Below are 121,896 nucleotides of genomic sequence, written 5' to 3'. Positions count from 1 at the left end.
CTCATGAGAAGAGAAGACTCCCAGGAAAAGACCCTGATGTTGGGAAAGATTCAGGGCACAAGGAGAAGGGGACGACAGAGGACGAGATGGTGGGACAGTGTTCTCGAAGCTACCAGCATGAGTTTGACCAAACTGCGGGAGGCAGTGGAAGACAGGAGTGCCTGGCGTGCTCTGGTCCAGGGGTCACGAAGAGTCGGACACGACTAAATAACTAAACAACAACAATAATAATTACAGTGGTACCTCTGGTTGCGAATGGAATCCGTTCCGGAGGCCTGTTCGCAACCTGAAAAGAACGCAACCCGCATCTGCAGGTTGTGATTTGTCGCTTCTGCGCATGACGTCATTTTGCGCGTCTGCACATGCGCAAGCGGCGAAATCCGGAAGTAACCCTTTCCGCTACTTCCGGGTCGCCACGGGACGCAACCTGAAAACGCGCAACCTGAAGCAAACGTAAGATGAGGTATGACTGTATTATTATTATTTATTTATTATTTATATCCCACCCATCTGGCTGGGTTTCTTTGACATCTGATGGGAGGATGTTCCACAGGGTAGGCTCCACCACTGAGAAGGCCCTCTGCTTGGCACCCTGTAACCTCACTTCTTGCAGGGAGGGAACCGCCAGAAGGCCCTCGGTGCTGGACCTCAGTGTCCGGGCAGAACAATGGGGGTGGAAATGCTCCTTCAGGTATCCTGGGCCGACTCTCTGCTCCTTCGAAAGTAACACCTCCAAGAAAGATGCTCCGTTTGCTCCATATCCATCTCGCTGTTCTGTTATTAGCAGGCATGTTATAATAATTTGTGGGATCTTCGCCACAGAGAGCTGCGAGTTGATTCCTTCTGCAAAAAGCCCTCTGCTGGATAGTTTGGGCAAAAGCCCACTGACCTGATAACCACAGCAACTCCAGGGAAGGAAGTAGGCTGTGGCACAGAAGAGACGCCTCGTTTTTTGTCTTGGATGTAGGATACGGGCTACGGAGACCCAGGTTCAAATCTCTGGAGCGAAAACAGCACAGTGAGAATTCTCTGACCTGAAATCACGCTCGCGGCAGCTAAAAAAGCCAATGCAATTCTGGGCTGCATCAATAGGAGTATAGCATCTAGATCAAGGGAAGTAATAGTGCCACTGTATTCTGCTCTGGTCAGACCTCACCTGGAGTACTGTGTCCAGTTCTGGGCACCACAGTTCAAGAAGGAGCACCACAGTTCAAACTGGAACGTGTCCAGAGGAGGGCAACCAAAATGGTCAAAGGCCTGGAAACGATGCCTTATGAGGAACGGCTAAGGGAGCTGGGCATGTTTAGCCTGGAGAAGAGGAGGTTAAGGGGTGATATGATAGCCATGTTGAAATATATAAAAGGATGTCACATAGAGGAGGGAGAAAGGTTGTTTTCTGCTGCTCCAGAGAAGCGGACACGGAGCAATGGTTCCAAACTACAAGAAAGAGGATTCCACCTAAACATTAGGAAGAACTTCCTGACAGTAAGAGCTGTTCGACAGTGGAGTTTGCTGCCAAGGAGTGTGGTGGAGTCTTCTTCTTTGGAGGTCTTTAGGCAGAGGCTTGACAACCATATGTCAGGAGTGCTCTGATGGTGTTTCCTGCTTGGCAGGGGGTTGGACTCAATGGCCCTTGTGGTCTCTTCCAACTCTATGATTCTATGATTCATGAGCAGCGAGCAGATGTTCAAAACATTTCCGCAAAGCTTTATTTAGACTAGCGTTTGTATCCTACTCTTCAGCCAAAAAGGCTCTCAGAGTGGCTTGCCTACACGTCTGCTCAGAAGTACAATTAGTTCAATGATGCAGAAATCCTAGTTGTGGACATACAGCTGCAGTCTAAGACAGCTCTGGCTTCTAAATGATGAAGTGTGAGATCTGAAAGTTATGAGTGACACCCTTTGGACTGGCTTCCAGGGTGGCTCCTATAAAAATCCAACAACAAAATATAATCCAAACAAAACTACTATTTTTTTAATGTTCTTTTGTAACATAAAAACAAGCTTTAACTCCACCTGTCCAATAATTCACTTTAGAAAATGGATCAGATTTTTAAAAATCGATTTAAATCTTCACTGGCCTGAACTGTGGAATATCCTCTTTCGAAAAATAGGGAAATCCTTTACTCCATCCCACTAGCCAGATGCTGTTAGCAGGATTTCTTGAAACACATGCAAACAAAAGAAAAATCCAACGTTGCATTTAAAAATCTAGGCAGCAGGCGGATATTCAACAGGGGAAGCTTTCGTCCTTCCTGTTGCCCTCCGTCTGGCTAAAAAGCCTTTGAACAAAACCATTTTGTTTAGAGCAATCACTGTTGCCCCCAAGCCCATTATTGTCCCCACTGATTTTTATGGTTGGCAAAATAAAAAGTTTGAACTGGCCCCGGAATCCAGCCCTCCGCCTCCCTCTACACGTTATAAGTCTATGGCGCCTTCCTCCTCAGCATCCCTTTCCTTCCTCACAAGCCTCCTCTGCCTCTCGCCTCTATACGCCAGGGCGGCTGTCAGTCAACGTCTTCGGCGCCTCCTTCCTGGTCGCTTCCCCTCCTCTCTTTAAGTCGCGCCCATTCTCACCTACGGCTCGCCCCGCCCACTCGGCTCGGCACGAGCACCGATTGGCCACCGCGGGTTTATAACCCCCCCATTCGCAGCCCCGCCCACTCCACCCTCTGCTGCGCAGGCGCGCTCAGCCTCTCGCCGTCTTCTTCGCAGCGACTGAGGCGCTTTTCGCTGAGGCGGCGGCGGCGGCGGCAACCGAGCCGGGCAGAGGCTCTCCCGAGGCGCGGCGCCATGTTCCGGCGGAAGCTGTCAGCGCTTGACTACCACAACCCGGCCGGGTTCAACTGCCGAGGTGAGGCGGCTAGGCCCAAACTCTCGTCGGCGCCTTTCCTCTCCGTCGTGGCCGGAGGCTTGCCCCCGCAGCGCGCATGCGTGCGCACGTGGTCCCCTTAGCGCCGCCCCGTGGCTGTCTTGGCCACGCCCCTTGGCGCCTTTGGTCTTGTTCCTCTCCCCCCGCCCCCATCCCAGCTCGGTTCACACGTTACTTTGACTCGCGTGTGCTGTGCTCAATTCATGCACATTTATTATTATTATTATTATTATTATTATTATTATTATTATTATTATTATTATTATACCCCGCCCATTCTGGGCGGCTTCCAACAAAACACTAAAATACAATAACCTATTAAACATTGAAAGCTTCCCTAAACAGGGCTGCCTTCAGATGTCTTCTAAATGTCAGGTTAACCTCTTTGACATCTGGTGGGAGGGCGTTCCACAGGGCGGGTGCCACTACCAAAAAGGCCCTCTGCCTGGTTCCCTGTAGCTTTGCTTCTCACAGGGAGGGAACTGCCAGAAGGCCCTCAGCGCTGGACCTCAGTGTCCAGGCAGGACGATGGGGGTGGAGATGCTCCTTCAGATATACTGGACTGAAGCCGTTTAAGGGCTTTCAGGATCAGCACCAACACTTTGAATTGTGCTTGGAAACGTGCTGGGAGCCAGTGTAGGTCTTTCAAGACTGGGGTTATATGGTCTTGGAGGCCGCTCCCAGTCACCAGTCTAGCTGCCGCATTCTGGATTACAGTATTCTGGAAACTACAGTTGTAGTTTCCGGGTCACCTTCAAAGGTAGCCCCACATAGAGCGCATTGCAGTAGTCCAAGCGGGAGATAACCAGAACGCGTACCACTCTGGCGAGACAGTCCGCAGGCAGGTAGGGTCTCAGCCTACGTACCAGATGGAGCTGGTAAACAGCTGCCCTGGACAATAATAATAATTATTATTATCTATTTAATTTATTATTAATGTTGCAATACATATATGAAATCTTTACATATTGATACATATACATTATATTCGTAAATTCACATTTTCACATTTCATTATGCACCATCTTTTATCCATTTCTTATTTCTTGCTCTATGTCTTCCCTCCACCTGTGCGTGACTTCCTTGTTATTATTTTGTAACTTCATTATTGAGATTGTAATTTTGTATCTTAATAATTACACATTCCAATCTTATATATCTGCTTAGCTTAACTTAACTTCCCTACGTGGTGCGCTCTGTGGTGGGTCGAGGGAAGTGCTCTGATACAGATTATTATTATTATTGTTATTATTATTATTGCTATTGGATGGTGCATGCTATAATTATAGTATTGGAATGTGGGTTTTTTGTATGTTGTTATATTTGCTATTATTTTGTTAGGTTATGAAATTGTTGCTGTGTTATTTTGCTATGATATGAAATTGTTTTTGTAGTGTTGTTTGAAATGCATCCCTGTTTCTTTGTTGTAAGCCAATTTGAACATGATTTTTGGGTGGAAAAGCAGCATACAAATAAAATGAATGAAGAAATGAAATGAAATACATTTTCTTTTAATGTGTTCAGTGGTCTTCTGGTACACCCTCTATTAGTCTGCTTTGTTTTCCTTGTGCAGTTCACCCTTCAGCCCAGAGCTTTCCAAACTGTGTGTCGCAACACGTTAAGTGTGTCAGCTGCTGTGTGTAGGGGTGTCACGCAAACACTCCCTGCTTTTCTGGAAAGGGGTTACTTTAACCTCCAGTTTGCTAATAAAACTAAATTACAAAATGATGCTTGTCTAAAAAGTGTGTCACCGACATGAAAAGTTTGGAAAGCTCTGTGGTGGCATAAATGCTTTGGTGTGGATTCAATGACTTGGGATAGACTTTGACATCATCAATGTGACTTTATTAATCTGTTATCACAGATGAAACTGAATTTCGAAACTTCATTGTTTGGCTTGAAGACCAGAAAATCAGACACTACAAAATTGAAGACAGAGGGAATCTGAGAAACATCCACAATGCTGCAGAATGGACAAAGTCCTTTGAAAAGGTTAGTACTTCTTGAAACTTTAGTTGATGCTAACAGTTATTATTTCCGGTCTGGAAGTGCTTATCAGTGTGATCTGTCAGTCGCAGCTCCTGCCCCAAGACCCTTTGCTGTGAACAATGTCACATGACCATGTTTGTGCTTCTGCATTCCTTTGCTTTGCAGAGGCAAAATGCCCAATTCATCATTTATTTGAGAACATAAGCAGAGCTGTGCTGGATCAGGCAAAAGGGACCATCTAGACCAGCCTTTCTCAACCCGTGGGTTCCCAGATGTTGTTGAACTACAACTCCCATCACCCCTAGCTAGCAAGGCCAGAGCTCAGGGATGATGGGAGTTGTAGTCCAACAACATCTGGGGGCCTACAGGTTGAGATCCGCTGATCTAGACCAACTAAGGCCTGGGGGCCCGATCCGGCCCAATTGCCTTCTAAATCTGGCCCGCAAATGGTCCAGGAATCAGCGTGTTTTTTACATGAGTGGAATGTGTGCTTTTATTTAAAATGCATCTCTGGGTTATTTGTGGGGCATAGGAGTTCGTTCATCCCCCCCCCCAATATATAGTCTGGCCCCCCACAAGGTCTGAGGGACAGTGGACCGGCCCCCTGCTGAAAAAGTTTGCTGACCCCTGAAGACCAGCATCACTGTGGCCAGCCAGGTGCCCCAATTGGAAACCCAAATGCAAGACCACCCTTCCCTCTAGCAGTTCCCAGCAGCTGATATTCAGAGGCATTTATTGCCTCTGACAACAAGTGTAGAACATACCCATCACGGCTTGTAGCCATTGAGGGGCTTTTCCTTTGTCTGTGTTAGATTTATATCCCACCTTTCATCCATGATGAAGTTCAAGGTGGCATAGATGAGGTTCCCAAGTGATCTCCCATTCTGCATTGGCCAGACGTGTTTAGCTGCAGACAAATTGTTGCAGGCCCAACGCAAGGGCGTGGCTTTTGTATGCAGTTTGTGTGTTGAGCCCTTACAAACGGATAAATGTTAAGTTTACCCAGGCAAGGAGGAGCAGCAGCAGCAGCAAATTTCTATTTCTGCCCCCTCCTCAATTCCTTAGTGCTACCCTCCAAGTCAAAGATGCCCATTGCCCGGGAAGCTGCTCTCCCAGACAAACCTGCAGTGTTTGCTAATTTCTTATGAAGGTTCTTAGTTCAATCTTCTTGTTTTTCACAGTACCTTAAAGATGTGAATTGTCCCTTCAACATCCAAGAGCGACAAGAAACAATTGACTGGCTTTTGGGACTGGCAGTTAGGCTTGAGTATGGGGACAATGGTATGTTTGACTTTTCACTCTCCCTTGTCTTCAAAGGCAGTATAGATCCCTTTCCTTTGCAGTTCTGTTTTTCAAGCTGGGCCAGAAAGCACGTGCCAATTAACACTGTAATTTACTCTTAATTTGTGGCTGTAGTTTTTTAAGGTGCATAAAGGGAATACTCCTTTATTTCATTCCAAGGCTAGAGTCTTTAAAAGGGCAACACCTTGCCTCAGAGTGAGTGTCGTTGATCTCAATAAAACGTGCCTTGGGGAGAAATGCCCCGGATTGTGCTGTAACTCTTCTGTTACGGCTTAAGCTTTCTTTCTTACTTTCTCAGTTGCCCGTACAGTGTTGAATCTTGTGCCATTGCTGCAAGAGGTGTAGGGTGAAGGGAGCTCACACAAGGCGACATTAAAAGATAAAGGAGTCTGAATGCGGAGAGACTATATTGCTTGGAAGTTAGCAGGATTCAGTCGCTAGGCATCAGCGAGGCCACGGAAGCTAGAGGCTCAATCACACCCAAACTTCCAGTTCAGAATAAGTCTGTCGTGTAAGGCTGTAATCTTGAACAAATCAATTTGGAAGCCACCTGAGTTCTGTCATCATCAGTGGGACATTGGCTTGAGAGAAGTGGGCTTGAGAGTCCAGAGAGTTTTGACTCACAGTTTTGCCCTTGATTATCCACAAGCCTGAGTTTTCTATCACACTCAGTTACTACATGTGACAGACATTCAGGATTGGGAGCCTGGCTCTCTGTCAAATAGCTGCAAGGGGGAAAACATTAACTCTCTCTCTGCCCCCAATAGCTTTTTCTCTGAAACCACCACCCCAGCTATTGCCTTTGGTGTTTTTTTAACCTGGCCAGCCCACAGAACCCAAGGTTTGCAAGGAACAGCAAGCAGAGTAGAGGAAAGTTTTAAGGGCACATAAATACCCTTTGCCTGCCTGCCAGTTCTCCACTTTGCCAATTTGCAACTCTTTGCTGATACCCCCATCGGGTTCTTCACCAAATGTATAGTTTTGGCCTCACGTTTCCCTGCGTTTGGGCAGTGCTTCTCAGTTTCCCGCATTGTTCAGAAAATCTGTTGTTTTCTTTCCATGTTCAGCTGCTACTTAAGTGTCATCATTTTTATTAGCAATTGACAGGCTTCTGACGCGAAGGCTGCGGGCATCTCGGACAGCTGCTGCCATTCTGTGCACAAGCTGTTCTCACGGAGAAGAATAGTTCAGTGCCTGTTTCCTTTGTTGGCCTGGGGCTGCTTCCTTTCATTTTTAGCTCATCCATAGTCCTCTCAAACCCCTTTGTCACTCACGGGCCAGAACGGCTTTTGTTTCAACAGCTGACAAGTATAAGGACTCCACGCCTGAGGGGGCTAAGAACACAGACAATGCATCTAAAAATGCAGAACCCCTCATCAACCTGGATGGTGAGTGAAGAAGCCACCGTATTTCATGCCGTGAAACAAGGGAGGGTCTCCAGGGCCAAATTCCCTTGGGGGGTGGTAATCTTTCAGGAGTTGCATGCAGGCGGTGGGTGGGACCGAAGCCAGCGGTGGGAGGGGCCAGGGCCAAAAGTGGGCGGGACTATCTTTCTCCCCACGCACCTTCCCCTGGCTGCCAGGAAAGGGATAAATCGCTTTTACCAAAAGCACCAGAAGGTAAAAGCCAAAAGGTTTACCAAAGGTTTACCAAAAGGTAAAAGCACCAGGAGATCCTCTCCCCACCAATCCCTTCAATTGCTCCATCCATCTCCACTTTCTTCCGGGCTTCCCCCACCTGCATGAAATTAGGCTATTGTAAATGGTGGCACCTGGATTAAGCAATTCCAAAGAAAATGTCATGCTGTTACTATTTTCAAGGGGAATCAACTTGTGTGCGTCTGCTTTTCCACAGTAAACAACCCTGACTTTAAGGCTGGTGTGATGGCTTTGGCGAACCTCCTTCAGATCCAGCGTCATGATGACTATTTGGTGATGCTCAAGGTTAGCTCGTTAGCAGCCTGTTCTTTCTTCATAAATACAAACTGCAGTAGATTAAAAGAGGTTTTTTAAATGGTTTGTACAAGCCTGCTGACTACTCTCCTTCCCCCCAAAAAAGATGCTAAGCGTGTTATTTTTTTTATTTTAATTGGTAGCCTAGAATGAGTTTGGGGTGAGAGGTTTTGAAGAGGAAGGAGACTTGTGGGGCACATTGTCCAGCCTCTGTCCTTCACCCTTCGTGAATCACTGATGCTTTCAAAAGTCCTCTCTTTACCTACTCCTGCACACCTTTCAGTGGCAGGATAATTACTTATTCCAATTACCAGCTGCATTTAAAGCTAGGAAACCATTCCTAATGTTGATCTTCACGCTACCATCCTGTCATTGAAAGGGGTGCTTTAACATATATTTTAAAAAATCTTCCTGCCATAAGAGCAGTTCATCTAAGAGAGAGCTTTAGAAGTTTCCCAAGTAACTGACTCCCGAGTTGTGCATCTCAGGCCAGAGTGTGTTTACTCACAAGTAAGCCCTGCCAGCTTCATTCTGTGGGACTTACTCAGGAGTAAATGTGCTGTGGCTTGGCTCCTGCTTCAGCTAAATCTAGGTGTGCTGTGAGGTGGGTGGCCCTTGCATTGAGGCTCCTGGCCTCTCTAAAGATAAAGGTAAAGGGACCCCTGACCATTAGGTCCAGTCGTGACCGACTCTGGGGTCGCGGCGCTCATCTCGCTTTATTGGCCGAGGGAGCAGGTGTACAGCTTCCGGGTCATGTGGCCAGCATGACTAGTCACTTCTGGCGAACCAGAGCAGCGCACGGAAATGCCGTTTACCTTCCCACTGGAGCGGTACCTATTGATCTACTTGCACTTTGACGTGCTTTCGAACTGCTAGGTTGGCAGGAGCAGGGACCGAGCATTGGGAGCTCACCCCATCGCGGGGATTCGAACCACTGACCTTTTGATTGGCAAGTCCTAGGCTCTGTGGTTTAACCCACAGTGCCACACGCGTCCCTGGAGGAACTTTGGTAGCCTTGGAAACAAGTACGGCGGTTAGTTGTGCTATGGCCACAATTTCTCTGTTGATATTTGGTGCTGCCTTTTCCCCATGGAAAGAGATAGAAGCAAAACTGAGCTTGTTGACCATGTCAGAAAACTGGGCACAGGCAGAAGTAATTGATGACCAGAAGTTCTCTTTTCTGGCATCGGTTCTTTAAAACCCATCTTTGTTGCAACGGCAGACTTTGAAATGCAGCTAAGGTCCTGAGGTTTGTGTAGGGTGTCCGAGTCAGCACAAAACCAAAGGAGTTTGTCAGAATCCAAGCGCATCTTTAGCCATCTGATAGTTGTGATTTATGCCTGTGGGACCTGCATGGGTGATGTACCCAGCGCCTCCACGGTCATTCAATTATCCATTCACACTTGTGTGGAGGCCTAGCCTGTATGGCCAACCTAAATATTTATATGCAGATAATGTGTGTTTAAATCCTAGAGGTTGCTTTGTTTAGGGGAAAGCAGTTCTGGGAGAGTAGTTTAGAGCAGAGAAGAGGCCAAATTGTGCCATTACTGACATTTTTTCCACACTCTAAATCATCCCTCTGCAAGCTGGTTTTCCCTCTGTAGGTTTTGGGTACATGTGGAAATACAGCAGGTGGGGAAAGGGTGAATGTACATCGCCGCTTGGACCTCACAGTCACCTCAACCAGGATTTTTTAAAATGCACGTTTACTGTTTGTGACATCTTGTTTGGCCTGAGAGGCAGCAGCTTAAGGGGCAAGAGCTTTTGTGCCTGAAAAATCTCACCCGTTATTTCCTCACTCCCATCTCTGCCCTCAAGAGCTACTGCAGAATCAGTATCAGCCAAGTGGAGGGAAAGGAAAGGGAATGTATTCAAATACTAGTTGAAACAAAAGTTGGCCACCTCTTAGGAAGGCACAATCTTGGAAAGCACCACTGAATTTTTTTTGGTGTAAGTTCTTCACAGTAAGGATCTCCCTCGCCCCTGCCAGTTTAGGCACCATATGCCCTGAACTCATCACATCATTTGCCACCGTATGTCATGCTGGCTTCTGTAAGGTCTTCCAGATCAACCTGGGCCAGAGGGATCCTCCAGCACTTACATGGGCTTTCGCCTTCTTTTTCCTTCCCAGGCAATTCGCATCTTGGTTCAGGAGCGCTTGAGTCAGGAGGCTGTCGCCAAGGCAAATCAGTCCAAAGAGGTATGTCTAACTCTCTGTACAGCCGGTGAACCCTTTGCCTCAATTACGGCCAGTTTTCAATGGCTTGAAATCCCTCTGCGTTAATAAAGCTGGCAGGGTCTGAAACCAGCAACAGCCCAGGCCATCCTGCGCGGAAAGGATGCAGAGAGAAGACCGCCTTTCGGAAGTAGCCACATTACATGACAGTTACCTTAAATGAAAAGCACGTCTCTTCAGAGAGGTGCCTTCTACACCTATACATAGTTGGTGTGAATGAGCTAAAGGCACTCAGAAATTCCTGTGCCACAAGCTGCTTTTAGCAGCTCATGGATTTGCATAGGAGTGCCATGGGCACAGCGCCTCTCCAGAGCAGTGGAGCTAAATAAATGCCGTATTTTTTTGTGTATAAGATTAGGTCGTCCCCCCCTAAAAATAATGTCAAAAATTAGGGGGCTTCTTATACTCTGGGCCATCTCCCATTTTCTTAAATCTGGGTCTTATACACGGGGGTGTCTTGCAGATGGGAAAATACAGTAGTTCTGTAATTGAACACAAGGATTGCTCGAATTAATGCATCCATGAAAATAGTCAGACCAGGGACGCAGCAGGCAGCCCACAGCAGAGTGCATTCAGAGAGGGAAGAGTCACGCTGTGTTCTGCTGTTTTAACATCTCTTACTGAGATCAGCTGCTGGCAGAGTATGTGGAGGTCAGCTGATAAAATTCTTCCTAGGCAACTCAGTGGCTGCTGAACAGCTGGCTGCGCTCAGAGACCACATTGCCGATTAATCTCACTTGACAGGTTCCCTCGTGGCAACTTGCCCTGTGCAAGAATAATGCCAGAGCTCTTCTCTTGTCTCCTGCCTGAGACCACCAGACCCGTGATCCTTGGGTGGTAGCAGCGAAGGCTATGAGCCCGATGCAGTAGATGAGCTGGAAATTAGCTGATAAATGGGAACTGGTTTTAATTGGGGAAGATGTTGGGTTTTTTGCTTCTTGCTATGAAATTGCACATGGCACTTGTAAAAAATAGGGGTACGTACGTGTGGTGTTTTGACTTGCAAGTCCTCTCTATCTAGCTTCCGTATCTTAAAAGCTGTGGGAAAAATCACAAATCCCCTCTTGTTCTCAGGTCCAGCTTGCAGACTTCCAAAAGGCATCTGTGAGAATAGGCCATTGGACTTGACAGACCTTTGGATTTGATTCTGTAGGCTTGTCTTGTGTTCTTAAAAGACCTGGAATCATCAAACAGCCCCTTTGTGGAATAAATTAATTTAAACTTCTAAGCGGCTTCCTTTCCAAATGCCTTGGCTTCTGAGGTCACAATCCTGCCCACCACATGTTGGGAGACTTGAAATCTTAGAATCATAGAATCATAGAGTTGGAAGAGACCACAAGGGCCATCGAGTCCAACCCCCTGCCAAGCAGGAAACACCATCAGAGCACTCCTGACATATGGTTGTCAAGCCTCTGCTTAAAGACCTCCAAAGAAGGAGACTCCACCACACTCCTTGGCAGCAAATTCCACTGTCGAACAGCTCTTATTGTCAGGAAGTTCTTCCTAATGTTTAGGTGGAATCTTCTTTCTTGTAGTTTGGATCCATTGCTCCGTGTCCGCTTCTCTGGAGCAGCAGAAAACACCTTTCTCCCTCCTCTATGTGACATCCTTTTATATATTTGAACATGGCTATCATATCACCCCTTAACCTCCTCTTCTCCAGGCTAAACATGCCCAGCTCCGTTTCCAGGCTTCTGGCCATTTTGGTTGCCCTCCTCTGGACATATTCCAGTTTGTCAGTGTCCTTCTTGAACTGGGGTGCCCAGAACTGGACACAGTACTCCAGGTGAGGTCTGACCAGAGCAGAATACAGTGGCACTACTACTTCCCTTGATCTAGATCTTTGGAAGCAGAAGTGAGGAAATGCTGGTCATCAAAGTAGCAAGCAACTGGAGCGTCTTATTTTAGGATTTGCAGGACTTGAGTTGAGTAAATGGAATCAACACCACCAAATCTGATGACTTGGATAAATTCACTTGTTGAAGAGAAGGCATAACACTTTTCTCCCTTTTCTTTCCCCAAGGGCTTGCCTGTCACCTTGGACAAGCACATTCTTGGCTTTGACACAGGAGGTAAGAGAGTGCGCTTCAATACAGCAAATGTTCTTTGGGGGGGGTGTTCTGTGCACATCCTTTGAAGACCCCATGGTTTGCATGCTGGGCAAGTTTGGATGCATGAGCATCATGTTGTGTGTAAGCTCATCACAAAGCATGTCCCACTTTCTCTTGCCCTGCTGCGAACAGGATTTGTATTTTAATCAGTGTCCTGCTGTTATCAGAACTGTTAGGGCGCATCGAGTCGCCAGCCTCCTCTCCTCCTTACATACTTGGGAGAAAATACTCTCTCCTTGAGAGTAACTTACTAAAACTATTTCAGTTAAATTAGTGGAGAAAACACTTCAAGGAGGGCGTAATCCGTAGTCCTGTGGGTCAGGGTTAGCCCTCCTTTGGAGGCACAGAACACCTGGGAAAAGGGTAGTTTATGGGGAAAATAGGAACCCAAGGGAATGGGAGCATATTTCCCGTTTCTTTTTCCCCCATTCTGCCCAAGGCAGGGCAAGCTGAAGACCTCTCTAATCAGTGTTGGATTTGTGATGGCATAGCTAGTTCCAGAAAGGAGTGTGATGCCCTTCTCTTTTCTGCCAGTGTTGGATCAGTGCCCCTCCCAGCACCTCAAATGCATGGGAGTAAGGAGATGCCACTATGTTCACCTGCAACTGGTGGAGAGACACTGGCCTAGAGAGGCGTGTTCACAAGCCAGAGTTCAGCCCCTGAGATTTTACTCGCCTTCTTGGCATGGGATGCTGCACTGGCACTCTGCCCGTCTTTTGGGAGCTGGGCACCAGGGGATAGGGGGCCTTTGCTAGCCAAAGAAGACCTGCAGTCCGTCCAGGTGTGCCTTTCCATTTTCGCCCAGCCTCAAGCTGGCAACCCAGCCAGATGGGCAGGGAATAAATATTAAAACTATTATTATTATTATTGTTGTTGTTGTTGTTGTTGCTTTAGTTCACTCTGGTGCTCTGTGGCAGTGCTAGAATTTGTGGAAATCCAGCTTAGCATGGAAGGGTACTTCTTAACACAGCACTAATTAAATTATGGAAGAGGTAGAGATGGCCAGAGTTGGAGGACTTTAAAAGAATAAGGCTGTCAATGGTTGGGTTCCCTCTACTGTCGGAGGCACCATTCCTCTGAATAGGGAGGTTTTTAATGTCTTATGTTTTATGACTTTATTATTATTATTATTATCATTCTGTTGGGAGGTGCCCAGAGTGGCTGGGGAAACCCAGCCAGATGGGCGGGGTCTAAATAATAAATTATGATGATGAATATCAGTGGCTGGGAATAACAGAGGGGAGAGCATTATTGCACTCAGGTCCTGCTTGCGAGCTTCCCATTGGGGCACCTGCTTGGCCACTGTGAGAACAGGATTCGGCCCTAGACTGGCCTTTGGCTAGATCCATAAGCAAAGCTCCTCTTAATGTCCTTGTCTGTAAGGCTCTCCCATATCGGTCTTTACAGCCACAGCAAGTTCTGTAACCTTCCTGCAGTTTGCCTTCACCCCCAAAGGTGCCGTCCTCCATCGTCTCCCGAGAGAGACTGATGCAAGGGCTGACTTCAGGGTTGCTTCAGCTGCTCTTGGCCCAAGGCACCATCAAGCCCCCTTGTCTTGTGGAAGAAAGAAATAAAGTTTCAGGGCAGCTGACTGAGCTTAAGCACTTAGGGCTCGGCTCCAAAGGTAATGGCGAACTAAAGCTTGATCAGCCCTTTCCTTTTCCTCTTCCCTTCCGCCCCAGATGCCGTTCTGAACGAAGCCGCCCAGATCCTCCGCCTCCTGCATATAGAAGAGCTCCGCGAGCTGCAGACAAAGATCAACGAAGCCATCGTAGCGGTCCAGGCGATTATCGCCGATCCAAAAACTGACCACAGACTGGGCAAGGTGGGGAGATGAGCAAGCAGGCAGGTTCCTGGCTCTCCAGCTGCTGCTGCTGCTGCTGCTGCTGGCCTCACCCTTAGGGGAACTCCTCCAAGCTGAACCTCGCATGCAGTTGAGAAAAAAAGGATACGGCTGCCATGTTTGGAAAGAAAACAAGGGCAGCTGCCAGCACATCCGCTCCATATCATTTTTTTCTTTACGTGAATAAAAGCTTGGATTAAACCGATCCCAACCGTCATCCTTTAGTGCGAGGCTGCCAAGAACAACAGGAGCTGCCACAGTCCCTCCACTTCGAGGGAGTGTGCTCAGAGAGCGTATTGCATGGGATAAGTGATGCTCCGAATTTCCAAGGCCCCCACCTCAAATGCGGAGTGTTCCTTTTACACACACACACACACACACACACACACACCGCATTTCATTGTGCTATGAGCAGAAGTTCCCGGTAGTCGTGTCAAAAACAAAAAGCCTTGAAACAGCCTTAGAAAATTTATTATTTTTATTAATATTAAATTCATGGAGTAGCCTAGAAAAGACCAGAAGTTTCAGTCAGGTGTTGGCACATACACCTCACTTGCGCAGAGCCCTGGGGGTGGGGGGGGGGTGGGAAGGGTAGATTTGAGCCAGTTCATTCTAGCATATTCTCATATAAATACTAAAAACAGTCAGAAGAGGCGAGAGGTGGGCGTGGGCATTGGATTTTGCAAAATACCCTTTGCATGGCTCCTAAACTACTTCCACCTTTCTCGTACAACCAGAGCTCTTTAAAAAACCAACATGGACTTCTTAAGGCACTTTTGCAGAAGCCATTCCCATACATACAGATAGAGTCCCTATACAGATTGCTGCCACGCCACCCGTTTAAAAGCAGAGAGTCTCTTGTGTTTTCTAATAAAATAACAATAGAGTAAGGATAAATGTATATGTTCATAATTATTATTTTTTTCCAAAGTTGCTCCCATCAGCAAAAGGGTATAGCACCATTTCATCTTGGCAATACATAAAAAAAATGTTTTCATAAAAAAAAAATACAGTAGTAAAAAGATTTGAGGTATAACTTAAAAAATACTGGATAATTTTGCTCTAAGTTAAACCGCTTAATTCCCTTCAGTACATATTGCTGGTTGTCTTCATGTAGTTGGGAGAGGGGTCTTTTGCACTCTGTACAATAATATCTTCTCAGCGGGAGTCTCCTTCCAGCTGCCACAGTGGAACTCTCCCCCCCCCGCCCTTTCTTCTGCCCCAAGTACCAGTAGCTTATTTTCTTCCTGCAAAAAGAGAAGCAGCAAGGGTTATCTTGAAGGAAGACAATTCTTAAGGTAAAGAAGATGCAAACTCCTTCCTGTCCCTCCCAGCACTCGCACTCTCTCTCGCGCTCTCTCTCTCTCTCTGTGTGTGTGTGTGTGTGTGTAGAGTTCATAGGCGGTGATATGCCTCTCTGATGGCCAAAAAACCATATTTTCGCTCCTGAACAAAAGACATAAGTTGATGCACTTCTGAAGAGGCCAAAACATTCTGCAAAAAACATCCTGCCCTTGCAGGGTTTTTATAACTTGTTGCAAGGTCCCAGTTTTGGCACCGTTTAGTTTTTAGCTGGATCTTCCTTTTCACTCACTGCCCAGTCAGGGATCCTATCGATGTGCTGAGTTCACAGCACTTTTCTGCTAGGAATCCCACAGAGCCTAGGACTTGCCGATCAGAAGGTCGGCGGTTCGAATCCCCGCAATGGGGTGAGCTCCCATTGCTCTGTCCCTGCTCCTGCCCACCTAGCAGTTTGAAAGCACGTCAAAGTGCAAGCAGATAAATAGGTACTGCTCCAGCGAGAAGGTAAACAGCGTTTCTGTGTGCTCTGGCTTCTGTCATGATGTCCCATCACGCCAGAAGTGGTGTTTCCATGCGCTGCTCTGGTTCGCCAGAAGCAGCTTGGTCATTCTGGCCAAATGACCTGGAAGCTGTACGCTGGCTCTCTCGGCCAATAAAGCAAGATGAGCGCCACAACCCCAGAGTCGGTCACGACTGGACCTAATGGTCAGGGGTCCCTTTACCTTTTTAGAGGTAAATTGCCCTCAGTCCCGATAGGTAGACAGAGACAAGGATTCTGCAGGAATGTTTCATTTGCTATGGCTGTTTCCTGTTCTACTGCACTGTGATGTCAGCAGCAAGAACAGTTTTGCAACAGCCCTGAGAAAAATCACTAAAAAGAAGAATAATTTTCCCAGGGAGCAAAAAATGCTTATGGTTCAGCAACATACATTTCTGGCAAAACCCCAGATCTTACCTCCTGGGCAGTATGGGTGAACGGCTGTTATTCCATAGAGATGTGTTCGCTGTTCTGGAAGATATTCACCTGTAAAAGCACCACTGTCTTTGTTCACAGCTATGACGCCATCCCTGAGCAGAAAATTGGGGAGGGAAAATGGTTTTCATCCGATGCAACATCATTCCTTTAAAAGCAGTGGCTAGCTAGCCTATGCCGAAGTGTGAAAGATCAACAAATTAAGAGACACAATAATGAAAAATGACCCCAACTAATGCAAGACTCTTTTAAAGTGTTGTGAGTGGTCAGAGTTACGTCTGACCCCCTCAACTGGCCCAGGTTCCCCAAACACCAGCAGGTGAGCCATTTTTGAGGCCTCATTCTACAGTTCTTCCCAAGACACATTTCCTGTGCAATGCAGGAGACGACAAACTCTCCCTGCCGTGACTTTTCCACATCCGGAATGGTTGGGCCAAGTGTGTGGGTACCTTCATAGTGCGAGAAGAACATCAACCCAAACTTGTAGGTCACTTAAACTGGAATCAGCTTTATGTTGAAACAGGCTTTTCTCCCAGCCTTTGGGACCTACCTTCTCCAGTCCGTGTGGTAGAAGTGATTGGCATAGCTCACAATGCTGAAGGGATAGTTGAGGTGGTTCTGAATGACGCGGCGCCCTGTCCCGTTAGGCAGTGCACATTCCAGCTTCTTGGTTCCTTTTTCCAAACAAAAAGAGGGAGAGTTAAATTGGGGGCATTCTCTTCCTTGCTCTGGTCCATAATTGCAAATACCGTATTAGCCTGAATATAAGCCACATTTTTTTCGCAATGTAAAAAGTGAAAATGCGGCTTATATTCGCAACCTTACGGAATGCAGCCAGGAGCGCTGGGCAAACAGCGCCAGGAGCGTGGCAAATCGGCGCCTGCCCTGTGTGGAGTCCCCTGTCCTCTGCCCCAAGCCCGGGAAGGGAAAAGGCAATCGGCAACACAGCGCCTGCCCCCCCAGGAGCAGCAAGGAATGGAGTGGCTTATATTTGGGTATTTTGTCTCCTTTTCTTCTCCCGCCTCCAATTTTAAAGCTGCAGCTTATATTTGGGTGCAGCTTATATTCAGGCCAATATGGTAGATGATTCGGGTTGCAGAATTGGGCCGACCTTAAGTGAAAGACTGACTTGCACATCCCACTTTGGGGGGGGGGCACATTGTGAGTGGAGCATTAGCCTAAAAAGACGGGCTGTGGGCAGGAAGCGCCAGAATGCTTATGGGAAGGGGAGGGAGGTGTCTTTAGTTAGGTGATCTGTAACAGGAGACAAGCGTTCCTGAAATACCATTTTCCTAATGCCTGGGACGCAGGTGGCGCTGTGGGTAAAACCTCAGCGCCTAGGACTTGCCGATCGTCAGGTCGGCGGTTCAAATCCCCGCGGTGGGGTGCACTCCCGTTGCTTGGTCCCAGCGCCTGCCAACCTAGCAGTTCAAAAGCACCCCTGGGTGCAAGTAGATAAATAGGGACCGCTTACTAGCAGGAAGGTAAACGGCGTTCTGTGTGCTGTGCTGGCTCACCAGATGCAGCTTGTCATGCTGGCCATGTGACCCGGAAGTGTCTGTGGACAGCGCTGGCCCCCGGCCTCTTAAATGAGATGGGCGCACAACCCTAGAGTCGGACACGACTGGCCCGTACGGGCAGGGGCACCTTTACCTTTAATGGCTGCACATCACCTTTGTGTGTCCCGGGTTATGGTCTGAAGCAGGCTTCCTCAGCCTCGGCCCTCCAGATGTTTTTGGCCTACAACTCCCATGATCCCTAGCTAGCAGGACCAGTGGTCAGGGATTATGGGAATTGCAGTCTCAAAACATCTGGAGGGCCAAGGTTGAGGAAGTCTGGTCTGAAGGTTCACAAAGCCACCACCTTGCTAAGCTAAGCAGCTCCAGGTTTGGTCAATGCTTTGGGTGGATTAGCGCCTGAACGCAATCTGGCTTCCATAATGGAGGGAAATGGGGTATAAATGCAAGGGAACAAAATAAATAAAATATGCCGTACAGTCAGATCCTTTCTGGTTTTTAAGAGCACACTCTCAACCTTTATAGTCAAGGTTTATACACACAGGTTTCAAGGAAATAAATAAGGTTCTGTATGCAGGCAGCCCAATTATATTAACATGAAGTGCAGCCCTGAATGTGGTTGATCTTGACTGTTGGGTCCTTAAAAGCCCCACTGTGATTCCTGACCCCCTCCATTTCTCTCCGCGAAATGCCCCTTACCTGCATCTGCCCAGCAAATCAGTTTGGAGAAGGGGTCGAAGGTCAAGCCGTTGGGCAGCCCAATGTCTTGGTTGACCAAAATCCGCCTGTGTTCCCCAGTCACAGTGGATGTCTCGATTTTGGGCGCTTCGCGGTTCCAATCCGTCCAGTACAGATTCCTGGAGGGAGATCCCAAGAGCAACACGGTTGACTGTGCATCAAAGTGGTTACACAAACAAAGTGAGGCCCGAGATTCGTGTGCCAGCTACTCCCATTATTTCGGGAAGTTCCTTCATCAGCTCTTCCCAGGTAGGGGTCAACAGGTGTCATGGACATCAAACAGGCACACACATACCAGAACCAAACCTACACCGTAATTATTTTATTGGCTTCAACAGAAAAGCTTCTTCCACAAATTACAATGAAGTTTCCTGCATTGCAGGGGGGTTGGGCTGAATGACCTTTGGCGGTCCCTTCCAACTCTATGATTCTGTGACCCTATGGGTGCCTGGGAAAGCTTCTGTGAGCACCTCTTGCACTTGAGGAATTCCTGAGATCTGCACCACTGGCTGACTCACTTTGAGCTTTTGGAAAGAAGGCAAAAATGCTTTTTGCTGTTGTGTTGCCAAACTTCTGGGGATTAATACCTGCTGGTTAGAGTGCTGGTTCTGGCATCAGACTTTTGTTTTGCTTTTTTCCAGTTGTAACAGAAAAAGGGGGGAAACAAATAACGACGGGAACATTTTTTAAAAGGTAAAAAAAGGTAAAGTTAAAGGACCCTGGGACGGTTAAGTCCAGTCAAAGGTGACTATGGGGTTGCGGTGCTCATCTCACTTTTCAGGCTGAGGGAGCTGGTGTTTGACCACACACAGCTTACCAGGTCATGTGGCCAGCAGGACTAAACCGCTTCTGGCGCAACGGGACACTGTGATGGAAAGCAGAGCGCACAGAAATGCTGTTTACTCTCCCGCCGGAGTGGTACCTATTTATCTACTTGCACTGGTGTGCTTTAAAACTGCTAGGTTGGCAGGAGCTGGGAAAGAGCAACGGACGTTCAGTGGGTGGTGCTGTAGTCTAAACCACTGAGCCTCTTGGGCTTGCTGATGAGAAGGTGGGTGGTTCGAAACTTGCTAATATAAGCAGTCTGAATAGGCATCTGAGTGAATTGACAGTGCTGGTGAACTGCTGTAGCTAAGGGAGCAAACACTGAATTGAAAAGCCCCCTGGCTGGATCTCTCCTCTGCCTGTAGCCTCGACTCTCCGATTGCAAGTAAGATGGGGATAATGACAATACTGGCCTACCCTACAGGGTTGTTGTACGGGTAATAAAATAATGAGATTGCCCTTCAAAATAATTACCTGTACAACCCCGTGCATGTCTGCTCAGTGATGATGTGCCGCAATGGGTCAATGGGTCTGGCTGTTACCCAGAAGTCATTCAAACCCACCCAGGGACAGCTGTGGCCAGGATTCCTGCATTGCAGCGGGTTGGACTAGACTGTTGAGATCCCTTCCAACTCTATGATTCTATGATAGAGGGGTTGTTCCATCCCCTTGTTTATTTTGCCCTTTTCTTTTTTTATTGAAGATGTACTGTATTTTTCGGTGTATAAACCCTAACCCTTGTATAAGACGACCCGTATTTTTTTAAACCCCAAATTAAGAAATTTAGCTTTTTGGGGTGGGTGGGGGAGGTCACTTCCACCAGTCGCTCACCCGCCTGCCCACCACTGCCGATTGCTTGCCATAGCCACTGCCAATCGCACACCTCGCCGCAGCTGCCAATCGCCTGCCCGCCTCACCACCACCAATAGCCCACCTGCCCACTTGCTGCAGCTGCCAATCGCCTGTCTCCCTCGCCACAGCCAATCGCCAGCAGGCCTTGCCGCAGCCACCAATCACCCACCCAATCGCCGCTGCCAATCTCCTGCTTGCTACTGCCATTCATCGCACGTCCCCCCTCTGCATTCACTATCTGTATATAAGACGACACCCAATTTTTTTTAGCAAAAACCACTGTCTTATACACGGGAAAATACGGTAAGTTCAGCGTGGCTACTCTCAAGTAGGTGTAAGACTGCAGCCTAAAACCCGCACGAACCCTGGTTCATTTGCGTTTTGCAATCAGTGCAAAGACGGCTGAAGGAGGTGCTCTTCAGATTCTGTCATTTTAACAAAACTACCATATTTTTCACTCCATAAGACGCACCTGACCATAAGATGCACCTAGTTTTTAGAGGAGGAAAACAAGAAAAAAAAATATTCTGAATGAAACAAGGGATGTATGAATTTTGTGGTTTGTGCTGTGGCCACAGACATGTGAGTTTGACAGTGAGTTTGGGGTGGCCCAATGCAAAAATCCTGAGAATTCATGTGGATCCGTGCTTTATAACCACATTTTTGCACCATTGCGGCCCCACAAAACAGTGGGTACGTGGGTTTTTTTGGTGCAGGCTGTAGCCATGGACATGCTATGTGATCTGATGGTGAATTTGGGGTGACCCAATGCAAAAATCCTGAGGATCCATGGGCTTTTACCTCGCCCCTCCCAGGCAGCCTCCGCTAGCATCCCTTATCTACCTCCCTGATCGCTTACCGATCAGCTGCTTCCTTTCAGCACCCCCTTCCCTTTTGTTTGCCTTAGTGTCTTTTCCTTAGCTGGAACAGTTTTTTGCTCCTCCTTTTCTTCTAATTTCTCTCCTCATTGCTTTAGTCTTCCTATCTCCTCTCCTTGCAAGTTTGCTGTCTTTACCTCCCCGCTCCCAGGTAGCCTCCTTTATTGCTAGCGTCCCTTATCTCCCTCCCGATCGCTTGCCGATCATCGGTTTTGTTTTAACACCCCCTTCCCTCTTTCCAAAAAAAAAAGCATGATCTGCTTTTTGCCCCTGGGCAATTCGGCTCCAGGGACCACACATTCGCTCGTGTGTCTTATGGAGCAAAAAATATGGTACTTCAGAAATTTTCCTTCTGCTTCTCTGTGGGGCCTGCCACTCACCCGTGAATGGGATCCACCGCGATGGCACGAGGGTTTACGAGGTCTGTGGCAAAGAGAACGCGGCGCTCTGTGCCGTCCAGCCGGGCACTCTCGATTTTGTCCAAGCCGCTGTCTGTCCAAAACATGGTCCTTCGGAGGTGGTCGATGGCGAGGCCTTCTGGACTCATCAGCCCTGAGGGAGGAGAAGTCCAGAAAAGACTTTGATGGAGGCTCAAGGATTCCTGGACCTCAAAATTTTAAGAAAGGGATACAGCCTGCATGTTCCGTGCTGTTCTGTTTATCATGCTACTTCCAGGTTTCTGGAAGTGAGAAAACCTATAAAAAGCATTATGCACAAGAGCGGTTTGCACAATCCAATAAGGAATTGCGCAATGCAATTCAAAACAGTCACAATTAGAAGGGTTTGGATTTGATATCCCGCTTTATCACTACCCGAATGAGTCTCATAGCAGCTAACAATCTCCTTTCCCTTCCTCCCCCACAACAAACACTCTGTGAGGTGAGTGGGGCTGAGAGACTTCAGAGAAGTGTGACTGGCCCAAGGTTACCCAGCAGCTGCAGGTGGAGGAGCGGGGAAGTGAACCCGGTTCACCAGATTACGATTAATTGCACATTTATTCAACATCCAGTTAAGAATGTTTAGATTAACTAATTCAACAAAACTGATGATCCAGCCTTACCAGATGTTCGAAGCCCGATAGTCTTGCACACCTCGAAGTCCTCCGTGACTCTTGGTGCCCCTCAATGAACATTTCAGAACTGCAGCCTGGCATTTACAAAGCATGCCTCCAACTGCTGCAAAATACCTGATCTGCGCCCCCCACCCCCCGGGCACTGCATGTGATAGGTGCGTCCTGCATCTATCCTGCTTCCTCCAGAACATTCCCTGGACAACGGCAGACTCCCTTGGAGCAAAAATCTGCCAAGTTTCCCTTTTAGGGGAAGTTTCCTGACTTTGCAAATATGAGCAGGGGTGGGGGCGGTATTGCACAACCTCCAACGTGGACTGGGAACCCAGAGGAAGCGAGCCACATACCCGATTCAAGTTTGCCTTTAATGGTAAGGTAAGACTACATTTCCATTCTAGTTACCAATAGCAACAGAAATACATAAAATATAGGGATACTCAAGAATGCAGTATAATTTTTTAAATCCACTTGAATCACTTTATATTAAATTTTGCATGACGTACTGCTTAAAAAAGGGAGGCAGGGGGCACTGTGGTGTAAACCACAGAGCCTAGGACTTGCTGATCAGAAGGTCGGCGGTTCGAATCCCCACAACGGAGTGAGCTCCCGTTGCTCAGTCCCTGCTCCTGCCAACCTAGCAGTTCAAAAGCATGTCAAAGTGCAAGTAGATAAATAGGTACCGCTCCAGCGGGAAGGGAAACGGCGTTTCCGTGCGCTGCTCTGGTTCGCCAGAAGCGGCTTAGTCATGCTGGCCACATGACCTGGAAGCTGTACGCCTGCTCCCTCGGCCAATAAAGCAAGATGAGCGCTGCAACCCCAGAGTCGGTCACGACTGGACCTAATGGTCAGGTGTCCCCAGTGGCGTAGCGTGGGGGGTGCCAGGGGTGCCGGCCGCACCGGGCGCAACATCTGGGGGGTGCGAGTCCAGAGGGAAGGGACAAGTTCCTTCCTCCGCCGGGCTCCCCGCTGCCGCCGCCGCTGCGCTCCACTCACTGCTCGCAGGAGGAGCAGCTGCTGCAGCAGCGCCTACGCCGCCACTGACGCCTGGCCGGGCATGGGCAGCCTCCGCACCCCGATGCCGCCGCCATCCCCTCGGCCCAGCCACAGGCGGCGGCTGCTTCTGCCGACGGGGAGGGAGGAGAGCTCCGAGGGGCCTCGCCGCGCCCTGCGCTCCCCAAAACCCTCCGAGAGGAAGCCGGCGGGCGGGCGAGGGTCTCCCGGCGGAAGGGGGCGCCGCTGGCTCCGGCTCTCAGCGCAAGTCTCAGCTGCGGGGGGGGGGGTCGGGCGAGGACGGAGCGCGGCTGGAAGCCCCCGGACCTGGCCGGGGGGAGGAGAGGCGCTCGCCAAGCCCGGATCTGGAGCGCCTCGGAGCGCGGGCTCCACCTACAGCCCAAGGAGAGGAGGGGGCGGGGAGGCGCCCAAGGGGAGGGGGCTTCGGCTGCCTCGGCCCGCAGGGGCTCCGCAAATAATAAATTTAATAAATTCCTGCTGAGCCTTAAGGGGGGGGTCCTTGGCTCCTTCGCTCGCCCCCAGCCCCAGTGGCGTAGCGTGGGGGGGTGCAGGAGGGCCGGCCGCAACATCTGGGGTGGCGCGCTCGCACTCGAGTGCTAAAATCCACGGGTTGGGGGCGCAAATTACTTGCCTTGCCCCGGGTGCTGACAACCCACGCTACGCCACTGGGTGTCCCTTTACCTTTACGTTACTGCTTAAAAAACAAGAAATTTTCACATACCCGATTGGATAATCGTCTCTGGTTCTGCCCCTTGTTCCAGACTTGCCCGGCTTATGGTCCTCCCGGCAACATCCGTCCAGTACATCATCTTCTCCCTGCAGTCGTAATCAATCCCCACCACGATGGAACCCTAGAGGGGGCATATACACAGACATTGAGGCAGGACCATTTCGCAGCTTCCAAGAAACCCGGTCGCTATTTCCTGCTTCCGGCACTTACAAGGAACCACCTGCTTGCTAGATGAGTTGTCAAGAACTGATTGCACTGGTTTAATTTAGCAGCCATTGCGAAAAACCCTGAATATGAACACTCTTCAGAAACTGGGTTTTGCCCCTCTAACCCCTCTAAGTCTGGGCTTGGGCCAAACAAAAGCAATGGTTAAGCAAAGAATTATAGACACCGAGAAACAACAGGACTGCTTAAGGTGCCGTGACTACAAAATTGTAGAAATCGAGAGAGATATAGCTGCACCAGCAGCATGTCTCTTTTTTCTTGTATCCAAAAATGCAAAAAGGGCTTTTACACTTGCCCTCGCCGGTCTTGGAAGGATCCTTTAAAAAAGTCCCATATGACCAGAGAATTTGCACCTGTCCATTGGGGGATATAGGAAGCCCTGAACACATATTTTTTAGATGTCCCTTTTACGATAAGGCACTTAGAGAAACCATTGACCCCCTGCTGGTGAGGCTTGCGGACCTCCCGGTAAAGCAAAAATTCGATTAAACATTAAAAGCTTCCCTAAAGAGGGCTGCCTTCAGATGTCTTCTAAATGTCAGGTAGTTGTTTATCTCTTTGACATCTGATGAGAGGACGTTCCACAGGGAGGGCGCCACTACCAAGAAGGCCCTCTGCCTGGTTCCCTGTAACTTGGCTTCTTGCAGAGAGGGACCCGCCAGAGGGCCCTCGGAGCTGGACCTCAGTGTCCGGGCAGAACGATGGGGGTGGAGATACTCCTTCAGGTCTACTGGGCCGAGGCCGTTTAGGGCTTTAAAGGTCAGCACCAACACTTTGAATTGTGCTCAGAAATGTACTGGGAGCCAATGTAGGTCTTTCAGGACCGTATTATGTGGTCTTGGCAGCCGCTCCTAGTCACCAGTCTGGCTGCCGCATTCTGGATTAGTTGTAGTTTCCGGGTCACCTTCAAAGGTAGCCTCACATAGAGCGCATTGCAGTAGTGCAAGGGGGAGATAACTAGATCATGCACCTACATTCTCTATCTTCCTACGTTCGGCTTCATTACATGTCTGCAAGTTCTGGCATTATGAGAGATGGGGGGGGGGACTTTTCTCTATCCACCTTCGTGCATGAGTTTATGAACTTTGGCCCAAAGGTTCTGAATGCCACTAATGCACAATAAATCCACTTGCTTAATTATTTTTGGATAGCCTGTGTCTGTCCACTCCCTGCTGCGTTTTGTTTGTTTGGGGGCAGGGGGGAGCACCCTGGAAAGAGCCCTGCCACAGGATCAGGCCAGTGACTCTTCTAATCCAGCGTCCCGATCCCACAATGCCCAACCAGATGCCCCAATCATAGCTGTCAACTTTTCCCTTTTCTCACGAGGAATCCTATTCAGAATATGGGAATTTTGCTTAAAAAGGGGAAAACGTTGACAGCTATGGCCCCAACTGGTAATCAGATGCGTCCCAGCTCCGACAGTGGAGCACTTTAGGTATCCTTTCTCAGGCACCAAAATGTCCCGGCTCAGCCCTGCAAATAACTTCAAAAACATCAGCACCTTTAACCAACCAATTCCGTCTATTCTGTCCGCCCCCCTCAACACACATATACACAGTTTCTTTGGAAACTTTCTGTTTGAGAGCAAGAAAAGTGTTTAAATGAGTCCACAATCTCCAGAGAGCTGCATCTTCGGGAAAAACTTTTGCTCAACTGGTGATATTCTTCCCCACGGAAACTCTGGAGGTCCTCCTCTCTCTCTCTGCCTGTTTTGATTTTCTGCGAATTTGCTAGATTCCCCACTGGGCTGGGGTTTTGTTTTATTTCACGTTTAAGTGCTCTCTCTCTGACCATGAAGAGGTGGTCTGGAGGACAGCGGCCTTTCGCCGAAAACAAACCACCACCCCCAGTAGTTTCCTGGAAGCTTTGTTTGCCAACACTTCTTGGCTGGGAGCTCCTTAAAAATCTGGGCAAATAATATTAACCGTTTGAGATGGGAGGAATAGTCTCTGAGAGGGGAGCTTCAGAGCAGTACTTTAAGGCACAGGAGAGTTTGAGGAAGGAAGGGGAAATGGATCCCAGACCTTTTCCCATGGTGGGACCAGAACCCAATTTTGAACGCTGTGCGTCAGTGAGACAACTTTCACTGTGAAATCTGTCTGTCTCTGTTTTCTTCATTTTAACAGCTTTCAAGGGCATGTACTCAAAAAGGATTTAAGTTGTGAAACATATTGGGGGGTGTTGCAGGAATTTATGTATAGGTTGGGGGGGTTGCCCCTCCATAATAATAATAATAATAATAATAATAATAATAATAATAATAATAATAATTTATTATTTATACCCCGCCCATCTGGCTGGGCCTCCCCAACCACTTTGGGCGGCTTCCATAAAAACCAAAAATACAGTAAAATAACACACGTTAAAAACTTCCCTGAACAGGGCTGCCTTAAGATGTCTTCTGAATGTCAGGTAGTTGTTTATCGCTTTGACATCTGATGGGAGGGCTTTCCACAGGGCGGGCGCCACCACCAATAAGGCCCTCTGCCTGGTTCCCTGTAGCTTTGCTTCTCGCAGTGAGGGAACTGCCAGAAGGCCCTCAGCGCTGGACCTCAGCGTCTGGGCAGAACGATGGGGGTGGAGACGCTCCTTCAGGTATACTGGACCGAGGCCATTTAGGGCTTTCAAGGTCAGCACCAACACTTTGAATTGTGCTCGGAAACATATTGGGAGCCAATGTAGGTCTTTCAGGACCGGTGTTATGTGGTCTCGGCAGATATCATGCACATCCAGCCTCATCAAAACACCTCATCACAGTTTCTTCCTATCTGTTCAAAGGGCCTTTGCTGCACGATACCCAATGTATCGAGGGAACCATCAGAAGGCAGATCTGCACTCAGCCAGGGAGTTCACTGACCACAGCATTCTAGATCCTTTCCACCTCCAGGGATGTGGGCGGCAGGTTGGGGAATCCTGCATTGCTGCGCACAGCTTCGGGGTTAGCCTGCCCCTGCTCCCCACATGTGGTCTTTTGACATGGGAAGAGCCACCCATTCTTCCTTTGCCCCCCACCCCACCCTCGCCCCCAGGAAAAATACTTTACATGCAGGGATAGCAGGGTCTTCGCTCCCTCCTTATGAAGCCTGGTGCCGTTCAGAGGCAGGTAGCCAATTTGCTGGCCCTGGGCGTACAGCAGGAACGTCCCAGCCGAGGGGGGACTGACGTCGGGGCGCGGAGAGGGGCGGACGGTCGGAGGGGCGACGCTGGGCAGGCCTGCGGGAGAATCGAAGAGTTGGAAGGTATCATCTAGTCAACCCCCTGCAATGCAGGAATACGTAGCTGTCCCATACGGGGATCAAACCTGCAACCTTGGAGCTATCAGCACCGCGCTCTAACCAGCTGAGCCACCCAGGTGGAGAGGCAAAAGGTGTGACATGGCTCAGAGATGGTACCCAAAGGACTGTGCGTGTTCTTACTGCCTACCCAACGAGATTGCTTGATGGGGCTTCCCTGCACAGCCCCTGCCCCTTTCTTCCGATTCAGGGTGGGGGGTGCAAGAGGGTCTTTTCTATACCAGTCTTACCTGCCACTTTCCCCACCCTCTTATCTGCTTTTAAAAATTAGCATCGGCTATACCCTCTGGAACTCCCTGCCTCTTGACACCCTTTTACTCCTTTTGGCACCTGCTAAAAACGTTTCTGCTTGGACAAGCCTGCCCAGATACTTAGCATGCTGGCGTGTTTTTTATTCTATCGCTCTTTTGAAATTAACGCCGCAACTGTTTTCACTAACAATCTCGCTGTGTGGTTCTTTTTTGCAAACGACTTGGCGGTTTTCCACAGTCAAGCGGGATATAAAATTGGTGTGTTAAGTAAGTAAGTACCGTATTTTTCCGTGTACAGTGGTACCTCGGGTTAAGTTCTTAATTTGTTCCGGAGGCCCATTCTTAACCTGAAACTGTTCTTAACCTGAAGCACCACTTTAGCTAATGGGGCCTCCTCCTGCTGCCTCGCCACCGGAGCACGAGTTCTGTTCTCATCCTGAAGCAAAGTTCTTAACCCGAGGTACTATTTCTGGGTTACTGGAGTCTGTAACCTGAAGTGTATGTAACCTGAAGCGTCTGTAACTCCAGGTACCATTGTATAAGACTAGGTTTTTCCCCTACAAAATTATCTCAAAAATTAGGGGGCATCTTATACAGTGGTACCTTGGGATACAGATGCTTCAGGTTAGACTCCGCTAACCCAGAAATATTACCTTGGATTAAGAACTTTGCTTCAGGATGAGAACAGAAATTACGCCGCGGCGGCAGTGGGAGGCCCCATTAGCTAAAGTGGTGCTTCAGGTTAAGAACAGATTCAGGTTAAGAATGGACCTCCAGAATGAATTAAGTACGTAACCAGAAGTAACACTGTGCATGGATACATCTCTCCCCCCCCAACTTTCTCAAATCTGAGTCCCCAAAAGTAGGGGGTGTCTTATAGATGGAAAAATATGGTAAGTTAAAAATAAATGTGGCCCCCATAACGTTGAATAGAAGGGAATGTGGACCTTGGCTGGGAAAAAAATTCCCCAGCCTTACAGGATTTCCTTCCTTGGCTCCACCATGCCCATCCCTGTGTCTTCTGCCACGGAGCCCCTTTCCGTCCCCAAACAGCCATGCAGCCTGTGTTCTGCCAAGCCACCTCCCCTGAAGGCTTTGCAGAGAATTGCTTCTGACGCCATAGCACTTACACGCGGGGGGGACTCCAGGCTCCGACCTCGTCCCTTGGACCTCGCGTCCATGCTCGTCCACACACCAGCAGTAGCCGCTGTTCCCGTGGCACTGCAAGGGGGTGAATTCGCCCAGGGTGTCGCACTGGGGCACGTACTGGTCGCCCCTCGGGCTGCCCCCGTAGTGCTCTAGAAGACTCTGCCTCCAACGTTCGCACATGGTCTGCGGCCTCTGGGTGGGCTCTGAAGGATGAACGAAAAACCCAAGAGGGTGTAAATCAGTGTTTCTCAAACTTGGGTCCCTGGCTGTTGTTGGACTACAACTCCCATCATCGCTAGCTAGCAGGACGAGTGGTCAGGGATGATGGGAATCGTAGTCCTACAACAGTTGGAGACCCAAGTCTGAGAGATGCTAGTTTTAAGTGACCCACACCAAGGTTTGAAAACCTGTAAAGAAAGAGAAATACCGGAACGCCAGGTTTTCCCAAAACCCAGATTCCACCCCCATCGCCACTGAAGTCTTGCATCCAAATCTAGCAGATCTTAAACCTGGTGGCACCGTAAACTTAGCAGATATTACAGAATCAGGACCCAGCAGTCATTCCTCCTCTGGTGAATACCTACTTTTGTATTTCTATATTGCAAATCGCCCTGGGATCCCGGGATGAAGGGCAGTCTAGAAATTTAACACATCAAATACCGTATTTTTCGCTCTATAACACGCATCTGACCATAGCACGCACATCATTTTTAGAGGAGGAAAACAAGGGAAAAAACATTCTGAATGAAACAGTGGATGTATCATTTTTGTGCTTCATGCTGTGGCCACAGACATGTGATCTGATGGTGAATTTGGGGTGACCCAATGCAAAGATCCTGAGGATCCATGTGGATCCATGCTTTTTAACCACGTTTTTGCACCATTGCAGCCCCAGGCAACAGTGGGTGCGTGATTTTTTTGGTGCAGGCTGTAGCCATGGACATGCTATGTGATCTGATGGTGAATTTGGGGTGACCCAATGCAAAGATCCTGAGGATCCATGTGGATCCATGCTTTTTAACCACGTTTTTGCACCATTGCAGCCCCAGGCAACAGTGGGTGCGTGATTTTTTTGGTGCAGGCTGTAGCCATGGACATGCTATGTGATCTGATGGTGAATTTGGGGTGACCCAATGCAAAGATCCTGAGGATCCATGTGGATTTATGCTTTGTAACCACATTTTAAGTGGGGAGCGAGGGAAAAACAAAGAAGGGACATGAGAGTGGTGTGCAGAGAAGCAGCTGGCTAAGAATGCAGGAGAGGGATTTAACGGGAGGGAGGAAAGAAAGGCAAAAGTTTCCCCCCACCCAAGCCAGCCATCTCTCTCTCTCTCTCTCTCTCTCTCTCTCTCTCTCTCTCTCTCTCTCCCCCTCCCTCCCTCCCTCCCTTTCTCTCTCTCCCTCCCTCCCTTTCTCTCTCTCCCTCCCCCTCTCTCTCTCCCTCTCCCCCAGCAGCACCTGAGCACAGAGACCACACGCTGCTTTCCCCTCAGCTTGCCTGGAGGGGAGGGGCTTTCCCTGCTCTTTGTTCCGTTTCAGCAAACACAGCAACGAAACAGAGAAGGGTGGGCAGTAAGACCCTGAGGCAGAACGCAGGAAAGCAGCCGCTTCCTCTCTTCAGGTTTCCCTTCTCCGTGAAGCGCGATTTGATTTTTGCCTGATTTTTCGGCTCCAGGGATCACACATTCGCTCTATAACACGCACAGACATTTCCCCTCCCTTTTTAGGAGAAAAAATCTGCGTGTTATAGAGGGAAAAATACGGTAATAATAATAATAATAATAATAATAATAATAATAATAATAATGATGTCCTCTGCCCTGCCCACATTTAACTTGGTGGTGTTTCAACCAGGTGTCTCCAAGCTCAAACTGTGCAAGTTAAATGCTGATGGACAGCTTTCAAAAGCATTGGAGATGCTCACATGCCTTCAGGCAAGTTCCTAGACCATGGATAGGCAAACTAAGGCCCAGGGGTCGGATCCAGCCCAATCGCCTTCTGTTTTTGTTTGTTTTCCATATATATATATAAAGAAGAAGAAGAGGAGGAGGAGGAGGAGGAGTTTGGATTTGATATCCCGCCTTTCACTCCCTTTAAGGAGTCTCAAAGCGGCTAACATTCCCCTTTCCCTTCCTTCCCCACAACAAACACTCTGTGAAGTGAGTGGGGCTGAGAGACTTCAGAGAAGTGTGACTGGCCCAAGGTCACCCAGCAGCTGCATGTGGAGGAGCGGAGACGCGAACCCGGTTCCCCAGATTACGAGACTACCACTCTTAACCACTACACCACACTGGCTCTCAATACACACAGACACACACACACATATATATATATATATATACACATACACACACACACACACACACACACACACATATATATACTTATCATATAACATATTTTCTTATCTTATACTACTACTTATCAAACCTTTATTAGGCATTATACAAATAAAACCATAAAAGAGAAAATAAGGTATAAAAGCCTTGAAATATATATAAAAAGGCTGCAGTTGGCTACATACATATATATATATATACGTCTAGAATCAGTGGTTTTCCTTGTTAACCTGCTCCTTGGAGGACTGCTACCAAAAACTCGGCTACCCCCGCCGTTACCCTTTGGTCAGCGTCGGATAGGTAGAGTCCCACACATTCACCTTGCTGGGGTTCCAGACCAGCCGAAAGAGGGGACAGCACGCGTTGACGGAGCGTACTGTGCAGTGGGCAATGAAAGAGAATATGCTCAACAGTGTCCGGGACATTCATAGAACATCTGCAGAATCTCTTGTTCCTAGGAACGTTTTGGTATCTTCCCCTGACAAATGCTGAGGGAAAAACATTCAAACGGGCCAGCATAAAAGCCCTACGTTGGGCTGGAATTATTAATTTAGTGACGTAATTGGCTCTGCTATCTAAGATATTTAAATCATAGAATATGGGGGAGCAAATTTTGTTTACAGCTGCCATAATATTTTGTCTCTCGACATCCTTTAGTCTAGTTAGAATATTATGAAAAATGTATTGCTCATTAGAATTGTACAGGGGCTCCAGCTCGATACCTAAAGATTCAATCTTTTTTTCGAGGTGCTGATACCAACTTGATTTATAGGAGTCTTTGAGCAAATCAGCGAGCAGACTTGATGGAGGGCAGCGAAAGTGGCAGCGTAACCAGTACTTTATTGAGGTGGACCATGCCCAATATTCCATTGTGTGTATGCCTATTTCTGCACACATTGTTTCATATTTGATCACAGCTGGGAGTCCAAGAATACGTCTCAGGAAGCTGGAATGAATCTTTTTTAAATCACTGTTATATGCTTGGACCCATAGCGGGATTCCATAGAGTATCTGGGATTGCACTTTTGTTTGAAATATCTGAATGGCCGCAGGAATGAATTGATTACCTTTCTGATAATAAAAGCGGGCAACTGCTGATAAGGTGCACTTTGCCTGTTTTATGGCATTTGTGCGATGGGTAGCCCACCCTAAATTGCTCTGGAATAAGATTCCCAGATACCTATAGATTTTCACTTGTTGGATTTCTTGCCCTCTTATTTTCCATTTCTCTAATTTCCGACCATTCGAGAAGACCAAAATTTTTGTCTTCTCATAATTTATAGAGAGTTTGTTACATTCGCAGTAAAGGATCAGTGAAGATATAAGACGTTTCAGACCCAAGCTCGTTAGTGATAGTAGGACAGCATCGTCTGCGTATAATAAGAGAGGAACTGGTTTCTGATTAAGTTTAGGGGCATGTGATTCTATTTTTTGAAGGTAATCTGGCAAGTCTGATAAGAATAAGTTAAATAGAAAGGGGGCAAGAATACACCCTTGTTTTACCCCTTTCGTGTTTGGGATGTCTGATGAAAGGTGACCTTTGGTGTTGAGTTTGACTTGACAGGTATTGGAAGAGTGTAGATTTTGCATTAGAATCAATAAGCGCTGATCAATTTTTAATTCTGCGAGTTTCCTCCACAGCTTTGGGCGGTCAATTGAGTCGAATGCACCACGAAAATCTACAAATGCAGCGTATATCTTAGATTGCCTTTGGGATCTGTATTTTTCAACCAGATGCATAAGTATAAGGCAGTGGTCTAGTGTAGAGCAACCTTTGGAGAAACCTATTTGTTCTTTCCCTGGTAAGTTTAGATTTTTCATCCAGGTAAGAAGTTTAGATAAGAGGTGCTTAGCGTAGATTTTCCCTATCACTGATAGTAGGCTTATCGGTCTATAATTCCTTGGTTCTTTTGGGTCGCCATTTTTAAAGATTGGAATAATTATTGATTTTAGCCATATCTCAGGTATGATCCCGTATTTATCTATAAGAGTAAACAGTTGAGCTAAGGGTTCTGCCCACCAATCTATATAGGTCTTAAATAATTCTATTGGTAGACCGTCTGGCCCAGGAGATTTCCCCGATTTGAAATTTTTAACTATCGCTCTAATTTCCTCTTCCTCTACCCTTGGCCACTCTTGGAGTTTATTAATTTTGTTTTTAGTGGTTTCATTTCCTTTAAGTTCACTGTGTAGATTGTTAAATACAGATGTAAAGTATTGGGACCATTTGGATTCTGCAATTGGTGGTAGAGTTAGTTGATTTTCGGCTTTCAATCCTCCGTACACTAGGTTCCAGAACGCTTTGTTGTTTTTACTTTGAATTGAGTCGAATAATTGTAGCCATTTTTGGGTTGCGTATTTCTGTTTCTTTTCGGCCAGCATGTAGTGATATTTTCTTTTTTCATCAAGATAAGAGGGCTCTAGTTTAGTGCGGTTATTTTTAAATGTTTGGCGCAGTTTTCTTTTTAGCTGGAAACATTCATCGTCAAACCAAGGGCTAGCGCTATGTTTAAGTACCCAAACTTTAGGTGGAGTACTAAGCTCTACAAACATTTGGAAGATTTCATTATAAATTTTCGGAATATCACTGTAGAAATTAGTAGACTTTAAGTTGGATAATACTTGTTTTCTCAGGTTGGCTGTAAGTTTTTGCCCCACTGCTGCACTCATTTCCTGGGACCATTTTAATTGGGTCATTTGTTTGTATTGAGAAGGTTCTATGATATTGTACTTAGTTATTTTGATTTCGTCCTTTAAGTTAATAGACAACGATAATGGCTGATGGTCGCTTTCAGTACGCCTTCCAATTTTGAAGTCCATGATCGAATTTATAATATTATAAGGGACAAGAATATAGTCGATGACACTGCATCCTCGGGGGGAGAAGTATGTAAACTCCCCGCTTCTATCGCCTTTTGTTGAACCGTTCACAATCTGCAAATTAAAGTTGTTACATAATTCAAGTAGGCGTAAGCCTTCGTTGTTTACAACCCTGTCTCTGGAGAATCGTCCTATTTTCAGGGCATATGCAATATCATTATCAGTATTCCAATTTAGTTTGTTACATAGTTGTTCGTTGTTGGTTCCCACTCTGGCATTAAAATCACCTGCTATTATCAGTGAGGCATTTGGGTATTCATCGGTCAAATTTTCTATATAGAAGGTTAGTTGTGACCAATTTTCACTGCTGCTGTTGTTTTTGGTTGGGGGGATATAGACATTTAGAAGTAGCAGAGAATCTTTTTTTGGGTTAAAAGTAGAGCTTGTGCAAGTGGTAAGCATTTTTCTAGTTGCTTGATTTCAAACCCTAAGTTGTCTTTGATCATACAACAGAACCCTGCTTTCGGCCGGCCCTTCGTGTTTGTTTTCAGTGCGGGTTTCGTATAGGAGGTGAATCCATTAATTTTAATATCTCTAGTTGACCATGTTTCTTGTAGAAGTATTAATTCAAAATCTTTAAAAAAGTTCATTAGGTCTGGGTCTCCGTCTTTGTTTCCCCACCCTGCGATATTCCAGGACAGCAAGCGTAAGATCCGTTTTTGAGTTGGAGGCTGGTTGACAGCATTTAGTCATTCTAGTTCTGTCATTAAGTCCAGCGAGGGATTTTGTCTTGTGCAGATACAGCCATTTGTCGCTGCTTTCGGTGGGGAACATAATGGTGGTTCTTTTAGATTCTTTTTTAAAGTGCGGGAAATTAAAATTTCCTCCCTTTCTTGATTTTCTTCCTTAACTGTTCCTTGTTCCTGAGAGATTTCTGTGGTTGGTGGGCTATTATGGACAGTAGGACTGTTTTCAGTCTCTACTTCCATTTCTTCGGCCTCATTTGGTGTTGAGCTCAGTGTGCCAGGTCTGTTGGAGGTCATCTTTTGTTCGGCAATGTTAGAGTCCTCTGTAGTACTTAAATAAAGGGTACCTATTTCGTTTGGAGCTAGTATTTGATATCTCAGCCAGGAATTTGTGGTCTCATTACTGGAGTTTTTCCTTGCCATTTCACATTTTAGAGGCGGCTGGATTTGAAGCTCTGCGTCTATGCATTTGAAAGTTCCATTAGTAGCTCTCTTTTTGACTATGCATTTTGGGGAAAAGGCTGGTAAGTGTAAAGTTTGATTGTGTATTGTTTCTACTGCATTTTGTTGACCTTGTTGGTGAATTTCGGTCAATCTGGCCTGTAGTTTCGTCAATTTACTGAGTATGTTTATTTGTTCTTTATCTGGTAGCTTGGTAAAGTTACTCAGCAGATCTTCTTCTTCTGGGACTGTCCAGTCTATTGTGTCAAGGGCGAGGTTGTTATTTGATGCTACAGTCGCATAGTTTGGGAGCTTGGATTTTTCTTGCGTGATTTCCCGGGTAGCTGGCTGCGGTTTCTCCCATCTACTGGGTTCTTCCACGGGGGTAGGGCAGATGTCGGCTTCTGGTGGAATGGCCTTGTTCATCTTGTTCTGTCTTTTAGATGCAATCAATGGTCTGGGTGATATGTCTTCAAAGTGTCGGCGCGGAAAAATTCCTTTCTGGGCTAAATGAGCCTTTTCTCTTAGGATTTTGGTTGGAATTCTATGACTACCAAATCTTAGTAGTACTTTTTTAGAATATCCATCGTTAGTGAGCCTCTTGACTGCTTTTAAGTCAATGCTTCCGTCCTCGAGGCCAAGGAGCAGATTTAAATGATGTCTGGCCCAGAAAGATGACTCCCAGTAAGGTAGGGGTCCTCTATATGGAAAAATATGGAGAACAATCTCACATGGCCTCAGTATCAGGTTGATTGAGTGTGGGGGGCTTCCTCTGGTTTTTGGTTGGTTTAGAGGTATAAATTTGTATTTGTTCTGTTTATCTCCCGGGCTTGTTAAGGATGGCAAAAAGGGAGTGAGTTGCCTCCTTTCATCTGGGTTATCCAGCTTCTTGGAGATGTTTTGTAATTGTTCAAAGATTTTTTGAACTGTTTGAGCAGTCAATAGGCAGCATTCCTCCAGCAGTTCCACCTTTCTATCAATTAGTGCTTGTGCCTCGGTTATGGGAGTAGTAGCCTTGTCCTCATTTATTCCTAGGGATATCTCTTCAATTGTCTTTCCATGTAAAGAGTTGAGGAAGGTTTTGGGAGGAGATAAGTGCTGTTTTTGAGGTAGCAGGTAATTATCTAGATTGCTCTGTTTGAAACCGGAGGGCTCTGTGTCAGTTTCTGTATCAAGACACCTGAGTCTTTTGGCTCTTCTCATTACTAGATTCTTCTTAAATCAATGAGGTCAGACTTCTAAATAGAGTGATAAAGTGCTAAAGTTCTCAGGTCGCGGTCTCGTTCAATTCTCATTCAGTCCTGGCTGGGCTGCTGCGAGGAGTTTAAAACTGGGTCCAATTATAGCCTTCCTTTGAAGTACCCCCCCCCCCCGTTCTTCTCAGTTTGTTAGAACAACTGAGATGTTTGGGGGCCCATGAAGTTAGAGGTGGTGGGAAAAGTTTGTGGTTTTATGAATTTGTAGTTTTTAGGGTTAAAAGCCCATTAGAAGTCCTTAAGGATCCTTGGAATAAGTTTGTCACGAGGAGTCAACGAGAAACTGGGAGGGAGTGCCTTAATGCCCGGGAGGGAATGTCTGAGAGCCTTCGTTAAAAACTTCTTTAGCTTCATTAAGTCCCGGCACCGAGGAGGATAAGATAAGATGAGATGTTCAAAAGCACAGCGAAATAGTGAAAGGAGATAAAATCCAAAAGGGGGAGGAGAGCCGGCAACATTTAGTTAAAAGATCTCTTTTGAGCTCCGATAAGAGCGTCTTACCTCGGCGCCATCTTCTTTTTCCTTATCTTATACAATGTTTTGGACTTCCATCAACCACATCTGAAGATTTTTCAATCTTTATCACTTAATCTACATTTCTTAATTTCCCTATTACTTTTAATTGTCCTTAACCAACAGCCCAATCGCCTTCTCAATCCGGCCCATGGACGGTCCGGCAATCAGCGTGTTTTTACATGAGTAGAATGTGTCCTTTTATTTAAAATGCACCTCTGGGTTATTTGTGGGGCATAGGAATTCCTTCTTCTTCTTTTCAAAATATAGTCCGGCCCCCAACAAGGTCTAAGGGACAGTGGACCGGCCCCCTACTTTAAAAGTTTGCTGGCCCCTGTCCTAGACCCCGAGAGGAACAGCACCCAGCCTTGTTTCCCCCGGATTTTTTAGCATAGCAAAGGACAGACGAGGCACTAACCTGGAGCCCTGCAAGTTGGCCGGGAAGTCGACGGCGGCACCCGGCTGCCGGGAATCTCCTTGCCATCTGTGTCCACGCACCAGCAATACCCGGTGCTGCTGTGGCATTGCAGTGGCCTGTAGTTCCCCTGGTCATCACACTCGGGTATGTGCGGGGCCCCAGGGAAGGAAGCGCCTCGCTGGCTGGCATACAGCCGCTCGTGTTCACAGCGGGTCATCCTCTGCACACCCCCTGCCGGCCGGGAGAAAGAATAATAGAATTGTAGAGTCGGAAGGGACCCACAAGGGTCATCTAGCCCAGCCCTCTGCAATGCAGGAATCTCAGCTAAAGCATCCATGACAGATGGCCGCCCAACCTCTGCTGAAAAGCCTGGTGCCTTAGGCTTCCTCTTAATGATGTCTCCAAGATATCTGAAATATCGGGGTACAATCCCACTAGAGTTGGCATATAGTGTGATAAGCTGATATATCACAAAAAGTGTTGAGGGTTTTGAGTTTTTTTGGCAGAGTTTTGCCCAAAGGTGTTGAGCTTTCTTGGCAAAATCGCAAAAAAAATATAAAAAGTTTTGGAGCTATTTTTATTTTTAAGGTAAATTGTCAGGAGACTGCAGACATGGCTTGCCATATATCCAGATTTCACTGGGCTTTTTTTAGCTATTTCTACCCTGACGCTCCTTCTGACTACTGTATTCCATACCGTATTTTTCGCTCCATAAGACGCATCTGACCATAAGACGCAGCTAGTTTTTAGAGGAGGAATACAAGGGGAAAAAATACTCTTTAAAGGGAGCGCTGAGCAGAGCCTGTATGCATCCCAGGCTCTGCTCAGCGCTCCCTTTCACGAGCTGCGTGGAGTCAGTGATGGGCTGCCATTCTCCCTCCTCGGGAAAAAGCCCCCAAGAGCCGCACACACGCTCCATGTGGCTCTTTAGGCGCTGAGCAGAGCCTCCCGCCTGCATTTGCTCCATAAGACGCACACACATTTCCCCTTACTTTTTAGGAGGGAAAAAGTGCGTCTTATGGAGCGAAAAATACGGTATGTCCAGGAAAATCCGACGTATGGCATTTCAGACAACCTCTTTCCATGTCTAAAGTCCACATGGGTTTGTGTAGACAAGCCCTGCTCCTGTGTGCAACCACGCAGCATCCTTGCACACTGCCATCAACATCCGTGGAGGCTAAAAGGAGTTAGGACCGTATCACTAGTGAATTTTGTGGCGTGATGCGGATTTGAACCCGGACCTTCGACACCATGGTCCAACATCCTACGGCTAGCTACCCTGATGGGGCTATGTCTCTGCGGACATGAAGCCATTCTGTTGGGAGGTAGCAATCCTTCTGAATACCAGTTGCTGAAAACGCAGGAGGGGAGAGGGCTCTTGAGTTTGAATCCTGCTTGTGGGTTTCCTCCACAGGCATCTGATTGGCCGCTGTAGGGAACCAGGCAGACGGCCTTCTCGGTAGTGGCACCCTCCCATCAGATGTCAAGGAAATAAACAACTACAGTGGTACCTTGGTTCTCAAACGCCTTGGTACTCATGCAACTTGGAACCCAAACACTGCACACCTGGAAGTAATTGTTCCAGTTTGCGAACATTTTTCGGAAGCCGAACGTGCTCTGCTTTGAGTGTTATGCTGAGCTCTGTCTGTTTTTGCTATGTATTTTGTGTTTTTGTTTTTGCGGCTCTATTTGTTTTGTTTTTGTGACTATATGGAACCCAGTTCAGCTACTGATTGACTGATGGATTGATTGTGTGACTGCAGTACAGTTTATTGCTTTCATTTTATGGATCAGTGGTCTCGTTAGATAGGAAAATTCATGTTAAATTGCTGTTTTAGGGGTTGTTTTTAAAAGTCCGGAACGGATAAATCCATTTTGCATTACTTTCTATCGGAAGGCGCGCCTTGGTTTTGGAATGCTTTGGTTTTGGAACAGACTTCCGGAACGGATTAAATTTGAGAACCAAGGTACCTGACTTTTAGAAAACATCTGAAGGCAACCCTGTTTAGGGAAGTTTTTAATGTTTGATGTTTTATAGTGTTTTTAATATTCTGTTGGGAAACCCAGCCAGATGAGCGGGGTATAAATAGATAAATTATTACTATAAATTATTATTATTATTACAACAACAGGCTGCTGGACTGAATGGGCCACTGCCTAATCCAGCAAGCTCTTCTTACCTTTTTATGTTATTTTTGGACCAGGCTAGAAATTGAGGCCTTACCCCTTTCTGACTTCCTAATTTATCCCATGTGCATTGTAGCTCTCAGTCTGGAAACCTGCCTCAGCCATGACCTCAGGACCTCCAGCCAAGCTCCCCACCGGAGGGGCCCTGGGTGGGTGGGCAGCTGAAACATCACAATCGAGCAGAGCCAGTTTTCCAGCCCCTGAGACCATACCTGGAGAGCACTGGAAGCCATCGCCTTCGTAGCCAGCGAAACAGCGGCAGGAGAAGGAGCCGGGAGAATTGTAGCAATCGGCTGCCTGGTGGCACCTTCTCTCCGCACATTCGTCCACATCTGTGGAGGAGGAAGAAAAGACTGGGAGTATACAGGGAATAAATAGCCTGTGTAGCAGTTTGGACACAGGGATGTCCCAAGACGTATTGGGGTCCAAGGGAGCAAAATAAGGGTTCCGTCCTCTCCCCCATGCTTTTTAACATCTATATGAAGCCACTGGGAGAGATCATCAGGGGGTTTGGGCTGGGTGTCCATCAATATGCAGATGATACCCAGCTCTACCTCTCTTTCAAATCAGAACCAGTGAAGGCGGTGAAGGTCCTGTGTGAGTGTCTGGAGGCTGTTGGAGGATGGATAGCGGCTAATGGATTGAGGTTGAATCCTGACAAGACAGAAGTACTGTTTCTGGGGGACAGGAGGCGGACAGGTGTGGAGGATTCCCTGGTCCTGAATGGGGTAACTGTGCCCCTGAAGGACCAGGTGCGCAGCCTGGGAGTCATTTTGGACTCCCAGCTGTCCATGGAGGTGCAGGTCAATTCTGTATCCAGGGCAGCTGTCTACCAACTCCACCTCGTACGCAGGCTGAGACCCTACCTGCCCGCGGACTGTCTCACCAGAGTGGTGCATGCTCTAGTTATCTCCCGCTTGGACTACTGCAATGCGGTCTACGTGGGGCTACCTTTGAAGGTGACTCGGAAACTACAACTAATCCAGAATGCGGCAGCTAGACTGGTGACTGGGGGCGGCCGCCGAGACCATATAACACTGGTCTTGAAAGACCTTCATTGGCTCCCAGTACGTTTCCGAGCACAATTCAAAGTGTTGGTGCTGACCTTGAAAGCTCTAAATGGCCTCGGCCCAGTATACCTGAAGGAGCGTCTCCACCCCCATCATTCTGCCCGGATGCTGAGGTCCAGCTCTGAGGGCCTTCTGGCGGTTCCCTCATTGCGAGAAGCAAAGCTACAGGGAACCAGGCAGAGGGCCTTCTCGGTAGTGGCACCCGCCCTGTGGAACGCCCTCCCATCAGATGTCAAAACGATAAATAACTACCTGACATTCAGAAGACATTTTAAGGCAGCCCTGTTCAGGGAAGTTTTTAATCTGTGATATTTTAGTGTACTTTTGGTTTCTATGGAAGCCGCCCAGAGTGGCTGGGGAAACCCAGCCAGATGGGCGGGGTACAAATAATAAATTATTATTATTATTATTATTATTATTACTACTACTACTACTACTGTTGTCTATGCTCTGGTAACCTCAAGGTTAGATTACTGCAATGCATTCCATGTAGGGCTGCCTCTGAAGACGGTCTGGAAACTTCAGCTGGTGCAGAATTCAGCGGCCAGGCTGCTCACCGGAGCAAGACGGTTTGAGCATTATTGCACCGATCCTGGTCCGACTGCACTGGCTATCAATTAGTTTCCAGGCCCAATTCAAAGTGCTGGTTTTGGGACCCCAATACCTCAAGGACCACCTCTTTCCATATGAACCTACCCAGACCCTAAGAGCATCTTCCCAGGCCTTTGTTAGTGTGCCTCCTCCTCTAGAGGTCCAGAGGGTGGCAACACCAGAACGGGGCCTTCTCTGCAGTGGCTCCCCGTCTGTGGAATGATCTCCCCAGGGAAGTTCGCCTGGTGCCTTCATTATATACCTTTAGGTGCCAGGCAAAAACGTTCCCTTTTTTGGTTGACCTGACCAACATCCCATATCCTTCAAAATGTGGCTCTTTTTTTGGGGGGGGGTGTTATTACTGGGTTGTCTTTGTCCATGGAGTTTTCTTGGCAGGGATACTGGAGTGGCTTGCCGGTTCCTGCTCCAGGTGGATCACATTTCGTCAAAACTCTCCACTATGACCTGTCCATCTTGGGTGGCCCTGCACGGCATGGCTCATAGCTTCTCTGAGTTATTCAAGCCCCTCACCACAGCAAGGCAGTGATCCATGAGGGGGATCATAAAGAAGGCTGATCGCCGAAGAATTGATGCTTTTGAATTATGGTGTTGAAAGAGACTCTGGAGAGTCCCATGGACTGCAAGAAGATCAAACCTCTCCATTCTTAAGGAAATCAGCCCTGAGTGCTCACTGGAAGGACAGATCCTGAAGCTGAGGCTCCAAGACTTTGGCCACTTCATGAGAAGAGAAGACTCTCTGGAAAAGACCCTGATGTTGGGAAAGATGGAGGGCGCAAGGAGAAGGGGACGACAGAGGACGAGATGGTGGGACAGTGTTCTTGAAGCTACCAGCATGAGTTTGACCAAACTGGGGGAGGCAGTGGAAGACAGGAGTGCCTGGCGTGCTCTGGCCCAGGGGGTCACGAAGAGTTGGACACAACTAAACGACTAAACAACAACAACATTATTGGGTTAGTGCTTGGGGGGGGGGGTATTATTGGGTTAGTCAGTATATAAATTTTATATACTGTGATCTTTTTATGTGAATTGCCCTGAAACCTCCAGGTATAGGGCAGTATATAAATTCAAGAAATAATAATAATAAATAATATGCTCTACCGACTGAGCTATTTGCCTCCAGATTTCAGAATTGCCCCTGAATTCACACAGTCCTTTCGCTCCCCACTTGCCAGGAATAGCCAAACTGTACTTCTCAGTTTCTCAGCCTGTGAAATGGGGCAAGAGGGCGTTTCGATTCAGCCCTACAAAAATGCCATGCAAACTAACACGACCGCTAGTCTGGTATGCTAGAGAAGAGGCAGAGCTTCAAATCAGGAAGTCTCCAGCGCAATTTTCTCCCTTCTTTGGCCTGAATTCAGAGGACCTGAGATCACATGCTTGAGAATTCTGGTGCTGGAGGAGACTCTTGAGAGTCCCATGGACTGCAAGAAGATCCAACCTATCCATTCTGAAGGAAATCAGCCCCGAGTGCTCACTGGAAGGACAGATCCTGAAGCTGAGGCTCCAAGACTCTGGCCACCTTCTGAGAAGACAAGACTCCCTGGAAAAGACCCTGATGTGGGGAAAGATGGAGGGCGCAAGGAGAAGGGGACGACAGAGGACGAGATGGTGGGACAGTGTTCTCGAAGCTACCAGCATGAGTTTGACCAAACTGCGGGAGGCAGTGGAAGACAGGAGTGCCTGGCGTGCTCTGGTCCAGGGGGTCACAAAGAGTCGGACACGACTAAACGACTAAACAACAACAACGATTTAGAAGGTAATAAGTGATGCTGAGTTAGAGTAGGGAGAGAGAGAGAGATGAACGAGGCATCAGTTTTAAAGCACATCCGGTTCAGATTGATAGGGAAAGGAACAGGTTTTTAGACCATTTTCACACAAATATCACAAGAGGGAAAAAACGCAGGACGTACTTTTCGCAAACTCCGTGGCCATGAACTGTTAGGGCTTTGCCTTCAGTTTAATCACCTGAGAGTTTCTATCTCCAAATAAATATATAAATAAGCAAAACCTCAATGTGTCATTTGTCTTTCTTGAAGGATGGGAATTGTCGTCAATTTTACAAATCTGAGATACTTTGCAAGAATATGTTTAAACGGAATTGTGTTGAAATCGATTTCCTAACCATTCGAGGTCGTAATTCTAATCTCAAATGTGATTGCTGTTCCAGTTCTGCACCACCTGTAACATTTTATTTTGTTTATTGGTTTGTTTGCATACTCCTGTGTCATAGTGAGTATATCAAAGCGGTTTTTAGCAATAAAACCATAAAACCATAAAGAAAGAAAAACGGACATCCATTAACCAATGTGGGAGGATGCAACCCTAATTAGCTGCATAGGCCTGGGGGAAAAGAAAAGTTTTCAGCAGGTTCTTAAAGCGTCCGCTGAATCTCTAGTGGGGGAGAGTTCCAGAGGACCAGACCGATTTCCTGCTGGTCTCGGAATCACCGAGGAAGGACAAGGCAAAGCCCAAGGCCAACCTCTTCTTCCACTTACCTGTGCAGTTGTGCCCATTGCCCGTGTAACCAGTGAGGCACACACAGCTGAACGAACCCCCTCCATGGTACACACATCGCGCCTGGTCGGATGGGGCACAGGTGTGAGTGCCATCTGTGCAGGGATCGGATGGTGGGGCAACGGCTGGAAAGGAATGAAAGTGGGAGTCAGCTATTATTGTGCAGTCAAGATTCTTGCCGCTGTTGTCTCATACCTAAATAATGTCCATTTTTATTTTGGTAGCTCTTGATTTGAGATACCTAACAAAAAGTTGTCATGTGTTTAACAAAATGCATTTTAAACATTTTTTTTCAATTCATTGTATATCATTTCCCAATATTTTTTAATGCATTTGCATTCCCACCACATATGATAAAATGTTCCTTCCTTTTCCTTACATCTCCAACATATGTTATTTTCTTTCCTAAACATCTTTGCCATTTTCACTGGTGTGATATACCATCTATACAGCATTTTCATGTACAGTCATACCTCGCAAGACGAAATTAATTCGTTCTGCGAGTTTTTTCGTCTTGCGATTTTTTTCGTCTTGCGAAGCACGGATTTTGGAAAAGCTTCAAAAATCACCAAAGTCTTCAAAAACCTCAAAAAAGGCTACCACACTGCGTGCTATGAGTTGCTCCTCGAAGTGAATGCACGGTTTTAAGAAAAAGGAAACAAACTTGCAAGACAAAGGAAACAAACTTGCAAGACGTTTTCGTCTTGCGAAGCAAGCCCATAGGGAAATCCGTCTTGCGAAGCAACTCAAAAACCGAAAAACTCTTTCGTCTTGCGAGTTTTTCATCTTATGAGGCATTCGTCTTGCGAGGTACCACTGTAATTCTCTCTTAATAGTATGCAATCTGTAAATTTTATATCAACTTTCCATAATTTTTCCCAACTTTCATTTTTTTATTTTTTTTATAAATATTTATTAAGGTTTTTTTTATAAAAGAAATACATAGATAATAAACAACATTACTTATATCATAACAAAATTTCATAACTTGTTTGGACTTCCTCACGTCTCCTGCTCCCACTTACATCGTTAAAAAGTTGTTTTTTTCAAGCAAATTATCATCTTGTTTACAATCTTATATCCACTCATTTAGGTATAGTCTAGCAATTCTCCGAAAGGTTTATGTTTTCCTTAATCTCACTTATCATCAAATTCCAGTCTAGTTTAGTGGCGGCCAATTATTTATGATCAAGCATCCTTCTTAACATTCAACCAAATTACAATATTTTTGTAAATAAATCTTAAATTTCTTCCAATCTTCTTCAATCCTTTCTTCTCCCAGGTCTCGGATTCTGCCAGTCATCTCCGCCAATTGCATATAGTCCATCAGCTGCATCTGCCACTCTTCCAGTGTGGGTAGATCTTGTGTTTTCCAATTCTTAGCGATGAGTATCCTTGCTGCCTTTGTTGCATACATAAAAAATGTTCGGTCCTTCTTTAACACCTTCTGGTCGACAATACCCAGGAGGAAAGCTTCTGGTTTCTTAGTGAAATTGGATGTTGTGTCCCAAATCCTGATCCCTTTCAAATTGGATGTTGTGTCCCAAATCCTGATCCCATTTAATCATAACTGATTTAACCTCTTCCTCTTTGGTATCTCTCTCTAATAAAACACTATATGCTTTTTTAAACAATTTAAAATTCTCTTCCGCTATTTCTTTTTGAAGACGGAAGAAATACCGTCAATGGAACAATGGCAAGAAAAGCTGATGAACTATGCAGAATTGGCTAAGTTAACAGACAAACTATGAGAGGATAAAAAGGAATTCAAAAGAGTCTGGGAACCATTTACAGTTTATTTGCCGAAACAACAGAATGCACTGGATTCACTGGCAGGATTTGAATAAACTTTCACCATTTCATTTGAGTAACAGATATTTCAGAACAAAATAAAAAAAAATTCCTTCCAGTAGCACCTTAGCGACCAACTAAGTTTGTTATTGGTATGAGCTTTCATGTGCATGCAAACTTCTTCAGATACCATGCACACAAAAGGAATAAGCATGGACCAATGGTACCAAATAGTATGGGAAACAGCCTTACTAGAAAAATTAACCAATAAACAGAAACTGACACGGGGACAAATAGAAGAAGACGCCTTCACCCTGGTATGGCTTTCTTTTATCACGTACACAGCCCAGCAAGACAAGGACAATAATCCACCAACAGCATACAAATCAATATGGCTAACCTGATCCAAAACACCCACCCACCCCACTCACACACGAAAACAAAGACCACCACAGCCAACCACAAATGAACGACCACACCTTAGGCCAACCCCAACCTCTCTCACCACCAAAGGAACACAAGTGAATAACAAAAAACCTGCACAAGCAACGCTATCACCAAACCCTACATATACAGTGGTACCTTGGGTTAAGTACTTAATTCGTTCTGGAGGTCCCTTCTTAACCTGAAACTGTTCTTAACCTGAAGCACCACTTTAGCTAATGAGACCTTCCGCTGCCGCCGCCGCGGTGCGATTTCTGTTCTCATCCTGAAGCAAAGTTCTTAACCCGAGGTACTATTTCTGGGTTAGCGGAGTCTGTAACCTGAAGCGTCTGTAACCCGAGGTACCACTGTAGTAAGTAAAATAGAAACATCACCCAACCCCACCCCCATACATCTTCCACCCCTCCACCTCTTTCCCCCTATTCTTCCTAATGTCTCAACACATGAAACCAATTTGATAAAAAAAAATGTTACATGGGGGAAAAAATACGAGAGAGAGACATTGCACATACCTTTGTAAATCAAGAAAATCTTTAATAAAAATACATTAAAAATAATAATAATTCCGGGACCGTCCCTGGAAAATCGGGGACTTGGAGGGTATGACTGCCTTGCTAGGAGGGCAAGATCCACTAAGTGTGCCGGCTTGGGATCCTCGCACAAGATCTCGTGGGAACCTGGGACGACCCCACAGGATCTCGAGAACACCCCAAGAACTGGTGCGTCAAGAGGGCCTTGCCACCCCCCCCCCAAGCAAGGTGGAAGGCTTAAAACGTCTCTGCCTCGCTTGCATTTCTGTGATGGCCTGGGAATCTGATTCAGAGGCTGAACCTGAGGAATCCCAGCCTGCACAGGAGTCCCCGCCTCCAGAATCAGCTGAGCTGGGGCTGGAGCTTGAGCCTGAAGGGTCCTCACCTGTGCCGGATCCTCAGGTGCAGGCACCAGCTGAGCCTGCTCTGGCTCCGGAGGTGATGGAGGACCAATCATTGCCTGCAGGTGCTCCACTCTCAGCCCCGTCAGGGGAAGAGGAATCATAGAATCATAGAGTTGGAAGAGACCCCAAGGGCCATCGAGTCCAACCCCCTGCCAAGCAGGAAACACCATCAGAGCACTCCTGACATATGGTTGTCAAGCCTCTGCTTAAAGACCTCCAAAGAAGGAGACTCCACCACACTCCTTGGCAGAAAATTACACTGCTGAACAGCTCTTACTGTCAGGAAGTTCTTCCTAAAGTTTAGGTGGAATCTTCTTTCTTGTAGTTTGGATCCATTGCTCCGTGTCCGCTTCTCTGGAGCAGCAGAAAACAACCTTTCTCCCTCCTCTATGTGACATCCTTTTATATATTTGAACATGGCTATCATATCACCCCTTAACCTCCTCTTCTCCAGGCTAAACATGCCCAGCTCCCTTAGCCGTTCCTCATAAGGCATCGTTTCCAGGCCTTTGACCATTTTGGTTGCCCTCCTCTGGACACGTTCCAGTTTGTCAGTGTCCTTCTTGAACTGTGGTGCCCAGAACTGGACACAGTACTCCAGGTGAGGTCTGACCAGAGCAGAATACAGTGGCACTATTACTTCCCTTGATCTAGATGCTATACTCCTATTGATGCAGCCCAGAATTGCATTGGCTTTTTTAGCTACCGCGTCACACTGTTGGCTCATGTCAAGTTTGTGGTCAACCAAGACTCCTAGATCCTTTTCACATGTACTGCTCTCAAGCCAGGTGTTGCCTCTGGGTACGGTAACCCGCCAGCCTCTCCTGAGCTGCAGAGGCTCAGGGCAGAGAGGCGGAGGGAACTAAGTTCCCGCAGGAGGAGTGCTCGCCTCCAGGCCAGGAGAGGCGAGTCACCTGAGGATCGGGGCCGCCCTATGCCACTGGGCAGATAAAAGCCGGCCAGCCCAGTCCCAGGTTGTGGGAGCAACATCGTTGGTAACCTGTTTCTGCCAGACCCTGTCCTGCTCTGCCAGAGTTGCTGACCTCACCCGACTCCCTGCCTTGGACCCCGCTTCGCCCTTGACGGACAGCCTCCATACCCTCGACCTAGGACCGGACTCAGACCACGCCGCACGGTAACCCTCCCCGGGACCAGCACAATTTCAATGGCAGAATTTCAACTGCATGTGGTTGAAACTGCACAAGTTAAATGCGCATACGATGCGATTGGACCACACAAGAGGAATCTGGCTCCTGCTTGCTCTGCATTTTTAAAACCCAGAGTGAAAGGATGGGGAACCGTGTGTGTGTGTGTGTGTGTGTGTGTGTGTCCCCAGGTTGCTGTGCTAACTTTTCTCAGGATTTCAGGACGTCCCATGGAGCTGCTCTCCGCAGTTGCAAAAGCATAGAAATCTGGTGCCGAATTCAGCACTTACCGTATTTTTCACTCTATAAGATGCACCAGACCACAAGACGCACCTAGTTTTTGGAGGAGGAAAACAAGAAAAAAAAAATTCTGAATCTCAGAAGTCAGAACAGCAAGAGGGATCGCTGCGCAGCGAAAGCAGCGATCCCTCTTCCTGTTCTGGCTTCTGGGATAGCTGTGCAGTCTGCATTCGCTCCATAAGATGCACACACATTTCCCCTTACTTTTTAGGAGGGGAAAAGTGAGTCTTATAGAGAAAAAAATACGGTATTTTTGCTTTTAAAAAGTTACGTTTCTAGCCCTTATTGCCAAATTCAGGAGTGCCGTATCCAATAAAATCTCAGAAGCCTTGAAGTCAACAAAGACCCCCCCAAGCTTCCTTCTTTTCAAGATTAACACCATTCCACTGCATGCTTTCTTTCACAGCTAGCCGTAGCTGCAAATGGAGAGTTAATTGATACCATGCCGGAAAAACCCCCAGAGTCAAATTTTCCAACTGATGTCAGCAGAACCCTGGGAAAAAAGAGGTCCCAGAGATTGCGGTATTTGTTCCGCCTGCAAAGGCTGACATTCCCAAGACTTCCCTCTCAAGAAACAAGTTAGGCAATGATGAGGACTGTGCACAGACCATAATTAACAAGAGCACAGAGGTCTCACAGAATATGGTTATTGCCTGTGGAATTCAGCTTCCTGAGAAATTCTGCTCTCATAGCTCCCTCAGCCTTTCCTCACAATTAACCAAAACTGCAAAAGAAAGATAAAAATAGCAAAATATTGCAACTTAAGGTAAACAGTGTGAAGATGACTAATTTGACCAGGGAGAAGAGTCGGTGGAGGAAGATTGGAAGAAATTTAAAGACTATTTACAGAAACATTGTAAAATTAATGAATGTTAGAATGATGTTGGAATGAATTTATATGATTTTAGCAGAAATGTTACAAAGATTTAGGAAAAAACACACTGTTAATTGGTGAAAGGAGGGAAAGTAAAGCTATATTAATATCAAGATAAATTACAGGACAAAAATTTGAAAAGAGGGAAAGGATTTGCTGAAATGGATAATTGATCTAGAATACAAAAAAGGGAGGTGTGAGGTCGGGGAAATAAGCTATTGAAAGATAAGTAATGGGAAGATTTGCTGTATTTTTCTTTGTTTTTTCTTTTTTGCTTAATGGATTTTAATTCTCTGCTTTTTCTTTTTTCTTTTTCTTTTTTTCCCTTTTGTATTTTATCCTTTTTTCTTTACCTATTGGGATGTGTGGTATTGTTTTTTTGTTTATAATGATGTTTTTTGCTTTTGCTTTTTGTACCTCTTAAAACTTTAATAAATATCTTATAAAAAAAAGAAGATGACTAATTTGCATAATATATGCAGGTTGCAGAATCCAGCCCCAGAATTTTAATTTTTTAAAAAGTATTTCCAAGTGGCTCTGAGATTCTCTTGTGGGCGGAAGAAGCACCTGCGTCAGAGAAGAGGACAGTGACAGAGGTGCGTCACAATGCCCTGTACCAATTCAGATGGCAGGCATTGCAGGGAGGAGGCGCTTTTGACCATTCCCTGCTTGCAGAAAAACAGCTCATCAGGGACCTGCTAATCTACCAGGTGATGCTGAAGTTCTAAATCAGCATGTGATTTCCAGGAATAAAGAACTGGGCAAACAGGTTTGAACAGGAGTAGCCAACCTGGCACCCTCCAGAGGCTGTCAGACTACAACTCCCATCAGTCCCAGCCAGCAGGACCAATGGTCAGGGCTGATGGGACCTGGAGTCCAACAAGATGGGGAATTCACCATGCCAACCACACCTGGGGTGGAGGAAAAAGAAAGTCCATAACTGCCATGCTGAAGAGCAAGGAGGCCACCTGTCATGGGTGCTTTAGTTTAGATTCCTGCATTGCAGGGGGTTGGACTACATGACCCTCAGGGGTCCCTTCCAACTCTATAAGTCTATGATTCTATGACAGAGCTCAAGGCCACTTTCAGAGACGGGTGGCTATATGGTTTTTATATATATATTGTATTTTTTTGTGTTGTGAACGCCCTGAGATCTGCAGACAGAGGACGGTATACAAATACCGTATTTTTCGCTCTATAAGACGCGCCCGACCATAAGACGCACCTACTTTTAGAGGAGGAGAACAAGAAAAATATATTCTCTCCCTCTCAGCGCAGCGCCTCTCCAGCGAAGCGAAGTCAGAACAGCAAGAGGGATCGCTGCGCAGCGAAAGCAGCGATCCCTCTTGCTGTTCTGGCTTCTGGGATAGCCATGCCAAGCCTCTTCAGGGCAGGGGGAGCATTCCTCCCGTTGCCCTGAAGAGGCTTTTCACGGCTATCCCTGAAGGAAGGAGAGAAAGAGGGATCGGTGCGCACCGATCCCTCTTGCTTTCCTGGCTTCAGCGAAAGCTGCGCAGCCTGCATTCTCTCCATAAGACGCACACACATTTCCCCTTACTTTTTAGGAAGGGGAAAGTGCGTCAGAGCGAAAAATACAGTAATCATCACAATAAAGTGAATTTGCACTTTAGGGACACAGGTGGCGCTGTGGGTTAAACCACAGAGCCTAGGGCTTGCCGATCAGATGGTCGGCGGTTCAAATCCCCGTGATGGGGTGAGCTCCTGTTGTTCGGTCCCTGCTCCTGCCAACCTAGCTGTTCGAAAGCATGCCAGTGCAAGTAGATAAATAGGTACTGCTCCAGCGGGAAGGTAAACGGCGTTTCCGTGTGCTGCTCTGGTTCACCAGAAGTGGCTTAGTCATGCTGGCCACATGACCCGGAAGCTGTACGCCGGCTCCCTTGGCCAATAAAGCGAGATGAGCGCCGCAACCCCAGAGTCGGTCACAACTGGACCTAATAGTCAGCGGTCCCTTTACCTTTAAAGTGAATTTGCAGGTCTATTCAACAGAGGTGCCAACAGAGGAAATCCCTTGCAAAAAAACGGAAAGGGGGGTGGTAGCTAAACAGCAGGAGAAATGCAGGGAACTGTTCCTTTTCCGGACATGTACTGATATATTGAGGCCCACCCAGAACAGCGCAAACCAGACTGAAGCCAAGAGAAGACTTGCGCAGAAGACACATGAGTGAACATGAAATAAGGGGTCAAAGGAGGACTCCAGCTGGCCAGGCTGGCTCGAGACATTTCGGGAACCTGCGATGCAAGTCCAAAACGACAGCCTCCCCTCACACTAATCCACATGGGGCAGGATCCGTCAGGAGGCTCTCTTGAGAAAGCCTAACCAAAACCATTTCTTGGCAGCCCAGCGATAGAAACCAAGTTTGCAAGAACCCAGAGAGCAAGCCATGGGGACAGAGGCCTAGAGTTCCCAGAGAACTGCTGCCAGTCCGAGCAGCCAATACTGAACTGGATTGTTTTCTTATTCATTCCCTAAAAAATTATATACCGCTTGTTCGTTAAACAAACAAACAAAAAAAACCCCTCAATGCAGTTTGCAATAAGATAAAACCAGAAAATCAAAGCAATTACAGTGTTACCTCTGGTTACGTACTTAATTCGTCCCGGAGGTCCGTTCTTAACCTGAAACTGTTCTTAACCTGAAGCACCACTTTAGCTAATGGGGCCTCCCGTGCGCCGCCGGAGCACGATTTCTGTTCTCCTCCTGAAGCAAAGTTCTTAACCTGAAGCACTATTTCTGGGTTAGCGGAGTCTGTAACCTGAAGCGTCTGTAACCTGAAGCGTATGTAATCCGAGGTACCACTGTACAGCCATACATACAAAAATGAAAAGACTAAAACCCACATTAACTTTCTAAGCTTCTGGGGGAGGGGAGCTTGTCTCAGCAGGAATGTTTTTAGCAGGCGCCAAAAAGAGGAAAGGGAAGACGCTTCCGTGGTCTCAACAGGCAGGGAGTTCCAAAGTTGCCACACTAAATGATCCAAATAAATGCAGAAAATGGGGATTATGTGGCACTGGCGGGAGTGCCTAAGAACAAAAGTACAGCGGTACCTCTAGTTGCAGACATGATCCGTTCTGGGGTGCCACTCGCACCCTAAAAGTCTGCCTCTTCCGCGCATGTGCACAGCGCGACCGAGTGCTTCTGTGCATGCACGAAGCGCGCAGATTGCTTTTGCACATACACGCAGTGTGCAGAATGCTTCTGCGCATGCGCATGCGCGTGCAGCAAAACCCAGAAGTATAAACTTCCGGGTTTACATCGTTCGCGAGCTGTAAAGACACAACATGAACCTAACGCAGCACAAGGCATGATTGTATAAGGCAGATTCCAAATTCTCTTTTCCCCCTTTAATGGCAGAAGGAGCATCTTAGATGGCGCAGAATGCCAACCACGGCTAAGTCGAGGGATGCCACTGTCCACAGTCGCCCAATTCCTTCTTCTCCCCATCGCTTCCTGCCCAGATTTTGGAGTTTGCGCCTCCCTCGTTGAGGATACGCCTTCCTCACCAGGGACTAGCCCCTTACCTACACAAGTGGCCCGGTCCCCTGCGATCTGGTATCCACTGGGGCACTCACACCGGTAGCTGCCGGGCGTGTTGACGCAGACGGATTCCGGGCTGCACCTACTGCGGCCCTCTTGGCATTCGTTGACATCTGAGGAGGAGGAGAGGGGGGCAGGATGAATGGGGAGAAAGACGCTCGGGCCGATTCTTCCAGGCGGTTCCGGCATCATTTCACATTATCAGCTGCATAGCCGCCAACTCCCCCCCCCCAGCCTCCCCCTCCCCATGGCTCGTTCCGGCCAGGACATTCATCCCCCATCCAGCTACAAAAACACCACCAGAGCCAAACAGATCCAGATGTTTTCCAGGGAAAACAAACTTCCACGGCTTAACCTCTTAAGCGTGCTAAACATGCACAGATCGGCTTCAAATCACTCTAAGTTCCCATCCTCCGCCCCCCCCCCCCAGCTCCTTGGCGTAATGGCAAGATGCATAGCTTGATATATTTTTATATAGGGAGAACATTCACAAATAAACTACAGTACTTCTAGCTTGGTGGTCATCCCTGCCTCCAGTGCATAGCTGTCAACGTTTCCCTTTTCTTGCGAGGAATCCTATTTGGAATAAAGGAATTTCCCTTTAAAAACGGAAAACGTTGACAGCTATGCTCCAGTGGCCAGGAGTTCCACAGTTTAACTCCGCTCTACGTAAATCTTTCTTATTATCTGTCCTGACTCTTGGAATCCCCACTTGGCCTTTTAGGCTCACTGGGTGTGCTTGTGGCAGTCACTATCCCTCAGCCCAGTCTCCCTCGCAAGGTCGTTGTGAAGGTAAGACGCAGAGGGGAGAATGACGGGCGCTGCCTTTAGCTCCTTGATGGGAAAGTGGGAGGTCAAGGTTGGAGTAAGAGTAACAGCAGCAATGCTCACCCGCACATTCCTTGCCATCACCCCAATATCCAGCCGAGCATTCGCAGGTATAATCCAGACCGGACCCTGGTTGGCAGCGGGCTGTTGTGTCGCATGAGTGCGTGCCATCGTAGCAGGGGTTCAAGGTGACTGTCCCAGAATCCTCTACAGGTGACAAGAAAAGGAGAGTGTGTATGGTTTTTTTAGCAATAATAATAATAATAATAATTTACTATTTCTACCCCACCCATCTGGCCAGGTTTCCCCAGCCACTCTGGGCGGCTTCCAACAAAAGTTAAAAATACATTAAAACATCAGTCGCTAAAAACTTCCCTAAACAGGGCTGCCTTCAGATGTCTTCTAAAAGTCAGATAGTAGTTGGTTTCCTTGACATCTAATGGGAGGGCGTTCCACAGGGCGGGTGCCACCACCAGAGAAGGCCCTCTGCCTGGTTCCCTGTAACCTCACATCTCACAGGGAGGGAACCACCTGAAGGCCCCTGACGCTGGACCTCAGTGTCCGGGCAGAATGATGGCGGTGGAGACGCTCCTTCAGGTATACTGGACTGAGGCCGTTTAGGGCTTTGGAGGTCAGCACCAACACTTTGAATTGTGTTCGGAAACGTACTGGGAGGCAACGTAGGTCTTTCAAGACCGGTGTTATGTGGTCTCAGCGGTAGTACAGCTTACATTAATTTTTATTAATTTTGTTCAACATCATAGCATGAGATGTCCAAACCAAGAAGCTGGTGTTCAGGCAATGCATGCAAAACAACAAACAAATAACCTAATTTCTTATCCCGGTTGACTGTTTGTATAAAAGGCGGTAAACTGTTTAAGTTAACCAATAAGTGTGCAGAGAGTCTCCTATTTTCGTTTTTAGGTGGGGTGGTAATATAAAGCTGAGCCATTCAATGACAAAGGAGTCTTTGTGCTGAAGGCCTCTGCACCAATGTTATTTAGTTATTTTATTTTTCCACGGGCGCCATTGGCCAGACTTCACACAGACAGGTTTTAAAGAGAAGATGGAGAAGGAAGTAAGGAAGACTCAGAGATTGAGACCCCTCCCTCTGCCATCCACTGTATTTCTTTTTTTGGGGGGAGCAGGGGGAATGCCTGCTTGGTTTCCGTGCCAAATTTATATCCTCTCCTTCCTCCAGTGTTCTCCAGAGAGTATACCTGTCGTGGTCTCACTTTATTCTGACAGCAACCATGCAAGGTAGGCTTGCATTATATGGCCATCACAGAGTCTGCCTTTAAATACTGTTGTTGTTGTTGTTTAGTCGTTTAGTCATGTCCGACTCTTTGTAACCCCCTGGACCAGATCACGCCAGGCACTCCTGTCTTCCACTGCCTCCCGCAGTTTGGTCAAACTCATGCTGGTAGCTTCGAGAACACTGTCCAACCATCTCGTCCTCTGTCGTCCCCTTCTCCTTGTGCCCTCCATCTTTCCCAACATCAGGGTCTTTTCCAGGGAGTCTTCTCTTTTCATGAGGTGGCCAAAGTCTTGGAGCCTCAGCTTCATGATCTGTCCTTCCAGTGAGCACTCAGGGCTGATTTCCTTCAGAATGGAGAGGTTGGATCTTCTTGCAGTCCATGGGACTCTCAAGAATCTCCTCCAGCACCATAATTCAAAAGCATCAATTCTTCGGCAATCAACCTTCTTTATGGTCCAGCTCTCACTTCCATACATCACTACTGGGAAAACCATAGCTTTAACTAGACAGACTTTTGTTGGCAAGGTGATGTCTCTGCTTTTTAAGAAGCTGTCTAGGTTTGTCATCACTTTTCTCCCAAGAAGCAGGCGTCTTTTAATTTCGTGGCTGCTGTCACCATCTGCAGTGATCATTGAGCCCAAGAAAGTAAAATCTCTGTCTCCATTTCTTCCCCTTCTATTTGCCAGGAGGTGATGGGCCCAGTGGCCATACTAGTTGCTAGGAATCACAAGTGCAGAAGAGTGAGGGGGCACTCAGTAAATAAAAAAGAAATTGCTATTTAGGGGAATTGAATTTAATTCTAAATTATATTCTGGAAAAGTGGGAGATTTCAACTACAAATATCACTAGCAGCCAGTTCGATGGAGAGGTGTGGGAAACAGGAAGCCTGTTCTCAGTGAGATGGCAAACCACATCAGACTGCCAATGTACGCTTAAATAATCGATTGCTCCATATATATCTATATATTGATATTGAAATACTTGAAATACATTATTGTCACTTGTAAAACTTGTAAATGGTGAGAATACACGAGCACCCCCCACTCAGCTCTCTTAGTCTTAATTCTCCTCGTTTACTGACAGTTGCCCTGTTGTTATCTTTTCATTCCACAGCCTAACAGCCCACGGATAGAAGCTGTTCTTTGCCCTGTTGGTGCGACAAATCCTGCTTTTATATCTTCTCCCCAAGGGCAGGAGATCAAGAAAGTGCCGGCCACGGTGTGAATCATTCCTGAGAATTTTCCTCACTCTCCCGAGGCAACGTTCTTCTGCTATTTCATCCAACGGATTCATGGGACAGCCCATAATATCTTGTGCTGTATTCACCACCCTCTGTAAAAGGTAAAGGGACCCCTGACCATTAGGTCCAGTCATGGCCGACTCTGGGGTTGCGGCGCTCATCTCGCTTTATTGGCCGAGGGAGCCAGCGTACAGCTTCTGGGTCATGTGGCCAGCAGGACTAAGCCGCTTCTGGCGATTCCAGAGCAGCGCACGGAAACGCCGTTTACCTTCCCGCCAGAGTGGTACCTATTTATCTACTTGTACTTTGACGTGCTTTCAAACTGCTAGGTTGGCAGGAGCAGGGACTGAGCAACAGGAGCTCACCCCGTTGCGGGGATTCAAATCGCCGACCTTCCAATCGGCAAGTCCTAGGCTCTGTCGTTTAACCCACAACGCCACCCTCTGTAGGCACTTCCTATCAGTTGATGTCAAACCAGCGTCCCACACCATGATGCAGTATGAAAGCACACTTTCTGTTGTGGACTGGTGGAAGGAGATCATCAAATGTTGATTGACATCGTTCTTCCACAATACTCTGAGGAGACGATTAGTCGCACCAACAGGGTAAAGAACAGCTGCTATCCGTGGGCTGTTAGGCTGCTGAATGAAAAGATAACATCAGACTGCGAATGTACGCTTAATTAATTGATTGCTCCATATATCTATATCTATATCCCTGCTCCTAGAAATCTAGTCTGTCAAGGAGGCTTCCTTCTCCCTTACATGCTAGCTTTCTAAAGACAGGGAGCATTCGGTTACAGGAACAGCCCTTCCCGCAGTCCAGGTTGATAAAACCCAAAGACCAGTTCACAGATGGCTAGGCCAAAGTGTCGGACTGAGATTGCCGTGAAGTCCAGCACCCTCCTCTCACAGTGGACCAACCAGATGGCCATGGAAAGCCTGCAAGAACCCTCTCCCTTCCTGTGGTTTCTCTGAAACTGGGATTCAGAAGCCTTGCTTCCGTGGAGGCAAAACCACCCTGGCTAGTAGCCATTGATGGGCTTCTCCTCTATCAGTTTGTCTAATCCTCTTTTAAAGCCATCCAAGTGGCAGGGAGTTCCATAGTTTAAGTCTGCACTGCATGAATCTTCCTGAATCTTCCCACGTTCAGCTTTATCAGATGCCTATGAGTTGCAGTGTTATAACAGAGGGAGAGCTTTTCTTTCTCTGTTCTCCCTGGCACTTGTAATTTTATAAACTTCTATCGTGTCCCCTGTCACTCGACTTTTCTCTAAACTAAAAAGTCCCAAAGGCAAAGTCCACCTTTGCACTGGGACCAGAGCTGTATGCAAAAACCGTGGCGCGGCCGCAGAATGTTCGGAGACGAGAGCGAAGGGGGCCTCTCTCTGAAAACCACGCAGGCAGGATCTCAGCCAGCCTGCAACACGAACCGCACATCTGATGTTACGAAAGCAAAACAGGACTGTTGCATCTCCTTCCAGAATCTTTGCAAGTTGCTCGTATGTCCCTCTTGCCGTGGCCCAGATGACCGGTTGTCCTCCCAACCATCTCCCCGGGTCCTGCAGTTGTGCAAACAGCTTCATCTTCCTTTGGCTATTTTTACAACCAGGTTATAAAGCGCTTGGATTACAAACTCGAGATCTGGAATTCATTTGTGCGCTTAAGGGAGGGGAGGAGGAGGAACAACAAACTGCATCTTTTGTTGCTGGAGATGAAGCTGTGAGCAGTAGACCACCCCAACTCTCTCTCTCTCTCTCTCTCTCTCTCTCTCTCTCTCTCTCTCTGGGAATTCCTACCTCTTGCCCCACAAACACTGAAATCACTCTATCGCTACCAGGAAGAAGAAGCCTCATCCATTCTCCAGGATTGCTCCGTCGGAAAACCATTTTCGCAGGCTGCGTTTTGCAAAACCCGGGAGACAAAGGAGAGAGCAAGCACGAGCCCACAAAAGCACCAGCTTTATCATTCCCTACAACTATTCCAGAATGTGGCAGCTAGACTGGTGACTGGCAGCGGCTGCCAAGACAACATAACATCAGTGCTGAAAGACCTACATCGGCTCCCAGTATGTTTCCAAGCACAATTCAAAGTGTTGGTGCTGACCTTGAAAGCCCTAAAAGACCTTGAAAGCCCTCAAAGGGCCAATATATCTGAAGGAGCATCTCTACCCCCATCGTTCTGCCCGGACACTGAAGTCCAGCACCGAGGGCCTTCTGGTGGTTCCCTCACTGTGAGAAGCCAAGTTACAGGGAACCTTCTCGGTAGTGGCACCCTCCCTGTGGAACGCCCTCCCATCAGATGTCAAGGAAACGAACAACTATCCGACTTTTAGAAGACATCTGAAGGCAGCCCTGCATCAGTCAGTTTTTAATGTTTTATCGTGTTTTTAATATTCCGTTGGGAGCTGCCCTAGAGTGCCTGGGGAAACCCAGCCAGATGGGTGGGGTATAAATATATTATTATTGCAGTGGTACCTCTGGTTGCGAACGGGATCCGTTCCGGAGGCCCATTCGCAACATGAAAAGAGTGCAACCCGCAGCGGCGCGTCTGAGCACATGCGGATTGCGATTCGCCGCTTCTACACATGCGCGTGACGTCATTTTGCACTTCTGTGCATACGCGAGCGGTGAAACCTAGAAGTAACCCTTTCCGGTACTTCCAGGTCATCGCAGGACGTAACCTGAAAGAAGGTAACATGAAGTGGACATAACATGAGGTACGACTGTATTCTTCTTCTCCACCACCCAAAAAACCATCCCTGCAGTTTCCTCTGTGGCCAACTCAGTGAAAACGTGGTTTGGGAATGGTGCAGATAAGATACGATACGATAATCTTTATTGTCATTGTCCAATGCAGAACAACGAAATTGAAAAATCTACATTGAAAAATCAAAACCCAACAAGCCTGCTATTCCAGCTATTCCAACCTGGTTAGCCCCCTAAAAACTCTGATACCCCACATTTTTAAATACAATATACTTCCATAGAGACTCCTTAAAGTAAAGGTAAAGGGACTCTGACCATTAGGTCCAGTCGCGGATGACTCCGGGGTTGCGGCACTCATGTCGCTTTACTGGCCGAGGGAGCCGGCGTACAACTTCCGGGTCATGTGGCCAGCATGACTAAGCTGCTTCTGGCAAACCAGAGCAGCGCACGGAAATGCCGTTTACCTTCCCGCTGGAGTGGTACCTATTTATCTACTTACACTCTGACGTGCTTTCGAACTGCTAGGTTGGCAGGAGCAGGGACCGAGCAACGGGAGCTCATCCCATTGCGGGGATTCTAACCTCTGACCTTCTGATCGGCAAGTCCTAGGCTCTGTGGTTTACCCCACAGCGCCACCCACGTCCCAGAGACTCCTTACACTGCGTTTAAAACCAGAATCGCATTTGGGTAGAAGCCAGCAACTGGCATCTGGGGGCATATTGCCTCTTCCGTGAATCTGCCTGACCCACTTTTAAAGACAACGTACCTCCCAGGGGTCCAATCTGGTTGGTGACAGCATAGCGAAGCACGCTCTCCTCATCGTTGTACAAGGCAAAGATGCGGTCCACAGTCAGCTGCTGGGCGGCGGGGAACAGCCTGCGGTGATGGGCATGCCGGCACTCTTGGTAGGTGATGTTTTGGTGCAGGCGGTAAGAGAAGGTTTGGCTGACGTTTCCGGAAACAAGGGAATACTCCCGATAGGACGTGGACGTCACAACTGGGGAAGAGAGGAAAGGGGGAGTGCTGGGTTCATCTTAGAAAATAATAATAATAAAAAATTATTTATATCCTGCCCTCCCCAGCCAAAGCCGGGCTCAGATCAGCTAACAACAGTAAAATAATACAACATTCTAAAATCAATTCATTATAAAATCAGTTCAAATCAGATTGATGGCAACCATTCATAGCTGTCAACCGTCCCTTATTTGGTGGGAAAGTCCCTTATCTTTTTTAGAGGGGGAATGCAAGAAAAAGGATATTCTTTAAAGGGAGCGCTGAGCAGAGCCTGTGTGCATCCCAGGCTCTGCTCAGCGCTCCCATCACTGATGGGCTGCCCTTCTCCCTCCTCGGGGAAAAGCCCCCAAGAGCCGCACACACGCTACGCGCCGCTCTTTAAAGGGAGCACGGCTCTGGGGGGCTTTTCTGGGAGGTGGGGAAAAGGACTGAGGGGCTAAGCCAGAAGCTAGAACAGCGAGAGGGAGCGCTGCGCTGCAATCTCTCTTGCTGTTCTGGCTTCTGGGATAGCTGCACAGCGAAAAATATGAAAAATTTAAATTTACATACAGCCCTTCATCTGTAGATCTCAGGATGGTTCACAGCATAAAAACACGAGATCAAAACGCAAAATGCACAATAAAAACACAAACAAGAACAATGCAAAAGAATAACACCCTTCCCACAAACACATTTAGAAGAATATGGGGTCCTAGCTCCAACTAGGAACATAGGATATGATATGATAATGTTTATTGTCATTGTCCCATACAGAACAACGAAATTAAAAATCTACATCAGAGATTCAGAAACCAACAAGGCTGCTATCCCAGCTATCCCAGCCTGGTTAGCCCCCTAAAAACTCTGATAACCCATAATTAAATACAATACACGCTTGCTCCATCTAATGCAGCCCTGCCTACGCTGACTGGCTTCAGGGCCAAGTGGGGATTTGAATTATTATTATTATTATTATTATTATTATTATTACTGATTGACCGTCTTGCTGGTTATGAGACTCTTCACAGAACACATTTTTTGGTGCAAACTAAGTCTTTTCCTGCTGAAGAACTTTGGAATGCTCGGTGTATGAAATTTATATATTTCTACTCGCGGGGGGAAAGACGATTTGCAAAGCGCAAAACACAACGCAGCTTCTTACGGACAAACTGAGCCCGGGCTCGTCCATACCTGAATCTGAGTAGTGGTAGATCTCCTTGAAAGGTGCAATGTGGACGGTGAAATCCTCAGGGATGTAGGGCACCTGACCATGAATTTCAGTCCGAACGCTGAGGTAATTCTCTGCATCCAGCCCGTCGGCTGTTTGCTTGACCGAAACCTTTTCCTCTCCTGGGTAGAAAGTGGCTTCAAAATGGTGAGTGAATTTAGCACCTATTGTGGGGAGAGGGAAAGACCCGGAATATTTTATTTGTATTTATTTTAAAATTATCTTCCTTACCCACCTTTTGCCATAAGGTTCCTGGGACAACATAACCAGCGACATACAATACGATAATCTTTATTGTCATTGTCCCATACAGAACAACGAAATTGAAAAATCTACATCAGACATTCAGAAACCAGCAAGCCTGCTATCCCAGCCTGGTTAGCCCCCTAAAAACTCTGATATCCCATAATTGAATACAATATACTCCCATAGAGACTACCTTACACTGCGTTTAAAACCAAAATCGCATTTGGATAGAAACTGTTTCTCAGGCGGCTGGTCCTAGTCTTTATAACCCTGGACCTTCTTCCAGAAGGCAGAAGCTGAAAGAGATCATTTCCGGGGTGCACACTATCCTGCGCTATCTCTGCAGCTTTCTTATGGCACCTGGAAGCGTAGATTTGAGCCAAGGTGGGAAGGGTGTACCCAATTATTCTCTCCGCAGTCTTTACAACCCTGGACAACATTGGTTTTTCCCTGACCGTGCAGCTCCCAAACCACACACACAGACCATAAGTTAACACACTCTCCACAGTGCAATGTAACCACACAAGTAAAAACAGCTTAAACAATTATCAAAAGAATGTTCAACAAAAGCAATGCAGTCCAGGTCAATTGAAACGCAGAGCAACCTTAACTGCCAGGATAAACAGGTGTGTCTTTTGCACAGGATAGAGGCAGACAATGAAGTTGCCGGGTGCAACTCTGTGGGGAAGGAGCCCCACAATTTTAGGGACCGCAGCAAAATCCCAGGGTGCTATTTCCCACCCCCCTGTCAAACTTAACCCCTGAGAAGTTCTGCAGAGAAGGAGTTTGCTTGGGCTGCCGGCACTCAAGAGACAGCTTTTTCTTTCCTTTTGATACATTTATTATCTTTCTGCAAAAGAGTTTGGGTTTTATTGCTTCATACGTTGCAAATAATAATAATAATAATAATAATAATATAATAATAATAATAATAATAATAATAATAATATTTATACCCCATCCTCCCCTGCCAGAGCCAGGCTCAGGGCAGCTAACACCAATAAAATCACAGTAAAAACATAATGGGGGGGAACCAATTTAAAATACAGGTTACAGCCTCATTTTAAAAGTAAAGGAAAAGGGACCCCTGACCATTAGGTCCACTCGTGGCCGACTCTGGGGTTGCGGCGCTCATCTCGCTTTAGTGGCCGAGGGAGCCGGCGTACAGCTTCCGGGTCATGTGGCTAGCATGACTAAGCTGCTTCTGGCAAACCAGAGCAGCGCACGGAAATGCCGTTTACCTTCCTGCCAGAGCGGTACCTATTTATCTACTTATACTGACGTGCTTTTGAACTGCAAGGTTGGGCAGGAGCAGGGACCGAGCAACAGGAGCTCACCCCATTGCGGGGATTCAAACCGCCGACCTTCTGATCGGCAAGTTTAACCCACAGTGGTACCCATATCCCTCTCATTTTAAAAGTACCGTAGCCCATAAATCAAAATCATAAGGGGAGGAAAACATAAGGGTCAGATGGAGTCCAAACCAAATGCCAGGCGGAACAGCTCAGTCTTGCAGGCCCTGCGGAAAGATGTCAAGTCCCGCAGGGCCCTAGTCTCTTGTGACAGAGCGTTCCACCAAGTCGGGGCCAGTACTGAAAAGGCCCTGGCCCTACTTGGGACCAATCTAACCACCTTGTGACTTGGGGCCTCCAAAATGTTGTCATTTGTGGACCTTAAGGTCCTCCCTGGGGCATACCAGGAGAGGCGGTCCCGTGGGTACGTGGGTTCTATGCTTTTAAAAAAGATGCAAGGCAGGGTTAGTGAGGGTTGTGACCTGGGGAGAAGCCTGAGGGATGGGTTGAGAGGTCTGGTGGCCCCCAGGCTTGAATTTCCCCTGCCCCTGGCCTTCACCCTCGCCTGTTCTCCCCGGGGACTCACCAGCGATCCTGAAGCCATTTTTGTAGCCCGGTTTCTCCAGAGCAAAAAGCCAGCCGAAAAAGCCCCCGATGGGAGCCAGAGGCATCAGAGACCTGGCGGCCGGCTGAGGGATGTGGCTGATGGCCGTGTAGGCTCGCCCGTCGTTGCCGACAATGTAGGCATGCATGTCCACTTCTCCAAAGCGCAGCGGCGTCCGGCCCACGAGCAGGTCTCCGCTCACCTTGCCGTTGAGACGGTGAGCAGCGCCTGAGAAAGCCAGAGGAGACTTTTAGCCAAAGCAGAATCATCACCACCACCATCATCATTTTATTGTTTGTACCCCACACATCTGACTGAGTTATCCAAGCCACACTGGGCGGCTCCCAACAGAATATTAAGAATATGATAAAATATTACACATTAAGAAGCTTCCCTGCGCAGGGCTGCCTTCAGATGTCTTTTAAACGTCAGATACAGTCATACCTCATGTTACGTTTGCTTCAGGTTGTGTCCCACAGCGACCCAGAAGTAACTGAATGGGTTACTTCCGGGTTTCGCCACTTGCGCATGCGCAGACATGCAAAATGACGTCATGCGCAGAAGCGGCGAATCGCAACTCACGCACACACAGACGCGGGTTGCGTTCTGTTCAGCTTGCGAACGGGCCTCCGGAACAGATCCCATTCGCAACCAGAGGTACCACTGTAGTTGTTTATTTCCTTGACATCTGACTGGAGGGCACTACCACCAAGAAGGCCCTCTGCCTGGTTCCCTGTAACTTCGCTTCATGAGGGTAGGGTCTTAGCCTGCGTACCAGATGGAGCTGGTAGACACATGCCCTGGACACAGAAGTGACCTGCACCTCCGTGGACAGCTGTGAGCCCAAAATGACTCCCAGGCTGTGCACCTGCACACATATCTGTCAAGTGATATTCAAGAGCACAAGAAGAGCTTGCAGAATCAGGCCAGGGGCCCATTTATTTCAGCATCCTGAGCTCACAGTGGCCAACCAGATGCCTCAATGGGGAACCTGCAAGCAGGATTCAAACCCAAGATAAACTCTTCCCTCCTGTGGTTTCCAGCAACTGGAAGTCACCATTATGGCCAGTAACCTCAGACGCCACATGCTGATTCTCTGAAGAATTCAACACTTTCCCCCAGAATTATATATTTCTATACAGCTCAGGGTTGAAATACGGTTTGATGATGGATCATATTTCTATGCCTCTTTTCATGCAAATGAATCCCAAAGCAGCTTACAAACAATGCATAACATGATAGAACATCACAAACACAACGTAACTCATATGGAATTATTAACAAACCACCACTGAAACATCTAGAAAGCACTACTAACAAGGCAGCGGCTGTAAAATAAGCTAAACATCACAAATAAAGCAAAAGTCATATTAACAAATCAATCACAGTGTGTATAATATGTAAAACAATATTAACATGAACAAAATAGCAGCCCAAAAATAAACTATGCATTGTTGATACACACACTTTCCACATCCCCATGACTTGCAATCTTTTGCTCTATTCAGCTCCTGAAAATATACCACCGATACATCATTTTCATCACAATTTTTAACATAATTTTTAAATAATAATAAAAAACTCGTCTTATACACAGAAAAATATGGTACCTTCTGGCAAGCAGTGTCTTCCGTTCCCGTAGAACTTAGACTGGCAGTGGCAGCAGAAGCCTGTGCTGTAATCTGTGCAGAAGGCATGACGGGAGCACTGGCGGTGGTGGTCCTCACAGGTCTCCACGTTGGCAGTGCTGTAGGTGAACCCTAAATGAAAAAAACGCAAGTTGTTTTATATCCTATATATCTCAGAGGGAGCAGGCTGCCACAGCTGTGTCAACTTTCCCTCCCGCTCAGAGCTCAGAGCTCGTCCTGTAATCCACTCCCTTTGGGCTCAGAATCTCACCTGGCTCTGGGAGAATCAGAAACCAGGAAGACCAACATTTTAATAAGGAACGGGGGGGGGGGGGGATTTATAACTTATCTTAAAGACCATTGTAAACAGTTAAAATCGTGAGTAGGATTGGAATATCCCTTATAGCTTAATGGTGAATTTTGGATACAACAGAGAGTATCCACTGAGAGAGATCATCAGGGGGTTTGGGCTGGGTGTCCATCAATATGCGGATGATACCCAGCTCTACCTCTCTTTCAAATCAGAACCAGTGAAAGTGGTGAAGGTCCTGTGTGAGTGCCAGGAGGCGGTTGGAGTATGGATGGCGGCTAACGGATTGAGGTTGAATCCTGACAAGACCGAAGTTCTCTTCTTGGGGGACAGGGGGCGAGCTGGTGTTGAGGACCTCCATTGGCTTCCAGTACATTTCCGAGCACAATTCAAAGTGTTGGTGTTGACCTTGAAAGCCCTAAATGGCCTCAGTCCAGTGTACCTGAAGGAACGTCTCCACCCCCATCGTTCTGCCCGGACACTGAAGTCCAGCTCCGGGGGCCTTCTGGCGGTTCCCTCATTGCGAGAAGCAAACCTACAGGGAACCAGGCAGAGGGCCTTCTCGGTGGTGGCACCCGCCCTGTGGAACGCCCTCCCAGCAGATGTCAAAGAGATAAACAACTACCTGACATTTAGAAGACATCTGAAGGCAGCCCTGTTCAGGGAAGTTTTTAATGTGTGATATTTTGATGTATTTTTTATCTTTGTTGGAAGCTGCCCAGAGTGGCTAGGGAACACCAGCCAGATGGGCGGGGCACAAATAATAAATTATTATTACTATTACTATTACTATTACTATTACTATTACTATTACTATAAAATAATTGCATTATTATAAAAGATGCAGGAGGGATGATTAGCAGCAGAGCCCACAAAGGGGAGGAGGGAGCTACTAGAGATTCATTGGAGTCTTGCTTTTATGCTGTATGTTGGGTATGTGACTGTATAATTTCTATCTGAAAAAACCAAATAAATAAATAAAAATGGGGTGGGGGGGGGAAGAATCTGACGATGCTGAATATTGGTCCACCTAGCCCAGCACTAGGGTACAATTTGCTCCCGGCCGAAGGTTCTTGTGTTAATTGTCAAAATCCTAAACAACTCAGAATAATATAGCTGCAGAGATGGAGGGGGCCCCAAAGGTCGTTCCAACGAAAGAGTTTAGACAGTGGAAAAGTCTCTCTCGGAAGGTGGCGGACTCTCCTTCCTTGGAGGTTTTGACGCAGAGGTTGGATGGCCATCTCTCAGTTGAGATTCGTGCATTTCAGGGGGTTGGGCTAGATGACCCTTGGTGTCCCTCCCAATTCTATGATTCTATGTCCGCATTAAGCTACATTCCCAACTGACCACTGCGTTCTCCAGAAGGTCTGCAGTGGAAGCAGGTACCTTGAACCAATTCCAAACTTTTTTTGTATTTGAGGCACTTTCTCCCACTGAATATAAGGGAGCTTTGCTAGGAGACCCACAGCTGGTTATTTGTCAATTCTTGGGGGTTGAGAGGCAATTCAAAACAAAAATGTATGGGGAAATGGGATAGATATAAGATATATGTTCAAAAATATAGTAAAGGTTCGCTATCTATGCTAGCATTCGATTGACGTTGGAGAGAAATTGAGTTGAGAAACAAGGTGTATTATCTAATACATATTGATATAGGAACGTATTAGATAAAATGTAAAGAAATATACAATAATAAGAGTACATTCATTTGTTAAAAAAAAAAAGAATATACAACAAGATTGACAGGAAGTCCGTAGTGTTGGTTCAAATATTATTTTGAAATGGCTTTGTTTTTCTTTCTTTAGGTACATAAATTTGGTATATAAACTTTGTATACATGTTGGAAATTATATTAGAATATGCCTTGTAATGTAATGTGATAATGTATACATATGTGACATAAGAACGTTAAAAACAAAAAAAGCCCACAGCTCCTGAAGCCAGCAAGAGCCAACTGCTCCGGGCTGCTGAGACTGGCGCTGCTGCGTTTCCCGGGGACATTAGATGAAATCCGGGGACATTCCAGGGATGGAATTTGTCCAGGGACTTATTCACAAATCCGGGGACTGTCCCTGGGAAACGGGGACATCTGGTAACCCTAATGTACAGTTTCCCATTCCTTGTGAGCCTGAAGGCAGAGAATTGGGAATGAGGAGGAGGTAACAGGGAAGCGAAACAATGGCCACCTTCCAATATCTGGAGGCCTATCTCGTGGAAGATGGAGCAAGCTTGTTTTCTGTTGCTCCAAAGGGTACAACCTGAAGCAATGGGTTCAAATGACAAATGTCAGGGAACTGCCATCGGAGCCAGAGGAAGAGGGAGGGCTCCAGAGGGATTCCGGAGAGCGTCCCGGGAGGGAGAGAAGCAGCCCATCTTCTGGGGAAGGAAATCAGCGTAGCACCAGTGGAGAAGGGGGGCAGATGGGGGAATCGGCGAGGTGGCTCCATGACTCCTCGCTGGGGACCAGCGGGGAGAGCACGGGTCCTCCGCTGCCCACACCCTCCCTGCGCAGAAGGCTTCCACGCAGGGAGAGTAGGCGGAGACTAGGCGTCAAAGAGCTTCTTTGCTGGAAGAAGTTCAAGAAACGCCCACTGACGGATTCTGCCAGCAATTGAGACAGCCACGGGTGAGTGGCTGTCCGGACAGAAAGGGTTCACCCAGGTAACCCAGCCAGGTGTGGCGCCGATTTACGCACGAGCAACCCCTAGAACCATTACTACAAAGAAGGAGATTCCAATTAAACATTAGGAAGAACTTTCTGATGCTAAGAGCTGTTCAACAATGGAATGAACTCCCTTGGAAGGTGGTGGACTCTCCTTCCTTGGAGGGTTTTAAGCAGAGGTTGGGCAGCCATCTGTCATGGATGCCTTAGCTAAGACTCCTGCATTGCAGGGGGTTGGTCTAGATGACCCTCAGGTCCCTTCCAAGACGACAGTTCTACGATTACGGCCAATGATAAGACGGCTTCTTAAACTCCACTTTTCACACGGACCTACGTGCCACCACCTGAGGACAATGCCATCCGTTTTTTGTTTTTTTAATGATCTTAGAAAAAGCGGTTCTCATTCACCAGCCTCTGCTACTCACGCCTCAGTTGGCAGTCAACTTCTTTGACACAACTCAGAGCTCCCAGGGTAGAAAAACCTCTTCCGAGCCCCTGGCTTCCCACACTCACCACTGCAGATCAGAGAAGGGGGATCTCCGAACACCCAGGCGTTGCTGCACTACAGTTCCCACCATCCCCGAGACCGTTTAGCCGAGGGTCCCTGTGATGGCCTGGGATTCGGACTCGGAGGCTGAACCTGAGGAATCCCAGCCTGCACAGGAGTCCCTGCCTCCAGAAACAGCTGAGCCGGGGCAGGGCCTTGAACCTGAAGGGTCCTCGCCTGTGCTGGATCCTCAGGTGCAGACACCAGCTGAGTCTGCTCTGGCTCCTGAGGTGATGGAGGACCCATTGCCTGCAGGTGCTCCACTCTCAGCCCTGTCAGAGGAAGCGGAGGTTGCCTCTGGGTCCGGTCACCCTCCAGCCTCTCCTGAGCTGCAGAGGCTCAGGGCAGAGTGGCAGAGGGAACTAAGTTCCCACAGGAGGAGTGCTCACCTCCAGGCCAGGAGAGGCAAGTCACCTGAGGATCGGGGCCGCCCTGTGCCTCGGGGCAGATAAAAGCCGGCCAGCCCCAGTCCCAAGTTGCGGGAGCAACATTGTTGGTAGCCTGTTCCTGCCTGCACCCTGTCCTGCCCTTCTGCCAGAGTTCCTGACCCCACCCGACTCCCCGCCTTGGACCCAGCTACAGCTTTGACGGACAGCCTCCATACTGCACCCTCGACCTCGGACTGGACTCGGACCTCGCCTCTCGGTTAGCCCCCGGGACCAGCACAGTCCCTGACGCAGATCTGTCTTCCTCTTCCCCACATCTCTGTGCACCACCCCAATCGCACCATCAGATCTGGCCAGATACACAGCTGCCTCAGCTGACATCCCTCAGCTGTGGGATATCCCGTTTCGTGCGGATGGAGTAGGACTGTGACCGCCGGGTTCCCGGCAGCCACTAAAGGCTTCTTAATTCTTCACACGGCAGCTCTTGAGACACAACAATCTAAATATCCGCAAGTTGGTCTGGAAGAGATCCCTGAAGGGCCAGCTGTCACGTAGGCCAACAGCCGTCTCTAATGCACACCCTGCCCCAGCAACTACGAAGGGCGGCATTTGGCAATTCTCTCTGCCTCTCTGTCTATCGCTGTCTCTCAGAAATGCACACACTCTTCTGCAAACTGGTCCCCTGTCTCAGGACTACAGGAGCTCATGCCTCGTGAGAACATCCACCAAGGCTGCTGGGACAGGACAATGGCCCATCTAAGTCCAGCATCCTGGTCTCCCAGTGGCCAACCAGGTAATAATAATAATAATAATAATAATAATAATAATAATAATAATAATAATTTATTATGTATACCCCGCCCATCTGGCTGGGTTTCCCCAGCCACTCTGGGCAGCTCCCAACAAAACACTAAAATACAATAACCTATTAAACATTAAAAGCTTCCCTAACCAGAGCTGCCTTCAGATGTCTTCTAAAAGTCAGGTAGTTATTCATTTCTTTGACATCTGATAGGAGGGCATCCACAGGGTGGGTGCCACTACCGAGAAGGCCCTCTGCCTGGTTCCCTGTAACTTGGCTTCTTGCAGCGAGGGAACTGCCAGAAGGCCCTTGGCGCTGGACCTCAATGTCTGGGTAGAACGATAGGGATGGAAACACTCCTTCAGGTATACTGGGCTGAGGCTGTTTAGGGCTTGAAAGGTCAGCACCAACACTTTGAACTGTACTCGAAAACATACTGGGAGCCAATGTAGGTCTTTCAAGACCGGTGTTATGTGGTCTCGGCAGCCGCTCCCAGTCACCAGTCTAGCTACCGCATTCTGGAATAGTTGTAGTTTCTGGGTCACCTTCAAAGGTAGCCCCATGTAGAGCGCATTGCAGTAGTCCAAGCAAGAGCATTTAAAGCATGCACCACTCTGGCGAGACAGTCTGTGAGCAGGTAGGGTCTTAGCCTGCGTACCAGGTGGAGCTGATAGACAGCTGCCCTGGACACAGAATTAACCTGCGCCTCCATGGACAGCTGTGAGTCCAAAATGACTCCCAGGCTGCACACCTGATCCTTCAGGGGCACAGTGACCCCATTCAGGACCAGGGAGTCCTCCACACCCGCCCACCTCCAGATGTCTGTGGGAAACTCTCAAACAGGATTCGAACACAAGACCCCTGAGCCCAGTAACCCTTCGGCCTCTCCTGAACTGCAGAGGCTCAGGGCAGAGAGGCGGAGGGAACTGGTTTCTCCCAGGAGGAGTGCTCGCCTTAAGGCCAAGAGAGGCGGGTCTCCTGGGGGCCGGGACCGCCCCTGGCCTCAGAGAAGATAAAGGCCAGTCAGCCCGGTCCCAGGTTGCGGGAGCAATGTCGTTGTTGAGTACCTGTTCCTGCCCGGACCCAGACCTGACCCTCCAGTGTTCCTGTCCCCGCCCGGCTTCCGGCTTCGGACCTTGCCCCGCTCCTTTTCCAGGTTAGTGACCCAGGACCGGACTTTGACTACGCCAACGGTAACCTTCCCCCCGGGGCCAGCACACCATCCACTTATAAAGCCATCTAGGTTGATCGCCATAACTGCCTCCTGGGGAACTGAGTTCCACAGTTCCACTATGTGCCGCGGGGGAAAGTCCTCCTTTTTACCCGTCCTAAATCTCCCAACCTTCAGCTTCTCTGGATGCCCGTGAGTTCTAGTGTTAGGAGAGAGGGAGATAAACTTTCCTCTGCCCGTTTTCTCTACTCCATGTTTATCATTATTTGACTTCATATATTTATTTAACCCATTTATATTCCGCCCTTCTTCAAAAGATCTCTGGGTGGTTCACATGACAAAAAATGCAAGACGGAAGCAGAAATAAATGGCGGAAACAAAACCAACAGAGCAATAATTCCCCCCTCCTGCAAACACAAGGCTGCAGAAGAAAAATCAGCCAAAGGCTTATTAACGAAACTTGACTTACTGCATATGCAATTAATCCTGCTGCCTACCGTATTTTTCACCCTATAGGATGCACTTTTCCCCCTCCAGAAATGAAGGGGAAATGTGTGTGTGTCCTATGGAGCGAATGCAGGCTTTCGCTGAAGCCTGGGGAGCCCGGCGGGAGTTCCTGCCGAGCTCCCTAGGCTTGCGGATAGCAGCCTGCATCCCGAAGCCTGGGGCGCACTGAGCAGCACGCCCTGGGCTTCGGGCAGATGTCCGCAAGCCTTGGGAGTTCCTGCCAGGCTCCCAAGGCTTGCGGAGAGCAGCCTGTTTTTTTAATTTTTTTTTTCTTTATTTCCCCCCCAAAAAACTAGGTGCGCCTTATGGGCTGGTGCGCCCTATAGGGCGAAAAATACGGTAAGAATCTCCGGTTTCAGAGACTGAGGTCTGGGGTAGGGAGATGTTCTCAGGAGCTTACCGTCCGGGTCGAAGGGGAGGTCCTCATCCACACCGACAACCCGTCTCCTGTGGCTGAAAGGAGGGGTGTCTGGGAAGCTTTCGAGAATAACTTCGCCCTCCGGGTAGTCTGGGAAGATGTCCGGGTCCGTAGGGTCACTTGTACCTTCTCCCTGCGGGGATAGGCTGCCCCCATCTCCACGGTGCCTCAGCAGAACAGCCGTGACGGCCTCGATCGGTCTCTCGTACACCGGCGGCAGGGACGGGGTCCTCGCGTTTTCTTCTACTACAGAAGGTGGTGTCAGTTGCTCTGACAGGTACAGGAGGGCCGAATCCAGTTCGGGGTATGGAGGGAGGCTGCTGGGTGCTGAGTAAAGCGAGGTGGGCTCCACGTCTGAGTCCAGGCTGGCGCCCGAGTGCCTTGGCTCGCTGTAGTCGACCTGCGGATTGGCGTTCGATGCGGCGCTGGGTCTCGGTCCGAGCGGCTGCCCGGTGGGCACCACGGGCAGGTACTCAAAATCGTCTTCGCTGTCATCATAGAAGGGATCTGCGTAGTCGAGGTTGGGGTCAGGGTATTCCGGCTCTAGGAAGTTGTGGCCGGTGGAGCTGGTCTCGGGGAGTTCCGGGGGAGCAGCAGGGAGCCCGCCGAGCGAGGCAGGGACCACGTTGCCCAGCTGGGAGGCACTGCCGATATGGAATGCCCAGATGCCAGGGATGCCCACGTTGCTCAGCCTAAAGGAAGGAGGAAGAACAGGGCTTGATTAACCGTTAGGACATCAAGGGAGAACGGGGGGTGGGCACCACAGAAATTTCCCACTACCGGATTTTTAACCTCAACAAATCGCTCAACTGAATGTTTGTTTTCTCAGTCGAAGGATATTTAAAATCCCCACAGAGGAAATCAGAAGACGTACCGACATTGAAAGATTGGCAAAATATTTTTTTTGAAATGATTGAATTAGCAAAAATGACATCAACAGTTAGAAAGGCAATCTAATCAAAATCTCAATCAGGAATGGGAATGTGTAGAAGAATACATAACCAAAAGATGCTCCAACAAGGATTTATTTATATGTATAGACTGATTTCACAAAGTTAAGTTAAAAATTAAGCTAAGCTAAGCAAATACAGTGGTACCTCTAGATGCGAACGGGATCCATTCCGGAGCCCCGTTCGCATCTAGAAACAAACGTAACCCGTGTCTGCACTTCTGCATGTGCACAGGTCACGTTTCGGCACTTCTGCACATGCGCATGATGTCATTTTGAGTGTCTGCGCATCCGTTACTTCCGGGTTGCCGCGGAGCGCAACTCGAACGTGCTCATCCCGAAACACATTCAACCCGAGGTATGACTGTATATAAGATTGAATGTTTGATTATTAAGATACAAAATTACCATCTCAATAATAAAGTTACAAAATAGTAACACGGAAGTCACGCACGGGTGGAGGGAAGACACAGGGCAAGAAATAAGAAATGGATAGATGTGGGTACATAATGAAATGTGAAAATGTGAATTTACGAATATAATGTATATGTATCAATATGTAAAGATTTCATATATGTATTGCAACATTAATAATAAATAAATAAAGTGCAAAAAAATAATAATCATTCCCACAGAGCACCTATGCAGCAAGGCAGGCTGGGAGCTTTATCTGAACTACAGAAGTAGGTGCGTTACATAAGATTAGTTTTGAGAATCTGATCGTGGAATCAAAGAATTGTAGAGTCAAAGGGGGGCCCCCAGTGGTCCTCTATCCCAACCCTTGCAGTGCAGGCATCTCAGGAATCTCAAAGACTTTGCAATTCGAGCAAGCAGGAGAAAAAATATCAGATACAAATAAAGTGGAAGGATACAAAAAAGAAACATTATTTTCCAACTTACTGTAGGTTTTTCTTCATTTTGATGAACAAATAACTATTTTATGGTTTATTATTGTGTATATTTTGAATGGGGACATGGGTGGCACTGTGGTCTAATCCACTGAGCCTCTTGGGCTTGCCGATCAGAAGGTCGGCGGTTCAAATCCCCGCAACTGAGTGGGCTCCCATTGCTCTATGCCAGCTCCTGCCAACCTAGCAGTTCGAAAGCACACCAGTGCAAGTAGATAAATAGGTACCACTGTGATGGGAAGGTAAACGGCGTTTCCGTGCGCTCTGGTTTCCGTCACGGTGTTCCATTGCGCCAGAAGCAGTTTAGTCCTGCTGGCCACATGACAAGGAAAGCTGTCTGTGGACAAATGCCAGGTCCCTCGGCCTGAAAGCGAGATGACCGCTGCAACCCCATAGTTGCCTTTGACTGGACTTAACCATCCAGGGGTCCTTTACCTTTACCTATATTTTGAATCCCCTTCATGGATCACTGCCTTGTCATGGCAAAGGGGCTTGAATAACTCAGAGAAGCTATGAGCTATGCCATGCAGGGCCACCCAAGACGGACAGGTCATAGTGGAGAGTTTAGACTAAATGTGATCCACCTGTAGAAGGAACTGGCAAACCACTCCAGTATTTTGCCAAGAAAACTCCATGGACATAAAAAAGGAGGTGCTTTGAGAAGAAAGTGAGAGTTTCCAAGGCATGCTCTGGTCCATGGGGGTCACAGAGAGTCGAACACAACTAAACAACAACAACAACAAGTATTTTGAATAAGATATATATACGGAGGCACCAAAATCTTTCCAGGGCTTAGGCCCTCTGAAGATCTTTCTCCAGCCCTGAGGAAGAAGGGTGAAAGCCCAATGGCTACTGATTGACAACCACCTTTTAAAAATAAAACAAAAAAAAAGAAAATGAAAACTTCAACATGAAGGGTGCGAATTCATGCAACAAGACCATCTTGGCTCCCACTGGGGCTGAGCAGGGAAGCCTGCAAGCTGGACCTGAGAGGCAACAGCCCTTCCCTGCTGCTGCTCCTCTTCAGAAACTGGTATTCATATAGATTCATGGAACTGTAGAGTTGAAAGGGACACCCCGGGGTCATCTAGCCCAACCCTCTGCAATGCAGGAATCTCGGCTGAAAAATCCATGACAGTGGGCCATCCAGGAGCATACAGACTTTGACTTGGCATTAGTTCAACATTCACACTGTGCCTGAAGATTTGGGCTGGGGGGGGGGGGACTGAGAGTCAGCCTTACCCGCTGGGCTTACGGTCTAGTAAAGCATGATTCGGAAGAAAGGGGGGTTTTATGACAACCGACGAATCCCTTTGGGGCTCGGGACCGAGGAATCTTGGCGCGTGTAATTGCCTTGGCGTGATCCCCACCGACGAGAGAAAACAATGTGGTCCGGCTCCATCCCACACTGGCAAAGTCTGGATATCCGTGTCGGATGGGTCGCTTGGATCATGTTACTAATTGCAAACAGCAGAAACAGCTCTGCTGGAGAGGAGCTGGGAAGCAGCGATGGGATCCGGGTTGGCCACACGATCAAAGGACCGAGGCAATGCAGATCCAGATCATGGGGGAATTTGCTCTTCAGAGCCCAGCTTGGCAGAGCTCAAATTCTCTTGCTGCCCAAGTAGCATCAAAAATATGCATGTAGTTCCTAAACAGCAACAGCACATGGCAGAATGCAATGCCCACTTTTCTAGGATCAGTAATGGAATAGGATGCCCATCTGTTGTGGATGCTCTAGTTGAAATTCCTGCATAGCATGGAATTGGACTAGATTACTGTCCCATCACCTCCTGGCAAATAGAAGGGGAAGAAATGGAGGCAGTGAGAGATTTTACTTTCTTGGGCTCCATGATCACTGCAGATGGTGACAGCAGCCACAAAATTAAAAGACTCCTGCTTCTTGGGAGAAAAGCGATGACAAACCTAGACAGCATCTTAAAAACACAGACATCACCTTGCCAACAAAGGTCCGTATAGTTAAAGCTATGGTTTTCCCAGTAGTGATGTATGGAAGTGAGAGCTGGACCATAAAGAAGGCTGATCGCCGAAGAATTGATGCTTTTGAATTCTGGTGCTGGAGGAGACTCTTGAGAGTCCCATGGACTGCAAGAAGATCAAACCGATCCATTCTGAAGGAAATCAGCCCTGAGTGCTCACAGGAAGGACAGATCCTGAAGCTGAGGCTCCAAGACTTTGGCCACCTCATGAGAAGAGAAGACTCCCTGGAAAAGACCCTGATGTTGGGAAAGATGGAGGGCACAAGGAGAAGGGGACGACAGAGGACGAGATGGTGGGACAGTGTTCTCGAAGCTACCAGCATGAGTTTGACCAAACTGCGGGAGGCAGTGGAAGACAGGAGGGCCTGGCATGCTCTGGTCCATGCGGTCACGAAGAGGCGGACACGACTAAACAACTAAACAACAACAAACTATGGCGATCACACAGGGTCCCCGGACGTCTGACGGTCTATTGATCCCTGTGCCACCACTGTGCTTGCTTCCCTGCTGCCACCAACCCGTTACTCTCGGGTACACACTGAGTCCAGACAGTTATTAAAACTGAACCAAATAAACAAGTTTATTTTATAAGCGTTAAAAAGTTTAAGGTTTCTCAGATACAGTGCTGCCCCCGCAAGACGAACGCAAGAGTGCTGCCCCGCAAGACAAAGAAGAAAGCCCGTAGGGAAATCTCCGGGGACCTCTTTTAAATGCTAGCGGTGGGGAGCAAAGCCTTCCCCCCCCCTCCGGCCTTCAGAAGAGGTCCAGGAAGGCTGGCGGGGGCCGAAAGGCTTTGCTCCCCACCGCCAGCATTTTAAAAGCAGTCCGGGATAGCAGGGAAGCGCTTCCCGCTATCCCGGATGGCTTTTGAAGGCAGGCGGGGGGGAGCAAAGACTTTCGCCCCCCGCCGGCCTTCAGAAGAGGTCGGGGGACAGACTGTCCCCGGACCTAGTCTGAAGGCGTTTTCCATAGGAACGCATTAATTGATTTTTAATGCATTCCTATGGGAAACGGTGCTTCGCAAGACGAAAAACTCGCAAGACGAAAAGACTTGCGGAACAAATTAATTTCATCTTGCGAGGCACCACTGTAATATTCCCGTCAGTTTCTTAACTTTAGTTTCTTTACCAGCCTATACCTTCCTAATACCTTCTGACTGATTATATCAACTGTTTGACTGACTCCTCTTAACATATTCTCTCACTCTCTTACATCAGACTAGCCCAACCCACAGACTTATCCTCTCTCTCTCTTCTCTGACTCCAGACTGACTTCTTAACAACTCTAACTCTAACTCCTCCCCTTGGGTTCCTATTGGTTAATCATTTTACAGGGTCTTTTTAGTGATGGCTCCCCATTTGGGGAATCCCCTTTCCTGGCCAGGTGCATCTATCTCCTTTGTTATTAACTTCCAAGAGGGATTCTGAAAGATTCCTGTTTGGTCAGGGTTTGATGGCTGAAAGATGCTGTTTCTGGCAGCCTTGAGACCTTGTGAGCTTCTAAATTGTTTTCAGATGCTCTCAATTGTTCTTGTTTCTAAAATGTTTTCACTCGTTTTATTTTTATTTTAATTGCATGGTTTCGCTGCGTTCTTGTTGGCCGCCCTGGGCTCCCTCGGGAGGAAGGACAGGACAGAAATGCGATAATAAACAAGGCAGTGTTCAGCTGCTGGAGGCTGTAAATGTCTCTGAACGCCAGGTTTTTGGGAATCACAGAGAGAGAACAGGCCATGGGCCTGATCCAGTACAAGTATTCACATAGAGAGCTTCTCTCACGGACTTATTTCAGGAATGTTTGGACTGCTTGGCTTTGACATATTGAGTTGCACACGTCATTATTATTTGGGCATTGTATATATCGTCTAAGATTCCTTTTGTTGTGTGTATAATTTTTATTAAGTTTTCTCTTTTACAATTTAAAATATTCATTAAACAAAATGTCAGTGATTTCCCTTATTCTCTTTCCATGGTTCAATAAATCCCTGCATATTTTACATAAATTAAACCATTCAGTATTCCATTATTACATCCATCAAAACTTGTTGAATTTATCTTCATGGTGCCAACATTTTCAAGTATACTGTTTCTCCCCCCCCCCCCCCATATATTCAATAAACATTTCCCAATCTTCTTTAAACGTATGTTCTTCATGTTCTCCTATTCTATATGTTAGGTCCACAACCTGTGCATATTCCATCAGTTTAAATTGTCTTTGGTTGGGACTTTGCTCATTTTCCATTTTGGGGCTAACCAAACATGGGCCACAGTAGTGGCATACCTAGCCTTTTTTGACACCTGGGAATTTCCATCTGAATTATCCCCAACAAAAAGGACTCTAGTTTTTCTTGGGGGGGATTATTCCCCAATACTTTTTTACCCTTTTACAGGTCCACATTTAAGATGCCGTGTAATAAATACAAAGTGTTGAAATGCTGTACATGTTGGACCTTGGTTAGCGAGACCTAGAATCAAAGAATCAGAGTTGGAAGGGTCATCTAATCTGACCCCTGGCAATGCAGGAATCTCGACTAAAATATCCATGACAAGTGGCTGTCCAATCTCCCCAGCCAGCCTGGCCGATGAGCAGGGATGATGGGAGTTGTACTTTCAACATGTTGTTGGTCTCCCAGCTTCCATGACCCTCAGGCAGCCTAGCCAATATTCACGGATGATGCTCATTCCAGTGACATCTGCAGGGCACCACATTGGCTACTCTCGAGTAGCAGCTGTGTGCTCCAGAGGTGTTCAGGAAAAGATAGATATCACATATGGGATATCAAGATTATTATTATTAGGATGTGGGTGGCGCTGTGGTCTAATCCACTGAGCCTCTTCGGCTTGCAAATCAGAAGGTCGGCGGTTTGAATCCCCGCAATGGAGTGAGCTCCCGTTGCTCGGTCCCTGCTCTTGCCAACCTAGCAATTCGAAAGCACATCAAAGTGCAAGTAGATAAATAGGTACCGCTCCGGTGGGAAGATAAACGGCGTTTCCGTGCACTGCTCTGGTTCGCCAGAAGTGGCATAGTCATGCTGGCCACATGACCTGGAAGCTGTACGCCGGCTCCCTCAGCCAATAAAGCGAGATGAGTGCAGCAACCCCAGAGTCGTTCGCAAGTGGACCTAATGATCAGGGGTCCTTTTACTTTATTTGATTTTTTATTATTATTATTATTATTATTATTATTATTATCATTTATTATTATTATTATTATTATTATTATTATTATTATTAATTATTATTATTATTACAGTGGTACCTCAGGTTAAGTACTTAATTCGTTCCAGAGGTCCATACTTATCTGAAACTGTTCTTAACCTGAAGCACCACTTTAGCTAATGGGGCCTCCTGCTGCTGCCGCGCCACCGGAGCACGATTTCTGTTCTCTTCCTGAAGCAAAGTTCTTAACCTGAAGCACTATTTCTGGGTTAGCGGAGTGTGTAACCTTAAGTGTATGTAACCTGAAGCGTATGTAACACGAGGTACCACTGTATCATCATCATCATCATTTTATTCCCAAGCCCCTGGGGAACAAAAGATAAAAAATACATTAAAATATCAGTTACAGATAGGTAGCCGTGTTGGTCTGCCATAGTCAAAACAAAAAATTCCTTCCAGTAGCACCTTAAAGACCAACTAAGTTAGTTCTAGGTATCTACCTAGAACTAACTTAGTTGGTCTTTAAGGTGCTACTGGAAGGAATTTTTTGTTTTGATTAAAATATCAGTCATTAAAAACTTCCCTAAACAGGTCTGCCTTCAGATGTCTTCTAAATGTCAATTGTTTATTTCTTTGACATCTGATGAGAGGGCATTCCACAGGGAGGGCGCCACTACCAAGAAGGACCTCTGCCTGGTTTCCTGTAACTTTGCTTCTCGCCGCTGGACCTCAGTATCCGGGCTGAATGATGGGGGTGGAGATGCTCCTTCAGGTATCCTGGACCGAGGCCATTTAGGGCTTTAAAGGTCAGAACCAACACTTTGACCGGGGTTATATGGTCTCGGCGGCCACTCCCAGTCACCAGTCTATCTGCAACATTCTGGATTAGTTGTAGTTTCCAGGTCACCTTCAAAGGTAGCCCCACGTAGAGCGCATTGCAGTAGTCCAAGTGGGAGATAACCAGAGCATGCACCACTCTAGTGAGACAGTCTGCAAGCAGGGAGGGTCTCATCCTGTGTACCAGATGGAGCTGGTAGACAGCTGCCCTGGACGCAAAATTGCGTCTCCATGGACAGCTGTGAGCCCAAAATGACTCCCAGGCTGCACACCTGGTCCTTCAGGAGCCCAGATAGAGCACTACATCAGGAAAGAGTCAAGGGAAGACCTTGCACAGGCCCTGGGCGACGAAGAACTGGTGAAAGAAAGAATTGAGAACTGATGGGTTTCCTATCTGGGTGGCGAATATGCAGCCAAGTGGATAAGATGCCAACAAAGGTCCATATAGTAAAAGCTCTGGTTTTCCCAGTAGTGATGTACGGAAGTGAGAGCTGGACCATAAAGAAGGTTGATCACCAAAGAATGGATGCTTTTGAATTCTGGTGCTGGAGGAGACTCTGGAGAGTCCCATGGACTGCAAGAAGATCAAACCTCTCCATTCTGAAGGAAATCAGCCCTGAGTGCTCACTGGAAGGACAGATCCTGAAGCTGAGGCTCCAATACTTTGGCCACCTCATGAGAAGAGAAGACTCCCTGGAAAAGACCCTGATGTTGGGAAAGATGGAGGGCACAAGGAGAAGGGGACGACGGAGGACGAGATGGTGGGACAGTGTTCTCGAAGCTGCCAGCATGAGTTTGACCAAACTGCGGGAGGCAGTGGAAGACAGGAGTGCTTGGCGTGCTCTGGTCCAGGGGGTCAAGAAGAGTCGGACATGACTAAATGACTAAACAACAACAACAACAACAACAGTCTAGGAATGAGAGGAGGGCCAGGGAGGCAGAGATTGTGTGCATTCCCCGCAACTTTCTTCCGCGACAGTTGTGCAAAACGCTGGGCGGATTCTGAGCCACAAAAATAGCTGGCAGGCTGCAGGTCCCCTAAGCATCTAGAAGCAAACAAGATCTCCCTTCACAGCCCCTGAATGCTCCTCCGAGGCCGCGGATATTCGCACATTCCTCTCCCCTTCCCTCATGTCAGCCAGCTCCAAGCCAGAGAACAGCTGGCATTTGATAACAGTGGGAAATGGAGACGGCAGCTGCGGTTTTACAGGCCCGGCTCCTCGAGTCGGTCACGTTTCAAGGAAATTTCTAAATACCCGCCTCCCCCTCCCGGTCCCAAAACTCCTCCTAATGCCAGCTGAAGCTGCTGTGAAGCATCGCTGCTGCAAATGTCCAGATCAGGGGTTTGGTAAGGGAAACGTACCCTGAGACTTTTTATGAGGTCCGGCTCTGCGATTAGGAAGCAGATTTGAGCTGGCAAGAAAAAGCCACAAATGGTCAATTGTTTAATTTATTAACAGTCTTGAAGATACAGCAATGAACTAGCAGGGCCACCTGTTTGACCCAGCAGAGTCCTTATGTTCTTATGTCAGGGTTCTTCAGCAGATACGTCATTACAGAATCATAGAATTGTAGAATTGGAAGATACCCAGAGAATCATCTAGTGCAGGGGTTGGCAAACTTTTTCAGCAGGGATCCGGTCCACTGTCCCTCAGACCTTGTGGGGGGCCAGACTATGTTTTGGGGGGCAAATGAACAAATTCCCATAAATAACCCAGAGGTGCCTTTTAAATAAAAGTATGTTTCTGAGCACAATTCAAAGTGTTGGTGTTGACCTTTAAAGCCCTAAACGGCCTCGGCCCAGTACGTGGTACCTCGGGCTACATACGCTTCAGGTTACAGTCTCCGCTAATCTAGAAATAGTACCTCGGGTTAAGAACTTTGCTTCAGGATGAGAACAGAAATCGTGCTCCGGCGCCGCGGCGGCAGCGGGAAGCACCATTAGCTAAAGTGGTGCTTCAGGTTAAGAACAGTTTCAGGTTAAGAACAGACCTCCAGAATGAATTAAGTACTTAACCCGAGGTACCACTGTATACCTGAAGGAGCGTCTCCACCCCCATCTTTCCACCAGGGCACTGAGGTCCAGCACCGAGGGCCTTCTGGCGGTTCCCTCACTGCAAGAAGCCAAGTTACAGGGAACCAGGCAGAGGGCCTTCTCGGTAGTGGCGCCCTCCCTGTGGAACTCCCTCCCACCAGATGTCAAAGAGAACAACAACTACCAGACTTTTAGAAGACATCTGAAGGCAGCCCTGTTTAGGGAAGCTTTTAATGCTTGATGCATTACAGTATTTTAATATTTTGTTGGAAGCCACCTAGAGTGGCTGGGGAGACCCTGCCAGATGGGTTGGGTAGAAATAAATTATTATTATTATTATTATTATTATTATTATTATTATTATTATTCAGGTAAGCCACCCCTGACTCTCCCCTCCCTTCTCCACAGCACCAGACGAGCCCCAGTGGCTGCTTACCTGTGTCTAGCAAGCGGCAGGGGCTGGGGGCGGCAGGATGATGAGCGCCGCGCAAAAGGGCTCCAGAGGGGGGCTGGCAGCAACAAAGCCCGAATTGAGCCTGCTTACAATGGCTCAAGTGCTAACACTGCTGCTGCTGCTGGTGCCAACAAAGCCCAGCCCCCTTCCGCTTGGCTCTAGGCAGGGCAGGGAGAAGCCAGGAGGAGGCGCTACTGAACGCACGCGCTGGCGCAGCCCGAATGATCAGATCCACGCTGATCCACGCAGCGATTCCTGGTCCGTGGGGCAGCTCAAGAAGGCAACTGGGTCAGATCTGGCACCCCAGGCCTTAGTTTGCCTACCCATGCAATAGTGCAACTCTCTGCAATACAGGAATATGCAGCTGTTCAATATGGAGTTCGAACCTGCAACCTTGGTATTATGGAATCTGGCATATTCCCACACCGCCTCCCCTGCTCTTTCAGTCCGCAATCAGACATGGGGGGAAGTAGGTGCAGGGCTGGGCTGATTGCCAAAGAGGAGACCCTCTGGCCTCCTTGCTTTTATATCTTTCCAATCTTAAAGGCGCATGGTATCCTCCAGATTGTGCATCCAACGTAGACACAGTTTGTAAAAAAAAGGTAAAGATAAAGGACCCCTGGATGGTTAAGTCCAGTCAAGGGCAACTATGGGGTTGCGCCGCTCATCTCCCTTTCAGGCTAAGGAGCTGGTGTTTGTCCACAGACAGCTTTCCGGGTCCCATGGCTAGCAGGACTAAACCGCTTCTGGCACAACAGAACAGTGTGACGGAAACGAGAGAGCACAGAAACACTGCTTACCTTCCCCGCTGCAGCAGTACCTATTTATCTACTTGCACTGGCGTGCTTTTGAACTGCTAGGTTGGCAGGAGCTGGGACCAAGCAATGGAAGCGCACTCCGTCACAGGGATTCGAACCGCCGACCTTCCAATCAGCAAGCCCAAGAGACTCAGTGGTTGAGACCACAGCGCCACTCGCTTTCACAGTTTGTACCACATGGCAAGAACACACACCGGTCAAGAGCAGGATGCCAGCAGTCAAAAGAGTGACCTTAGAAGGTTTGCAACAACATCACTGTCCGAGAAGGATGTTTTCCCACAGCTTTTCCACAAAGTGCTGGCCTCTCTTTGAACCCAAATTTGGAAAGAGGGGCAGAACAGCACATATCACCCAGCAGGCATGGCATTATCTAAGGAAACAGCCAGCTAACACAAACAAAGTTTGCATGCAACTTCTGACACCAGATCCAAACCCAACTCCGCTTTCTGATAAGGCAGGCTGGCATGCTTGTTTGGTGTCAGAGTGCAAGAGGTTCAAAAACAAATCTAACCTTTTGGCTGTGCAGCTTTAAACGCAAATAAATCAGAACTCTTCTCCAAATTCTGCACCCAGAAGTGTTGGGTTCTGTGACCTGTAATGAGCTGGGCAAATTTTGCATAATTTTGCAGACTTTTCATCATTTGTTTTGCAGCTGTTGCAACATGGGGAAGCCTCGTTCCCTGGAAATGTGCTCAATGAAAGCAAAGTTCTGTGGAGGGCAGATTCCGCACCCGGTGCCAATTCCTTTGTTTGCACACTGCGGTGGTTCCCAAACTGTGGGCGACACCAAGTTATTCGCCTCTGATTCACTTTTTCCCCAAACTCAAAATGCCGCCAAGCGCTGCACCCTTTCTCCAAAGGGGAGTCCTTTTGGCCAGAAAAGGACTGCTTCCTTCCTCTCGGTGGGCAAGCAGCCCACTGACCTAAAGGCCAGGCTCTCCCCTGGAATTTCCCTGCCAAACCCTTCAAAGATATCAACATTTGGCACATACCCACAAACTGCAAAGGCAGAAGGAAATCACCGTATTTTTCACGCTATAAGACGCACCCGACCATAAGACGCACCTAGTTTTAGAGGAGGAAAACAAGAAAAAAAATATTCTGACTCTGCGCAGCGCCTCTCCAGCAAAGCGGGAGGAGAAATGGAAGGGTCTCCGTTTATCCTCCTGCTTCACTAAAGGGGCGCTGCACAGCTCTCCCTCTCTGTGCAGCGCCTCTCCAGCGAAGGGAAGTCAGAACAGCAAGAGGGATCGCTGCACAGCGAAAACAGTGATCCCTCTTGCTGTTCTGGCTTCTGCGATAGCTGCGCAGCCTGCATTCTCTCCATAAGACGCACACACATTTGCCCTTACTTTTTAGGAGGGAAAAGGTGCGTCTTATAGAACGAAAAATACGGTACAATGCTTGGAGGTAGAACCGGACAGCACACCAGTTACTTACTGGTAGAGGTTCTTGACGGACTGCTCACTGCTGGTGACGCTGTGGTACGGCCCTTCCCGGCGCTGATAGTCCCCTCTGCTGAAGCCGACTCTGGCTGGCAGCTCCAGGTGGACGTTGTAGGATTCTTTGGGCCGCGTCCCAAAGAACTGGACCCCATCCTCGGGGTAGAGGAAGAGGGCATAGGCATCCGAATCGCTGTAGGCCAAGACTGCTTGGAAGGTGTTGTGCTGCGGAAGCAAAGTGCAGAGATCCAAAATTAATCCTGTTCAGATCAAAGCAGAGAACGGGCATCAGGTGTGGGGCAGGGGAAAACTAGAGGCATAAAGTGAGCTCCTGGTTGCTCCTTTCCACACGGAGCTGTGTGCCAGTGCCAAACAGCTGATGAGCACTGGCAAGAAAGCCACCCGCCCCCCTCCTTGGGCATGGGGATGCTAGCTTTGAAGTCTGTTTGCAAGAAGCAGTTGGAGATTCAAGTCACTTTCGGCAAACAAGGCATCTTCCCCCTGCAGAGGCCTGGAGCCGGTCGCTCGCCTGCTCATTTGCAAAACTGACACTGGACATTTCAAAACTGGGCATCAAAAGAAATATGACTTCGTAACTTATAAAGTAGCACTATATGCGTTGGCAGCTAAGAAGATTGGGAGAAAAGAACTAGATAAAACAGCGGTCAATTGCAAAGGTGATTCGGACATTTAAGCTGGCACATTCCACCTTGCTATTCTATCGTATGCAACAAATAATTTTTAGGAGACGTGATTGTGGTTTATTGCATCTGCAGTGCCTGGTGTTGCTTTGTTTTTGTTCCCATTGTGAATGATGCCATGGCCTTTGGCTAGTGCAATAAAGTTGATGAGGATGGTGATTAAAAGAAATAGATTGGTTCCTGCATTGCAAGGCCCCTTGGGGCCCTTCCAACTTCATAGTTCTATGAATCTAATTCTGCACCAGATACAGAACACAGCAGTGGCATGGCCCTAGATTATCAGATCAGGGGAGGAGTGGGCTTTGTTGCACAACTCCAGTTAAGGAGTAAAGGTCTGCATGGGCAGATTCCATTTCTTCCGCTCCTCCTTTCCCAGAAGGCTGCTGCTCAAAATGCCCTGTAAAACTGCCCTGTTTGGTATCATTCATCTCCCTCCTGTCTTATCTCCCTGCCTTTTAATCTTGACTCAGCTGCAAGGAGGGGAAATAAATCCGTTTTCCTCCATTGGATTATCTCCCCCTCTGGAGCCGCAAGAGAGATTCCAGTTTTCACCCAAACCAAAAGAAGCTCAAGAGACACAATCGCCGATTCCCAAAAAAGGGAGAAGTTGTGGATTCAAGCTTGCTTGGAAACAGGCCCTCGGACTCAGCCCGGGCACGTGGGTGGAGGCTACTTGTGAAAACCAATGAGGATGACACAGAACTCTGCACATGCTACCAGCTACCTGGTACGCAGGCTGAGACCCTCCCTGCCTGGACTGTCTCGCCAGAGTGGTGCATGCTCTGGTTATCTCCCCCTTGGACTACTGCAATGCACTCTACGTGGGGCTACCTTTGAAGGTGACTCGGAAACTACAATTAATCCAGCGGCAGCTAGACTGGTGACTGGGGGCGGCCGCTGAGACCACATAACACTGGTCTTGAAAGACCTTCATTGGCTCCCAGTACGTTTCCGAGCACAATTCAAAGTGCTGGTGTTGACCTTTAAAGCCCTAAACGGCCTCGGCCCAGTATACCTGAAGGAGCGTCTCCACCCCCATCGTTCTGCCTGGACGCTGAGGTCTAGTGCCGAGGGCCTTCTGGCGGTTCCCTCATTGCGAGAAGCAAAGCTACAGGGTACCAGGCAGAGGGCCTTCTCGGTAGTGGCGCCTGCCTTGTGGAACGCCCTCCCATCAAAGTGATAAATAACTACCTGACATTCAGAAGACATCTTAAGGCAGCCCTGTTCAGGGAAGTTTTTAATCTGTGATATTTTAGTGTATTTTTGGTTTCTATGGAAGCCGCCCAGAGTGGCTGGGGAAACCCAGCCAGATGGGCGGGGTACAAATAATAAATTATTATTATTATTATTACATGCTCAGAGGCACATCTTCCTTGTCCTTAAACCTTCTCCTCCACACACACATTTTCCAAGAGGGATTTCCTTTCCTTTCCCTGTTGACCCCTCCATTCTTTTTCGGGCCCAATCCTTTCCGTTTCCTTATATGCCTCATCGCCTTTTTAGATCAGGCTCTGGTTGAGTTGACCCCTTAAACTACGACCCTTGAGGGCTGTGCCAAATTTAGTAGAGGGAAAAAACCCTGTGTGGCAGAACATCTCTCCCACAGTATTTCAGATGCGTGAGGATTTCCTCTCCTTGGCTATTAGACTGGCACTGTATCCTGTATCCTTTGGGGCGCCTCCTTTAGAGATTCTTTCAACATTCTTTCAACAAGATTCTTTAGAGATTCTTTCTTTCAACAATCCTTTGAAGCTGAGATCTTTCCCACCCAGCAATCATTTTGAAGATGTTTTTAAGGTGCGTTCTCATTTGCCGCTTGCGGCCCTGGGCTCGTTTTGGAGGAAGGAGACAGGATATATATTTGTATGTAAGCAACAATTTATTTCTTTAAAGTATTTATAAGCCGTCCTTCACCCATAAGGAGAGGCTGCTGGGTGAAGCCCATCTAGACCACCATCCTGTCCTCACAGGGGCTGGCCAGATGTTGTGAGAAACCCGCATGCAGGATCTGAGCACAAGGGCAACTCTCCTCTCCTGCGGTTTCCAGCAACTGGGGTTCAGAGGCACTGTGGCCTCCAACCATGGAGACAGAGCAAAACCATCACAGGTGGTTGCCATTGTGATAGGAATTTTGAGGTCTTAGATTTATGTTAAATGTTCATAAGTGTACCAACTGTAGCAGGAACCCCCCCCCCCCAATCATTCTGTTTGTACAAACTTCACACACACTCATACTCACACACTACATACACTACGCTTCTGTTATAAATTCATAGAAAATCAACCATACATCGGATTTGCACTGTTCCACTTTTATTTTACTCCATGAAGGAAGGACTACAAAATGGGGCAGGTTTGATACAGGGCAGCCATAATCCCTTCACCATCCCAGCACATCCACAGGAGCCCTGCGCCGTTGCTATGCCAACCCTGATGGTCCCAGACAGAAGACAATCAAGTTCACAAAGAACTTGCATATGGGAGTGGATTCAGCATGCACTGAAACAAAGGACACTGATCAGATCTTCCCTCTGGGGGCAGGAAACTGCAAACTCCCCTTTGTCTCCTGGAAGTGACTCATGGGGAGGGGGAAAGGAGGAACCAGCCAGGTGACAAGACACTCAGGTTACCACCACAACTCCTCCCTCAACCCCTCCTTTCTGTAATGTATGCATGATGTTTCTGGGGGTGGGCTAGACCTAGAGGAGGGGAATTTCAAAAGTTTTTATAAGACCTTGCATACTATTCTTCTGTGTCTTTCCTCTCACCTGCAAGTGAGGGGAGCACCTTGTCGCGACAGTCTTTCTTCAATAAAGACCAAGCCTACAGGCTGCTGATTTGCTCCAATTTACTCTGGTTGGTGTCTTTACTTTTTGTCCAAGGGAGCCCTCGGATTTTTCCGGTAACACAACCAAGCATGTACATAGATCAGCAGAGGAAGACCAACCTAAAACCATTTTGACCCACACATGAGCAGACGCGGGTTGTGTTCTGCTCATGTTGCAAATAGGACTCCGGAACGGATCCCGTTCGTAACCAGAGGTATCACTGTACCTTTTAACTATGCACAATAGGTAACAAGCCCCGCCTTTGGCCCCACCCACTTGTGCCTCAGGGCCCCTCCCACCTCTGGCATAAGGCCCCCAGGAGGCCGGCCTTGAGGGAATGCAACCCTTGACCTATTAAAGCTTCCCAAGAGGGTAGTTCTCTGCCCCGAGGAGCTTACAATCTGAAATGGCCTGGCGTTATTGTCTGGGGTGCTTCCCGGAGAGGCGGAAGATCGACGTGTCGTGGTTGCCATCTGTTGTAAATAAAAATATGCCCTTTTTTCCCTTATGGGGGTATCCAAGAGCCCATATAGAGTCCTTACATAGGTTCCCTATTGGTAGGAGAAAATAACAGAGGCCAACCAGAGAATATTGAGAAGCAAAGCAGCTAGTAAGCCTGATCTTTATTGATCTGTTGCAACAGGGTGCTCCCCTCACCCGCAGGAAAGGAGGAGGACCCCCCAAAATGCTGTGCAAGGGCTTATAAAGACTTTTGAAATTCCCATCCTCTAGATCAAGACCACCCCTCAGATACATCACAGAAAAGGTGGTCTTGAAACAGAAATTTCAGTATTGTTTTTCTCCTGTTGCTTGTTTATTTCCTGTCTGACAGGTTACTTGATTGGATTGCCTGAGGAGCCTGGCCAGTCTTTTGTAATGATAAGGCTCACACCCTTATTCCAACACAGACATACCCTTAAGACAGGATTTGTGAAGGAAGAGACAATGGGGAGGCTTTTCCATTTTGACCTTGCAGAGAAAACATTTGCTCAGTTTAGGAATCAAAATGGTTCCAGGTTGGTCTTCCTGTGCTGATCTACGTATGTGCGGTTATGAACATTACCATATATCTAAGACCATAAAATTCCTATCATAGACGTCACCTTTCCTCAGGGAGAGAGTCTCTCAGGAAGCACACGGCCTCCTCCTTCACCGATAACCTCGTGTTTCCTGAGCAAGCACCTTTTGCACCCAAAAAGACCTTCGTGCTAGAGGGCATCGGCGTTATTGCGGGGCCGGAAGGCAGTGCCTGAGGCCGTCGTGGCCGCATGTCCAAATATGTGCCTGGAGATCTGGAATGCAGAAACTATGGACATCCGCGCTCCAGCTGATAAGGATTTCAGCAAGAGCCTTTGGGGGATTTTCCTCTCAAACTCCAAAAAAAAAAAAGATCTTTGCAAATGTTAAGTAAACAAATAAAAAAGATAGTATTGTTGGACGTAGCCAAGGGCTGAGTTCTGGCTCTGATGAAGCCATGGCTTTGTCAGAATGAAAAAGAAGTGGAAAAAGAGAGGGGGGAAATCTCAAAATGGGTAGCAACCAATTTCACAGCATTCCCTTGAAAATAACTCAGATGTTCCTGACACAAGCTTTCCTCCAGAAGTGGTCGTGTTTGGCAAACTGAGACAAGCTGTCATTTCTATTGAGCTGCTTAGCTTCAGATAAAGAGGCGGCCTCACCAGCCCAAGAGCAAATCCAGCCTTTGGTCTATCTAAGCAGATCTGAAGAAGTGTGCATGCACACGAAAGCTCATACCAAGAACTAACTTAGTTGGTCTTTAAGGTGCTACTGGAAGGAATTTTTTTGATTAAGCAGATAGTGTCTGCTCTGGCTGGTAGCAGCCCTGCAGAGCCTAAGGCCCAAGATTTTTGCTTCTGAGTAACAGCCACTGGAAACCACAGGTGTGAAGAGTTCTTCTTGATCCAGCAGGCTGTTGTTTTATGAAGAAGAAATTCCTCTTTTGTATTTTTGGCTAATGTTTCTTTTATTTTGCTTTCTTTATTTTCTCTTTCTCGCTCTTTCCTCTCCTTATTCCCATGGTTCCTTTCTTTCCTTCTTCTGTTTTTGTTCTGCATCTTTTAGAGCTGCAATTTTACTATGTTATGGGACAATCACAATTAAAAAACGTATTATTATTTTAATAAAAAAAACACTCAAAGAGGTTGACGAAAAAGATAAAGCGATAAAATGGTCACCCAGAAAAACTAACAGCAAAAATTTAAGACTTGCAGGAAGCTTAAGATGACAAGAGACTAAAAGCAGATTAAAACTCACGCCAAGTTTCTAAACATACAAAAGTTTAAAAACTAAAATGGAATAGCACTCACATTAACTTTCTAAGCATCTGGGTGGGCTCGTCTGAACAAAAATGTTTTTCGCAGTCGCCGAAAAGAGTACAGTGGTACCTCAGGTTAAGTACTTAATTCTTTCCGGAGGTCTGTTCTTAGCCTGAAACTGTTCTTAACCTGAAGCACCACTTTAGCTAATGGGGCCTCCCGCTGCCGCCGCGCCGCCAGAGCACGATTTCTGTTCTCATCCTGAAGCAAAGTTCTTAACCTGAAGCACTATTTCTGGGTTAGCAGAGTCTGTAACCTGAAGTGTATGTAACCTGAAGCGTATGTAACCTGAGGTACCACTGTACAGTGAAGATGCCTGCCTGATTATCAAGAGGCAAGGAGTTCCAAAGGACATGATCTGCCGGGAATCTCTGGCCCGTGCCTACTTGCAATGCCTGGCATTTCCCCCCATTCATTTCAGCAGTTTGCAAAGGAGAGCATTCCTGTGGATTCTTCCCTTAAGCAAACGAACAAACTGAGCACAGTGTACAACAAATGAGTCTCGTTGCACAAGGACTTCCGCATACACAATGGGGTTTCCCCCCCTTCCCCCTGTGCACCCCAAAATTGTCTCGGGGGGGGTGTCATAAGAAACCCCAGAACGGCAATGCAGTGGAGAGGAGATGGGGGGTTGTCCCATCTGGCAAGCGGAAATGACAGAACGGTGGCCTCAGCGCAAAGCTGGAGGTTTGCATCTAAACACGCAGGATTAAGCCCACAATTAAATGGGAAATCTGACAGATAACAGTGTTCCGGTGGGGTCAAGTGTCAAAGGGCAAGGGCAAAGGTCAGGTTGACTTGCTTGTTCCTAAGCCGCCCTCAATAGACCCAACATTTGTTCAAACAGAGGCAGAGGGCAAATTCTGCCAACCCAAATCCTGTTTCCTCAACTCCAGAGGGCGGCTGAGACCCAAATCTTCAACGCAGAATCTCTGGCAGCCAACGCCAGTGGAACGCCAGTGTGGTGTAGTGGTTAAGAGTGGGAGACTCGTAATCTGGGGAACGGGGTTCGCGTCTCCGCACCTCCACATGCAGCTGCTGGGTGACCTTGGGCCAGTCACACTTCTCTGAAGTCTCTCAGCCCCACTCACCTCACAGAGTGTTTGTTGTGGGGGAGGAAGGGAAAGGAGAATGTTAGCCGCTTTGAGACTCCTTAAAGGGAGTGAAAGGCGGGATATCAAATCCAAACACTTCTTCTTCTTCTTCTTCCTTGCAGGTTTATAAGCAGAGCTTGGGATGCCTTCTATCATGGATGCTTTAGCTGAGATTCCTGCACTGCTCTGGGGTTGGACTAGATGACCCTTGGTGCCCTCCCAACTCTATGATTCTTTCTCTCACCCTGTGGTCTTTGACAGGAAGAGACAGCCTGGCGCTCTGAGGATCTGGGGGGTCAGAAGGCGAACAATTCTGCAACCATCTGGGGTGAGGGAGCTCACATTGGCTACCTCCACTTTCGCATGTTCCCTGGCATTTAAAAACACAACAGAACGCCAGGGTTATACGACATAGGAAGCTGCCTGATGCTGAGCCAGACCACTTGCCATATACCCCAGTGTTGCACGCACTGACTGGCAGCTCCAGAGTTTCTGGCATGGGACATTCACAGTCCAACCTGATGGTGATAGGGACTGAACCAATATATTAACACACACTGTGTGTGTGTGTGTGTGTGTGTGGCTTTAATTCTATTCGTTTTGGCTCCCGAACGCTGAAAACCCGGAACGTTTTTGAACATTTTTCGGAAGCCGAATGTCCAACATGGCTTCCGCTTGAGTGCAGGAAGCTCCAGCAGCCAATCGGAAGCCACGCCTTGGTTTTCAAACATTTCGGAAGTCTAATGGACTTTTGGAACAGATTACGTTCGAGAACCAAGGTACGACTGTAAATGTTCTAAGCATTTTGCATTATATCTGTGTCGATTTAATTTGTGTAAGCCACCTAGAGGCTCGGTTTGGGAAGAAGGTGGGATAGAAATAACAATAACAAACAAACAACAGGACTTTTTGTATGCAAACCAGAGGCACCCCCACTGAGTTACAGCCCTTTCGTGTTATTTTTAAATGTGCGCAAATCGATTTAAAAATAGATATCTGCAGACCTACCTCGTTACAGGAATGCCATTAGGGCCTTGATTTCCATGCGTGGCGGAAAATCTGAAACATGCCTTTCGTTCCCAACAGACACGGGAATGAATCATTCACAGAGATATCCCCCACCCACCCAACAAAACAACGCGGAGGTTAAAACGGTTAACAAAACAAAAGCAGTCAGACTTTCCCAAAACGGAAAGCCCTTTTTGCCTTTTCCTAGGCAGCTGCCTCTAGTAGTGATGTATGGAAGTGAGAGCTAGACCATAAAAAAGGCTGATCGCCAAAGAATGGATGCTTTTGAATTCTGGTGCTGGAGGAGACTCTTGAGAGTCCCATGGACTGCAAGAAGATCCAACCTCTCCATTCTGAAGGAAATCAGCCCTGAGTGCTCACTGGAAGGACAGATCCTGAAGCTGAGGCTCCAAGACTTTGGCCACCTCATGAGAAGAGAAGACTCCCTGGAAAAGACCCTGATGTTGGGAAAGATGGAGGGCACAAGGAGAAGGGGACGACAGAGGACGAGATGGTGGGACAGTGTTCTCTAAGCTACCAGCATGGGTTTGACCAAACTGCGGGAGGCAGTGGAAGACAGGAGTGCCTGGCGTGCTCTGGTCCAGGGGGTCACGAAGAGGCAGACACGACTAATCGACTAAACAACAACAACAGTTAAAGCTACAGTTTCCCCAGTAGTGATGTATGGAAGTGAGAGCTGGAGCATAAAGAAGGCTGATTGCCAAAGAATGGATGCTTTTGAATTCTGGTGCTGGAGGAGACTCTTGAGAGTCCCATGGACTGCAAGAAGATCAAACGTATCCATTCTTAGTCGGACACGACTAAACAACAACAAGGCAGCTGCCTTAAACTGAGTCAGACAGCTGAGCTGTCTAGTTCAGCACTGACCGGCAGCCTCCCTCCAGGGTTTCAAAGAGCACTGAGTGCTGCTAGCTCCGGGACTTGTGCTACCAGGAAGAGTTGCTGGGATCACTAAGCCTGAACGCCGGAGCAGTCCTCGCTTCCTTGAATACAGAGTTAACTTCACTGACACCATGTGATTTATTGCTGACCTGATTAGATGGTCGGTGGTTCGAATCCCCGTGACAGGGTGAGCTCCCGTTGCTCAGTCCCTGCTCCTGCCAACCTAGCAGTTCGAAAGCACGTCAAGTGCAAGTAGATAAATAGGTACCGCTCCGGCGGGAAGGTAAACAGCATTTCTGTGCACTGCTCTGGTTCGCCAGAAGCGGCTTAGTCACGCTGGCCACATGACCCGGAAGCTGTACGCCGGCTCCCTCGGCCAATAAAGCGAGATGAACGCCGCAACCCCAGAGTCGGTCACGACTGGACCTAATGGTCAGGGGTCCCTTTACCTTTACTAAACCCTGACAGTAAGAGACGCACAAACCACGCACCCTCACCTGGTTCTTACTATGCAGAAGGGCAGGGATATGTATGTAGCTGCTTTGAATCCCTTCTCTGTCTTGAATCCGTTATCTTGGACATTATTGCCTAAAAAAAAAAATTATGCTGGGGAAAAAAGAGAGAAATTGCCAGAAATGCAGACGTCACAAACCATCGCCTCACCTGCTTGGAAGGCTCCGAGTTCCGGCTGACTTCTTCGTAGGCCCCCACGTTCTCCCAGGTAGCGATGAAGGTGTGGCGTGGGGCAAACCCGTTCGCGCTGGGGAATCCAGCCTGGATTAGCTGGGCGGCCCGATCTGTCACCTCCCTGGAGTCGTCCAGGCGGTAATAGATTTTGCCCCTCCCACCGCTGGTGTCGATGTCCGACAGGAAAGGAGCAACCGCGGGGAAGTCCGTGGGGAAATCATCGTCCACATACTGGGTCTCTCTAGGGAAGTCCTGGGTGGAAATGATCCCATTGGTCCCAACCTGTGAGGGAGCCAGGTCAAAGAAGAATGAATAAAGTGACCAAATATCAAACGCAGTGGAAGACTAAAGGTTTGTACGGTTCTCATCATAAATTTTTATTTAGTTTTACAAATTAAAAGTGACATTCAAAATCATAAATCATAGAAAGATAAACCAAGAATCAATTGAATCTCTGGAATTTCCCCCACCCCTCCATCACTAATCTTTTTTCACTGCATATTTTAAGTCACTCCATTTTTAAAAAAATATTCCATGCACTCCTAGTTCTTGTTACATTATAAAGGTAAAGGAAAAGGGACCCCTGACCATTAGGTCCAGTTGTGGCCGACTCTGGGGTTGCGGCGCTCATCTCGCTTTACTGGCCGAGGGAGCCGGCGTACAGCTTCCGGGTCATGTGGCCAGCATGACTAAGCCACTTCTGGCGAACCAGAGCAGCACACGGAAATGCCGTTTATCTTCCTGCCGGAGCGGTACCTATTTATCTACTTGCACTTTGACGTGCTTTCGAACTGTTAGATTGGCAGGAGCAGGGACCGAGCAATGGGAGCTCACCCCGTCGCGGGGATTCGAACCGCCGACCTTCTGATCGGCAAGCCCGCGTCCCTGTTACATTATAAGTGTTATTTAAATCCTGCTTAGGAGCTCAACTGTTTCCAGTGGTCTCCAAGGTAAGTTATATAAATTCCCCCCATTCTTTATTGAAATTCTGTTCTTCCTGGTTTCTGATTTCCCCAGTCATTTCCGCCATCTCCACATAGTCCATCAGTTTGATCTTCCATTCCTCTCTGGGGGGAACTTTTCCTTCCTTCCATCTCTGGGCTAACTGTTTGTACAGTTCTGGTTTCCTCACCTCAAAAGGATACGGTAGAGTTGGAAAAGGTTCAGAAAATGGCAACCAAAATGGTGGAGGGGACAGAGCAACTGCCCTATGAGGAATGGTTGCAGCATTTAGGACTTTTTGGTTTAAAGGAAAGGCAAGTTAAGGAGCAACATGATAGAATTTTACAGAATGGAGAGAGAAAAAGCTTCCCTCCCTCTCGTGTAACACGATAACTTGTGGACATCCAATGAATGTTGGAAGATTTGGGGCAGAGAAAAGATACGTCTTTACACAGCGCAGAGTTAAACCCTGGAACTCCCTGCCACATGAGGCAGTGATGGACCCCGACCTTTAGATGGCTTTAAAAGAGGATTGGGCAAATTTATGCATTAAGTGAATCACAGGCATCTAATTGCTTACTCGTAGCTGGATGGAGAAATGTAAGGAAGATTTAGGTCCCAGTTGCCGGAGAGATAATCAGGGAAATTAATACTGACTGGCCTGTGGAATGAGATCAGTTGGTGTCACCACTAGGGAAAGTTTGGGGTGGGACAGCCTTCTCCATGGTGACTCCCAGATTCTGAGCTCCTTCCCTTGGGAAATGCTGCTGTCCTCCTCGTTACAATCATACCTCGGGTTACAGATGCTTCAAGTTGCGTTTTTTCAGGTTGCGGACTGCCGCAAACCGGAAGGGGTTACTTCTGGGTTTCGGTGGTCGCGCATGTGCAGAAGTGCTAAATCACACTTTGCGCATGTGCAGAAGCACTGAATCGCAACCCGAGCATGCGCAGACATGCCGCTGTGGGTTGCAAACGTGCATCCCGCACGGATCATGTTCGCAACCCGAGCATCCACTGTACTCCCTTTTATGCACCAGTTTTGGGCTTATTTTATTCATCTGAGCCTTCGGGGATTTAGCATCCCCGGGACCCAGCAATTGCAAATGTTAGATTGCAGTTTTTAATGCAATTGTGAAATATTTTTGCGATAGATTTTACTGCATGATAAACTGCCTTGAGCTCCCAGATGGGAGGAGGGCTAGGTACAAAAATAAAATAATACGTCCGTATAGTGCTTAAAAACTCCACTTGCAAGCAGCCCATAAAAATAACCAGAGCATTCTGCAGGAATCCTTAAAACAACCCTGCAAGGAAAATTCCCCAGATTAAGTGGGAGGCAGCTAGGAAAGTGGAGGTTTGCTCAAGACTGCCTGGTGAGTTTACAACCGTGGACAAGAATGGAGCCTGGGAACTTCCAGGCTCAACAATAACAACCTTACTCACAAGGAAACTGTGTGTCTGCTTCTGCCACAGGAGGCTGTAGGCAGACTGCTGCCTTTCAGCCTCAGTTTCTCATCCATAAAATGGGAGCAGCACCAACTCACTATCAAGGTTAAGAAAACACATCTGCAAATGAAAAGCTGTTGATTTTATTTCCTTTTAGTTATTAAAATCTAGTTGGGTTTCGTTTGCATTTTTTTCTATTTTTCAAATAAGTAGATGTGGAGAGATGTGGCAGAATTTGACCGTTAGCCTTCAATAGGTGGATCAGGACCAGCTGCCAGCTCAAAGCCGGACCCAAAGTGGATCACCACAGCAGCACAACCACCCTACATTTAAACAGGGTTGTGCTTGCAGCAGAGCATCAAAATTAATTGACCCACGTTTGCTATGTCTGTCTGTTTCAATGCAGCTACTCTGAGCAGGGGGAGCATTGAATACCCCCAACTGCATTGGGGGAGGGTCTCAAGGCAGGTCCTTGGTTTGCAAAGGCCAAAAGGCCACTCAGCTAAATGGATGTGTCATCGCTGGAGAGGATTTGGCGACAGAGATCCTGCAACGTGTGTCGAGGGACGGAGCGCCGGCTTGGAAAAAGACATTAGGAAAGGGACACACAGAGTTCTTATTGAGTGCCCAGGAATGTCCTGGGCAAACAGATGCCCGGCCAAGGACCCCTCCCTCCCTCTGGCATCTGGCACAGCTCTGGGCTGGCTCAGCAGGGTGGTGGTGCCATGAGGGGGGTGAGTCCTCGGCTTCTCTAGGGCTGGCACCATCCTCCAACCAGGAGCCTGACACCAGCCTTTGCCAAGCTGGTGCCCTCCAGATGTTGATGGGTGACAACTCCTATCCGCCCCGGATGGCACATCTGGAGGGCACGAGAAAGCCCCGTCAGTCCCCAACATCTGGAGGGCACAGACAACACCCAAACGCCCTGCCCACCAAAATCCGGAGGGTACAGCGCCATCCGAAACACCTGGAGGGCACAACCCCCATCAGCCCCGCCCAACATCTGCAGGGCGCATCCATCCCCGTCCCGTCCAACAAGATCTGTGGGGCACCCGCTGGGCGAAGGCTGCCCTAGACGAATGCCCTGCTCCTCTCCCCCCAAGTCCCCCGATCTCTCTCTCTGGGGCGTCGGACTTACATAGACCTGGCTGAATCGGGTCTCGTAGTAGAGCAGCGGGCTGGGCAGCTGCACGGGAGCCGAGGTCTCGTCGTCGCCGTCGGGCAGCTGCCGGTCGCCGCGCGGGGGCCCGAAGGGGAAGAGCTGCGCTCGGGGCAGGGCAGCCCCCCAACCCGGCAGCTGCAGGAGGAGGAAGAGCCCGGGCAGCGCGGCTTCCCCCAGCATGGCCCTCGCAATGGACTTGCTCCGGGAGGAGGAGGAGGAGGAAGGGGAAGCGGGCGGGGCGGGCGCAGCTCCGGAGCGGGAGGCGCGAAGCCCACGGCCGCCCCCTCGAGTCCCGGCAGCTGGCCCAGGGCAGGGCGGGGCCGGAGGCGCCTCTCCCGCCTCTCCATTGGCTGCCCGGAGCCCGGGCAGCGGCCAATCAAGCCCTCCTGGACTAGAGAGGATGCCAGTAAACCCCCCCCCCACTCCACCCCCCGACGGCAACATCTGGAGCTCGTTAGAGGCTCAGCGGGCGCAGCTGCTGCAGCGCCGCTGGCTGCCCGCCCCGTCGGGGATGCGGCCTCGGTGCCCGGCGCGCATCGGAACAGCTGGATCCCGCTGCTTGGGCGCAGGCACGTCGCGCAGAGAGGGGCGCAGTGGACCAGGAGGAGAGCCTGGCTGCCGGATTAGGCCATGGTCCATCTGGTCGTTTATCCTCTGCGCACAGGGGCCAGGGGAAAACCCACAAGTGGTACCCCGGCACTTTCTCCCCTCCTGTGGTTCCATCTGAAATTCCTTTCTTCGGAGAAGGCCACCTTAAGCTCACTGGCAATATTGTCAGTGGAGATAAAATACATCAAACATCAAAAATATATATATATCATGGCCACTGGTTCCATCACCTTCTGGCAAATAGAAGGGGAAGAAATGGAGGCAGTAAGAGATGTTACTTTCTTGGGCTCCATGATCACTGCAGATGGTGACAGCAGCCACGAAATTAAGAGACACCTGCTTCTTGGGAGAAAAGCAATGACAAACCTAGACAGCATCTTAAACAGCAGAGACATCACCTTGCCAACAAAGGTCCGTATAGTTAAAGCTATGGTTTTCCCAGTAGTGATGTATGGAAGTGAGAGCTGGACCACAAAGAAGGCTGATCGCCGAAGAATGGATGCTTTTGAATTCTGGTGCTGGAGGAGACTCTTGAGAGTCCCATGGACTGCAAGGAGATCAAACCGATCCATTCTGAAGGAAATTAGCCCTGAGTGCTCACTGGGAGGACAGATCCTGAAGCTGAGGCTCCAATACTTTGGCCACCTCATGAGAAGAGAAGACTCCCTGGAAAAGACCCTGATGTTGGGGAAGATGGAGGGCACAAGGAGAAGGGGACGACAGAGGACGAGATGGTGGGACAGTGTTCTTGAAGCTGCCAACATGAGTTTGACCAAACTGCGGGAGGCAGTGGAAGACAGGAGGGCCTGGCGTGCTCTGGTCCAGGGGGTCACAAAGAGTCGGACATGACTAAACAACAACAGATAAAATACTGGGGAAGATGGACCAACTGTGTGACTCTGGATGAGACCACTTCTTTGCCCAAACTATATCCCCTTCAGGTATCCCACCTACTGCCACCCTCCCACCCACCCCATCCCTTTTATACGAAGTGTCATAGCTCAATAACGGAACATTTGCTTGGCATGCAGAAGGCACTGCATTCAATCCTTAGCATCTCCAGGTGAGACTGGCAATCGCTCCTGCCTGAAGCCCTGGAGAGCAGCTGCCAGTCAGAGTAGACAATATTAAGGTAGATGAACCCATACACTCCCTTGGTCTATAAGGCAGTGAGTGCCTTTGTTCCCAGCTGTGCAACGCTTTTGTGTCACCTCTGTTTTGAGTTCTAGAAAGCCGCTGTGTTTTCCTGTCACTGTAATATGTTCCTTGACGTGCTCCTGCGTCCAGTTACACTGAAACCCCAGACTATTCCCAGCTGTTTCCCAGTGACACAAAGAACATCCTTTTATAATTACAAAGAAGAAGAAAAGGAACCCTTGTTCAGTCATTTGACATGCATTTGCAATGCCCTGGGGAGAAATGGAACATTTCCTCTTCCTTTAACTTTAGTGCAGTGTTTAATTAATTCTTTTAGGGTGCAAAGGCCAGAGGCACAGGCAGAGGGGAGAGACACAGGCCTGCATTTTGCTAAATAAAAAAAAGAGAGAGAAAGCTGAATTCCATATCAAAGAAGACTGCAGTCTTGCACTCAGCACAAACTCTGCAGTTTGCAAAAATCTGCATGTGTTTCCCCAAGCACGACTTGATTTGCTTCCTTTTGAAGAAATCTTGTGAGGAGGGCAGTGTGAAGCACATATTCATTCTGTAAACAAGCCCACAGTAATTCAATGGAACGTCCAAAGTCAGGAGCAGTTTATCTTGGAATCTCAGATGGTACTTTAGCTTCGCTCTTCCACCTCAGCTTTGCATTAGAACCACTGACTTAAAGGTTTCACTATAATGGGGTGCTTCAGGAGGAACTGTCTATTGAGCGTTGATTCTGAATTGTCTACAGAGAGGTTACATGTTGTTGTGTCAAAGCAAGTGCGAGCCAACACTTTGCAGTTCCTTTTCCCATCAGTTTACTTCTTGCAAAGAGTTTGATCTATTCCACACGCCCTTCCACAGCGGGGACATTGGTTTCCGGGCAGGAGTTGATCATGTTGAGGTTTTGCCAAGCGTGCCTTCCTCTTAGCGCATTTCTCCCTTTAATGTTGGCAAAATTAACTGCTATAAGAAGAAATCAGTCGAAACAAAAATTTAAAAAGTAGGGGAAACGTTTTGATGAATATATGGCAAATATTACTAAAAAAAAAAAAAAGAAAGATGCGCTAATATGCCTAGATTAAAATGTGAAGTACTGGATGGAAGAAAAATTAGTAAGGAAAGCTAATAAGAATATATAGATGATCTGAGAAGACTGTAGAATGCAAAGATTATTGTAAATTGTAGAATGTGGAGGAAATCGAGTGGGGGAGGAGGGAAGTGGGAGGAAGGAGAGAAGAATAATACAATGGGTTGTGGAAATAGAAATGTATGGGGGGATGGGGAGGAAATGGTGTTGGCTTTGGTACAGTACACCTGTATTGTAATGTAATATGTGAAAACCAATATAAATAAATAAATAGATAGATAGATAGATAGATAGATAGATAGATAGATAGATATAGATAGATAGATATGACTAGCTTAAAAAAAAGTGAGGGGAAAACCTCTGCACTTTTATATTTCTTCTGTCCTGAATCTTCCTCATAGAAGAGTCACTCCATCCCACTGATAATTTTTGTGACCCTTTCCAGAAGCTTTTCTAACTGCAGTCGGGTGGGCAGCATATAAATAATAAAACTATTATTATTATTATTATTATTATTATTATTATTATTATTATTACCCTCCAAAATTTGTCCAGTGAAAATACAGGTGTCCCCTCCAACAGTTTTCCGCTGTAAATAGGAACGTCCTACCATACCCTCCGATGAAAAGAAGAATATGCAGAATTAGACAAATTAACAGGAAGGATCCAAAACCAGCGGGACCAGAAATTTACCGAAGACTGGAGTAAATTTACGAACTATATGAAAGGTATTTGTGATGATCAAACGACGTTTGTAGGTTTGCAAGAAGTTCTGTGAGGAGTATTGTTGGAAATATTGTAAAAATGGAAAAGGGGAGACGATAAGTTAAGAGGGTAAAGACAATATAAAATTACGGTAAGTAATGCATAAAAAGGGACGCAGGTGGCGCTGTGGGTTAAAGCCTCAGCGCCTAGGACTTGCTGATCGAAAGGTCGGCGGTTCGAATCCCTGCGGCGGGGTGCGCTCCCGCTGCTCGGTCCCAGCGCCTGCCAACCTAGCAATTCGAAAGCACCTCCGGGTGCAAGTAGATAAATAGGGACCGCTTACCAGCGGGAAGGTAAACGGCGTTTCCGTGTGCGGCTCTGGCTCGCCAGATGCAGCTTTGTCACGCTGGCCACGTGACCCGGAAGTGCCTCCGGACAGCGCTGGCCCCTGGCCTCTTGAGTGAGATGGGCGCACAACCCCAGAGTCTGTCAAGACTGGCCCGTACGGGCAGGGGTACCTTTACCTTTACCTTTAATGCATAAAAAGAGGTTAAGATGGAAGATCATTGGAGGTGTGATGGAAGTCCAAAAAAAGGGTATTTGTAATAATTTGTGTGGTACATTTTATAATTTGTATGTTAAAATTAATAAAAATGTATTTATAAAAAAGAGGGACTTCCTAAGGAAAAGGGGGACATTTGGGATCAAATCAGAAACCGGGATGGCTTCTGTAAATCTGGGACAGTCCCTGGAAAATAGGGACACTTGGAGGGTCTGAAACTACAGCTCCCAGGATTCTTTGGGGCAAGCCATGAGATGTTTAGAGTGGCATCACGGTACTTTAAATATACAGTGGACGCCCGGGTTGCGAACGTGATCCGTGCGGGATGCTCGATCGCAACCCACAGCATTCGCAACCCACAGCAGCGCGTCTGTGCACGCGTGGGTTGCAATTCAGCGCTTCTGTGCATGTGTGACCGCCAAAACCCAGAAGCAACCTGTTCCAGTACTTCTGAGTTTCGGCGGGTCCGTAACCCCAAAAAAATGCAACCTGAAGTGTCTTTAACCCGAGGTATGACTGTATGGTGTAATCGTGGCCAAAGTAAGCCCACATGCAGGGTCCCCAGAGATCCCCTCAAACTTGGGATCTCAAGCTCAGGAAATCAGGGAACTTCAGAACCTCAGTGGAGCTGACACCAGAGTTGTTTTGCCCGTGCCTGTGGCCATTGCTGTCTGTTAACAGGAGAACCGAGACTCTTTCAGCGCTGAGTCCTTATCACTGTTTTTTTTAATTATTTATTTTACAGGAAATATCTTTAATATCAGAGGTCTACAGAAACACTTTGTTAAGCAGCCACAAATCTTCTACATAACAGATGTATCCTGATGGCAACTCTTAAATTCTCCCAGAATTACCACAGACCTAGTTGCATTCACTTTCATATCACATGTGCAGAGCTGCATGTTTACTCAAACTGAACACTCAGGTTTTCATCAGCTATGCATGAGGACGACACAGGCTTATATTAACATTTATTTCAATTTGCTGAAGAGTTTATGAGCCACACAATGGTCTCCAGCATGCAAGAAGTCAACGAGTTCCTCTGTACACTTCTCCTCTGTATGGGACTTGGATGACACTCAAGCATTACACTCCTCTAAACGTTCCCGAGCCTTCACACATTTCTCAATCTGTTCACAATGCTCCCTTAGAGTAGTTCAAGGATCCACAAGCTCCTCTTCCTCCTCCTCCTCCTCCTCGGGGTCCCCGCTCCGGCCCTCCAGCGCCTTCTCATCCTGCCGCCCCATCGCCGCAAACCTTCCTCAAGCCTGGCTCCGCTTCCCCAGAAGGACGTCGAAGGGTCACCCGCAACCTCGGCGGAAATCCCGCCCACTCACAGCGCGCTTTCAGTCCTTATCACTGTTGTGACAGGGTCCAGGCTGCAGGCCGTTCTGCTCACCCTGGAAATATGTTGCCCTCTCCACAATGCCCAAGACTATCGGTCCCTGAGGTTGTAAAGAAAAATCTTCCCTTTTCCCTTATGGGGTATCCCAGAGCCCATACAGAGTCCTTATGTAGGTTCCCTATTGGTAGGAGAAAATAACAGAGGCCAATCAGAGAATATTGAGAAGCAAAGCAGCTAGTAAGCTCGATCTTTATTGATCTGTTGCAACAGGGTGCCCCCTTCACACGCAGGAGAAGGAGGAGGACCCACAAAAATGCTGTGCAGGGTCTTATAAAGACTTTTGAAATTCCCATCCTCTAGATCAAGACCACCCCCAGAAACATCACACATACATCTCAGAAGGGGTGTAACCTAAGACCACCCCTCAGATACATCACACCTACATCACAGAAAAGGCGGTCTAAAACAGAAATTTGAATGTCGTTTTTCTCCTGTCTGGCAGGTTACTTGATTGGGTTGCCTGGGGAGCCTGGCCAGTCTTTTTGTAAGGATAAATACTTAGTTCCTGGGCCATGTCACATGCTCACACCCTATTGAAATGCAGACATACCCTTATGACAGGATTTGTGAAGGAAAAGACAATGGAGAGGCTTTTCCATTTCCCTTTGACCTTGCAGAGAAAACATTTGGTCAGTTTGGGAATCAAAAATGGTTCCAGGTCGGTCTACCTGTGCTGATCTATGTACGTGCTTGGTTGGTACACTTATGAACATTACCATATATCTAAGACCTCAAAATTCCTATCACACTGATCTGCAATGACGTCAGCCAGGGAGGAGGGGCAAGGAATGGCCCTGAATTCCTGGCCGGTTCTGCTGGTGCAGAGGCGTCTCTGTGTGCCTTTTGACCACCAGCCATCATCACCAGGCTGAAGGAAGGAGGAAGCTGCAGAAATCTTTGGTGGTTTTGTGATAGGAATTTTGAGGTCTTAGATATATGGTAATGTTCATAACTGCATGTACATAGATCAGCACAGGAAGACCGACCTGGAACCATTTTGATTCCTAAACTGAACCAATGTTTTCTCTGCAAAGTCAAAGTGGGAAACCTCCCATTGTCTCTTTCCTCACAAATCCTGTCTTAAGGGCACATTTAAGATATGAATAGGGTGTGAGCCTGTGACCTGGCCCAGGAACTATGTATTTATCGTTACATAAAGACTGGCCAGGCTCCCCAAGCAATCCAGTTAAGTAACCTGCCAGACAGGAGATAAACAAGGACAGGAGAAAAACAACATTCAAATTTCTGTTTTAGACCGCCTTTTCTGTGATGTAGGTGTGATGTATCTGAGGTATGATGTCTTAGGTTACACCCCTTCTGTGATGTATGTATGATGTTTCTGGGGGTGGCCTTGATCTACAGGGTGACAATTTCAAATGTCTTTATAAGGCCTTGCGTGCTATTTTTCTGGGTTCCTCCTCCTTTCCTGCGTTTGAGGGGAGCACCCTGTTGCAACAGATCAATAAAGATCAAGCTTACTAGCTGCTTTGCTTCTCAGTATTCTCTGGTTGGCCTCTGTTATTCTCTCCTATCAATAGGGAACCTATGTAAGGACTCTATATGGGCTCTTGGATACCCCATAAGGGAAGAAGGGCAATTTTTGTTTACAACATATACCTCAGTGTTGCCCGCACTGACTGGCAGCTCCAGGGTTTCTGGAAAGGGACATTCACAGCCAAACCTGATGGTGATAGGGACTGAACCAGTATTTTAACACACACTCTGTGTGTGTGTGTGTGTGTGTGTGTGTGTGTGTGTGTGGCTTTAATTCTATTCGTTTTGGCTCCCGGTGACTGAAAACCCGGAACGTTTTCGAACGTTTTTCGGAAGCCGAATGTCCGACACGGCTTCCGCTTGAGTGCAGGAAGCTCCTCCAGCCAATCGGAAGCCACGCCTTAGTTTTCAAACGTTTCAGAAGTCTAATGGACTTCCGGAACGGATTACGTTCGAGAACCAAGGTACGACTGTAAATGTTTTAAGCATTTTGCATTATATCTGTGTCGATTTAATTTGTGTAAGCCGCCATGAGCCTTGGTTTGGGAAGAAGGTGGGATAGAAATAACAACAACAAACAAACAACAACAACAGGACTTTTTGTATGCAAACCAGAGGCTCTTGGGTACCCCATAAGGGAAAAGGGCAATTTTTGTTTACAACAGTTTCAAAGGTGGTCTCGGAAGGCCTTGCACGAGATGGCGGGAAATGATCAGGAGCAGAGAGACGAAGCACAGAAGGCATGTTTGCATGGTGTGTGTGTGTGTGTGTGTGTGTGTGTGTGTGTGTCTCCCTCCTGTTCTCCTCTCCACTTTAGTAATCTCTTGGCTTATAAACGCGTTCCTTACAGCTGCTCAATCGTCCAGCTGTGCCAAAGACCATCTCTCCCCTTGTTTATCTTCCCAGCATCCTCGTAATTCTTTGGGAATAAGCAAAGGCCGCAAAGCCAGCCTTGAGCAGAAGCAGATTCATTCTTCTCCTGCCCCGGGCTCTTGGATATTTGGGGGGGAGGGGGTGCGACAACAGAACAGCACTTTTTCCCCTGGCGCCGTTGGGCCGGCCCTCACTTAAATATAAGTGCACCCACCTCACAGAACACCAGTTACCCAAATTCCTACAAACTATCCAGATTATCTTGTGCAGGAAAACTTAATAATTTGGAGCCTCAGGCAGGATTTGATCAAGTAAACAAGAGAGATTTTGTTAAACATAAGAAGCTTATGACATGAAGTGGGTAAAATGTAGGATACTTCAGATGATAATGTTATTTCACTTCAGTTCTTTCTCAGTTGTTGCACAGCTGGTGCCACTTAATACCTTGGTTCTCAAACAAGGTGGTGCTTTCTGACAGTTACACACCCCTTTGACAACCCTACTCCTGGGGTACTCCAAGAAACAGGCCCAAGGGATCTCCACACCGTTTTAACTGGTTTGGGAATCTTCTCTTTTTGTAGAAAAATCTCTCCCCTCCTGACTGGTATGAGACCTAAGTAGACTATATCTTTCCAGCTTCTACTTCTCCTGGCTCAGCCTCCCAGTTAATTCCTCACCTATTACCCTTACTACCAACAAAGGTCCATATAGTTAAAGCCATGGTTTTCCCAGTAGTGATGTATGGAAGTGAGAGCTGGATTATAAAGAAGGCTGATCGCCGAGGAATTGATGCTTTTGAATTATGGTGCTGGAGGAGACTCTTGAGAGTCCCATGGACTGCAAGAAGATCAAACCCATCCATTCTGAAGGAAATCAGCCCTGAGTGCTCACTGGAAGGACAGATCCTGAAGCTGAGACTCCAGTACTTTGGCCACCTCATGAGAAGAGAAGACTCCCTGGAAAAGACCCTGATGTTGGGAAAGATGGAGGGCCCAAGGAGAAGGGGAGGACAGAGGACGAGATGGTGAGACAGTGTTCTCGAAGCTACAAGCATGAGTTTGACCAAACTGCGGGAGGCAGTGGAAGACAGGAGTGCCTGGCGTGCTCTGGTCCAGGGGGTCACGAAGAGGCGGACACGACTAAACGACTAAACAACAATTACCCTTACAGGACACGACACACTGTCCTTCACACTAAGCTCAGAGACTCCTTTCTCTAGCTTGTGATAGATTCCTCAGAATGGATGTTTCCGGACGGGAGTTGATCACGGTGTGGATTTGCCAAGCGTGCCTTCCTCTTAGCACGTTTTTCCCTCGCGTCCTGAGTTTGAGTGTCTTCAAAACCCTGAAGAAGTGTTTATGCACACGAAAGCTCATACCAATAATAAACTTAGTTGGTCTCTAAGGTGCTACTGGAAGGAATTTTCTTATTTTGTTTCGACTACAGCAGACCAGCACAGCTACCTACCTGTATTCAAAACCCATGACATCTTTGGTAAAAGCTGTTCTCCAACTGGAGCACTCACAGGCCAGTGTTTCCCAGTTGTTTTGTGTTTACACTACTTTTTGTTAGATTTGCCTTGAGAGCGTCTTTGAACCTCTTTTGTTGACCACCAGCATTACGCTTTCCATTTTTAAGTTCGGAATAGAGTAGTTGTTTTGGAAGACGATCATCAGGCATCGGCACAACATGACCAGTCCAACGAAGTTGATGTTGAAGACTCATTGCTTCAACATTGGTGATCTTTGCTTCTTCCAGCACACTGACATTAGTTCACCTGTCATCCCAAGTGATGTGTAAAATTTTTCGGAGACACCATTGTCTTCCATACTGTGTTCATACTACTTTTTTTTTTAAGATTTGCCTTGAGAGAGTCTTTGAACCTCTTTTGTTGACCACCAGCATTACACTTTCCATTTTTAAGTTCGGAATAGAGTAGATGCTTCGGAAGACGATCATTGGGCATCCACACAACATGACCTGTCCAACGAAGTTGATGTTGAAGAATCATTGCTTCCACTCAAATCACCAGAGGCTGTCTGTTCATGCAAAGGAAGTCCCTAACTCACCAGGAGTTTGAAACCCGTTGGCTCCCCTCACCTGGTTTAGCTGGCCAGTCAAAGCCATTTTCAGGGTGTGGCGGCTATCGCATGCTGACCGCTTCTAGGAGCAACTGGTGATGGCCGAGGGCAGGGTGGGGACCACAAGTAGACAAACCTCCCCAGAAGGAGCACCATGTGCCCCCACCAGAGATACCACCCCTCCTCCAAAACCCCTTTCCTCCACCTCTAGAATGTGCGTGCTGCCACAATAAAAGATCCATTTGTTACAGATATGGAATGGGTCTTCTGTGGCACCTGCAACAAGTTCCACAGGTCGAAAAGGTCTAGTGGGAATATATACACCAGGGGTCAGCAAACTTTTTCAGCAGGCGGCCAGTCCACCGTCCCTCAGACCTTGTGGGGGGCCTGGACTATATTTTGAAAAAGAATTCCTATGCCCCACAAATAACCCAGAGATGCGTTTTAAATAAAAGCACACATTCTACTCCTGTAAAAACACCAGGCAGGCCCCACAAATAACTCAGAGATGCATTTTAAATAAAAGGACACATTCTACTCCTGTAAAAACACGCTGATTCCCAGACTGTCCGCAGGCGGATTGAGAAGGCGATTGGGCCGCATCCAGCCTCCGGGCCTTAAGTTGCCTACCCCTGATATACAGTGGTACCTCGGGTTAAGAACTTAATTCATTTTGGAGGTCCGTTCTTAATCTGAAACTGTTCTTAACCTGAAGCACCACTTTAGCTAATGGGGCCTCCCGCTGCCGCCACACAATTTCTGTTCTCATCCTGAAGCAAAGTTCTTAACCCGAGGTACTATTTCTGGGTTAGCAGAGTCTGTAACCTGAAGCCTCTGTAACCCAAGGTACCACTGTACATGGAAAGGCGATCTCACCGACAAACTGGTCCCCAGTTCTTAATTGTGAGGCGGGAGGGAGAGTCAAATGGGAGCAGCTATGAGCAGCACAACTGGAAATTCTCCATTTGTGGAGGCTTATTTTCCTGCCCCTGCAAATTACTATGGTTACCAGGCCCTCCCCACCCTCCTTTTGTGCGCGAGAGCCTTGTCGTTGTCTGTCAAAGAGAGCTCTCCTCCAGCCACAACCCAGCACCGATTCTGCCTGCTTTTGGATCGGTTCCCTCTCCATCATCCCACACATTTTCCATGCTCTTGTGGCTGCAGCTGTTTCATGAGAATTGCGGGGGGGGGGCGAGGAGGTGAGGGGCATGGAATTTGTGCGTCTCTCATAATTAGCTCTCTTCGTTGTTGTCCTCTGGGCTGGAGCAGAAGGAACCAAAAAGCACACATACACACCCCTTTCAGAGGAAGGATCTGGAGCGCTTTATCAGATCCCGTGTGTGTGGAAATGAAACGAAGAAGGGACTGCCCCCATCAGAGCAACACAGACACGTTTTCCTGTTAATTGAGCCGAGCTTTGTGGACAAGGACAAACAGAATACAAAAGGAGAAGCAGATTTTTGGCAGGTTTTTCCATTACTTGTGTTACTTGAATAGGATCCAAAATGCAGCAGTCTGATTGGTCCTAGAACAATAGGACCCAGAATGCAGCAGTCTGATTGGTCCACAGGAGCCACCCAATCCAGCTCCAGGTGAAAGTGAATCCGCAACTAATTCGCCTACAGGTGAATCCCGGAATTAGCCAATCACGTGGGGCCCATTGTGTAAATAATGTATATAAAGCAGACATTCTGGGCGAACTTCCATTCCTCCTCACCACTATGAGCTGAATAAAGAGCATGAAATCCACTCTCGACTCCAAGTAAGTTTTATTTTATTTGCTTTTTATCTTATAGTTTGGAAATGTACATCCAGTTTTTTTCCCCCTTTAAATTTTTTTGGGGGCCCCAAGAGAGTGGGGCCCTAAGCCGTAGCTTGTTTAGCTTATACGTAAATCCGGCACTGCTCATGTCCCCATGTCAAGTGGGGACACTTCCTGTTTGGGCAGCTTGAGATGTTGTCCAACGGAATCCAATATTCTAAGGGTTTCTCTTTGGGAATAACACATATTCCTAAACAAGGGGGGAGCAGAGTAGGAAACAATGGAAAACAGATATTGCTGGCTGCACAACAGCTACACCCTGCGTGCAAATGTGAATAAGAAACAAATTAAATGCCTTTCAGGGTTTTTATTTTTTTTTAAAAAAAGAAAAGCATCAGGGAGGGGGAAATGAAGCAGCAACAAGGGGAGGAAGCGCTAGATATTTTGGGACATCCAGGCAACTTTTGAAATGAGCTTTCATCCTGCTTTGTTTCCAGGGAGATTAGACAATATCCAACCTGGAGCCTCTGGACAAATGCTGATGCTTGGTGTCTTTTTTCCTCCTCCTACCGCTTCAGTCAACTAGAAAAGTTAAGCCGCATTCACACCGAACTTCAGAATGATGTGGACATTTTTGATATCTAATGCAGTAGAAAAGGGTTTGAACAAAAACACCATGGATGTTAAGTTGTGGGTGAACATATCAGACAACACAGTGATTCTTCAAACAGCTCTTGTTTATTCACAGGCCGGAACAGAACAGAACTGAAGGGTGCAGCCAGCCTGCTTAGATAGAGCTCCACTACAACGCAACAGTAACTATTTTCTGTAACTATCCAATCACTGAACGTCACTTTCAATCCCTTATTTGCATATGTGGACCTGAGTGAAAACTATCTACAGTATCCCCCTGCTGGCCCAGGGTGAGAACTTTAGTACATAACAGTGGAGGTGTGGTTTGGAAGTTAACTTACAAAATAATGTAATTACAGTTGTACCTTGGATCTTGAACGCCTTGGTACTCAGACATTTTGGTTCCCGAATGCTGCAAACCTGGAAGTGATTGTTTGCAAAGGTTCTTTGGAACCCGACCGTCCACTGCAGCTTCCGATTGGCTGCAGGAGCTTCCAGCAGCCAATGGGAAGTTGCACTTTGGTGTCCGAATGTTTTGAAAGTCAAACGGACTTCCATAACAGGTTCTGTTCGACTTCCAAGGTACAACTCTATTTGATTTGAAGTTAAATTATAGAAATTTAATTATTTAAAAAATTGCATTGCAAAAAGAGAAAGAATGGTGTGAACATTTCAGGCAAGCATCACACATGTGCAGATGAACACTCACCTGTTAAAGAGGCTGTTTGAAGGTTCGTGTTTCGAAATATGTATTATTTTTACAGGGTTAAGAACTTAATTTATTCTGGAGGTCCGTTCTTAACCTGAAACCGTTCTTAACCTTCTTCTTTGGCGATCACTTGTAGCTGAGTAAGATTGTCTTCCACGAACACGGTTTTAACAATGAGTCCGAAAGTTACTGTGGAGGCCAATTCTGGATCCACACATCGTTCCACAGTGGGGACATTGGTTTCCGGGTGGGAGTTGATCACGGTGTGGATTTGCCAAGCGTGCCTTCCTCTTAGCACATTTCTCCCTCACGTCCTGAGTTCGAGTGTCTTCAAAACCCTGAAGAAGTGTACATGCACATGAAAGCTCATACCAATAACAAACTTAGTTGGTCTCTAAGGTGCTACTGGAAGGAATTTTTAAAATTTTGTTTTGACTACGGCAGACCAGCACGGCTACCTACCTGTATTCAAAACCCATGACACTTTTGGTAAAGGCTGTTCTCCAACAGGAGCGCTCGCAGGCCAGTGTTTCCCAGTTGTCGGTGTTTATACTACATTTTTCAAGATTTGCCTTGAGAGAGTCTTTGAACCTCTTTTGTTGACCACCGGCATTACGCTTTCCATTTTTAAGTTCGGAGTAGAGTACAGTGGTACCTCAGGTTAAGAACTTATTTCGTTCTGGAGGTCTGTTCTGGGGCTTCCCGCTACTGCCGCGCCACCACCGTGCAATTTCTGTTTTCATCCTGAAGCAAAGTTCTTAACCCAAGGTACTATTTCTGGGTTAGCGGAGTCTGTAACCTGAAGCATCTGTAACCTGAAGCGTCTGTAACCCGAGGTACCACTGTATATGCTGTTTGTATATCCCTCTCCTCTAATCCAGGGCCCAGTGGCGTAGCGTGGGGAGTGCAGGGGGGGCCGGCCGCACCGGGTGCAACATCTGGGGGTTAGGGTTAGGGGGTGCAAATTACTTGCCTTGCCCCGGGTGCTGACAACCCACGCTACGCCACTGCCAGGGCCTAATTCATTCTTGCTCTTAGAATAAGCAGCTCTGGAAGAGGAGGAGGACGACTCATTTGCATCTGGTCTCATATTTTACCCAGCCCTTTTGGCCCATCATGAATTCGTCAGGGGTCAGGACCATTCTTCGCATTTTTCTGCTGATATTTAACGGTGCCTCAGGGCAGCTCCGCTTCTCATTGTGGATTTGCATCCCACTCAGTATCTGTCCCGGATCTGAAAGGGTTTTTTTAAAGTACGCAACAGTTTTGGTTTTTTTAAAATGATATTTTATTAAGTTTTAAGAATAACAACAAACGGAAAAAGGAAAAAACCCATACACAAAAATATAAAGTTATAAAATACAAAAAATACAGAAGTTTAACTTAGAAAAAAAAGAGAAAAAGAAAAAAGAAAAAAAGAAAAAGCACATTAAAAACCCCCACAAAAATCCCTCTTTTTAATTTCTCATCTTTGATTCACTTATTTTCCTGACTTCCTCACATCTCCCTTTTTTGTATCCCTTTTGAAAATTAATTCAGCAAATTCATATCCAATTAATTTATCTATTATCAATCCAATCTTATTTTTTACCTTGTTGCTAGAACCCCTTCAGTTCATTTCAATGTCATTAACATTCAAAAATTTTACAGTGTTTCTGTAAATAAATTTTAAATTTCCTCCAATCTTCTTCCATCAGCTCTTCTCCCTGGTCTCGGATTCTGCCAGTCATTTCCGCCAGTTCCATGTAGTCCATTACTTGCATCTGCCATTCTTCCAGAGTGGGTAGGTCTTGTGTCTTCCAATGCTTTGCGATGAGTATTCTTGCTGTTGCTGTAGCGTACATAAAGAAAGTTCTATCCTTCTTTAACACCAATTGGCAACAGTTTTTAACTTGTTTAGACCCAGCCGTTTTATAGGCGTTGTGAATGGGTGCCGCGAAACGGCTTGGTGATCCTGCTTAGAAAACGATTCATAAATGTTATGAGATTGAGATGTACAGGACTCGATGGATTGTTTGAACGAAAGACTCTGTTAAGATATGCGCGGCTGAATGGCAGGCCAAGACCAGCCAGCCCCTATGGAAGGAGGAAAAAGCCACAGCCAAAGAAAATAAAGAAGAAGAAGATAAAGAAGAAGACTGGCAAAATAAATTACTGAACTACACAGGACATATTATTACAAAAACGGACAATTGTTCAGTGCATATTTCTTAAGCTTTGCGTACAGACTTTTACATTAGTGTAGCCTCTAAAAGTCACTTGTAATATGATGAAGAAGGTTTTAAAATTGGATTAAGGTTTTATGGATGTGCATAAACAAGTATATTATAATAGAACCAAGAGGGGGAGTGGAGGGAAGTCGACACAAAAAAATATGGTTTAATCTGTTTATGATATTTTACTTTTTTCTGTTTTTGTCTGTTTTGTTATTTTTGGAAAATCAATAAATTGTTATTATTTTTAAAAAGGAAGTGATTCATAAATGAAACAGATAAAGTCATCACGCCTGTTGCTGAAAAACCACAAGCAGGGAGAGAGATCTGCTGTGGTCTGATCCCTCTTGCAGGCATCCCACTGGAGAATCTGGTTTGCCAAGTAAAGATACTGTACTGGATGCCACAAACCCCTGATGTGATCCACCAGGAGTCATCTGACATTAAAAAAAATCATTACTGTAGCAACAATAATATCTGAAAGGTCGCCCCAGACACTCATCTTAGCAGTCTCATTTCTGCTTCGCTCCAGTGTCTTCCCCGCATTTTATCTCGTGGTAACAACTGCAGAAAAATTCCACCCTCCACTCCTAAATAGGAATTTTGCAGCCCCCTTCCCTCTGCGCTGCCAGAATAGCAGAGATTCTGCAGTGGCAATTGCACCCTCTAGTGCCAAAAGCAGTGGGCAGTGCCAAAGAATGCTCCAACTACCGTACAATTGCACTCATTTCACATGTTAGCAAGGTTATGCTTAAAATTCTATAAGGCAGGCTTAAGCAGCATGTGGACCGAGAACTCCCAGAAGTGCAAGCTGGATTTAGAAGAGGCAGAGGAACCAGAGACCAAATTGCAAACATGCGCTGGATTATGGAGAAAGCTAGAGAGTTCCAGAAAGACATGTACCGGTACTTTTGCTTCATTGACTATGCAAAAGCCTAGTCGGACTGCAAGAAGATCAAACCTCTCCATTCTGAAGGAAATCAGCCCTGAGTGCTCACTGGAAGGACAGATCCTGAAGCTGAGGCTCCAAGACTTTGGCCACCTCATGAGACGAGAAGACTCCCTGGAAAAGACCCTGATGCTGGGAAATATGGAGGGCACAAGGAGAAGGGGACGACAGAGGACGAGATGGTTGGACAGTGTTCTCGAAGCTACCAGCATGAGTTTGACCAAACTGGGGGAGGCAGTGGAAGTCAGGAGGGCTTGGCGTGCTCTGGTCCAGGGGGTCACAAAGAGTCAGACACGACTAAATAACTAAACAACAACAGTGCCACAAGAAGCTGTAAGCACAGAGCTTCAGAAAGTTGGTGTGACTTTCAATTTCTTTCAGTCTCTGTTTTTATGTATTGCTGTAAAAAAAATTAGTGATCATTTTATTGTTTTGTCTTTTTTGTAAACCTCTGAGTCTTTTTCTACAGTCGAGTGGCGTATACATTTTTTGAAATAAATAAATACATACAGAAATGTTGAGTAGAGAGGCCTGAGATTCTTAGAAATCAAAACATGGGCTGGAACTACATGAGGAGGTGTAGAGTAATAGAAGAATAGTCTAGTCCAACCCCCTGCAACGCAGAGATCTCTGCTAAAGCATCCACGACAGATGGCCATTCAAACCCTGCTTAAAAACCTCCAAGGATGGAGAGTCCACAACCTCCAGAGGGAATCCGTTCCACTGTCAAACAGCAGTTACTAAACAATTTAACCCCTGTGTTGCAAACAATAGTCAGTAATATCCAAGGCAACACGATGACCAAATACAATGATATGATATCAATATACACTCTTTATATAATATGAAATCACAAACAGACAACTTAGGAATCTCTGAAAGTCACAAAATAAGCTCTCTTAATGGATTCTCTTGAAAACATGAAACCAAATAAACATAAGTCTTATAAGTCTTTGAAAGTCTTTGAAGACTATACAAGTCTCTGAAAGAAGCAGTGGGTCAGATTCTTATCTAGCGAAAATAGGCTGTAAAGCTTCGTTTATGGCGTCCAACGCTGCTGAAGTAGTTCGCAAACAGACGTTGTGAACAGTGATTTTAGATATACCCAATTTCATTGAATTCTTCTTCAGCACAGCAGAAGGATACAGAAATGCCTCATAAACTATAGAAGAATATTAAAACAATGGCCTTCATATGCATGGTAACTACAATAAACTCAAAATATTATGAACTATACACATAAACTATAATGTCAGGATAACGTGAAATAAAACCAAAGCTACATACCCCATCTATATGGTGAATGGAAAAGTAAAACAACAATTGCTATGGAGCAGCGGTCATAAAGTCATATAGTCACTGCTACTGACAGTATGTGAGCAAAGATATAAAAAGCCGACCCCAGGTGGTGCTCATAACAAGGAGATTGAGTTTAAAGGTGCAGGGCAGTAACAGCCAGAAAATAAAGAATCAAATGAAACAATTGAGATCCAATTCAGAATTAAGTCCTCCCGGATGAATGGTTTTAAACCTCCAAGGAAGGAGAGTCCACAACCTCCAGGGGGAATCCGTTCCACTGTCAAACAGCAGTTACTCTCAGAAAGTTCTTCCTGATATTTAGTCAGAATCTCCTTTCTTGAAAATTTTTGTTTATATCTTTCCCACAGTTACATTTAGAGGGTATGCCAACACTGTCCACTAGAATGCTCTGCACATTGTGTTATTGTTTAGTTGTTTAGTTGTTTAGTCGTGTCCGCCTCTTCGTGACCCCCTGGACCAGAGCACCCCAGGCACTCCTGTCTTCCACTGCCTCCCGCAGTTTGGTCAAACCCATGCTGGTAGCTTCGAGAACACTCTCCCACCATCTCATCCTCTGTCGTCCCCTTCTCCTTGTGCCCTCCATCTTTCCCAACATCAGGGTCTTTTCCAGGGAGTTTTCTCTTCTCCTGAGGTGGCCAAAGTATTGGAGCCTCAGCTTCAGGATCTGTCCTTCCAGTGAGCACTCAGGGCTGATTTCCTTCAGAATGGAGAGGTTGGATCTTCTTGCAGTCCATGGGACTCTCAAGAGTCTGCTCCAGCACCATAATTCAAAAGCATCCATTCTTCGGCGATCAGCCTTCTTTAGGGTCCAGCTCTCACTTCCATACATCACAACTGGGAAAATCATAGCTTTGACTATACGGATCTTTGTTGGCAAGGTGATATCTCTGCTTTTTAAGATGCTGTCTAGGTTTGCAGTGGATTAGTTTACGCTTACGCCTGTGCATTCTGGAATCCTGATCTGGAGCAAGGAATGGAACCAGATCACATTACAGTGCACCCACCCACCTTTTCTGAGCAAAGTGGTAACTATTCCACGGCAGGTTCCCAATTATGTTCCCCCTCTATGGTAGGCATGGAAAACTAGATTTTGGACTACCATCCATCTGTGGGTATAGCATACAAGTTTGGTGGATCAGGGGGATGCTATGTATCTTGATTTTGGTAAGGCTTTTGACAAAGTCCCCCATAATATTCTTGCAGAGGAGCTGGTACAAAGTCATTATCAAAGACTTGGATGGAGGAATAGAGGGGTCGCTCATCAAATTTGCAGAAGATACCAGAATGAGAGAGGTAGCTAATGTCGCAGAAAACAGAACTGGGATTCAAAATGGCCTTAAATAGATTGGAGACATGGGCACAAGCTAACAAAATGAATTTCAATAGGGATAAATGTCAGGTTCTGCACTTGGGATGAAGGAACCAGATGCACAAATATAGGATGGGGGACACCTGGCTTACTAGGAGTACATGTGAAAAAGGAAAAAAGGGTCATACAAGCTGAACATGCGTCAACAGTGTGATGCAGCAGCAAAAAAAGCTAATGCTATTCTAGGCTGCATCAACAGAAGTATAGAGTCCAGATCAAGGGAAGTAATAGTCCCACTCTATTCTGCCTTGGTCAGACAAGACTTGGAATACTGTGTCCAATTCTCTACACCGCAATTTAAGAAGGATGTTCTTAAAGGTGTGCAGAGGAGGGCAACCAAGATGATCCAGGGTCTGGAAACCAAGACTTAAAAGGTGTGCTTGAAGGAGCTGGGTATGTTTAGCCTGGAGAAGAGGAGACTAAGAGGAGATATGATAGCCATCATCAAATATCTTAAGGGCTGCCACATGGAGGAGGGAGCATGCTGGTTTTCTTCTGCTCTGGAGGGTAGGATTCGAACCAATGGCTTCAAGTTGCAAGAAAGGAGATTCCGACTATACATTCGGAAAAACTGTCTGACAGTAAGAGCTGTTTGGCAGTGGAACGGTCTCCCTCAGGAGGTGGTGGACTCTCCTTCCTTGGAGGTTTCTAAGCAGAGATTGGGCGGTCAGCAAAGAGGGATGCTTTAGCTGAGATTCCAGCATTGCAGGGGGTTGGGCTAGATGACCCTTGGGGTCCCTTCCAGCTCTAAGCTTCTATGATTCTAAGGGACGCAGATGGTGCTGTGATCTAAACCACCAAGTCTCTTGGGCTTGCTGATCGGAAGGTCGGCGGTTCGAATCCCCGCGACGGGGTGAGATCCCGTTGCAGTTTGAAAGCACACCAGCGCAAGTAGATAAATAGGTACCACTGCAGTGGGAAGGTAAACAGCGTTTCTGTGCGCTGCTCTGGTTCTCCAGAAGCGGCTTAGTCATGCTGGCCACATGACCCGGAAGCTGTACGCCGGCTCCCTCGGCCAGTAAAGCGAGATGAGCACCGCAACCCCAGAGTCAGCCACGACTAGACTTAACCGTCCAGGGGTCCTTTACCTTTAACTCCCCCCCCCCCTATGATTCCATGAGATGCAACAGCAAAGAATGAAAGCTAGTGGCAAAATTGATTTGGGGTTGCAAATTTCCCACCATTTCCAATCAGGCATTGCTAACACATTTTTGTTGGGCGTTCTGTGCCTAGGATGTCACAGAAAATATTGCAGCTTAGTTTTTGCCCAGTAGATGGTAGCATGTCCTCAGAAAAACCTTGGCATCGTTTGTATTCTTTCCCTTGAACATTCCAGGCCTGCTTTGCTGGCTGGGGCTGATGAGAGTTGAAGTCCAAAGTACCCAGAAGAGCTCTAGGTTGGTAAAGGCTGATATAGGGAGCTTGGAAGGCCTATGGCAGAAATGGCCAAACTTGGCCCTCCAACTGTGTTGGGACTACAATTCCCATCATCCCTGACCACTGGTCCTGTTAGCTAGGGTTAGCTAGCCAATTGCAGCAAGCCAGAGAGCCAACACTCTTGGATTCACTCATTGAATTGTAGAGTTGGAAGGGACCCCCCAGGGGTCATCTAGTCGGACCCCCTGCAATGCAAGAATCTCAACTTTTTCAATCTTTTCCAGAGAGTCTTCTCTTCTCATGAGGTGGCCTCAGCTTCACGATCTGTCCTTCCAGTGAGCACTCAGGGCTGATTTCCTTAAGGATCGATAGATTTGATCTTCTTGCAATAGACCCTGATGATGGGAAAGATGGAGGGCACAAGGAGAAGGGGACGACAGAGGACGAGATGGCGGGACAGTGTTCTCAAAGCTACCAGCATGAGTTTGACCAAACTGCGGGAGGCAGTGGAAGACAGGAGGGCCTGGCGTGCTCTGGTCCAGGGGGTCACAAAGAGTTGGACACCACTAAACGACTAAACAACAACAACAACACAGATTGTTTAGTTAGCCAAAGGCCTGGGAGAAGAGGAATGTTTTTGCCTTTTAGAAAGCCCTCAACAACCTTGGGCTCAGTTTATATGTGACCGCCTTACCCATTCAACCACTCTGATCTTCAAAACCTCACACTCTTACAGGTGCCACATAGTCCACCCACCGCACTTGTAAGAAATCGGCCTCTTAGCGTGGCAGAAGCAGCTACACTTTGGAACTCCCTGCCAATTGACGTAAGCCTGACGCCTTCACTGTCCTCTTTTTTGCACCTGCCAAATACATTTTTGCTTAGGAGCGCCTTACTGGAGAGCCAGTGTGGTGTAGTGGTTAAGAGCGGTAGTCTCGTAATCTGGGGAACCGGGTTCGCGTCTCCGTCCTCCACATGCAGCTGCTGGGTGACCTTGGGCCAGTCACACTTCTCTGAAGTTTCTCAGCCCCACTCACCTCACAGAGTGTTTGTTGTGGGGGAAGAAGGGAAAGGAGAATGTGAGCCGCTTTGAGACTCCTTAAAGGGAGTGAAAGGCGGGATGTCAAATCCAAACTACTTCTTCATGCAGAAGGCTGATGTGAGTTGACAGCTGGGCTTTTGCTTGCTTTTAATTATCCTTTGGATGTTTCATAGAATCATAGAATCATAGAGTTGGAAGAGACCACAAGGGCCATTGAGTCCAACCCCCTGCCAAGCAGGAAACACCATCAGAGCACTCCTGACATATGGTTGCCAAGCCTCTGCTTAAAGACCTCCAAAGAAGGAGACTCCACCACACTCCTTGGCAGCAAATTCCACTGTCGAACAGCTCTTACTGTCAGGAAGTTCTTCCTAATGTTTAGGTGGAATCTTCTTTCTTGTAGTTTGGATCCATTGCTCCGTGTCCGCTTCTCTGGAGCAGCAGAAAACAACCTTTCTCCCTCCTCTATGTGACATCCTTTTATATATTTGAACATGGCTATCATATCACCCCTTAACCTCCTCTTCTCCAGGCTTAAACACACCCAGCTCCCTTAGCCGTTCCTCATAAGGCATCGTTTCCAGGCCTTTGACCATTTTGGTTGCCCTCCTCTGGACACGTTCCAGTGGAGGACTTTGGTGGCTTCCCAAATCGATGCTTCCTGTGCCCCACTTTCAAACAGCTGCTTTGAAACATTTTCCAACAGAGCGTTTTATCGCACCGTTCCTTTTGTAAACCGCTTTGAGGTTTTATTACAACTGCGTGGCATATAAATCTTGCGAAACAAATGACTAACAAGAAACGAAAGCTGTCTGGTCATCAAAAACAGCCTTCCCCAAACTGATGCAGCCCAGATGTTTCAGACTCCAAGTCCCATCGGCTGCGCTAGCCAGGGCTGGAGCTCAAAACATCTGCAAGACAACTGGGTCTCGTCGCCTTCCCTTCCTTGCAACAGGCCCAGCATTTCTCCCAAAGTGCCCCAGCTGTTTGTTTTTAATAAAAAAAATTATTCAAAATTAAAACAAAACATATTATCCAGAAATATATAATCCTTATTTTTTTCCCCGTTTTTCCTCCCTCCCCCCACCCTCCCATACAAAACCCCACCCCCCACCCCAATCCCCCGGCTTCCCTCAGTTCCAGTCTTTGGTTTCTCTGAGAATGCTGTTTTCTGCATGTTACACAGTTGTATAGATCCCCAAACTATTTAGCTGATTGTTATCAATAAAAAGCTTGTGAATGTTTATTCAAAGCCAGCCAAGGAGTCCAGATCGCTTTGTTGCGTCTTCAAATACTTTGTAAAGGGTTCCCATTCATCTTTAATGTCACAGTTATCCTTCTCCCGTAGCTTGTATGTCAGTTTTGCCAGTTCTGCAGAGTCCATCAATTTTTCTTGCTATGATTCTTTAGTTGGGGTTTCTTCAGTCTTCTATCCTTGTCCTATGAGAATTCTTGCAGACGTTGTCGCATACATGAAGATGTTTTCCAGCTTTTTTGGCAGATCTTTCCTTACAATCCCTAACAAAAATGCTTCGGGTTTTTTAACAAATGTTAAATGGAACATTTTCTTCAATTTGTTGTATATCATTTCCCAAATTTTTAAAATAACATTACAATCCCACTACATAACTGTTCCACAATCCCACAACTGTTTTGCTTGCTTGCTTCTGGCTGGTTGGAAACTGTCGCTGAGGGAACAGGGTCCCAGCCTGCAGCTCAAGCCCAGATGTGGCTGATAAATGGGCTTTGGTGCAAGCTATGAAGTTGCACGGGACGCGGGTGGCGCTGTGGGTTAAACCACAGAGCCTAGGACTTGCCGATCAGAAGGTCGGTGGTTCGAATCCCCGCGACGGGGTGAGCTTCCGTTGCTGAGTCCCTGCTCCTGCCAACCTAGCAGTTTGAAAGCACGTCAAAGTGCAAGTAGATAAATAGGGACCTCTCTGGCGGGAAGGTAAACGGTGTTTCCTTGCGCTGCTCTGGTTCACCAGAAGCGGTTTAGTCATGCTGGCCACATGACCCGGAAGCTGTCTGCGGACAAACGCTGGCTCCCTCGGCCTATAGAGCGAGATGAGCGCGCAACCTCAGAGTCGGTCACGACTGGACCTAATGGTCAGGGGTCCCTTTACCTTTTATGAAGTTGCACAGGAACACAGCAAACTGCCTTCCATCGATTCAGGTCTTTGCTCCATTTAGCTCAGGGTTGTCAATGCTGGAAGCGGCTCTTGATTCTACTCGACAATTCTTTGTTGTTGTTGTTTAGTCGTTTAATCGTGTCCGACTCTTCGTGACCCCCTGGACCAGAGCACACCAGGCACTCCTGTCTTCCACTGCCTCCCGCAGTTTGGTCAAACTCATGCTGGTAGTTTTGAGAACACTGTCCAACCATCTCCTCCTCTGTCGTCCCCTTCTCCTTGCGCCCTCCATCTTTCCCAACATCAGGGTCTTTTCTAGGGAGTCTTCTCTTCTCATAAGGTGGCCAGAGTATTGGAGCCTCAGCTTCACGATCTGTCCTTCCAGTGAGCACTCAGGGCTGATTTCCTTCAGAATGGAGAGGTTGGATCTTCTTGCAGTCCACGGGACTCTCAAGAGTCTCCTCCAGCACCAGAATTCAAAAGCATCAATTCTTCGGCGACCAGCCTTCTTTATGGTCCAGCTCTCGCTTCCATACATCACTACTGGGAAAACCAGAGCTGTAACTATACGGACCTTACTCGACGATTCTACAATTCCATAATTGCTGGTGCCTGTTTGTCTGGAGAGACAATGATGATGATCTGTGCTTTTTTTATATAGAAAAATGATGCCAGTACTCACCACAATGTTGTTAAGGTAAGTGCCGTACTTTTTACTTGGGGAGGGGGTAGAACAAGACAGCGACAAGAATCCACCGACAGCATATGAATCAATATGGCTAACCTTACTCAAAAACACCCACCCACCCCACTCACACA

General features: G+C 47.3%; 2 protein-coding genes across 2 annotated transcripts; one reads left to right on the top strand and one right to left on the bottom strand.

The window, feature by feature from the left end:
• The first annotated feature begins 2,666 nt into the window (after positions 1-2,666).
• Positions 2,667-14,509, top strand: RTRAF (RNA transcription, translation and transport factor). Its single transcript, XM_083738307.1, has 8 exons — positions 2,667-2,853; positions 4,736-4,863; positions 6,042-6,141; positions 7,464-7,550; positions 8,017-8,105; positions 10,246-10,314; positions 12,374-12,422; positions 14,144-14,509. The coding sequence occupies exons 1-8, from the start codon at positions 2,793-2,795 to the stop codon at positions 14,296-14,298; spliced, it is 738 nt and encodes a 245-aa protein (XP_083594433.1). The 5' UTR covers positions 2,667-2,792; the 3' UTR covers positions 14,299-14,509.
• Positions 14,510-14,764: 255 nt separating this feature from the next.
• On the bottom strand, positions 14,765-97,900 carry NID2 (nidogen 2). Its single transcript, XM_083731144.1, has 21 exons — positions 97,586-97,900; positions 94,036-94,341; positions 84,501-84,727; positions 71,887-72,596; positions 65,084-65,233; positions 63,456-63,701; positions 61,295-61,495; positions 59,877-60,107; positions 53,969-54,112; positions 53,062-53,190; positions 44,015-44,158; positions 40,050-40,169; positions 37,651-37,881; positions 29,099-29,320; positions 27,468-27,637; positions 24,191-24,320; positions 21,770-21,941; positions 18,796-18,953; positions 17,130-17,253; positions 16,562-16,674; positions 14,765-15,551 (listed from the first exon to the last, which is right to left on the bottom strand). The coding sequence occupies exons 1-21, from the start codon at positions 97,787-97,789 to the stop codon at positions 15,541-15,543; spliced, it is 4,143 nt and encodes a 1,380-aa protein (XP_083587270.1). The 5' UTR covers positions 97,790-97,900; the 3' UTR covers positions 14,765-15,540.
• Positions 97,901-121,896: the final 23,996 nt, after the last annotated feature.

The sequence above is a fragment of the Podarcis gaigeae genome (assembly GCF_964106915.1).
Source record: "Podarcis gaigeae genome assembly, chromosome: 1".
Taxonomy (NCBI): domain Eukaryota; kingdom Metazoa; phylum Chordata; class Lepidosauria; order Squamata; family Lacertidae; genus Podarcis; species Podarcis gaigeae.
Note: the sequence above shows the minus strand (reverse complement) of the source record. Positions and strands in the feature narration are given on the sequence as shown.

Excerpts from the sequence above, each read along its gene's own strand:
- RTRAF (XM_083738307.1), top strand. The coding sequence starts at position 2,793 with ATGTTCCGGCGGAAGCTGTCAGCGCTTGACTACCACAACCCGGCCGGG. Across the intron at positions 6,142-7,463 it reads GCTTGAGTATGGGGACAATG|CTGACAAGTATAAGGACTCC; the intron begins GTATGTTTGACT and ends TTGTTTCAACAG. Across the intron at positions 8,106-10,245 it reads ACTATTTGGTGATGCTCAAG|GCAATTCGCATCTTGGTTCA; the intron begins GTTAGCTCGTTA and ends TTTCCTTCCCAG.
- NID2 (XM_083731144.1), bottom strand. The coding sequence starts at position 97,789 with ATGCTGGGGGAAGCCGCGCTGCCCGGGCTCTTCCTCCTCCTGCAGCTG. Across the intron at positions 72,597-84,500 it reads TCCGTCAAGAACCTCTACCA|GCTGAGCAACGTGGGCATCC; the intron begins GTAAGTAACTGG and ends TCCTTCCTTTAG. Across the intron at positions 18,954-21,769 it reads GCGGTGGATCCCATTCACGG|GAATCTGTACTGGACGGATT; the intron begins GTGAGTGGCAGG and ends ATCTCCCTCCAG.